General features: G+C 48.2%; 2 protein-coding genes, 2 long non-coding RNA genes and 1 pseudogene across 11 annotated transcripts; 2 read left to right on the forward strand and 3 right to left on the reverse strand.

The window, feature by feature from the left end:
• Positions 1-2,496: 2,496 nt before the first annotated feature.
• Positions 2,497-3,379, reverse strand: LOC116757634. The gene is made up of 2 exons (XR_004351047.1): positions 3,168-3,379; positions 2,497-2,996 (listed from the first exon to the last, which is right to left on the reverse strand). It is a non-coding gene; the product is annotated as an uncharacterized LOC116757634 (long non-coding RNA).
• A 43-nt stretch (positions 3,380-3,422) lies between these two features.
• DDX6 (DEAD-box helicase 6) lies at positions 3,423-38,203 on the forward strand. 7 transcript variants are annotated; one of them, XM_032639605.1, is made up of 14 exons: positions 3,423-3,618; positions 6,899-7,373; positions 10,666-10,729; positions 11,691-11,795; positions 21,603-21,732; positions 22,661-22,807; positions 23,938-24,032; positions 25,488-25,610; positions 26,094-26,222; positions 27,588-27,704; positions 31,202-31,265; positions 32,061-32,162; positions 32,644-32,850; positions 33,884-38,203. In XM_032639605.1, the coding sequence occupies exons 2-13, from the start codon at positions 7,174-7,176 to the stop codon at positions 32,817-32,819; spliced, it is 1,452 nt and encodes a 483-aa protein (XP_032495496.1). In that variant the 5' UTR covers positions 3,423-3,618; positions 6,899-7,173; the 3' UTR covers positions 32,820-32,850; positions 33,884-38,203. The 7 variants fall into 7 exon arrangements, with proteins under 7 accessions (XP_032495496.1, XP_032495493.1, XP_032495499.1 ...); XM_032639602.1 differs by lacking the exon at positions 3,423-3,618 and adding an exon at positions 4,015-4,110; XM_032639608.1 differs by lacking the exon at positions 3,423-3,618 and adding an exon at positions 4,015-4,110 and having other exon boundaries at positions 32,644-32,826.
• A 15,474-nt stretch (positions 38,204-53,677) lies between these two features.
• On the forward strand, positions 53,678-54,360 carry LOC116757702 (annotated as a pseudogene).
• Positions 54,361-73,887: 19,527 nt separating this feature from the next.
• On the reverse strand, positions 73,888-77,654 carry LOC116757497. 2 transcript variants are annotated; one of them, XR_004350985.1, is made up of 3 exons: positions 77,478-77,654; positions 75,224-77,294; positions 73,888-74,615 (listed from the first exon to the last, which is right to left on the reverse strand). It is a non-coding gene; the product is annotated as an uncharacterized LOC116757497 (long non-coding RNA). The 2 variants fall into 2 exon arrangements; XR_004350986.1 differs by having other exon boundaries at positions 75,224-75,354; positions 76,401-77,654.
• A 261-nt stretch (positions 77,655-77,915) lies between these two features.
• Positions 77,916-119,015, reverse strand: PHLDB1 (pleckstrin homology like domain family B member 1). Its single transcript, XM_032639157.1, is given in 23 exon segments — positions 77,916-79,355; positions 80,320-80,405; positions 85,171-85,273; positions 85,551-85,667; positions 87,768-87,914; positions 89,293-89,393; positions 89,490-89,667; positions 89,669-89,775; positions 91,002-91,104; positions 91,265-91,405; positions 92,761-92,901; positions 95,958-96,047; positions 96,220-96,330; positions 98,557-98,712; positions 101,793-101,930; positions 102,043-102,183; positions 102,732-103,013; positions 105,420-106,768; positions 108,455-108,580; positions 115,825-115,995; positions 116,933-117,056; positions 117,698-117,778; positions 118,912-119,015. Coding segments are annotated over 22 exon segments (4,113 nt in total). The 5' UTR covers positions 117,758-117,778; positions 118,912-119,015; the 3' UTR covers positions 77,916-79,214.
• Between the last annotated feature and the right edge of the window lie 2,881 nt (positions 119,016-121,896).

Raw genomic sequence — 121,896 nt, forward strand, 5'->3', positions numbered from 1 at the left:
CACATACCAACACCACGACAATTCCACAGGATTGTCAGGGACCCCCATCAACATCACTCATTAGCAACTGTCCCTGACCTAACTCAGAAAGTACCCAAGAGCACCAAGCCATCTTCAATGGGGACGGTGTCAGTGATTTGAGTAGACCAAATTAAATGTAAACATAAAGAACTAGTTTCCAGATTTCAGTGTCTTCCCAGCCCACGTTGTTTTCAAATTAATGAAAATTAAAATTGCTGGTGCACAGTAAGGAAAACTGAAGAGGCAAAATGAATAGCTAGAATTCTCTGAATGATGACCAGAGCACAAATAATGCTGGGACCTGATGAGGCCAAAAGACACCTAGTGAGCTTAGCTAGCTGGTTGTGGTACCCTGGGAAGGGGGAGATGTTATCTGTCAAAGGGAAGATAAATTCTGCGAACCAAACCTGGTAGTTTGGGGAAAATGTGTTTAACCCACTCACTTCCCTCCTTATTTGTAATATTGCTTTCCTACTTTTCAACTTGAGTTTACTCTGGAAGTGGAACATTTATTCCAACAAAATGTGCCCGGTGTGGTCTCTCAGCGATTAAAGACATCTGCTTAGTCGGCATTAACTTCAGTGTAGTACTTGCACCTCTCTGAGGATGTCTTACTAAGCCCTCAGTAGGCTGACGCTGCTTCATTTTCTTCAGGTATATAAACTGAAGAGGCAAATTTTACCTGCTCTGAAATCCAAAGAAAATGGTACTTGGCTCCTTGGGCTCATTAGCCTTTAGTCTTGGTTAGTAATTACCAGATGTTGCTCAGGCATATTTGGAAAAGAACTTTATCTGTTGAACTTTCTTTTGGAAAATCAGAACATTATGCGCCAGTTGTGAAGGAGGGGAAATGCTGTACTAGAAAGCTTAGCCAGGTGTGACATAATCATTTTCTTGAGGATGTGGTGTGGCGAACTTTTTTTCTTCTAGGTAATGAACACATTTGCTTGTAGTTTGAGTTTAAAAAAAAAAAAAGCTATTATGTTTCCTTTAAAAAAACGTGCAGAACGTCAAAAGTGTGAAATCCATTTTAGGCTGTTGAAAATATTTGGGTTTTTAAGATAGCATCAGAGATGTATATATTCCAGGTTCAAATTACTCAGAATTCTAGATTTTAAATATTATAAACTGAAGTTGAAATCAAATGTAAATTAACCTGCGATTTTTTTTTTCCTTCTAGTTATTTTTAGCTAAGTAACTGAGGATAGGATGTGAGGCTGGCAAACAACATTCGCTGGGAGGACCCTTATTGTGATCGAATTCCAAGTAGTATTTTTTAGTCACATCTCATTCTTACACACACACACGAATCCTGTTGTGTTTTAAACAGATACTGAAAACCTCAACTCTATTTGTGAGTCTTTTTCTTTTTTAAGATATCTTTCCTACAGACAGAATCTCTAGGAGCCAGCCAACAATCCAGGCCTCACACTTTAGCTAACAGCTTCATAGTTCAAAAAAAGTAGGGTGGGGGAAGTGAGAGTGAGTAAAAACAAAATGAAAATGACCAAGATGTTTTGGGAAACACTTTACTACAGTTACTAGGTGACCTCACTGGGGATAGCACACTCTCCAGAAACCATATTTACCACGAATCACCCAAACTATTATATTCAATAAGGTCAAAGGGCTGGATTTATGTAATATTTTTAAATTTACATTTTATAAATATAAGGATACTGTGTGTATTATCAAATAATTCATCTGTATTTCTAAAGTGTCATATTTTCTATCGTTCTTGTTAATCTGTTTGAACTAGGGAGAAAAAAAGGTATTGACATAGTTGAATACTGGATCCATCAATCACTAAAATTGAACCAAGATCCAAGTTTTCATAGTTTAATTCTATACCATCCATACTTCTCACCAGAAAACTGATAAGGGCTGACATAAATAACTCAGTTGGAAGGATATCTGACTATCTTATAAAAACATTATGCAGAATCTTTAAAGGTGTTAGCCCTGGCAGGATTCCTAGGTAAGAATAGGCAGCTATACCATATTCTACTTTTGGTGGCCTCCTCACTTTTGGATTTTGTCATGACTTCAACCAGGCCCCCTTTGAAGGTTTATTTCTGAACACAAACCTTTCTCCTTCGGCTGGTCTCATTTTTTTAGTGGTCTAGGGAAAGAGACCGAGGCAGGCTGTGGCCTATTTTAAATCCTTAGGTTCCTCTCCCTCCCACTCCTTGCCCTTCTCCCCTCCACATTCCTGCTACATGGAAAGGCAGTGGGGCCTCATACCTCAACATTTTATTAAAGAACCACTTAGCCATTCTCTCACCAGGATGGGCACAAGATGCCGGTTATTCCCTTAGATGAGTGGGTTTTTAAAAAGCTGGGTGGGAGACCCCATGCTACAAATTTAATTCAAAAACTGTTAAAGGAACCTTTTTTTAAATCTCAAGAACAGCCTTTTCACACTTCTCTACCACCTTTCCATTGGCTGTGTGTAAATAAACAAAGACCACCAAGTGAGAAAAGGCTATTTATTCAAAGCTTGCTACAGCAAGGGAGGCAGCCACCTTCACTCAGCTTGGGACTTACAGGCCGGCAGTGAAAAAAAAAAAAAAAGAAAAAAAAAGGGGGTGGGTGGAGTAGGCTTCAGGGTATGCTCTGATTGGAGGTTAACTCGGGGAAGCTGGAGGCGGGCTAACTAGAAGCCGGGCGTCTAACGTGATTGGTTGGGGGGGGGAAACATATTTGGCTTTCTCTGATTGGTCCCGAGTTGGTAACAGGGGCAAAAATTTGGGAAGCTGGCAGTCAATGGCCGACTCCTGCCCGTTCTAAGCTGATCACTGCAGAGGCTGTGGTTTGGCTTCCCGTGTTGGTTGCAGCAGAGGTTGTGGGTCGGAGTTCTGTTGTCAGCATATGGTCCCGTCATTGCCCTGTATATTGTCTGTCAACTGGGTGAAACCCAGGTTTTTATTTTCCCTTGACCTGGATAACTTTCAAACTTCCGATTTTTGTTTTACCTGGAACAAGATTGCATTCCTGTTATTTCTGTTAAGGATAAACGGAGACATTAGGATATGGAAAGTATTTATGGGAACAAATACATAAGTGTCTTTCTGATGAGGGTCAGGCTGGAGAAAGAATCACCCTCGGTCCTCTGATTGCCCATTTCCGTACACAACTCCTATTACCATTATAACTGACTCCTTAGCAGCGTTTCCTTCCTTCGGGGGGTGGGGCTCGGCCTCCTTGGTTCCCTCTCTTTGAGGACTGACCTTTGGGGCCGAGAGAGAAGGATCGCTGCCCCAGTCTCCCACTTCCCTTCCCGAAGCTCGCTTTCCGGGTTCCGGCCCGGGTCGCACCCCCGCTACCCAGCACCCCACCCCCGCGCAATCCTCCTACAGCGTCCTCCACCCACGCCCCTGCCCGCCCGCGCACAGCGCCCCCTGTCCGCCCCGCGTCCTCCCCGGTTCTCCCCACCGCACCGGTCCCGGCCGGCCCCCCTTCCGGTTCCCACACCCGGGCGCGTGCCGGCGCCTCCGGACCAGTGGTTCCGCGCGTTCCTGCACGGAGGCGCGGGGCTCGAACGGACGCGACCCCCTTGGTCCTGCAGCAGCTTCCCCGGCCCGCGGGAGATGTCAGGTCAGCTCTCCCGTCCCCGAGTCGCTACCCGGTCCTTGGTCAGGAATAAGCAGATCCTCCTCGGGTCCCAAGCCCCCGACATCCATTCTGGGGGTACTCTTCCCAGCCACCATTCCCCGATCATTTCTCCTCAGCTGTGGAAAAAGGAGCCCTCCTTTCTCTTCAGAAAGGGACCCGTATTTTCCCTTCAACTTCCCTCAACTTGGGCCCCCGCGGGCCCCCAGTCGGTGGGAAAGCACTACCCTCCATTTTCGCTCCAGGGAGGTTCCTCGGCCCGGATTTCCCCTGCCACGAAGCAGGAGAGGCAGAGGCGCCGCGCCTCAGCGGCTGCAGCTGGGCCCTCGCCATCTTGCGCGGAGGAGGAGTCGCGGCGGCAGCCATGCGGAGAGCTAAGGGGCGGGGGTGCTGCGGCCGAGGGAGGGGGCGGGGAGCCGAGTTAGCTCGGCCCGGGCGGCGGCTTCGGCGGCGCCTTGAGAGCGGGCAGCGGCGGAGGTAGGGCTGCGCGGCTCGGGGAGCGGGCGAGCGCCGGCAGGCTGGCCCCCAGGCCCCCGGAGTGGAGCGGGACGGGGGGCGGGGCGGGGTGCGGCCGAAGTGAGGGGCCGGGTGGGGGCGGGCGGAGGTTTCCGAGGAGGAAGGAGCCGCCGCCATTTTGGGAGCTTCGAGTCAACAATAAAGGACCGAGGGTGCAGAGCGGGTGTGGCCTCAGTGGTAGGACTCGGGCCCGAGCCGCGAGGAGTGGGGTGAGGTGAGGGGTTGGAGGTCGGCGGTGCAGCGGGGGCTGCGGGGAGTTACCCCCTCCCCCGGCCGGCGTGGGGGGCGCTCTGAGGCGGAGGCCTGAGGCCTGTTCGGGCCCGCGGGAGGAAGGCGGGCGGCAGCTGTGGGGCGGGGGCGCCCGGGAGGAGTGGGATAGAGCACTGTTCTGCCCGGCGGGGTCCGGAGGAGGAGCGGGAGAATTCCTCGGAGGAGCTTTGTGGGAGACGAGGGAAGGTGGGATCGTAGGGGGCGGCAAGGACTTAGGGAGATCGTGGAGGTTATAGGGTACGAGGCGGCCCTATAGGGGGCGGCAGGAATATGCAGTAGCGGAAGGCTGGGTTTCGAAGAGGACCGGCTGCTTGACGGAGTAAGGCCTTGCAGGTCGAAAGCAAGGGGGTGATTATGGAGCCCCAGAGTCGTGGAGAAAGGAGGGACCGTCTGACTTAAGGGTTTCTCTTTGGGGCCTTTTGCGGGAGCCCCTATTGTTTCCTACCCGCGGAGCTGGTTCCCTGCTCTTGTTGCGCAGATACGATTTCAGGGCCCCAACCCATTTGTGTTTATGGGCCCAGGGAGCTGACTCGAAGTGTGTGGGTTTGGTGGTGGTGGGGGGGTGTTGAAGGGTAGGGAAACAAGAAATTATTTGCCTACGGTTATAGGGCTCAAATCACTGGCTTGATTTCCCTTATCGCTCATTCCCCTTTCTCTTCAACAGTCCCCTCGCCCCTTCAAAATAGAACGGTCACTCCAACTTGCAGACCAAGCTTAGAGAAACTGCGCTGCATTCGCACACAAAAGGTCTTTTTGGAGATGACGATACTGTTTTGGGTGTGAAACTGTCAATTGCTAACTACAAGCTGGGAAGTGCTGTAATTAACTCCGCTAGGGGTTCCTCCCAACTCGTCTTTGTTTCGTTCGTATTTTTGAAAATGTAGAAAATAAAGCTTGCAAATCTAAATTGGGAAGGGGTAGGAGGAATATTTCTTTTCCCGAGACGTAGAGCTGCAGTGCTGGTTTTAGCTTAATTGAGAGGGGAGCAGTTATCACATAGTCGCATTTTGGATGCAGGGAGGTATGAGGTCTTAACGTGCATGATGGACAGTAATGATACCATTTAATTTTTAGAAGTTGCCACCTTCATCCTCTTAGTGTTTGCAAATAAGTAAGTCTTCTGGTATGAAGTAGGTGATATCGCTGATCATAATATAAACCTGTCAATACAGGAAACCAATTACTACCTTGCAGTGAAATTGGATGGCTCTTAACCACCCTCTGCTTAAGAGGTCACTCAGCTTCTGGGAGACTTGGAAATATACAGCTTTGTGTACCTGATAATCAGGATTTGCTTGTGAGCAACTTTATTTTCAATTAAAAAAAAAGACATCAAAGAGGTTTTTTAAAAAAATTTTATTGTTTGAGAAACCTTGGTGTATGGCAGAAACGCTAATTAATAAGTTAGTTTATGTTTGGTAAGAAATGTAAAGGAGTTAAAGAACAAAGCAAACAGAGCAGCCCTTTATTTTCTGGCCTTTTTCCCCCTGGCTTTTCAATTACGTTTTCATGTACTTCCTTTAAAAATAATTTTATTTGGGGAATAATTTAAAAACTTTTTTAAGTTAACAATTAGTACTCTGGGTTTCCTGGAAAGTTTGATTAAAGTTACTAGTATCTTTACCCTTTAACAGATTTTTTTTTTTAACACAGCTAATTTCCTTTTTGTGTTTTTGTAATTTAAAAAAATGCTACTTCAAGTTGGGATATACTTTGAAAAGTGTTATGTTTAAAAACGTAGCAGTTTTTTTTAGTATTCAGATTTAATTAAGGTAGCTAAAAGGTTTCTTGGCTGTTTTTCAAGCAGAAGATTTTGACAGGTAGACATATTTATATCCCTTGACATGCTTCAGTTACTGTTTTAAAGGGCAAAAACTTAAGGGAAAAAAGAAAATGTATTTTTCTTTATAAAGTTTAACTTCTGTCGTTGAAATTCACAAGGGCAATGTGTTCTTCTTAAAGCATAAGGTGCAGTCAAAAGCTCAACTCTTCAAGGATTCTCAGTTGTCAGAAATAGAAAAAAAATTAATGAATTGTCTTGCCTTGTTCATTTGTAGATTTACATTAAGTTGTGCGATACTTCACTGAGTTGTAATGCAATTGAATGTAATGACTCATTGACTTTAAGAGGTGGCAGGGACTTCAGAGAATTCATCAGGGAGGAAACAAGGGAAGAGATTGTCATTTGACAACTAATGCTAACTTAATCACAGTATCTTTCTACTTTGTATTCTCTGGGTTGATTTGAACTGACAGTTTAAAATGTTTGAGATGGGTCTTGGTGCAGGTTTGGTTTTTGAGGCAGTTCATCTTTTTGTGTTTTTCCTAGCTTGGCTAGTGATTTGGTCTCAGTGCAGCTGTATTCTTAATTCTTTAATTTAAAAGAAGAGAGTTCTTCTAAAGGAGTTCTTTAAAAGGGAAACAAAGTTTTTTTCTAATTTTACGCTGTTTGCTAATTTAACTTTTTTCTTTGTTTCAGACTGAAGTGAGCGAATTCAGATATATAACTCAACCTTGTTAGAGGGCTTTATTAAAAAATAAAGAGTTGATTCCGTGCATGAGAGCAAGTTACTGCTGCTTACCGTTCAGAGACTTACAGGTGCTTGCCTGCATTGCAATAAAGGACTCATATATTGAGCAAGACTTATATTTATCTCTTCGTTTTGGAGAGCCTAATAAACTGTTATTACAGTTTCTCTACTGACTTTCAAAAGTTTTGAAGTTTGAAAGAGACATCTTTACAATTAATACAGCATGAGCACGGCCAGAACAGAGAACCCTGTTATAATGGGTCTGTCCAGTCAAAATGGTCAGCTGAGGGGCCCTGTGAAGCCCAGTGGTGGCCCCGGAGGAGGGGGCACACAGACACAGCAACAGATGAACCAGCTGAAAAACACCAACACAATCAATAATGGCACTCAGCAGCAAGCACAGAGTATGACCACCACTATTAAGTAAGTGTTAGAATAAATAATAAACACACTTGGGGGACCAAGGAGATTTATTTTGTTAGTTGTTGACTACTTTGTGTATACCTTAGTTTAACCATTTTGATTGCAAATAGAGGACAGATGACTTCGTTTTATGGCCAGCAGGTATTTGCAATAGAAGACTATTTCTTTCATAACTAATTCAGGTTTATTAAGTAACAGACTGGCACAGATTAATAATATATATTAATTTTGTATAGACTATTTTTTGAAACATGTCTGGCTTTCATAATGAGCTCAGATTCTTCTTGTTTTTGCCAGTATGGCTTTTTCCCTAGTGTTAGAACTTGACCTGATCCTAGTTTGAATGGCTGTTATAGCCAATTTCACATTTTAAATTTAACGACTTGCCCAGCCTTCTGAACTTCAAACATACTCATAGAAAATTTATCCATAACTTTTTTTTAGTTTATGACACTTTGCTTTTCTGCCCTATTTATTTACTTTCCAAATACACTTTCTCCTCTTACACACACGCACACAAAATAACAAGCAGTTTATGTCATAGGGAACTCAGGATTTTGAACTCCTATAAACACATCTCTGAATAGTCCCATACCCCTTTGACGACTTCTAAAAACGTAAGAGCCTCATCTTACTACAGAATATTTTTTCTTTTAAATTTAAAAGTGTGTATGCTATCATCTTTAAGTGTACACTTTAAAGTATTTGAGTGGTAACTATGACTCCAAAGAATCGGTTAATAGAAAATTAACATTCAAGAATCTTGACCCATTTGAGATTTGTCTTTGTTAAAAATCTAGCCATGTAAGTTGATTTAACCTCTAGAAATCTTCATAAGATGATAAAACTCTTTCAAGGAACCAAAGCTTGTGTTTTATTATAACCTAGATCTTTTCCATGCTTAAAAAGTACTTACTAAAGAAAAATAGCCCTAACTTCCAACAGAATTGGTTTGGTCACTGGGAGATTTGGCATTAATACATATTCTATTATTATTTTATTATTTTTTAAGTGTTTTATTTATTTTTATGTTTTTGCGGTACACGGGCCTTTCACCGCTGCGGCCCCTCCCGCTGCAGAGCACAGGCCCCGGACGCGCAGACCCAGCGGCCATGGCTCACGGGCCCAGCAGCTCCGCGGCACGCGGGATCCTCCCGGACCGGGACACGAACCCGCGTCCCCTGCATCGGCAGGCGGACTCCCAACCCCTGCGTCACCAGGGAAGCCCTCTATTATTTTTGAGATGAATATTTTAATTAGTATAGAAATCAAGAATATTTTCTAAATTGCAGCTTGTCTTGAAAAAATATGAATAGGCTAGCAATATTTAGGCTATTTTTAATTCTTAATGATAGAAACATAAAGCTGCATTATTTCTTTTTTTTTTTTGTACACGGGCCTCTCACTGTTGTGGCCTCTCCCGTTGCGGAGCATAGGCTCCGGACGGGCAGGCTCAGCGGCCATGGTTCACAGCCCTAGCCGCTCCGCGGCATGTGGGATCTTCCCGGACCGGGGCATGAACCCGTGTCCCCTGCATCGGCAGGCGGACTCTCAACCACTGCGCCACCAGAGAAGCCCTCATTTCATTTTGAGAGTATTTTCTACTTGAAATCAGATTTGAGACAACAGTGGATTTTACCTTTTTTTTGCTTTTCCTAGGATTAATGGTTTTTTTTTCAATTCTGTGGATCTTTAAATCTCAGTTTAAATGTCATCTCTTCTATGAAGACTTCTAGATCCCATGGCTCAGAGCTCTTCTAATACCTATCTCTATCACTTGTTTTCTCGTTAAAAATTTTTTTTAACCTCCTGAGATTATAAATTTTTTTTGTAGGCAGATTTTGCGTTGTATCTTCCTGCATTTTTATCCACGATTTAGTGAATTTGGCAATGTGGCAAGCTGGCTTACTATGATGTTCAGTTGACATTTTTGTTTATACCAAACTTTGCTATGGTATAGACTGGGGTGAAAGGCTTTAGTACCCTTGGATTGGTAGCAAATAGTTGCCTGTGTTACAGTATCTTGGATTATGTGGGACCTAGCTTTAAGTAAAATAATGTGCTTATCTTTCTAAATCAAGACTCTTGAGATGTTTGAGGTGCTCTAATTATATGAGTTGTTACAGTTAAATCAGTGAAAGCTTATTTATTTTAAAGACACAGTTGAAAGCATTGTCTGCTTTATTGATAGTCTTTTTTCTCTTAGATGCTTTGGATGTTATATTATTTGAAGTTTTTACCTGACCAAAAAGAAAATTTTTTATTACGTTTTCTTTGTTATTTTCTTTCGTGGTTTCAGGCATCCCCAGTAAAAAAGATTAAGAGAGATGTTTACTAACAGCTAATATCGAGTTCTTCTTTTGCCAGGCATTGTGCTGAGTGCTTTATAGAAATTATTTTATGTAATTTTATCCTATTTTATATATGAGAGAATGGAGGTTTAGAAAAGTAACTGTTGCAAGGTCATAGAACTAATATGTAGAAGAGTCAGGGCTTGAACTCAAGTCTGAAACTTTATAGATTCCTTGGCTTTAACTAGTCACCAAGAGTTACAAACTCAGATGCCTATAGGGGACTGCCAGATTAGAGCGTACTTGCCCTATTAAAAGGCATCAACCACTTGATTTTAAACTCCATTTACTAAGCTCTATCAAACTGTTGCCATGCAGAAATTTGGAACCAGTGTTACTAAAGCTTCCAGATTTTTTCAAGAAAATCCAGAATCTGGACTTTTACACAAAATCTCCTAATTTTTTAATGTTGGCCACTAATTTAAAACACACACTATGGGCTTCCCTGGTGGCGCAGTGGTTGAGAGTCCGCCTGCCGATGCAGGGGACGTGGGTTCGTGCCCTGGTCTAGGAAGATCCCACATGCCGCGGAGCGGCTGGGCCCCGTGAGCCATGGCCACTGAGCCTGCGCGTCCGGAGCCTGTGCTCCGCAGCGGGAGAGGCCACAAAAAACACACACACACACTATATAGGTCAAACAAAACATATGGGTTACTAGTTTTGAAAACGGTTGGACTGTATACAACTCTGCTTTTCTTAAGAGGATGGATACCTTACTCCCTTCTATTCTTGATTTTTTAAAATTCTCCCTAGATTGTTGTGCTTTGTAAGAAAACAGTTTTTCTAAAGTTTATCTCTTTTGTTACCTGTATTCTTAAGTAAACGGCAATATGTTCAACTTAGTGTGTTTTTTAGAATTATAATCGAGATGAATTATCTTTGTATTTTAGAATACTAATGCTGTGAATTCTGATACTTCAATTTTACTGTATTCTCTCTAGACCTGGTGATGACTGGAAAAAGACTTTAAAACTCCCTCCAAAGGATCTAAGAATCAAAACTTCGGTAAGTTGGTTGTAACATTCAAGTGGAAAAATCCTGAAACTCTAAAAGTGAAGTAGTTATTTAATGATAACAGGCACTGTGTTTACTCTTAAGTAAGTTGAAGTGGTTGAAATTGTGTAACTCATGTATGACGAGTTGCCCAAAATTTCCACTGTTTGGAGGAATTAGTAATAACGTGTATGTATACACATTATTGCAATATATAATGTAATATTTAATATACAGTATACAATACAGTAATTATTATATATATAGTATTTAATATATAATTTATATATTAAATATCGTGTTTATACGTATATATATCTTATCTCTTTTGTGGAATGCTTTTATGGTTTTCAAGGTGTTTTCTCAAAATTCTCATTTCCAGCAGCACAGTAAGTTTCAGGGTAGGTATTGTCCACATTTTGTGGATGAGAAAACTGAAGTTGAGAGGTTAGTTCTCTTAGCCCAGTGTTCTCAACCAAGGGCAATTTTTGTCCCCAGGAAGCATTTAGCAATAGCTGGAGCAATAGCTGGTTATCACAGCTGAAGGGATGCTACAGAACAGCCCCTTACAGCAAAGAATTTTCTGGCCCAAATTTCAATAGTGCTGGACTTGAGAAACCCTGGTTTAGACTAGGATATTTGTAGGCAGTGAATGGTGGAGCTAGGGTTTGACTTCATATCTTGTGGTTTGATACTTATATAGAAATAACAGTATTCCATCAGTCCTTAGAGAAAAATGACCACAGGGTGGCTGGTCTTTCCCCAAAACATAGTTTTTAAATGGCTTGTGTGTGTTAAAAAGAGTGGTTATTTTTCAGTTGAACTATAGATCAAGACAGAACTAATCTGCGCATATTTATATTTTAAATGGGTTAAAGAATTAGTCTCTCAAACACTTTATTAAGCATGCTAATTACCAAAGGAACCCAATTGTACTTCATTCTTCTGATGCTGTTTGTTTTTGTTTGACCAGGATGTGACCTCCACAAAAGGAAATGAGTTTGAAGATTACTGTTTGAAACGGGAGTTGCTGATGGGAATTTTTGAAATGGGCTGGGAAAAGCCGTCTCCTATTCAGGTATGTTTCCCCTTTTTTATCATATGTATAATGTTATGAGTTAAGCGTTACACACTTTCTGATCTGCGGGAATGATACAGTGAAACAACAGTTCTCTCCAGTTTATATACACACACACATATATATATGTACACACAGGCATACACACTTTCTGAACCTTTAAATGGTAAGTTACAAAATCATGGCGCTTTATTTCTAAATATTTCAGTGTGTATTTCCTAAGAATAGGGATAGTCTCTTGAATAATCATAGTCCAGTTATGTTCAGTCAATTTAACTTTAATGCAGTATTTCTATCTCATCTGTCATTTGTAGTCTTATTTTTAACTGGCCCCCAGATTTTGTCTTAAAGCATTTTGTTTCTCTTCCATACAAGATTCATCCTAGGATCAGGTATTGCATATAATGGTTACATCTCTTTTAGTAGTGAGCATTTCCCTGTTCTTTTTTTGTCTTTTATGACATTGACATGTTAAAAATATGGCCCCCTTCCTTTTTTTTTCCTCCAGTAGAACATTCCTCATTTTGGGTTTGTCTCATATTTCCATGTGATTAGATTCAAGTTATGCATTCTTAGCCAGAATACTGCAGAAGTCACATTTGGAGGTATAGTGTTCATCTATTCCTCAAGGGTGATTTTAATTTTGATTACCCTTTCAAAGTGGTGTCTTGATTTTTCTACTGTATAATTATTGCTCCCCCCCACCACCTTAAAACTAACAAACAGTCTTTGGGGAGCATTTTAAGGCAATGCAGATATACTACTCTTCATAAAAATTTCCCCCTAAAAAAAAAAAAAAAAAAAAAATTTCCCCCTAACTCCTCCTTATGTATCTATGTATTATCAGTGTGGACTCATGAATTTTTTTTAATGGTATTTTTTATATATATAAATGTATTTATTTATTTTTTATTTTTGGCTGTGTTGGGTCTTAGTTGCTGTGCACGGGCTTTCTCTAGTTGTGGTGAGGGGAGGCTACTCTTCATTGCAGTGCACAGGTTTCTCATTGTGGTGGCCGCTCGTTGCGGAGCACAGGCTCTAGGCGCACGGGCTTCAGTAGTTGTGGCACACGGGCTCTAGAGCGCAGGCTCAGTAGTTGTGGCTCATGGGCTTAGTTGCTCTGCGGCATTGGCAGGCAGACTCTTAACCACTGTGCCACCAGAGAAGTCCCTTTAATGGTATTTTTGTGCTCGAATTGTCCCGTATTTGGCCAGCATGAGCTCCTTCAGGCCGGTTCCTTTGTGTTTGTAATGTGCCTCTTTCGTTTTTTTCCTCTGATAGACTATTTTATAAAGCAGTTTTAAGTTCATAGCAATTGAGCAAAAGAGATATTTCATAAATCCCTGCCCACACTCATGCATAGCCTCCCCCATTATCAGCATTCCCCACAAGAGCAATATTTGTTACAACTGATGAACCTGTGTTGACACATTATCACCCAAAGTCCATAGTTTGCATTAGGGTTCATTCTTGGTATTGTAAATTCTATGCGTTTGAACATATGTATAATGACATGTATCCACCATTATAGTATCATACAGAGTAGTTTCACTGACCTCCGTGCTCCACCTATTCACCCTTCCCTTCTCCCTTTGTTTTTCTTGAGCACTTCCTTTTTGGTGTATCACGATGTCAAGCTTATCTGTAGAGCCACCCTTCCCCAGCCTCAGAATCAGCTATTTCTCCAAGGAACTCTGATTCCAATTAGTGGGGAGTAGGTGCACTCTTTCAGTGAAAAGAGCAGGGAAATATATGTATGTATACACATACATGCCTGTAGACCTAAACATGTGTTATACATGTACAGATTTGATAAATGTGATTGTTGTCTTCACATTTTTAAGTTGAAGCTGTTGAATCCAAGCTGTACTCAGGACAAACTCTGTGACATCATTGAGTACTTTTTCATTGAACAAACATGTATCAAGTGACCTAGAAAGTGTTAGACCCTGAGGGTGTTATGATGAACAAGATAAATAGGGTTCCTGCACTCAGAGTCTGGTGGAAAGGACAGCTTATTGTACAGGTAATTTCAGTGTAATGTAATGGGCACATATATGTAGTTGAAATTGCACATATATGTAGCCACTAGGGAAGATGGAACAACCTGGAAGAAGTGATCCATGTTCCAAGTGGGGAACACTGGAATGGTGATTGCCTGGGGATGAGAGTGTGCCTTTGTGGACAAACTGAAAGGAGTTTGTTGTGGTTAGAGAAAGTATCAAGATAAAGTTATACCTCATCAGGCAATTTGAGTGCAGATATCAAAAATATTTAGGAATCTACTTTTCCATAATATAGTTCATGTTAATCTATTTTATCTATAGGAGTGAAACATTTTATGGGCACTTTTCTACTGTATCATTCAACTTTGTATCTCTAGTACTTAGCAAGGTGCATGGCAGGAAATAGGCCCTCAGTTGTATTGCTTTGTTGGAATTATGGTTAATGGATATCTGTAAGCGAACTTCGTCTAGAGAAGTGTTGTAGAGCACTGTCTTTGCGGTGAGGCTGCGCGGATTGAATCCCAACTCCACTCCTAAGGAGATTATTTAAATGTCTCGAAGCCTCCGCTTTCTGACCTATAAAATTGATATAATAGTGTATACCGTGGGGTTGTTGTAAAGATTAAGTGAGGTAATTCATGTTAGTATCCTTATTGCAGTGGCTAATAGGTGACAAATGCCCAATAAATGTTATGGGGTTTTATTTTATGTAGTAGTTTTATCAAAAAAGGAGATTGGTTCATTTGGCAGAGTTAATTCTTAATGGACCCTTGCTGACTCCTGTTTCACACCTTTGTATTAAATTTTAAAATTCACTTTGTTATTTGCATTCTCAGTTTTGTATAGCATATAGATAGTTAACTCTCCAGCCACTTAGCCAGTCTACCATCTAGCTTTTTCTGTAAAGTAGAAATGATCTCCCTCACAGGGTTTTATTGTGAGGATCGAAGGTTGTGTACAGGCATACCTCGTTTTACTGTGCTTTGCTTTACTGTATTTTGCAGATACTGCGTTTGGGTTTTTACTGTTTTTTTTTTTTTTTTTTAAACAAATTGAAGGTTTGTGGCAACCCTGTGTTGTTAGATGATGGTTATTATTTTTAAATTAAGGTGTGTATATTGTTTTTTTACACAATACTGCTGCACACTTAATAGACTATAGTATAGTGTAAACATAACTTTTATATGCACTGGGAAACAAAAAAATTTGTGTGACTCACTTGATTGCACTGATCTAGAACCGAATCCACAATGCTCCAAGGTGTATTTTGAAACAGCAAGCAGAGTATGAATATAAAGTATTATTCTGTATACCTGAGACTATCATTCACATTGCTTTTTCCTGCACTATTGTTTTGCCTGAGGATCCATGGAAAACACAAGATAACATGCTTCTTAGAATCATTCAGTGTAACAAACCATAAATACTAAGACTTTAGAACCAAAAGAAATCTAGAAGTCCTCTAGTAAAATCCAACCTCGTGACTGGCATTCTTCTTGTCTACCTTCTTTCCTAACTTTTTTTTTTGTTATTTTTTTTTTCTTTTCCTAAAACGTGTCTATTGTCTTTATAGTACTTAGTTTTACAGTTTGATCCAGGCATTTTTTTTTTCTCTCCAGATATAAAATCCTCTTGACCAGATGGGTGTCATATACATTTGAATCTTTTTTAAGAGATCTGACTTAGTTGCACTTTGGCTATAAGATTATTAGAAAATGAGGCACTTAAAATCTTTTGAGACGATACAATTTTACACTGACAGGCTGGAACCAGATATACTACAGATTGCTTCCACACATTTTTCTTTGGTACAGCCATCTGTGATTCTAGTTCTTGGTCTGAATGCTGTGCCCAGTAGCATAACCATGCCATTCTGAGGCCTAGCTTTACAGGAGTAGAGACTTCTTTGGAGGACCTAAGAGTCTGTCTTATTCTGCTTAACATTGAGAAACCTTACATTAACATGGGGATGATTGGTGACAGCTCTTGCTGCTTCCAGACCTTAGGCACAACTTTTGAAGACTTTTTAGGTAAGAAGATGATGGAATGGCAAGTAGTTCATTATTGAGGGAGACATGGAAGTTCCTTCTTTTGGCAACCAAATTTCATATCAAGTCAGGAATCTCAAATTATTTTGTTAACCAAGTCTAATTGGTTGTTTATTAAATTTATAGTTAAGAATTAGAGCATTCTTAATTCTTTTATAATTCATTCCTCCTGCTAACATGGATTGATTGCCAAAAGAATTATTTTCCTAAATTCTCAAAGTCTTTAAATGCATGTCTTCATTGGTTACTATGGTAAAATTGGGGTGTGTTCCTTAAGGTGGAGATGTTCTTTTTGAAATTACTATCTTCCATCTCCTTTTTTTCTGGGTAGCAGTAGATGTTGTCACCATTGCTTACCTCCTCCACAGTACCCATATTTTTTTCCCCTGAAATTAAGGTTCTTAAATTCAACTAGTCCTAGGAAGTAAGAAGAAGCAGCTACTCTAAAAGCAGCTATCTGGGCAATTTGGAGCCTTTTCAGGTACTATACTTTTGTAAAATGCCTCTCAGTACTAAGAAATTGGAAGGTATCCCATTCTTTGGTTGTAGGCAACAGAGACCAACTTGGGTAAACTTAAGCAAAAGGAAATTTATTGAATATCAGGAATTCACAAGATTAGGGAGAAGTCTGGAGAAACACACTTGGCATGGGCCAAGAACCAGGGCAGCCCTAAAGGGCTCAGGAAGCTGTAAATCGTTATAGGATGCACTATAGCAATCTCAGTTCTTAGAAGGGAGCATTCAGCCAGGCCTGGCTTCAGTCGTTGTCCTCCATACAGCTGAGGAATTTGGGGTGGGGAGGATGTAATTCCTCAAAGTTACGGTGCTGCTAAGAAAGGAGAATGGATGGATAGTAGGGTTATAAAAACACAGTAAATACATACTGGCTCAGTCCCTAGACCTTACAGTGGAACATGGACTTTGGAGAGCTAAAGTGGCAGAATCAGACCTTAAGGTCGTTTAAGGTTAAGGTTTCTGTTTTTTGTGTTGTTTTTTTGGGTTTTGGTGGGTTTTGTTTTTGTTTTTGGTTGTTTTGTTTTTGGTGGCCTTAGGGTATAAATCACACAGCACACAATTCACAAATTTTAAGTATACAATTCATTGTTTTTTAGTATATTCACAGTTGTGCAGTCACACAACTAAAACAGTCAATTTTAGAATATTTTCATCACCCCAAAAAGAAAAAAAGAAACTTTAGTAATCACCCTTCATCTTCCCCTAGCTCTAAGCAACCACTAATCTACTTTCTGTCTGTATGGATTGGCTTATTCTGGACAATTTCGTGTAAATGGAATCATACAATATATGCTCTTTTGTGACTGGCTTTTTTGACTTAGCATGTTTTTAGGGCTCATCCATATTGTAGCATGTATAAGTACTCCATTCCTTTTTATTGTTGAATAATATTCCACTGTATAGCTATACCAGATTGGTTTATCCATTCTTCAGTTGTAGGGTTGTTTCCACTGTTAGCTGTTAATGAATAATGCTCCTTTGAACACTGGTGTACGAATTTTTTTTTTTTTTTTTTTTTTTTTTTGTGGTACACGGGCCTCTCACTGCTGTGGCCTCTTCCGTTAAGGAGCACAGGCTTAGGACGCTCAGGCCCAGCGGGCATGGCTCACGGGCCCAGCTGCTCCGGGGCACGTGGGATCTTCCCGGTCCAGGGCACGAACCCGTGTCCCCTGCATCGGCAGGCAGATTCTCAACCACTGCGCCACCAGGGAAGCCCCATGGTGTACGAATTTTTGTGTGGAGATATTTTCATTTCTCTTGGGTATATACCTAGGAGTAGAATTGCTGGTTCATATGGTAACTCTTTAACTTTTTGAGGAACTGCCAGACTGTTTTCCAAAATGGCTGTACATTGTACTTACTGGTATATGAGGTACCGATTTCTCTGTTTGCAAACCGAAGTTCAAATCCTGGTTCTAGCATTTCTTGCTTTGTGACCTTCAGTAAAACAGTCTGAGGATCCATCTGTCATTTGTAAAACAAAACGTACCTAACTTGAAAGGATATAATTAACGTTAAGTATCTAAGCATAGTGTCCATCACAGTAAGTTTTTAAAAATTATTTAGCTTCCTTCCTCCTTCCTTTTCTCCCTGGCTGCTCCCCATGACTTCCTCTTGGGTTTCAAAGCTGTGTGAGTCGGACTTGAATTCTCTTGCTTCATATTACTTAATCTTCCCAGGAAACAGTAGTAAGAGACGGTGTGGATATACTGGATCTCCTGACTGCTAATCATAATGATCACCATATGAGATGAAATACAGTGCATCTTAACTTACAGACTAGCTTACTTTGTTAAAGTCCTGTCCTTAAACAGTTTCTGTAGAGCATAAGTCCTGTCAGAGTAGAGGAATAGAAGTCAGTGAATGGCCTTTAAGTCAAAAGATAAACCCCAAATAGGAATTAGGATACCCCCAATCTAATTCTGCCCTGTCTTCATTCAGAAGTCTTATCTTTTTTTTATTATTAATTTTTATTGGAGTATGGTTGCTTTACAATGTTTTGTTAGCCTCCACTGCACAACAAAATGAATCAGCCATACGCATACAGGTATCCCCTCCCTTTTGGACTTCCCTCCCATTTCGGTTACCACAGTGCATTAGGTAGAGTTCCCTGTGCTATACAGTACGTTCCCATCAGTTGTCTATTTTGTACATAGTTTCAATAATGTATATGTGTCAATTCCAGTCCCTCCCTCCCCACCCCTTTCCCCCTTTGTATCCATGCATTTGTTCTCTACGTCCAAATCTCTTTCTGCTTTGCAAATAAGATCATGTATACCATTTTCTAGATTCCATATATACACGTTATTATATGACATTTGCTTTTCTCTTTCTGACTTCACTCTGTACGACTCTCAGTTCATCCGTGTCTCTACAAATGACCCAATTTCGTTCCTTTTTATGGCTGAGTAATATTCCATTGTATATATGTACCACATCTTTTTCTTTCTTTTTCTTTTTTTTTTTTTTTGCGGTACGCGGGCCTCTCACTGTTGTGGCCTCTCCCGTTGGGGAGCACAGGCTCCGGACGCGCAGGCCCAGCAGCCATGGCTCACGGGCCCAGCCGCTCCGCGGCATGTGGGATCTTCCCGGACCGGGGCACGAACCTGTGTCCCCTGCATTGGCAGGCGGACTCTCAACCACTGCACCACCAGGGAAGCCCATGTACCACATCTTCTTTATCCATTCCTCTGTTGATGGACTTTTAGATTGCTTCCATGACCTGACTGTTGTAAATAGTGCTGCTGTGAACATTGGGGTACATGTGGTTTTTTTGAATTATGGTTTTCTCTGGGTATATGCCCAGTAGTGGGATTGTTGGGTCATATTGTAGTTCTATTTTTAGTTTTCTAAGGAACCTCCATACTGTTCTCCATAGTGGCTGTATAAATTTATATTCCCACCAACAGTGTATGAGGGTTCCTTTTTCTCCACACCCTTTCCAGCATTTATTGTTTGTAGATTTTTTGATGATGGCCATTCTGACCGGTGTGAGGTGATACCTCATTGTAGTTTTGGTTTGCATTTCTCTAATGGTGATGTTGAGCATCCTTTCATGTGTTCGTTGGCCATGTGTATGTCTTCTTTGGAGAAATGTCTATTTAGGTCTTCTGCCCGTTTTTGGATTGGGTTGTTTGTCTTTTTGATATTGAGCTGTGTGAGCTGCTTGTATATTTTGGAGATTAATCTTTGTCAGTTGCTTCATTTGCAAATATTTTCTCCCATTCTGAGGGCTGTCTTTTCGTCTTGTTTATGGTTTCCAGAAGTCTTATCCTTTTAAAGAACCTGATTCAGGAAGTCACTGGGAGACTACCTAGCCTTTTTTTCTGCTGTAGAACTGAGTAGTATGCAGGTAGCCTGTTTAAAAACCATAGAAGAGAATGAACTCATGGGGATAACGGGCCTTCAGGACAACAAAAGATTAATAGAGTTGACTCAAAGTAGGAGGGCAGAGATCAAGACCAAAGGGTCAAAACCAAGGTTTTCTTCTTTGACCTGCTTTACCATACATAATAAGCAGACTGTTTAATGCTGGCTGTAGGAACAAGATAATAGAGTATTATGACTGGATAATTTTCGCAGTTGTTCTGGCAGCTGTGTTAGTTATTCTGACCATAAGGAACCCATCTGACCCCTGTGATTGGGGTTCTAGAATAAGAGTCATGGTGGGAAATGAAAGTCATGATGCTTATGCTTAGCTATTTCTCTAGTAACGGTGTGGGGGTTTTTTTGGTTTTTTTGTTTTTGGGGCTGCTCTTCATTGCGGTGTGCAGGCTTCTCATTGCAGTGGCTTCTCCTGTTGCGGAGCCTGGGCTCTAGGCGCATGGGCTTCAGTAGTTGTGGCACGAGGGCTCAGTAGTTGGGGCTCACGGACTCTAGAGCGCAGGCTCAGTAGTTGTCGCACACAGGCTTAGTTGCTCCGAGGCATGTGGGATCTTCCCGGCCCAGGGCTTGAACCCGTGTCCCCTGCATTAGCAGGCGGATTCCTAACCATGGTGCCACCAGGGAAGTCCTTCAGTAATAGTTCTAAAGTGCTAGAGATACTTTTTTTGGTCATTAGCTCAAGCATAGAAAGAGCTAATTATTTTAGTGATTGTGAATCTCTTTTCCTAATTTATTTTCTTAATTTTCTAGTTTTAGAAATTAAAATGTTTAGTTTTAGAAATCGAAATGTTCTGCTTCCTCTCTGTTTATACCTGTTTTACTTTTTAAATTTCTCTCCATATATGTATATTTAATATTTAGTAATCGTTAGGAATCCTTTGCTATTGTCTAGGAAATTTGTCCTAATAAATACTATCTTCTTCAAAACACATATGACAAACTAAGCCAAATATGAAAATGGGAAGTCAGCCTTGGTAATGTGACCATGGATCAAGATAACTGGAATAGAGTTGAGACTCCAGTTGAGCACATCTCAGGACAGAAGTTGGCTGTGAGACAGACATTGGACATTATGTAATACGATTTTTAAAAAAATCAAATAGGACCCGAGGTTAAACTTTTCCAGCTGATTCCTGTTTTGTGTAGGGATAAATTGTCCAACCTACAATTTTTCATTGTGGTCAAATTGGTTTACTAGTCTCCGAATATCTTATTACAGTCTTTCCTTTGAATATTGTTTGTGCTGTCTTTTCCTCCAGTTTTTAATTGTGAAATGTCCTTTGCTTTTTTCCCTCTATGTATTCATGATGTTAGCCCAAGTTACTCGTCTTGGTTGTTGATACGCAGCTTCCTTAGAGAACACATTTGCACATGCAGACTTACATATACAGTTTTTTTATTACTTGAGTATTTATTTTTTTTTTTTTTTTTTTTTTTTTTATTGGTACACGGGCTTCTCACTGCCATGGCCTCCCCCGCTGCGGAGCACAGGCTCCGGACACGCAGGCCCAGCGGCCATGGCTCACGGGCCTAGCCGCTCTGCGGCATGTGGGATCCTCCCAGACTGGGGCACGAACCCATGTCCCCTGCATCGGCAGGCGGACCCTCAACCACTGCGCCACCAGGGAAGCCCCCACTTGAGTATGTATTTTATAAGCAGTTCTGGTAAATGTCAGTTGATACTGATGGTGACGTGGACTGTTCCTGCTAATTTATTTGGTCTCTACTTATTCTTGTAAAATACTTCCAAATAATACCAAAGAGCTATGTATACTTTCAGTGTGTTTTAGAGAAGAATTTGCTTATGTACCGTTTTTATTCACAAGTAATTTGCATTGTCTTATCTATTCTAGGAGGAGAGCATTCCCATTGCTTTATCTGGTAGGGATATTTTAGCTAGAGCAAAAAACGGAACAGGCAAGAGCGGTGCCTACCTCATTCCCTTACTTGAACGGCTAGACCTGAAGAAGGACAATATACAAGGTTAGTTGTTTGTTTAAACTGTAAATGGCGATTTAAATCTTGGAGCGATTACCATCTTTTTTTTAGTCAGAACTTAAATAATCTGGAATTCGTATTTGTCCTTTTCACGGTTTTTGGCCTGGTTGTCTTGTAAAAATGATTCCTAAAAAAAAAAAAAAAAAATGATTCCTAACTTTTTTTAAAGAGATTTCTAGTTTTCAAAGTTCTTTTACATATTACACAGCTATGACAACATTCCAGTGAGATAGGCAAAATAAGATTATCGTCCTATAGATAGATAGGAAGAGCTAAGATCTTGAGAAGTTAAATTATCTGACATAGATACTTACAAACTATGGAACTGAAATGTTTCTTGTGACAGCTGTGTGTCTGCAGAGTTCCTTGTAGAAACATGAACTTTTTCTCTTTAAAGCCTTGTGGTTTGGGGATTTTAAGAGGTTAGGCAGTTAGTAAATTTCCATAACTGTACCCAGAGTAAGCTAATAGAGTTAAGTTTTCATCTCTGAAGCTTTTTCTTAAATTTTCAGCTGTTTTTTTCCCCAGCTTTCTTGATCTATAATTATTATTTCTGCCATCTCTCTGTTACTTACTTTTATATGATATAAATAGAACTGGGCGGCAAGAGTTTCTTATTTGGGTATTTTGACTAGTGAATCTCTTACTAAAATATTAATGAACTTTGGGCTAATAATTGACCACTCAAAGAACCCTTCAAGGGTTTGTAAATAAGAAGAGTACAAGAATTGTATAGCATTGTTATTGAGGAAAAGTCTAAATCTGGAACACTATAATAGGTTCTCTTTTTTTTTTTTTAAGAAATTTATTCATTTGAGTGTCTTAATTCCAAGGGGAAATATTTCTGTAGCTTCTTAAACTCTTAATATATGCTGTTTTTTTTCTGTTTTCTCTGTTATTTGTTATTTTCCAGCAATGGTGATTGTTCCCACTAGAGAACTTGCTCTACAGGTCAGTCAAATTTGCATCCAGGTCAGCAAACACATGGGAGGGGCTAAAGTGATGGCAACCACAGGAGGAACCAATTTACGGGATGACATAATGAGGCTTGATGATACAGGTAGGAAATGATTGATGTAAGGTGGCTGGCTCTCTGAAATTCCACACACAGGTGTTTCCTTTCAGTAACTTATTAAAATTGTTTTTTAAATTAATAAGGAACAAACATTGCAGTAGAAAAATGAATAAAGGAAATGACCATTTTCATTCAAGCAAAAAAAACAAATTGTTTTAGTAATTGAAAGAATATTCAGCCTTACTAATTTTTTAAATTGTACATAAAAACAGTAAAGTGATATTGTACCTATCTGATTGACAAGGTTAATTCAGATTGGCAAGGCTGATAAGTAACCAGTAATGTGAGTTTGTGGAGAAGTTGGCTGTCTTGCAACATGGGCGTATAAATTGATATAATCTCTGTGGTGGGCAATTTGGCATTATATTTCAAAATTATAAATGTATATTTTTAAGAATCTTTTTTGAAGAAATAATTGGACAAATGCAAGGTTGTTTACTACAGCATGGTTTGTAGTACTGAAAAACTTGGAACAACCTGAATGTCAAGGGAGTTTGGCTAAAATACATTGGATATAGTCTGAAGGGAATTCCACACGGCCATTAAAGAGTGAAGCTGACCTGTATTCATTTTTTAATGAAGAGTTCTCCATGGTACATTATTAAGTGAAAAAAGAAAACAGCAAGAATGAAATCCACTTATATAAAATTATACATAGAATTTTAGTCAACATTTATATATGATTATCGTTTGATTAGTTTAATTACTATATTCTTTGTGCTGTCCTGTTATTTAAAATGATTATTTTATTTGATCCTTATTACAGTCTTCGGAAGACCCTTGATCTAGATTAAAGGCAAGCTACTGTATCAGAAGCTTGGCATACCTTTTGTTTTTCCTTGGGGGTTGCCCCAAGACAAGGAAGTATGCCCCTTATTTGGAGCAGGTGATTTGGGAAGTTGTAGCCCCACCCCCATGTAGCAGTGAAACTAACAAGTACTCTCTAGCCAACCAAAGATGGAATGGAAATCCATATTCTAAAACACATCTGTGCCTCTTTGTATTATTCCTGCCTCTACAGCAGTATTTCTGATAAAATATATGATATAAACCTTTACTATATCCTTTTTGCCCCAACTAAAATTAACGAAAATATGTTTTCTAATCTTGTGTAGTGCATGTCGTGATAGCTACCCCTGGGAGAATCCTGGATCTTATCAAGAAAGGAGTAGCAAAAGTTGATCATGTCCAGATGATAGTATTGGATGAGGTAATGTCTCTTCATTTGGAAATATACTATTCTGTACTACTCTGACTTTGTTCATAACTGCCAGTGAATGAAGCATAACCTCTTCGTGTTTATGCACTTTTATTTGTTTTTGTTTTTTTTTTTAATATTTGGCTGCATTGGGTCTTCGTTGCTGCGCGCAGGCTTTCTCTAGTTGTGGCAAGCGGGGGCTACTCTGTTGTGGTGGGTGGGCTTCTCATTGCGGTGGCTTCTCTTGTTGCAGAACACAGGCTCTAGGCACACGGGCTTCAGTCATTGTAGCACGCAGGCACAGTAGTTGTGGCTTGCAGGCTCAGTAGTTGTGGCACATGGGCTTAGTTGCTCTGCGGCACGTGGGATCTTCCCAGACTAGGGTTCAAACCCATGTCCCCTGCATTGGCAGGCGAATTCTTAATCACTCTGCCACCAGGGAAGTCCCTATGACCTTTTAATAAATGCATGACTCTTGTCGGTTCAAAGTAATTTGCTTATAAAACATGCTTTACCCTTTAAAAACAACAGATGATAGGAATTTATAGGACTAAATCAGCCTTGTGTCTTTTTCTTAGTAAAGCGAGGTTTTTATTTTTCAGTGAGAGAAGTTGTTGAATAATCTCAAAGCCAAGTTCATTCAAAGTCTCTTTCCATTCTGTGATTCATCTTAAGAAGCATGTAATGTCTCTAACCCCTCATTTAACATACAACTTTGTATTGTTTGGTTTTTCGTCCCTGTTATAATGTGTTATCTCACCAGGTTATAAGTGCCTTTTAAGAACTTATTCAGCTCTGCATCCTTAGGACCTAGCAGTGTTTTATACATATATGAAACCCGTGTTGATGTTTTTAAAGTTATTTTCCTGTTTGGTCTGTGTTTTAGATTACTAGAGCAGTTTCGTCATGATCTATTCAGAACAGGTTTTTATCTTTGAGTAATGAGAGCACATTTATTAGTTACTGCGTGCTAGCACCAAGTGCTTTACGTGTTTTTTCATTTAATTTTTGCAAGAATCCTATAAGATAGGTATTCTATAAAGTAGTTACTATAGTAAGAAGACATCTTAACTTTTAAATTGTGGAAACTGAAATAGTGGTTAAGAAACCTCCCAACATAGCTAATAAGGAGACAAGTTTTAAACCTAGGTAGTTTGACTCTGTAGCCTGTACTTTTAACCACTATACTATAATGTCTCTGTAATGGAAGTCACATTAAAATTTTGTTATGGGAACAAGGATTATATCTGTCTGGGACTTTTTTTCCTTGGAAGATGAGTATTACAGACTTTTCCCCTTCTGAATCACTGGTAATGTGTCTTGGTGCCTTTGGACTATGCAGTGTTGTAGAGGACTTACTGTTTACAACCAGGAGCATTCTGTGAACTTGCTGGATGATGTCTTATTAACCAAAGACCTTAGACATTATTTCATTGTGTTTAAGATCGTCTTCTCTTTGTACTGCAGGCAGATAAGTTGCTGTCACAGGATTTTGTGCAGATAATGGAGGATATTATTCTCACGCTACCTAAAAACAGACAGATTTTATTATATTCTGCTACTTTCCCTCTTAGTGTACAGAAGTTCATGGTGAGTATAAACCTGTACTTGGAAGCAGTACTATCCTGTTGTCCATGAGTATATCTTTATCCATAATTACATCTTACTACTAGTCTGTATTACACTGATTTCAAGTTTGGGGCTTTTTCTTCAGCTGCTCAATTAAGGTTTGTTGTGCATAAATTAACTGATATTTTTAAGATACAAAAGTAATTTGATTCTTGTTTGTTCACTTAGCTTTTGGTGTCAGACTGACATAGCCATTGGTTCTAGATAAATTGATTACAGCATAATTCTATATTTAAAGTACAAAATAGTAACTTAGCTGTATATCTGAATGTTATATCTCCCATTTTATGGTAATTTACTTCTTCCATGACAGATAATAACGTTTTAAAGAGGGCTCCATTCCTTAAAGTAAGAGTTTATCAGGCAGAAATGTATGAGGATATATTCTGAGTTTAAGAAATAGACTCTGCTTTCATTTAAATATGAGACTCTTCTTTTTTTCAGAATTCCCATTTGCAGAAACCCTATGAGATTAACCTGATGGAGGAACTAACTTTGAAGGGAGTAACCCAGTACTACGCATATGTAACTGAGCGCCAAAAAGTACACTGCCTCAACACACTTTTCTCCAGGGTAAGTCTGTTAGGCTTCAGCGGCTGAATGTTGTCCATTACTACTTAACCTCAGTAAAACAAACAGTTGTATCAGTTTTCTCACCATTTTCTTTTTCGTTCTTTTTTTTTTTTTTTTTTTAATACTTACTTATTTGGCTGTGCCGGGTCTTAGTTGTGGCATGCAGGATCTTTTAAGTTGCAGCATGTGGGCTCTTAGACCAGGGATCAAACCCGGGCACCCTGCACTGGGAGCACGGAGTCTTAACCACTGGACCACCAGGGAAGTCCCTCTCAGCATTTTCAGTGTAAAAAAAATTCCTTAGTTTTTCCTAAAGGTAGTTTGAGTTGTTGATCTGAAGCTGATACTGTATGATTGTCAAGTCACAGGCACTTCTAATTTGATTCTAAAATAATTTGACCTTAATTACAGATAGTCCTCATTATTCTCAGTAATTATAATTGTTCCGTTGTAGGCAGATTCTGTTTTTGCAAATTTGCCAAAATTTCCTTGTCACCCCAAAGTCAGTACTCAGGTGCTCTTGACGTCATTTGCAGACATACGTGAAAAATTTGAGACCTCGTGCAGTTTCCCCCTGCTTTCTTGTTTCAGCTCATACTATAAATGAGCACCCTTTTCACCGTCTATTTAGTGCCACGTTTCCCACATTTCTGTGCTTTTCTGTTGATTTCACTCTTTTAAATGGCCCCTAGGCATAGTGCTGAAGTGTTATCCAGCGCTCCTAAGTACAAGAAGACTGATGTGCCTTGCAGAGATAATGTATTAGATAAACTTCATAAAGGCATGAGTTACAGAACTGTGGGCCATGAGTAAATAAGGTGTCTTTAAACAGTAACACTGTTTAAACCAAATTCCTTGGTGGTCCAGTGGTTAGGACTCTGTGCCTCCACTGCAGAGGGCATGGGTTCAATCCCTGGTCAGGGAACTAGGATCCTGCAAGCTGTGTGGCAGGGCCAAAAAAAATAAAACCAGTAACACACATAAAACAAGGTTATCTGTTGACCCGTTGATGAAGAAGTTAAGTGTCCCTCACAGGAACCTAACCCTGTATTTCCCCTGGAAGCAGTGGTCCTATATTCAGTAATTCAGTGTTTCCAGTAACTGTATAGAACGTAACTACCTCAAGTAATGAGAATTGGCTGTGTTTTACTCCTGTTGGCAATTATGCGGCCCTTATGAAAAATACTCTGCTACAATAAAACTTACTCTACAATAAAAATTATCTTCAACTACTATGTAAATGCAATAGTACTTAAAATTTTTGCAGTTTTGCATCTCTCTTGTATCATGAGATTCTAAGTCTTAGATGATATTTTCAAGATTTGGCAAAGTTCATGAAGGTTTTTGTTTTCCCCCTGTGCTCAGCTTCAGATAAACCAGTCGATCATTTTCTGTAACTCCTCTCAGAGAGTTGAATTGCTAGCCAAGAAGATTTCTCAACTGGGTTATTCTTGCTTCTATATCCATGCTAAAATGAGGCAGGTGAGTATAAAACTTGAACTTGTATAGATTATTTTTAAAACCTTTTTCTTAGTATTTCTTGGATTTTGTTTTGTTTTAATGCTCTTCCAAAGGCCGTGAGTTTAAGAATAAATTATTCCTTAGCAGGCAAAGGACCATTCATTTTAACCTCTCTGAGGTTTTCTAACTACAAACAGGGTTAATAGTACATATTCTTACCTCACAAGGTTGTCAGGAAGATTGAGATTATGTATGAATGAGTAGTTTGTAAGTTGCCAAGCATAATAGAAATGTGAGATTTTATTCCCTTCCTTCTCCGTATTCTTAGATTTGGGCTAGTATTTAATACAGTAATCACTAGCCACGGGTGGCAATTTAAAACAGGTAAAATTTAAATAAGTTAAAATTAAACAATATTTAAAATTTAGATTCAGTACAATCCCTGTCAAACTACCAATGGCATTTTTCACAGAACTAGAACAAAAAATTTCACAATTTGTATGGAAACACAAAAGACCCCGAATAGCCAAAGCAATCTTGAGAAAGAAAAACTGAGCTGGAGGAATCAGGCTCCCGGACTTCAGACTATACTACAAAGCTACAGTAATCAAGACAGTATGGGACTGGCACAAAAACAGAAATATAGATCAATGGAGCAGTATAGAAAGCCCACAGATAAACCCACTCACATATGGTCACCTTATCTTTGATAAAGGAGGCAAGAATATACAGTGGAGAAAAGACAGCCTCCTCAATGAGTGATGCTGGGAAAACTGGACAGCTACATGTAAAAGAATGAAATTAGAACACTTCCTAACACTGTACACAAAAATAAACTCAATGGATTAAAGACCTAAATGTAAGGCCAGACACTATAAAATTCTTACAGGAAAACATAGGCAGAACACTCTGTGACATAAATCACAGCAAGATCCTTTTTGACCCACCTCCTAGAGAAATGGAAAGAAAAATAAATGGGATCTAACGAAACTTAAAAGCTTTTGCACAGCAAAGGGAACCATAAAGATGATGAAAAGACAACCCTCAGAATGGGAGAAAATATTTGCAAACGAAGCAACTGACAAAGGATTAATCTCCAAAATATATAAGCAGCTCATGCAGCTCAATAGCAAAAAAAACATGAAAACCCAATCCAAAAATGGGCAGAAGACCTAAATAGACACTTCCAAATAGATACTTCCAAAGAAGTAATACAGAAGGCCAACAACACATGAAAGGATGCTCAACATCACTTATCATTAGAGAAATGCAAACCAAAACCACAATGAGGTATCACCTCACACCGGTCAGAATGGCCATCATCAAAAAATCTACAAACAATAAATGCTGGAGAGGGTGTGGAGAAAAGGAACCCTCTTGCACTGTTGGTGGGAATTTAAATGGATACAGCCACTATGGAGAACAGTGTAGAGGTTCCTTAAGAAACTAAAAATAGAAGTACCATATGACCCAGCAATCCTACTACTGGGCATATACCCTGAGAAAACCATAATTCAGAAAGAATCATGCACCACAGTGTTCATTGCAGCACTGTTTACAATATCCGGGAGATGGAAGCACCCTAAGTGTCCATCAACAGGTGAATGGATAAAGAAGATGTGGCACATATATACAATGGAATATTACTCAGCCATAAAAAGAAACGGAATTGAGTTATTTGTAGTGAGGTGGATGGACCTAGAGTCTGTCATACAGAGTGAAGTAAGTCAGAAAGAGAAAAATACCGTATGCTAACACATATATATGGAATCTAAAAGAAAAAAAAAGATTCTGGAGAACCTAGGGGCAAGACAGGAATAAAGACCTAGACGTAGAGAATGGACGCTAGGACATGGGGAGGGCGAAGGGTAAGCTGAGATGAAATGAGGGAGTAGCACTGACATATACACTACCAAATGTAAAATAGCTAGTGGGAAGCAGCCACCTAGCACAGGGAGATCAGCTTGTGCTTTGTGACTGCCTGGAGGGGTGGGATAGGGAGGGTGGGAGGGAGACGCAAGAGGGAGGGGATATGTAAAGCAATTATACTCCAATAAAGATGTTAAAAAAATAAAATTTAATTCTTCAGTCACACCACGTTTGAAGTGCCGTATTACATGTGACTAGCAGTCACAGTTTTGGAAAGTACAGATGCAGAACATTTCCATCATTGCAGAAGGTTCTGATTTTTCTGTGTACCTCCTCAGGTACATCTGTTTTTACTATTTGCCTTTAGAAAAGGATACAATCTATATTTCAGAACTTAATTCAACAGAAAATAAATTCAAAACTATCACAAGACAACATTTTGTGTTTGTGCTGACGTTGTGAAATTTCATAAGAAAGCAGTTTCTGTAGGCTAACGGGTTAAGAACTTAATCAGCTCACATATGGTTTTCAAAGAAGCTTAGTGTCATGGATCAGATACCTTCATGTAGGCCCCTAATATTAAAATTGTCATAGGAAATGAATGTATTAAGTTGAAGAGAATATTTCAGAATGGAAGAACATTGTGTTGAAAAAAAAGACCAGTTTACCAGATGCTAGATTTATTGCTTTTGCTAGAGTCAGTGTATGTTTTCATTTTTGTTTTTTAATTGGAAAGTAGTTATTTTGAGCTTTTGTATATAATAACTGAAAAGGTAAATAGTAGATGTTTTGGTCAAGCCAAACTTCTGGCATCTTTTGTTTGAAATATTTTAGAAGTATGGTGAAAATTATCACTAAAAATCCACTCCAGCAAAAAAGAAAAATACCTTTTTTTTTTTTTTTTGCGGTACGTGGGCCTCTCACTGTTGTGGCCTCTCCGGTTGTGGAGCACAGGCTCAGCGGCCATGGCTCATGGGCCCAGCCGCTCTGCAGCATGTGGGATCCTTCCGGACCGGGGCATGAACCCGCATCCCCTGCATCGGCAGGTAGACTCTCAACCACCGCGCCACTAGGGAAGCCCAAAAAATACCTTTAAGAATTGAGATAGGGGCTTCCCTGGTGGCGCTAGTGGTTGGGAACCTGCCTGCTAATGCAGGGAACACGGGTTCGAGCCCTGGTCTGGGAAGATCCCACATGCCGCGGAGCAACTGGGCCCGTGAGCCACAACTACTGAGCCTGCGCGTCTGGAGCCTGTGCTCTGCAACAAGAGAGGCCGAGACAGTGAAAGGCCCGCGCACCGCGATCAAGAGTGGACCCCGCTCGCCGCAACTAGAGAAAGCCCTCGCACAGAAACGACGACCCAACACTGCCAAAAATAAATAAATAAATTTAAAAAAAAAAAAAAAAAAAAGAATTGAGATAATAAGCAACATACACATATGTATTCATATTTATTCCCATGGGAAACTAATCTATGGTTAATTATTTTCACCTTTTGTTTTTAATTTATGTGTATTGAATTTGGCTCCTTTCTCATTCATGTAAAAAATAATTTGGGTATAAAGAATTTTGGATAGGAGAAAAAAATCGTGGCAGTTTGGGGGCTTGTGTGAGTTTTAATCAAATCAAATGCATTGCTTTGTTCCTAGGAACATCGGAATCGTGTATTTCATGATTTCCGAAATGGCTTATGCCGCAATCTTGTTTGCACTGGTAAGTATTTTGTTTCGTTTACACAGTTTTGTGTTGTTTTGTTTTTTTGCGGTACGCGGGCCTCTCACTGTTGTGGCCTCTCCCATCGCGGAGCACAGGCTCTGGACGCGCAGGCTCAGCGGCCATGGCTCACGGGCCCAGCCGCTCCGCGATCTTCCCAGACCGGGGCACAAACCCGTGTCCCCTGCATAGGCAGGCGGACTCTCAACCACTGCGCCACCAGGGAAGCCCCCTACCTGTATTTTTCAAAGTCTAAATTAGCATAATAATTGTGGGACTAGAAAAGAATTAGAAGGGATAGCCTTGCATATTAGCTTACCTCAGGCCTCTTATAAATCATTTAGCAGAAGGGGATGAATGAATTCTAAACAAAGCAGAAATAATTACTGCTAGAGGATTATGTCTTTTTAGAAATATTCTACATTACACAACAAAATTTTTAAAAATAATTTTCTCTGTTAACCTTGGATTAAATACTCAAAAATAGACTGAAGAAAATTAGACTCCTGAGACTCATTTATGAGTATATAGCTTATCAGTCATCCTTGATTTGCACAGTCACCTTAGACCATTTTTTTAAAACTTTTGTTACAGGACTGGGAAAAGGTAACTTGTTGAGCAGAAAGCTGCTTATGGTAATGTGCGTGACAGATAATGCCAGTAATTTGCAAATGCTTTTGAATTACTGATGAAGTTAATGAAGCTTAGGTTACATTAGAAATATATGTTAAAGAGTATTATGACACCAAATTGAAGGATATAATGGAGTTTTGTGTTTTTGGTTTTTTTTTTAAGATTTGTTTACCCGAGGTATTGATATACAAGCTGTGAATGTGGTAATAAACTTTGACTTCCCAAAGCTGGCAGAGACCTATCTCCATCGTATTGGAAGATCAGGTGAGGAAAAGGAAGGAGATGTTCTTTGTGGAAGTTGTTTGAGAAGTTTAATCACTAAATTTTGTTCCTTTGTAGAGTGTGGTAGCAGTTAGAACAGTGAATTAAAACTAATTTAGTTGTTTGATATATCAAATTAATTGCCAACTCTTCCAGAACGCTTATTTTAAAAAGTTAAAATAACTTTATGCTTAATTTAAGATTCACAAATGAGAAGCTCACTTCTCTAACTGTACTGCTTAGTATGTATATTCTGGCAATTTTTGACAGAAATGAGCACCTGTTTTTTCATTTGACAAAGGTAAAATAGCAGTGCTACTTGAGGCTGTGAAACCTGACGTTGTAGCGTGTGTGTGAGTTCGTATACTCAGAAGGGCACTGAACCAAAACATAAATCCTGTATGGATTTGCCACTTATAGACTAGTACTTGCACACTGATTCCCATGTTTAACTGTTTCATTAATTAAAATTGTTTTTTGTTAGGTCGCTTTGGTCATCTTGGCTTAGCCATCAACTTGATCACATATGATGATCGCTTCAACCTGAAAAGTATTGAGGAGCAGCTGGGAACAGAAATCAAACCTATCCCAAGTAACATTGACAAGAGCCTGTATGTGGCAGAATACCACAGCGAGCCTGTAGAAGATGAGAAACCTTAACAAGCATGTGTGTACCCGACAAAATAGCAAAGTGAGCATAATGTTTAAAGAAAGGAAATCAAGGTCCTCTTTCCTGGGGGAAATTTGATGTTCCACGATAATAATTAGCAGTAAAGGATGAAATACCTCTTGGCATAAATGACAGTAAACAGGAAGTATCTTGAAGTTGTAATTGTCATCTTATTGGCGAATCCATAAATGCAGTTCACTTGAATATAGTCTTCCTAAGTAATGTAGTACGTGAGCAGTACTTAAGACAAATTCAGACTTCTAAAATAATGGAAACAAAAAAGAATCTTAGCGATTTTGAATATGAAAATATTTTTGCTCTTTATCACTCGGTTGTCTCTGTTAGTGTTCACTCTTAATTTCTAATGGGAACCTTAATAAATTATGTTAAATTACCTGTAAAATTTTATTGCTAAAGGTGTAATCAGGTTATGATGATAACTGTCATAAGATAGTTATCTTATGGGCATAAGATAAATAAGATAAATGCCCACTCTGGTTTCCTGCAGATGGTTTCTCATCTTTTGGTGACTGTTGGGCTCTGGTAGAAATGCTTGAAACAAGGCTTAACGTAGGGAAAAACCCCTAAAACAGCCTACGTTCCTCTAAGGAAACTCTGATTTAATTTGAGAGCTGATAGTTTCCAAATCAGCAGTGAACATTCTACCTGTTACTATTTTTAGGTTTTTCAAATTACTCTCTTCACTTTAACCTTTTTATCCTAATTTAAATGTCAAACACAAAACCCTTGGACAAATATAAAACTAGCCCATGTTTGCTAATACATTGGCAGGCTGTTGAGTTCATGTACGGTTTAAAAAAAAATTTTTTTTTAACTGTCATAGAGACTGCTGCCTGTTACCAGAACTTTCAGGGTTTCATTCTGTCTCTGGGATGCATAGCAGAAATTCCTTAATCCTGAGTGAATTCTATAGTAGGCAGACAGGCTCAGTAGAAGCTGTTATAGAGAGCAGTGGGATGGGGATTGTGAACACCTATGTATCCTAGTTCATATTGCTTTCATGGCATTAATTTTAGGCTTCTTTTTTCTTTAGGTTTTGACAAACTACAGAAGGCTCGTTTGGATCTGTGACACATCGATTTTGGGGGGATGCTCTTCTCTTTGTGGGTTTTTCATCTTCTTTTATTTTGGAACTATGAAGACTTAAAAGAGCTCAGACATTTTTTCTTTTAATTGGTGAAGAGAAAAAAGCTAAAAAGGAATTTACCTTTTTTGTTCCACTTGTTTGCACTGTGTGCTGACTGAACATTAGTTGCACTAACTGCTGGTTTTTTAAAAATGTTTTCTGGGGAAGGGGGACAAGGAAGGAGGAGAAAGAAGAGAAGGGGAGAAACCCTAAAAAGAGAAGAACCTTGATGAACACAAGCTTGTCTGCGATTTCAAAATTCTCCAACAGCTGACTCTTGAGTGCATTTCAACTTCTCCCTGGTTACTCATCCGTTTTTTAAGCCTGAAGAGCTTATTACTTATTTGTGCAAAGTGCCTTATGCTATGAGACCATTCAGAATATCATCTTTCAGACACAGCCCAAGGAATCAACAGTAGTAGTGTTTTTTTTCTTTTTTCATTCTTTTTAAAATTTTTGTCTTTCCGTTTTGGTTTCAAGTTGAAGTCTCTCTCTTCCCTTTCTACCCGATACTCAAGCCCAGGGCTGGAAGATGAAACGTATTAGTAATGTTAAACACCATTTTCTTTTTCTTTATGTGGAGGAGTTGATGTGCAACTGCAGTTCATCCGCACTGTAAATACATGTATTTAAAACAACAACAACCCCAAGTAAAAATTTCTTCTGGGCCGAGTAGATGCAACATCGTCGCTCCCAAAGGAAAGAGCAGTCTATCGTTGCAGGAGCCATATGACAAGCCTTTTGTGCTCTATAGCAGAACACTAAAGACTGGTTTACATACACCTCCATTAGCAGTTATGGCACTTGATGTGTAGACATGTCAGAGCCTTTGACCCTCTTTCCTCTGTGGCAAAGCGTGTCCCATAGAAAATTGGGTGTGTATACTTGTATAAACTTTGTAAATAGGTTTTTTTCTGGGTTCATATATATATATACATATATATATATATATTTTTTTTTTTTTTTGGATGAAGGTTGCTGGGATTAAGGGGATTAGATTGATTATGGGAGCAGCTAAAGATGAGAGGGGCTCAGTTTTCCGCAACACTAAATTCTAAAAAAGTACTTTGGCTTTTTACTGTAGAGAACAGACCTCTACAGGGACATCCTCTGTTGGAAAAGGGACCCAGAAGTCTGGGATCACTGCTGCCACACTTTGTCTCATATAGTACCTTTGGAGGAGGCCTGACAGAGAGAGCAAGGAAGCTTCAGAAACCTGTAATTCAAGATGTTATTTTTGAGACTCTCTCTCTGATAATGTTTCTTCCCCCCTTTTTAAAAGTTTGAGAAACTTTTCAAGCTCAGCAAAAGGGGACAAAGACTAATTTGCCTTGCGGTGTGGCAGTTTGATTGAGTGGCAGTTTCTTTGAGCAGTATATGTATAAAGCATGGATTTGCATTTCAGAATATTAGCCAGTACCAGCTGTGGTGACATTAGCAGTTCTGGGGCTTACTTTCTGTGGATCTTCTCCTGTACTGTGTAAGTGTATTGCCCTCTGCCCACCTTGATACATAAACTTGCAGGAATGGGCAACCCCTGAGAGCTGTTAACCTTGATGCTACAGAAAGCTGCTTGCCATCCTCTTGCTTTGTGACAAGAAGTATCTGTCATTTTGCATTGTAAATTGCTGGCAAACGCGTTACAGTCAATAGTGTTGCTTTAAATTGTGCCCCTCCCAACATGCTTGATGTTTGGCCTGATCTCCAGGCAAAAGGAGTGAGATGAAGCAAAACCAGTGAACTTTTTTTTTAATGTTTTTAATTCCCTTTTAACCCAGTGTACTAGGTCAATTAGGAGGCATCTAGGATTTTTTTTTTAAAAAAAGGAAAAAATAAAATTAAAAAAATTTGATTTCCATATGCCACTGTTTTCCAAAACCCTAAAATATTGCAAGATGTGTCCTGCATAAACTTTCATGCTTAACTCATCTGGAAAAAGAAATCAGTTATTCAGAGTTGCTTTTTGACTCTGCCTAGTTCTAAGCAAAATTGTGACACCCAGAATTCCTTGAGGATCAAAATCCTGCAGATGCCTCCTGATCAGACATAGCCCTAACTCCTTAAAAACTGTAGCAAGAGCTGCACAGTACAAACCCCAAAAAGAATAACTCATTTATCTGGTAGCCAAGCCACATGTGTCTATCCAGCCAATGTTGGTTACTAAATACAAGGCCTACTTAAGGAAGTAACCTTTTTCCAGGGAGGGGTGGGGGGAGGGAATTGAAAAGGCATCAACTTTTGACCAAAAATCTTGCCCTTGTACTGATGCAGCTCTCTCTTTCTCCCCCACCTCTGGCGAGATAAGAGGAATCATTCATTATAGAAGAAAAACAAGGAACGCTCATAAATGAAGTTTTGTGTCTCGCTAGAGTGTGGGTGACTAAGCAGCGCGGTCTTGTTTGCCATCAGACTGTGCTCTGCCTGGTGCCACGTGCCTGTGGGTCCCTCTAAAAGCACAGACTTTAAATTGAAAGTATTACTGAAGTACAGCCTCTGATGAGGAGTGGCACTTAAAACTATCTGGGACACCACTATTGGACACAGTCTTATAGAGGCAGCTGTCCAGTTTTGGTGCTTGTCTCTTGAATAGGAATTGTTAAATGGAAAGATGCTCAAAGGACTAGGTCAAAGCCTAGTCTCTTTTTTTTTTTTTTTTTTAATCGCCCTTACAATAAGGAGCATTGTTACTATTGGAAGTTGTTTTTGTGTTCCTTGCAGTATTGGGTGTTTAAGTAATGATAATATTTTTCCACTGGTTCATTTGGATGAAAACTATTTGCCCAATTTTTAATATTTAAATTACATTCAGCACCTGGTTTAACCAGTGGTTATATAGTTGTGTAATGGTTTGTGGACTGTTACATAGCTGGCTGCCTCTGTCCTTCTCTTTTCCTTACATTCCGATGGAGAAACTTTCTTGCCTTTTCCCTTAGTAATGGAATGGAATAAATTTATTCTAAAATGATCTTCCATGGGAAGAAGGGAGAGAGAAACCTAAATACAATCTCTAAATTATTTTCAAGTTGGTCCCAGCATCATAATATGGGTTGGCCCCAAAGACTGGAGGGAGGGGGGAGGCAACTGGTCATCGATATTTGTTTTCAGAATGAGATGGGAGCATCTTTCCTTTGCCATGTGCTTTGTGTTAGAGACCATCATGCTTGGGTTAGAACCAGATAACCCAGCACAAAGCCTTGAGTGTAAATTGTTGGAATCAAAACATCTCATTCTGATAACTTGATTTTTTTTTTTTTAATAGGGGTGGGAGGGAGGTTACTTTGCCCCAAAAGGGAGGGTATCTGCACTAAGGATTTAGAAACACTTTGGAAGCTCATAACCTCATCAGTAACTGCCTTTAGTCACACTCCTGACCTTATAGATGAGTAACAAAAGATGAAATAAGTTCTTGGGGATTAAGCCATGTTATTTTAATTTGCTCTTTTTTCAACGTTCTGTGTCTCTTAAGCTGTTATTGTGGAATCATTTTCTGGCAAAATAACCTTTGTCAAGCAAAATTATTGGCCTTGTGGGAGCTGACGTCAGTCAACTTTGGTGAACTTAAGTGGACTTTGGTGAGCTTAGAGTTGTACTTTATATCCTTAAAGGTAGTTTTTTAAAACTTCCAAAGAAAACCCACTCTCCTTTCTGATCTAAAAACTCATCTTTGGGGTAAAGAGTTCAGTGTCCAAAGGTTGTAACAGTTCATGAGGTAAGAGGGCGCTAGCCTGGCACCTGGATTCTGCCCCTCCGTAGCTGACAGATTCCAACAGAAGTGTGTTTAAATTCTCCAGTAGACAATACTGGGTGGGGGGGAGGGAGGGGTAGGGTTGGGTTGCTAAGGTACAGGCTGCTGTACTTTACCCAGTGGTTGTGAGGGAGGGTCCCTGGAGAAAACCAAGTCGCTAGTCCCTTTTTTGAAACAAAATTAAAACTTGAAAAAAATGTTTAGTACAAAATGGGATAGAATTTAATGTCCCTAGCCACAAGGGACCAGTTCCACTGAGAAGTGAACAGTGGGGACTCAATTTTGAAAACATTTGGGGAAAGGGAAAATTGGCTTTCTGTTAATTGGCAAATGTTCCAGTGGGGCTGTTTTTGTTGGAATGTGTTATGTTGTATGTACACATATATGGACCAGAGTGTCTGCTGAGTTTATAAAGTTAAAAGCTGGTTGATAAAATCTTGATTTTTGTTACTTTATCACAATAAAAGCCCACTGGAACTTCAGATGTGTGTGTGGTGTGTCTTTAGCATCAGGCTGCGCGGTTTAGGAATACTTGCCTTTGAAATCATTTTTACTTAAATAACTCACGTTCTGGTAAAGCAGTAGGATTCTCAGCACTACTCCTCTGAATAAATTATGTGAGCACCTTTGTCCAGCCTTATTCATTGTCCCACCGTTTGCATTTCACTCTGTTTTCATAGCCTAAACACAGAACAGATAATCAGTTGGAAAGGAGAGAGATGTTGGTCCACAGTATGCCCGGGGGACTGCTAGTAGTCAGTCACCTCCTAGAATTGTTCAGATATTTTAGAAAGTTGAACAGAAATTACTTAGGAATTAACAATATGAATGGAATTTGTATTCTGAGACTGAGAAATACTAATGAAAGAAATCAGAAGACCTAAATAATTGGAGAAATCCAGACACAAAACTGGACACAGCATCCTCGCCCCCCACCCCAAAAGAAATACTTCAGTATAACAAAATAATGTTCCAGACATGTATGCTGAAAACTGCAAAATCGCTGATGAAAGAAATCAGGCCTGAAGACATAGTCTTCCAATCCATGAATATGACACCTCTATTTTTGTCAGTTCCCCAGTTTCATCTGTAGGTTCAGAGTATTTCCTTCCAGTCCCAGCAAGCTTTTTGACAAGATAGCCACAAGATAATTCTAAAATTCATATGGAGAGGCAAGCCGCCATAACAGTTTTGGAAAAGAACAAAATTGGAGGACTCATTACCTGATTTCAAAATACAGGAAGCTACAGCAGTCGAGAAATTTGTAAGTTCAGTTCTTTCACTACAATACACTGAAGAAATGTAGGGAGACATGCCATCAACTTTTTCATCTAAGGAGCAAAGAATGGATGTGTACAGTCTGGCCGAAGATCAATTTTTCTTGTAGATGCTGTGTGGGCAGTTTGTTCCTAGTTCATTAGGTGTATTTCCATTATCCTGTTAATCCAATCGCGGAACAGCATACGGCTATCTCTCTGCCTCTGGATTTGTCCCACCCTCCCTCACTTTACTGTCTCCAGAGATTGACCTGTATGAACCACATAAATATTTCCTCTGCTCTCCGGCTCCCATTTGGGTTTGCTCACCAGGGATTCCCCCTCAGGAAATTAGAAAAAGTGAGGTAGGAGTTTGTATTCCTTTAATTCCCTATCCGTAAGATGCCTCCAGCTGCTTTGTTTCTCAACTGGAGATCTCTGCAGCTGAGTCTGTCACTCTCCCTCCATTTTCTGGTAACCATCCTCTCCCCTTGATAGATTTTCCCTACACCCATGCTTTTGTAAATAGGCCAGATGTAAATAAACTCTCCTCAAATTTTCCTATGCCATCTGTTTCTTGTTGGGACCCAGACAGAGTAATTGGTACCAGAAGTGGCCCCAGGAAACAGACTCTTAAAATGAGATTCTGGGATTGGGTTAGTTATATTTGATGAGCTCAGTGATAACCTCCTTATGGGGGTTGGTGGGTGGGATGGAACATGAATAATTCATGGTATACAGTGGCATCACAATTCAAATTTTCACTGGTAGTACCACGGGATTAAGTGCAGGTAAAGGACGAGGCATAGGGAAATCAAGGGGCTGTGACAATCAGCAATAAAACAACCTACGGACTGGGAGAAAATATTTGCAAATGATATGACCGACAAGGGATTAATTTCCAAAATATACAAACAGCTCATACAACAGAAAAACAACCCTATCAAAAAGTGGGCAGATAGAGAAAAAAAAAAAGAAAAAAGTGGGCAGACTGGGGCTTCCCTGGTGGCGCAGTGGTTGAGAGTCCGCCTGCTGATGCAGGGCACACGGGTTCGTGCCCCGGTCCAGGAGGATCCCACATGCCGCGGAGCGGCTGGGCCGGTGAGCCATGGCCGCTGAGCCTGCGTGTCCGGAACCTGTGCTACGCAACGGGAGAGGCCACAGCAGTGAGAGGCCCGCGTACCGCAAAAAGAAAAAAAGTGGGTAGATGATCTAAATACTTCTCCAAAGAAGACATACAGATGGCCAAAAGGCACATGAAAAAATGCTCAATATCACTAATTATTAGAGAAATGCAAATCAAAATTACAATGAGGTATCACCTCACTCCGGTCAGAATGGTCACCATCAAAAAGTCTACAAATAATAAATGCTGGAGAGGGTGTGGAGAAAGAGGAACCCTCCTACACTGTTGGTGCGAGTGTAAATTGGTGCAGCCACTATGGAGAACAGTATGGAGTTTCCTTAAAAAACAAAAATAGAGTTACCATATGATCCTGCAACCCCACTCCTGGGCATATATCTGGAGAAAACTATAATTAGAAAAGATACATGCACCCCTATGTTCATAGCAGCACTATTTATGATAGCCAAGACACAGAAGCAACCTAAATGTCCATCAACAGATGAATGGATAAAGATGTGATACATATATACAATGGAATACTACTCAGCCATAAAAAAGAATGAAATAATGCCGTTTGCAGCTACCTGGAAGGACCTAGAGATTATCATACTAAGTAAGCCAGACAAAGACAAATATCATACGATATGCTTATATGTGGAATCTAAAAAAAAGAGATAAAAATGAACTTACTTACAAAACAGAAATAGACCCACAGACATAGAAAACAAATGTATGGTTACCAAAGGGGAAAAGTGGGGAGAATGGGATTAACATATACTCACTACGGTATATAAAATAGATAACCAACAAGGACCTACTGTATAGCACTGGGAACTATACTCAATATTCTGTAATAACCTATAAGGGAAAAGAGTCTGGAAGAGTATATCTATCTATATATCTATATCTATAGATATATATATCACTGAATCACTGTGCTGTATACCTGAAACACAACATCATAAATCAACTTTACTTCAATAAAAAAAATAATAACTTCCTTGTACCTTTTGTCCACCAACCCCACACACACATAAAAGTGGTAGGCCTTTTAAAACTTATTCTTTGGCACAGGGTTAAAAAAAAAAAAAAAGAAAAGGCCTCAATTGCATACGTAAGATTAAAAATATGAACATGCAATTAACATACAAACAGAACAAGAAGGCCTCCCCTGGAGTTTTTTTTTTTTTTTTTTTTTTTTTTTTTTTTTTGGCGGTACGCGGGCCTCTCACTGCTGTGGCCTCTCCCGTTGCGGAGCACAGGCTCAGCGGCCATGGCTCACGGGCCCAGCCGCTCCGCGGCATGTGGGATCCTCCCGGACCGGGGCACGAACCCGCGTCCCCTGCATCGGCAGGCGGACTCCCAACCACTGCGCCACCAGGGAAGCCCTCCCCTGGAGTTTTGAAGAGGGTCCCTTATCTGTAGCTTTGTCCTTAGCTAATTGGTTACTGTGTCCCTAGGACTGAAATAGATGGCAGCCTTCTAAAGTTTTACTTGATTTGTATACACAGAAAATCTCTGGATCTGATGAACAGAATTCTGACTTGAGCCAGTCTGTTGATATCTGAAGTTTCTAGGTGCGAGACAGCTGACGCAGAGCCTCTTGAATAACAACGAAGCCTTCCTCAAAAGGACTTGTGACCATTTGCTAGTGTGACTATATATTGGGGAAGAGGGAATAACTAGACTTTTGAGGACTACTGGGGACCCAAAATGCTACAGGTCAGAGTAAAGGCTTATGGAGGTCAAGTGATCCATGGAGTTTTGGCTTGGGTCCATATCACAGTTGACATATTAGGTCCCCAAACCCAGGTCTAGATTGCATAGTGGGAATTGACACCCTCAGCAACAGGCAAAATCACCAAATTAGTTCCCTGACCCATGGAATAATATTATGGTAGAAAATGCTATGTAGAAGCCACTAGAACTGCCTCTAACTACCAAAGTAGTGAACAAAACCCAATACCACGTTCCTGAAGACACTGCAGAGACTAGTGCCACCAATGAAGATTTAAAAGATGCAAGACTGGTGGTTTATAGGCCTTCCCTGGTGGTCCAGTGGGTGAGACTCCACGCTCCCAATGCAGGGGGCCCAGGTTCGATCCCGCATCTAGTTGGAGAACTAGATCCCACACGCATGCCGCAACTAAGTTCGCCTGCTGCAACTAAGACCCGGCGCAGCCAAAATAAATAAATAAATACTAAAAAAAAAAAAAAAGATTGGTGGTTTCTACTACATCTTCCTTCAACACACATATCTGGTTTGTGCAGGAGACAAATGGATTGTGGGAAATGACAGTGGATTATCATAAACTTAAGTGATGATACCAGTTGCAACTGCTGTTCCAGATGTGTGTGTTTTCTGCTGGAACAAATCAACACATTCCCTGCCACCTGGTATAAAGCTACTGATACAGTGAACACTTTCTTTCTCTAGACCTGATAGTAAAGACTGTATGAGATAGTTGGTTTTCAGCAGGCAGGACCAGCAACACGCTTTATTGGTCTGTGTCAGGGCTCTGTTACCTCTCTAGCTGGTCTACAGAGACGGATCATCACTGAATTCTACAGGCTATCATCACGCTGGCCCACTACATTATAGCAGGATACGGCATCTACCTTGGATACTTTGGTAAAATTCAAGCATGCCAGAGGACAGGAAATAGATTCCACCAAAAAATCATGGACCTGCCCGCCCCAGTGAAATCCTAGGGGTCCAATAAACTGGGGCATGTTGCAATATCCCTTTCTAGGTAAAGGGCAGATTGCCACATCTGGCTCCTTCTACCACTAAGAAAGAGATACAATGCCTAGTGGGCCTCTTTGCATTTTGAAGGCAATATATACTTTATTTGGGTGTATTACTTCAAGTCGTTTGCTGAGAAATCTGAATTTTTGTCTTTTTTAACAATGGCCCAGAACAAGAGAAGGCCCTGCAGCAGGTCCACGCTGCAGTACAGTTTGCTCTGACACTGGGGCCTTACGATCCAGCAGATCCAATGATCTCAAAGTGTCTGTGGCAGATAGACTTGTACAGAGCTTTTGGCCGCCTCCTGTAGGTGAATGACAGCACAGACGTTTAGGATTTTGAGAAAAGCTATGCTATCTTCTGCAGAAAACTATTCCCCTTTTGAAAAACAGCTTCTGTGGACTTCCCTGGTGGCACAGTGGTTAAGAAGCCACCTGCCAATGCAGGGGACACAGGTTCAATCCCTGGTCCGGGAAGATCCCTCATGCCGCGGAGCAACTAAGCCCATGTGCCACGACTACTGAGCCTGCGCTCTAGAGTCCTCATGCCACAGCTACTGAGCCCGCGTGCCTAGAGCCCATGCTCTGCAACAAGAGAAGCCACAGCAATGAGAAGCCCGTGCACCGCAACAAAGAGTAGTCCCCGCTCGCCACAACTAGAGAAAAGCCTGCGCTCAGCAACAAAGACCCAACGCAGCCAAAAATAAATAAGTAAATTTATAGAAAACAGAACAAAAAAACAGCTTCTGGCTTGCTCTTGGGCCTTAGTAGAAACTGAACTCGACCACCAGGCATTACCAAGTCACTGTGCAACCTGAGTTACACTTGATAAATTGGACATTGCCTGACTCATTAAGTCATAAGGGAACTTTGGGTTCTGCTGGCCCAGAGGTCTTAATTCCCAAGAGAGAAATGCTTCCTCCAGAGAACTCAGCAGAAGTTCTATTAAACTCGAAAGTGAGCCTGCCACACCAGGCTTCTGTCTACTTTGGGCTTCTCATGCTAACCAACCATTGGGCAGCTTTGTGACTGTTGATCCTAATTTGAAAGGGGAAATTGGGTTGTGATTACACAAAGAGGTAAGTAAGACTTTGTCTGGAGTGCAGTAGATCTCCTGGGGCTGCTCTTAATACTACCATATAAAGTGATAAAAGTTAATGGAAAACTACAACAATTTAGTGCAGGCTGGATTAGTAATAGTCCAGACTCTTCAGGAATGAAGGTTTGGGTCATTCCATCAGGCAAGGAATCAGGACTCTCCAAGGTACTTGCAGAGGGCAAAGGAAATATGGAATGGGTAGTGGAGGAAGGAAGAAGGAATTTATAGATAGCATTTACGGCCACATGACTAGTTGTAGAAATGAGGACTATAATAGTTATGTGTATTTCTTCCTTATATTATTATAAATCTGTAAGGTATGTATCAACTAGTTCTTCTCTTTTTTCCTCATCTCATTCTCCTACTGTCTAAGATAAGATGTATTATAGATATTAAAGAGGGTTTTGACCCACTAGAAAAGGCTTGAACATCACCTGAAAATAAAGTGACATATAGGAATGTGTGTCCTCTTTTGGGAGATGATTAGCACGCTTTTAATCTTTTGATGGACAGGAATATGTTAATCAGATGCATGACTTTGCAGATTTTTTACTTTGGAAGTTAAATATGGTGTAAAAGAGGTGTGACTGAATGTCATATTAACGTGGGATGAAATGTTGGTTTTTTAATTGTCCATTTAGCTAATCTGGAGCTACATTTCCTAGAATCTCCTGTCTTGTTAAGTTGACTTTGGTAGATTTGTAGTGTATTAACTTGACTAAGCTAAAATTAAATTTCCCACAATCCCCTTCCCTGTTTGGCTCAGGATCAGAGTTGGCCAAAAGAAAATTTGCACAAGATTTGGGAGGTGAAACGGAAGCAGCAGGCATTACAATCTGAAGGTCATCATGGTCAGAGGTGAGGAGAGACAGAGAGATGCCAGAAAGATCCAGTTTTCCCTTGCTCTTTTTTTTGCTGTACATCCTTGTTCTTGCTCTATGTCCAGCTCTTTTTCTTTATTGCTAGCTCTGCTGACCAACAGCAACCCAGACCTATTGCCAGACCACTTGGCTGTGAATTCACAGAGCGTAGCTATGAAGAGACAACAGCCTTCCATGGTCTTCTATCCCAGTTGCCTGTGTGATCCCGTTCAAGCAGCTGATGTGTCTCACTTCCAGACTTCCCTGAAAGCACTAACTAGTTCACCCAAACTAGTGATTAAGAAAGCCAATTAGTGATTTTTCCCCTGGTTTTTTAACACCCTCATTTGGACCATTACTTCCCCAGTCTCTCCTCCAATTATGTTAAGCAGTGGCTCTCAAACTTCAACAGGCATCTGGATTACCTAGAGGGTTTACTGAAACCAACTTTCTGAGTCTTACCCCCAGAGCTTCTAGGTCTGTGGTGGGGCCTAGATATTTGCATTTCTAACAAATCCCCAGGTAATGCTGATGCTTGATGCTGTTGGTCCAGGGAGCACACACTGGGAACCACTGGAGTAAAGCCTAATTCCTCTAATAATTACTCATTCTGTAATATCCATTGTAGTTCTGCTTCCTTGATTGAACTCTGGCTAATATAGGGCCATAGACCATATAGGGGAAGAAAAATTAAAAACTATAAACATGCAATTAGGAACTTGCCAGTGGGGGTGGGAGAAGAGGACTTCTGCCTTTCACTTCCTGCCAAGACAGAGTAATGGTGGCCAAATCTACTCCCTTTCCTAAAGCAGCCAACAATGGACAATATATGAAGCAACAGTTTAAGACACTAGACACCAGGCAATGAAAGACAGTGAAACCTGAAAATGAGAAAGACAGGATGAGCCCTATGATTACGATCACCCAACTTACTGCCTTGAGAGAGTTTTCCAGCCACGATGCAGGGAAGGGAACCAAAGTGGAGCCCAGCAGACTACCTGAGTTGAGGAAACAGAGCTGAGATTCTGAGAAGAGCAAGAGGATGGAGACCACAGGACAGAGTGCCAGAGAGAAGAGAGCTGCACAGAAAGAGAACTTCAGAGATGTGCAGAGGGTCCCCCTTGAGTATTTAGCTGAGTATTGATTTGCCCAAGCATGTGCAGAAACTACTTGAGACCAGGGAAAGAACCACCCAAAATGATTAGTGGGAACAGTGCCCAGAGCTCACACAGGGTTGGGAATACTGCCTGTGCCCACCGGGCAGACTGGAATACCTCATGCTTCACGAGGTATTGGGTAGAGTACTCAGAAAGGTCTTGCCTCAGTAATGGGTAATAATTAGACTTAGAAAGAGTACTGATATGCTCCCACCTAACACACCTTAAAAAACAAGACCCAAAAGGATCAAACTCTTTCCAAATAACTGCTTCCCAGAAAAAAAGTTCAATAATATTTATAAAAATATTAAAAATCGGGCTTCCCTGGTGGCGCAGTGGTTGAGAGTCCGCCTGCCGATGCAGGGGACGCGGGTTCGTGCCCCGGTCCGGGAAGATCCCACATGCCGTGGAGTGGCTGGGCCCGTGAGCCATGGCCGCTGAGCCTGCGCGTCTGGAGCCTGTGCTCCGCAACGGGAGAGGCCACAACAGTGAGAGGGCCGTGTACCACACACACACACACACACACACTATATATATATATATATATATATATATATATAAAATCCAGAACCCAAAGTAAAATTCATAATGTCTGGCAGCTTATTAATAACAAGAAAGCACGCAGAGAAGCAGGAAAAATAGGACCCATAATATAGAGAATAATCAATAAGTCAGAACTGACCCAGATATTAGAATTAGCTAGACAAGAACATTTTTTAAAAATCAAACTTCTAGAGATGAAAACTACAATGACTGAGATGAAAAACATACTGGAGGGGATTGATGGCAGATTTGAAAGATTAATGAACTTGAAGATATAGCAATAGAAACTATCCAAAATGCAAAAATATTTTAATGAACAGAGTTTCAGTGAGCTATAGGACAATTTCAAGTGACCTAATATCTGTGTAACAGGTGTCTGGATCCAAAGGAGATGAAGAGGGAGGGATGGAAAAAATTTTTGAAGAAATAATGGTCCCCAAATCTTTAATTTGATTAAAACTATAAACCCACAGATTCAAGAAGCTTAATGAACTCTGAGCACAAGAAATATGAAGAAAACTACAGGGTATATCATAATCAAATTGCTCAAAACCGATGATAAATAGAAAATCTTAAAAGCAACCAGAAAAAACGACACATTATGTACAGGGGAACAAAGATAAAAATGACGTAGATTTCTTAGTAGAAAGAATTGTTAACAGAAGACAGTAGGGCAACACCTTTAAAGCACTGAAAGAAAAAAAATGTCAATCTAGAATTCTATACTCATTAAAATACATTTCAAAAATAAAGGCTTAAGAAATTTTCATACATAAAAAACTGAAAGAATTCATCACCATCAGACCCACATTGTAGGAAATGTTAAAGGGAAAAGCCAAAATGAAATGATATCATGTGGAAATATGGATCTACACAAAGGAAATAAAAAGCACTGAAAAGGGTAATTACATGGGTAAACATATAAGATATTTTAATTTGTATTTTAATACTTTTAAAAGGTAATTGATTGTTAAACAAAGATAATAAAAATGTAGTGTGGGATTTATAACACATGTAAAAGGAAAATATATGCTAATGATAGCAGAAAGTCAGAACAGAAGGAATGGAGGCATACTATTGTAAGATTCTTATTCAATACTTACAGTGGTATAATATCACTTGAAAGTAGACTGTGATCATTTTAATGATGCATGCTGTAAACACTAAAGCAGCCACTAAAATAACCAAAGAGTTATAGCTAATAAGCCAAAAAAAGAAATAAAATGGAATCATAAATAAGACTCAGTTCATTCAAAAGAAGGCTGAAAAATTTTTAAATGTACAAAAGTACAGATGGAACAATAGAAAATATGTAGCAAAATGACAGGTGTAAACCTAACATTTTCATTAATCATATTAAATGTGTTACTACTACACATCTATTAGAATGACTAACATTAATATCTAAAAGACAGTTGGAACTCTCTTACACTGCTTGTGGGAATGTATAGTTGTACAACTATTTAAGAAATTGCCAGTCTGTTTTCAAAAATAAACATACACCTACCATATGATCCAGCCATTTTACTCTTACATGTTTACACAAGGAAAACAAAAGTGTTTGTCCATATGAAGTCTTGTATATGAATGTTCACAGCAGCTTTATTGGTAATAGCCAAAAAGTGGGAACAACCTAACTATTCATCGATGGGTAAATAGATTAAACAAATTGTGATATACCCAAACAATGGAATACTTTTCAGCAATAAAAATGAATTATTGATTCACAAAACAACCTGAACAAATCTCAAAATAGCAGTGATGAGTAAAAGTAGCTAGACAAAAAGAGTACATACTGTATCATCCATATAAAAAATAAAATTCTGAAGATACCAAAATAAAGAAAATTACAGGCCAATATCACTGATGAACATAGATTCAAAAATTCTCCACAAAATATTAGCAAATCAAATTCAACAATACATTAAAAGGATCAAACACCATGATCAAGTGGGATTTATCCCAGGATGCAAGCATGGTTGAAAATCTGCAAATCGGGGGGAGGGATAAATTAGGAGTTTGAGATTAACATATACACACTATTATACATAAAATAGATAACCAACAAGGTCCTACTGTATAGCACAGGGAACTATACTCAATATTTTGTAATAACCTATAAGAGAAAAGAATCTGAAAAAGGATAGACATACATATATATGTATAACTGAATCACTTTGCTGAACACCCGAAACTAATGCAACATTGTAAATCAACTATACTTCAGTTAAAAAAACCCAAAATCTGCAAATCAATCCATGTGATACACCACATTAAGAAACTGAAGAATAAAAATCATATGATCATCTCAAAAGGCAGAAAAAGCTTTTGACAAAATTCAACATCTATTTATGATAAAAACTCTCAACAAAGTGGGTATAGAATGAATACATCTCAACATAATAAATGCCATATATGACAAACCCACATCCAACATCATACTTAATGGTCATTTCCTCTAAAATCAGTAACAAGACAAAGATGCCCACTCTCGCCAATTTTTTTCAACATGGTATTGGAAGTCATAGCCACAGCAATCACACAAGAAATAAAAGGAATCCAAGTCAGAAAGGAAGAAGTAAAACTGTCACTGTTTGCAGGTGACAAGACATAGAAAATCCTCAAGATGCTATCAAAAAACTATTAGAACAAAAATGAATTCGGTAAAGTTGCAGGATACAAAATTATACAGAAAGCTGTTGTAGTTCTATACACTAATAATGTACTATCAGAAAGAGAAATTAAGGGACTTCCCCCGTGGTCCAGTGGTTAAGAATTCTCCTTCCAATGCAGGGGTTGCAGGTTCAATCCCTAGTGGGGGAACTAGTTGCCCCACAGCATGTGGGATATTAAGTCCATGCACTGCAATGAGAAGCCCACAGGCCAAAACTAGAGAAGCCCATGCACCACAACTAGAAAGCAGCCCTCGTACCGCAACTAGAGAGAAGACTGCACGCCACAATGAAGATCCAGTGAGGCCAAAAAAAAAGAAAGAAAGGAAGAGAAATTAAGAAAACAGCCCCATTTATAGTTGCATCATAAAGAATGAAGTACCTAGGAATAAATCTAACTCTGAAAACTATATAAGATGTTGATGAAAGAAAGTGAAGAGGATACAAACAGAGGGAAAAATATACTGTGCTCGTGGATTGGAAGATTTAATACTGTTAAAATGATCATACTACACAAGGCAATCTACAGATTCAATGCAATCCCTATCAAATTACCACAGACATTTTTCACAGAACTAGAATAATTCTAAAATTTGTATGGAAACACAAAAGATCCCTAATATCCAAATTAATCTTGAGAAAGAATAACAAAGCTAGAGGTATTATCTCTCTGATTTCAAACTATACTACAAAGCTACAGTAATCAAAACAGTATGGTACTGGCACAAAAGCAGATCAATGGAACAGAATAGAGAGCCTGGAAATAAACCCACGATTATATGGTCAATTAATCTATGACAAAGGAGGTAAGAATATAGAGTGGGGAAAAAGCCTCTTTAATCAATGGTGTTGGGAAAACTGGACAGCTATATGCAAAAGAATCAAATTGGACTACTTTCTTAAGCCATATACAAAAATAAACTCAAAATGGATTAAAGACTTAAATGTAAGATCTGAAAGCATAAAAATCCTAGAAGGAAACACAGGTAGTATGCTTTTTGATGTAGGTCTTAACATTTTTTTGGATCTGTTTCCTCAGGCAAGGGAAACAAAAACAAAAATAAGCAAATGACACTACATCAAACTAGGGTTTTGCATAGCGAAGGAAACTATCAACAAAGTGAAAAGGTCACCTACTGAATGGGAGAAGATATTTGCAAATAATATATCTAATAAGGGGTTAATATCCAAACCAAAGAACTCAGACAACATCAAAAAACAAACAAACAACCTGATTAAAAAATGGGCATGGGGCTTCCCTGGTGGCGCAGTGGTTGAGAGTCCGCCTGCCGATGCAGGGGACACGGGTTCGTGCCCCGGTCCGGGAAGATCCCACATGCCGCAGAGCGGCTGGGCCCGTGAGCCGTGGCCGCTGAGCCTGCACGTCCGGAGGCTGTGCTCCGCAACGGGAGAGGCCACAACAGTGAGAGGCTCACATACAGCAAAAAAAAAAAAAAAAAAAAAGGGCATGGACTTCCCTGGTGGTCCAGTGGTAAAGAATCCTCCTTACAATGCAAGGGGTGTGGGTTCGATCCCTGGTCAGGGAACTAAGATCCCACATGCCACAGGGCAGCTAAGCCCACACGCCACAACTACTGATCTTGCGCGCCCCAACTAGAGAGCCTGCATGCCGCAAACTAGAGCCCTCGCACTTTGGAGCCTGCACACCACAACTAGAGAGAAAACCCGCACGCCACAACTAGAGAGAACCCCGTGCGCCACCATGAAGAGCCCACGCGCTGCAACAAAACATCCCTCACACCTCAATGAAGATCCCACGTGCCGCAACTAAGACCCCATGCAGCCAAAATTAAAATTTTTAAAAAATTTTTAAATGAGCAGAGGACCTGAATAGACACTTCTCCAAAGAAGACACAGATGGCCAGAACAGACACCCAAAAAGATGCTCAACATCACTAATCACCAGGGAAATGCAAATCAAAACCACAATAAGACACCACCTCACACCTGCCAGAATGGCTATCATCAAAAAGACAACGAATAACAATTGTTGGCGAGGATGTGGAGAAAAGGGAACTTTTGTGCACTGTTGGCGGGATTTTAAATTGGTGCAGCCTCTGTGGAAAACAGTATGGGGTTTCCCCCCATATTTTAAAACTAGAACTACCACATGATCCAGCAATTTCACTTCTGGGTAATTTACCCAAAGAAAACAAAAACACTAATTCAAAACAATATATGCACACCAATGTTCATTGCAACCTTATTTACAATAACCAAGATACGGAAGCAACTTAAGTGTCCGTCAATAGGAGAATGGATAAACGTGGTGAATGGGATATTACTCAACCAGAAAAACATCTTGCCATTTGTAACAACATGGATGGATCTAGAGGATATTATGCTAACTGAAATAAGTCAGACAGAGAAAGACAAATACTGTATGATCTCACTTATATGTGGAATCTAAGAAACAAAACAAAACAAAACGGAAACAGACTCATAGATACAGAGAACAAACTGGTGGTTGCCAGAGGGGAAGGTGGTAAGGGTGAAATAGGTGAAGGGAAGTAAGTGATACAAATCTTTACTTATAAAATAAATAAGCCATGGGATGGAATATACAGCATAAGGAATATGGTCAATGATATTGTAATTACATTGTATGGGGACAGATGGCTACTAGACTTACAATGGTGATCATTTCCTAATGTATGCAAGTGTCAGGTAATCATGTAGTATACATGAGACTAACAATATTGTACATCAACTATATTTTAATTTTTTAAAAAAAATAAACAATAAAATTCTGGAAAATGCACTCTTACAGGGACAAGAAGCAGGTCAGTGGTTGCCTATTGGGGAAGAGGTGGGAAGGAGGGGAAGGTTATAAAGTTACATGAGGAAACTTCTGGGAGTGATAGATGTGTTCATTATCTTGACTGTGATGGTTTCACAGGTGTATACATGTTAAAATATTAAACACTCTAAATGTGTGCAATCTATTGTAGGTCAGTTATACCTAAGTAAAGCTCTTAAGAAAAAATAGAGCATGCAGAGAGAACCAGAAGGCCTTAAGGGAAGCTTTGAAGGAGTCATATGTAGTCATAGGGCACAGACAGCTGAAGACCAAGACCTGGGTCTGATGGTAAGGATTATGGAGCCACAGCACCAGTTGGAATGCACAACCTACCAGGTCTCTCACATTACAGAAAACTGGTAGGGAGGGAGGAGCCCCTGAGATGTGGGATGGGGCATTTGGGTATACATAAACCAGGCTAGAAACCTTGAAGCTTCTCCACTCTTCTACGTGTGGGCTGTACATAGTGACTTCTTTCCAAAGAGGACATTATGGAAAGGGAGAGGAAAAGAATCGCCTGATGGCAGAGAAACCTGACAGACATGACTCAGCCAGGTGATCCTGGTCAGGATCAACAGTAAAAAGCCATGATGACATATGTGTCCTTGATATGATGTCATGAGAACAGCACTTTACCTCTGTGGTCTTCCTCCTCCAAATCCACAACTCCAATATAACCATGAGAAGAACATCAGACACCCCAAATTGAGGGACATTCTAAAAATGTCTGGCCAGTACGCCTCAAAACTACCAAGGGCCTCAAAAACAAGAAAAGTCTGAGAAACTGTCACAGCCAAGAGGAGCCTAAGGACGTGTTACAACTAAATGCAGTGTGGGCTCGTGGAACAAAGAAGGGCGTAAGTGAAAAACTGAGGAAATCTTTTTTTTTTTTTTTTTTAAATATTTTGATGCATGTTTTGTTGTTGTTGTTTTTTAAAGGGAGGTTGCAATTTTAATTTATTTATTATTTATTTATGACTGTGTTGGGTCTTCATTTCTGTGCGAGGGCTTTCTCTAGTTGGGGCAAGCGGGGACCACTCTTCATTGCGGTGCGCAGGCCTCTCACTATCGCGGCCTCTCTTGTTGTGGAGCACAGGCTCCAGACACGCAGGCTCAGTAGTTGTGGCTCACGGGCCCAGTTGCTCCGCGGCATGTGGGATCTTCCCAGAACCAGGGCCCGAACCCGTGTCCCCCGCATTGGCAGGCAGACTCTCAACCACTGCGCCACCAGGGAAGCCCGGAAATCTTTTAGTAACTAAAGGGTGGACTTTAGTTACTAATAATGTATCAGTGTTGGTTCATCAATTGCAACCGATGTGCCATACAAATGTATTGGGTTGGCCAAAAAGTTCGATTGGGTTTTTCTGCAAGGGAAAAACCCGAATGAACTTTTTGGCCAACACAATAAGCTATTAATTATAGGGGAAACTTGGTGTGGGGTGCATGAAAACTCTTTGTACTACCTTTGCAACTTTTCTGTAAATCTAAAACTATTCTAGGGAATTCCCTGACAGTCCAGTGGTTAGGACTCCACGCTTCCACTGCAGAGGGCCTGGGTTCGATCCCTGGTCTGGGAACTAAGATCCTGCATGCCGTGCAGCATAGGTAAAGAACTAACTAAAGAACTAAGTACGTCTATTCTAAAGTAAAAAGTTTGTTTTATGGCCCGGCAGGATGGCTCCTGCAAAGAAGGGTGACAAGAAGAAGAAGGGCCGGTCCGCCATCAACAAGGTGGTAACCAGAGAATACACTATCAACGTTCACAAGGACGTCCACGGAGTGGGTTTCAAGAAGGACGCCCCTCCGGTACTCAGAGAAATCTGGAAGGAGACGGGAACTCCACATGTACGCACTGACAGCAGGCTCAGAGCTGTCTGGACCAAAGGAATAAGGGATGTCCCATACCTTACCCGTGTGCGGCTGTCGAGAAAATGTAATGAAGATTCAAACAAACTCTATACATTGGTACCTATGTACCTGTCACCACTTTCAAAAATCTACAGTTAGTGTGGATGAGAACTAATTGCTGATTTTCCAATAAAGTTATAGAACGGTAAGAACATTAGTTTCATTTATTGAAACCAATGTCTCTCTTGGAATTAGGTTGGGCTGGGGACATTTGCAGATTCTAATGCTGCAGGGTGAATAAAGTTTCTTAGTGTCTGAAGTAAACCTCTGAGGCTCCAAATTCCCCTCAATACATCACCTCCAACTTTCCCAACCCTGCTCAATCCCACCTACCAAGGAGTAAACTTTTCTCTTTACGTAAAGTCTGTATCCGCAATAGCTGATTGTCTCACAAGCTGTCTTTTCAGGCACCACCTCTCTTCGCCTCCAGGCCCAAGATGAGACCCTAAGGTAACCCACTCAGAGAGGAACAGCCCTATATACATCAAAGAGTTACAAGTTCTTGCTAATCTGTATTAGCAAGAACCTAGGGGGATACACATGGGAGTGAATTACCAACACATAGGACTAGAAGGGATGGAAATAGAAGGCTTGATAGAGTCAAACTCCATCCACCACATGGGTGCGGTCACCTAATATTTTGGCTGAAACAAACTCGAGTAGCACTTATCGTTTGTTAAATTGCCTAATTAAAGCCTGGACTTATTGGTGACCTACAGCAGGGGTTCTTAAGAATTTCCCTGGATGTTCTTAGAATTGCAGCTTCTCAAATCCCAACCCAGGCCTCCTGAATCAGAAACTATGGGGGCAAGGGCCCAGCAATTTGTGTTTTACAAGCCCTTCAGTTGATTGTGAGAACCACCTGCCTACAATTAATGAGGTCGAAATGCCAGGTCTTCCCCGGGCATAAGGTCATCAGTAAAGGAATCCTAAGGATCCAGGAAATGAATGAATTAGAATGGATCTGTTAGATGCAACCTGCTCAGCCTTCCCTACCTGTACCACCTGTGAAGGCTAAAAGACGCGCCTTTCACTGAGGTATTAAGAAATGAATTGGTGAGATGAGATGAGCATCCTTGAACTCCATCACAGCTGCTGGAGAAGACAGTGGGGGTGTTGGAATTGGGTTCCCTAAATTCAGTGGAAATAATGGAGACTGAGTGGCAAAGGACAGGTGTTTAACCTTCAGAGACAGGTAAGTGCAGTTACCACAGTGAGCCACAGAGCCTAAAAAGTCATCCAGTGTTTTGAACCATGTGGATCTGTGGCCACAGCTAGATGATCACAGGGTCTCTACTAAGTTACTGCTACCTTTTCAAGTGCTGCCTACATAGACCTATGGCCTCAGGGAGTTCCTCATGACCTGGTAATGGAGGACTGTGCCTGTGTCGTAAAGGTCAATTCCAATAGGCCTGGAATCGGCCTGAGGTGTTTAGTGTCCTTTGCATGGCACTGATCCTTGGTCAAACCATGGAACAATGACTGCAGACAAAAATATTTTGCCTGCCATTCCAGTAAACAATGAACATTGCCCACCCACAAGCCATCAGCCACTGTAGCTGGCCTGACCATGTGCCCTGAAGGGAATTCGGGGTGGAGAAAGACAGGATACTGGCCTACAGGGCTGCACCCTACAGGCCTGCAAGGCTTGTAGTTGCCCTGCCTCGAGACCAAAGAAAGAACCTGGAGACAATGACAGAGACATCAATGGTTTATGGGATGGGGGCTCTTACACGTCTGAAGCAAAAGGTCCTGGAGCAACACTCCACTGCGAACTGGCAGGCAGAGGGCGGAAAAGAGGCTACCATTTATAAGGGGAATTGACGTAATGTCGGCTGTCAGTTACCAGAGAAACCAGTACCTGGGGCAGGCGGCAAGCATGTAGATAGTTACTGATTAAGCCCTATGATTAAGAGAATTGGATAGTCACCTGAGTGAAGCAGGGTCTGGTTGAGCAGGGGATGTACAAAGAGCAAGAGAACAGCCATCCTGAATGGCCTGACCGTACACTCCACCCCTACACACCCTGGCTGACCCTTACGATCTTGGTTCCCCCTCTCCTGCGATATTCCTGGGGTCAGGTATGTAGGGGGCACTGCAACCAGATACCGCAAAGGCAGTACAGACACCAGCAGCTAAAGAGTACAAAGAGGAAGCCAGGCACTTATTGGGTTAGTTTTTCATGGAAGTCCAAAAGCAGAGGACAATGGCATCTTGCTGTAGACCCAGCAACCGAACTCATTTCTCAGTGAAGCCACTCTCACCCAGTCCATGAACAGATTCCCTCTGCTCAGACGAGGGACAAAATGTAAGATGTTTAACAGGCACAATACAGGGACGATCATGACCATTAAGCAAAATCCAGGCAGTAACAGCACCCTGAGATAACACCATCCCTGCCTGTGGTTTTCGTCCTGGCCTGCAGTACCACACCGCCTGTCCGCCCTCAGTCCCCACGGCCAGTGCCAAGCTGAGAGGTGCTATAACAACAGACCCCAGGCTTACTGTAATGGTGCCTTTCTCCCGTAGGGGGCCCGGGTTAATTACCTTCGTAGCCTTAGGTGGGGCCAGGAAGAAGACAGGTGTAAGTGCCTTTCTAACCCTAGTCCCCACAGAGCAGCAAGTCCAAACTACTAGAGACTTACCTGCCAGTTCCAGGGTCATTTTGTAATGTGTTCTCCTGGGGGTAGATCCTGTAGCAAGGACAAAAGGGAGTGATTTTCCTGATGCATGTTTGACAACAGCCCTTCGGTGGTCAGCAGCCGAACCTGGGTTGTGCTGACTAGTTGCCTCCAGGTTAACATAGAGTAAGCACTGGGATGTCCAGTTGTAGTCTGTAGGGCTTGAGTTAGCCTCTGGTCCACATGTTGAGAGTATCCATTTCAGTGGTTGACTAAGTAGTCCATTCGTCCTTTCAATTAGCCCGGCAACAGTGGGGTTGTAGGGCAGGTGGAAAAGCCAGTGTTCGGCATTTATATCAGCCCATTCCTGAACCTCATGGCCAGTAAAGTGGATTCCTTTGTCGCGATTGATGTCCATGGGGGTCCTGTATGTCACACACAGCCATTCTAGAGCAGAATAGTGGTTTTCTGCATTGCTTGACAACTCGAGTAGGCCTTTTGTAAGATCTGCTACCTGTTGTGCTACACTGTAGACGGCCATAGCTGTTGTTCCATCACACTGTATCATTGCTCTGCCCCCTTCCATAGCGGGGACCAGAAGCCCAAGGGTACTCTTATTATTTTGCCATTGCAAAAGGCCCCAGCCAAACCCTTCTGGGTAACTGGCCACGTCCAACTTACAAGCCCGTACCTGAGCTAATATCACTAAAGCCTGTGTCTGTAATTGTTTCGGGGTGGTGGGTTGGGAGTATGCTTGTATTTTGTAGCTAATCCGGGTCCTTGCCAGCCATCCACATGCAGTCAGATGAACCAGCAGTATGCAGCTGCTACTTTAAAACTAGACTCTGAGCTGAGCAGGATATCATCAGTATAACGGAAGAGAAAGACATCTCCCATGGTAGTCAGCTGCCACAGGGCACCGCGTACTAGTGGATGGGATTGTCCCCGCAACTTTCTGTTCCCCGTCCCTATTTCCTGACATCTCAGTGCTCAAGGGAGTTTCCTCGGCCTCCAGGCTGACTTGCCAATTGTTGGGCTCCACACTGCAGGCTTGCAAGCCTTGTAGTCGCCCAGCCTGCAGACCGAAGAAAGAACCCGGAGACAGCGACAGAGACATCAATGGTTTATTGGATAAGGGATCTTACGTGTTTGAAGCAAAAGTCCTGGAGTGACACCCTACTGTGTACGGCAGGCAGGCAGGCAGGCAGGCAGGCAGGCCGGAGGCAGGCAGCAGGCAGGAGGCAGGAGGCAGGCAGGAGGCAGGCCATAGCTGTAATCCTCAACACTCGGGGGAGAAGGAGGCTACCATTTATAAGGGGAATTGACGTAAGATTGGCTCGTCAGTTACCAGGGAAACCAGAGTCTGGGGCAGGGGGCAAGCATGTAGATACTTACTGATTAAGCTCTATAATTAATAGGATTGGATAGTCATGTGAGTGAAGCAGGGACTGGTCGAGCAGGAGATGTACAGAGAGCAAGAGAAGAGCCATACATGAATGGCCTGACCCTACATGACCTTAGACAGTTAAGATGCTTAAGTAAGGAATAATTTCCATAAGCCCAGACTCTTGCATCTTCCCATATAGAGAAAAGCACTAAAATCATTGAGATGGCTGTTTTCTGTGATTAACAGTAATATTTTTGGGGTTTTTTTTTGTGGTTATTTTTTTTGTTTTTTTGCGGTACGTGGGCCTCTCACTGTGTGGCCTCTCCCGTTGCGGAGCACAGGCTCCAGACACGCAGGCTCAGCGGCCATGGCTCATGGGCCCAGCCGCTCCGCGGCCTGTGGGATCTTCCCAGACCGGGGCACGAACCCGTGTCCCCTGCATCGGCAGGCAGACTCTCAACCACTGCGCCACCAGGGAAGCCCAACAGTAATATTTTTATGTTCAACTACATGCTGTTGTTGTTGTCTTTTCAGCAAAAACGCCTATATCTCCCTCATCTCTTCGGAGCAGTTCCTCCAAGCTATCTAAAAGGCTATAGCCCTCAATAAGGTCCCCGAATAAAGCATATCTTGCAATTTTTGGGTTGTGCATTTTTCTTCCTTGACATGATTAATTGTGTTGCTTTATGACCATGGTTCTGATGACTTTCAGGGAGGTTTGCACTGACTGCCAGCCTTGTTTATTGATTACAGTGAGATTCATGATTTGCACCTGGTCTCATTGAGCACCCTGGAAGAGTCTGCCTTGATGAGATGGTGGAATTATCTGCTGAGAGACAGCATCCTCCAAGAGTAGGATGCCATCCTGCAAGATACAGTATATGCCTTAAACTTGTGGCCAATATATGGGGCCATTTCCCTGTAGGCAAGATGCGTGGGTCTAAGAACCAAGGGTGGATGTGAGAACGGCCCCTTCCACTATTATTTTATTTGGCTTCACCGTGTGGCATGCGGGATCTTAGTTCCCCTGCCAGGGGTCGAACCTGTGCCCCCTGCATTGGGAGCATGGAGTCTTAACCGCAGGACCGCCAGGGAATTCCCCCCCTTTTTTTTCCCCTTTCACTATTATTCCTAATAACCCACTAGAAAAATGTTTGCTTCCTGTCTCCCCACAATCTTGAGATTGGTGAGCCTGGTACCCAGAGAAGAAAAGCCATTACCAGGGAACACAGTCATGATTCTGATGAATCAGAGACTGAAACCACCCCATCTCATCTGGGGCTCCACATGTCACTGAACCAACAGGCAAGAAAGGGGTCACAGTACTGGGTGGAGTGATTGATCCTGGCTACTGGGGTGAAATGGAGTGGCTGCTACTGAATCGGGGCAGGGAAGACAGTGTCTGGAATGAGAGGCACCACTGAAGGACCCCTTCATCCAATAGTCCTAGTCAATGGAAAACTGTGGCAACCCCCAAAATAAGGTAGCGAGGGACTCAGAATCTGCAAGAATGAAGATTTCGGTCATCACATCAGGTAAAGAACCCTGTCAAGAAAGGTGCCAGCAGAGGTTAAGGAAAACAGAGAATGGAAGGTGTAAGAAGGTAGCTAAGATTACCTTGGCCTTGGGGTCAGCTATAGAGATGGGGATGTAGCAGGACATTTGATGAACCTCAACTGTTTCTTTTTCTTACCTTATCTGAAGAACACCAGTGATTTCCGCTAGAGCATGACTAGCTGGTGTCATCCCATGATGATACAGTAGCTGGTGGGACTTTATGAGTCCCTTGTGTTGGAGAGACAAGCCTTTCCCATGAACAAAGGTCTAGAGTGGATGCTAAGGGCCAAAAGGGTGGACTGTGACATTTACCTTTTGTTTGCTCATCCAGAACCCCCTACCCACCCCCTGACATTGCCTCTGGCCCAGGAGGCTGATCTGTGTGGTCCACATCCTGTGTCTTGAGTGTCCTGGTGGAGCCCCACAGGAGATCAGAGAGAGAGAGAGAGGAGCTGAGGTCAGGTTATTTATTTCCTCTCTGTGAGCTGGCTGTGTTCCACAACCAATGACCACGTCTTCTCTCCCCGTGGCCTTGAGGCACAGCTCTCTCCCTGTGGACACCAGCAGCTATTCCCCCCAACCTCCCTTCCAGTCTCGATGGCAATACTTGGCTGCTGCTAAACTTGGGTTACTGCCCTATCCTTGTGGTTCCCCAACACCCATGTCTTTTTTTGTAAATAAACCCTCCTCAAATTATCCTATTTTGAATGTGCCATCTGTTTCCTGTTGGGAGACTGACTGGTGCAGCGGGTTTTATGCCAAAATTCCTCTGCTAACAGTTTCATGGTTGAACTTCAACTTGTGGTGTCCTGGCATCTTTTTCCGTTAAATAGGAGCTGCTCTGAGCCCCCAAGTGTGTCTGCACCATGGCAGGCAAAAGGGTGAAATAAGACAATGTAATCACCTAGAACAGTGATTGGTACAGGCTCAATAAATGCTAGAAGAATCCCTCTCCCCTCCCACTGCCCCTTCACCCTCCCCATCACACCAGACTCCGCACTGCAAACAAGGCTAGTGTGGTTTGAAAAACTTTTGTGTTCCTGCCGTGAATGTTAGTGATTTGAGTAGAGAAGGGTTAAACTAGAGAAATTTTGCCCCCAATGACTATTTTATTGAAGTCCTGCTCAATTCTTAAATTTTAATACACCTACAAAAGGCAAGAAAGAAACATGTCTCATTTAAGATGTTTGGAAATAAACAAAACTGGACTCCAGGCAGGGCAAACCTAGTCGTGGTCAGCAGCGGTGGATTTCCTGCCAAGTCAATGACATGTTACCCCAGGGCCCCTCAACAGCTCTGCACCTAGCTTTGTATTCATAATTTGATTCTTTTTCTTAAAGAAGGACTCCAAATTGTTTAAGCTTCAGGCCCCACAAAATCTGGGGACCCAGCCTGCTGGGAAGTTATTACATTTGGGCTCCTCTCTGGGACAGGTGGAATGCTCTTTGGGGCACCTTACAGGGCAGCTCGCACCACTGGAAGTCACATGCGTTCTGGGTGAATATAGACAAACCAGGGGCCTCGGGCAGATGTGAACTGTGCTGGGGACAGTCGCGTAGCTGCAGCTGTTGCCACCAAGAGCTCTCAGTCTCAGCTTCGCCCACAATCAAGACACATGAATGTGTGAGACCGTAGACACAAACCCTTCCCCGGCTTCTACGAGGCAGGTCGTGCAACCACAAGCACACACTTTCCAGAGCGTGGGCATTATTTGACTTTCAAGTGAGAACGAGTACCGCACCCAGGCCATTACCACCACTAACCACTGCTGCTTCACTTTACAGCATGGGAATTGTCCTCTGCTATACAGAAGGTGAGTTCATTTGTATCAAAAGCCTAACCTTTGGTGAATTCTTTGACCCTCCGATTCCATGTTGAGGAATTTACTCTGAGGAAAGAATACTACTGTTTATAATGATATCAGTACAAAGGCGTTCTCTCTAGCATTGTTTGTTATAAAAAAAAAGAATGAATTTAAATGTTTATGTTTGTTAAGTGTCTGGTGATAAAGCATTGGTTGAATAAGTTACGGTACATCCATATAATAGAATGTCGCGGGGCTGTTAACATTACTTGGAAGTAGAATACATAATGACATGGAAAGTTAAACACATTGTGGTGGACAGACCCTAGGGTGGGCCTCATGTTTCCTACCCCCTGATGTTCGCACCCTGTGTAATCCGCTCCCCTTGAGTAGGTCCTGTGACTTGCTTGTAGCCAATAGAATGTGACAAAGGTGAAGGGATTTTGCAGATGTAATTAAGGTCCCAAATCAGTTGATTCTGAAGTAGTCCAAAGGGAAGTTATCGTGGATGGATGGGCCTGACCAAACCAGTCGAAAGCCTTCGAAAGAGCGTCTAGGCCATCTCAGGGTTGGAGACTCTCTCTCTAGTGCTGGTTTTGAAGCTTCCACGTTGTGAAAGGGCCATGTGGCAAGGACCACCAGGACTCTCAAGGAGCTGAGTGCCACCTGGCTGACAACCAGCAAAAAATGGGGACCCTACAACCATAAGCCAACAACCTGAGGGAGCTTAGAAGGGAATGTTTCTCCAGTTGAGCCTCTGATGGGACCACAGCCCCAGCCAACACCTGAAACAGAGAAGCCGGGTAAGCTGTGTCCAAACTTATGACTTACAGAAACTATGAGATAATGTGTGTTGTTTTAAGCCACGAACTTTGTGGTACTTTATTACACAGCAGTAGAAAACTAACACACGTCACGTGTTGTTACATGAAAAAAAAGCAGATTATAAAATAATGAGATCTTGATATCTGCTTAGAAAAAAGCCTGAAATAACAAAACATTGCCTCAAGATAGAAGTATTATTATAGCATATTTTCATTTTGTCTATTTAAATGTTTCTAAATTTCCTACAATGAACATGTAAGGAGTTATTTTTAAAGAGAAGAAGAATATCAGTAAATGAAATTAATATTTTTCATTACTTTTTAAAAATGGAATGATAGACAATGGAGTTAAAAAAAAATCTAGACTTCTGTTTTGGAAAATATCAAAAACACTTCCACAGGGCTTCCCTGGTGGCGCAGTGGTTGAGAGTCCGCCTGCCGATGCAGGGGACACGGGTTCGTGCCCCCGTCCGGGAAGACCCCACATGCCGCGGAGTGGCTGGGCCTGTGAGCCATGGCCGCTGAGCCTGCGCGTCTGGAGTCTGTGCTCCGCAATGGGAGAGGCCACAACAGTGAGAGGCCCGCGTACTGAAAAAAAAACAAAAACAAAAAAACACAACACTCCCACAACAATTGCCTAAAGCTTTGGATAAAATGTAACAAGGATCCTTTTTTTTTCCCACTGAGATAACTGACCTATAGCATTATATTAATTTCAGGTATACAACATAATGAATCAATATATGTATATATTGGGAAATGATCATCACAATAAGTCTAGTTAATGCTCATCACCACTCATACTTACAATTTTTTTTCTTGTGATGAGAACTTTTAAGATCTACACTCTTAGCAACTTTCAGATATACAGTATTATTAACTATAGTCACTGTGCTATACATTACATCCCCATGATTTATTTATTTTATAACTGGAAGTTCATACTTTTTTTTTTTTTTTTTTTGTGGGATCCTCCCAGACCGGGGCACGAACCCGTGTCCCCTGCATCGGCAGGCGGACTCTCAACCACTGCACCACCAGGGAAGCCCCCAGTTCGTACTTTTTTTATCCCTTTCACTGATTCTGCCCACTGCCCCTCATCAGATCCCACAGGTTAAGGGCTCAGTCCCACAAGACTGCTCCCACCACACACACACACACACACACACACACTTCAGAGGCAAGTGCTTCCAACCAACTGGCTATAGATATGAGGTTCCAATGATCACCCCGCCTTGGGTTTAATTAATTTGCTAAAGAACCTCCCAGTGTGTTCACCAACTGGAAGCTCTCCAGGCCCCCTACTATTGGGATTTTATGGAGGAATACTCATGTAGGAATGATCAACTACTAACTTCATTTCCAGCCCCTGTCTCCTTTCTGGAGGATGATGGTGGGGCTGAAAATTCCAAGCTTCTAATCATTGATTGGTCTTTCTGATGACCAACCCCCATCCAGGAGCCTCCAGGAACCCATTCAGGGGCATTTTAATGGAACAAAAGATGCTTCTAGTGCTTTTATCACTTAGGAAATTACAAAGGTTTTAGGAGCCATGTGCCAAGAACTGGGGGCAGAGATCAATATATAAATTTTCCATGATCTCACAGTGAGGTTTTTGTTTTTGTTTTTAGATTCCACATATAAATACAAAGATCCTTTTAAATATATACCCGATCTCATGAGAAAGGAGGATTCACCAAGGGACAGAAATAAAATTATCCTGCAGGGTAGTAATTAATACTACCCAAGGGCTGTGAAGTGGAAAGGTGGAGGTGAGTCCTCACCTAGATCCAGAATCCTCAAAGAGTTACAGCCTCAGTGAAAAGGTGATCTAGGGAAGCACCTTTTCCCTAGCCCAGGAAAACTGCAAAGAAGTATGTCTCAGCTTGGGCTCTGGGTAGGAAATGAAATTCTCCCTTTTAGAATTTCTAAACACAGTTCTGTGCTTCATGTTTGGGACTTGAATTTACACTACTACCATGGTTATTTAAATGGGATCCAGCATCAAGGGAATAAGATAAAAAAACTTTTCATAGTGTGTGATACTGTTGGGGTCCTTGAAAGAAGCAAAATTACAAAATAACTTTGGAATATCATGCTCTCAACCCAGATCACATGGGATTCCAAAGGATAAAGCCCTACTGAACATAAGATTGCAATCCATAGTTACAAAAAAATAAACAAAACAAAGGAGAAAGGGAGGAAAGAAAGGAAGAAAGAAAGAAAAAGAAAGAAAGAAAGAAAGAAGGAAGGAAGAAAGGAAGAAAGAAAGAAAAAGAAAGAAAGAAGAAAGAAAGAAAGAAAGAAGGAAGGAAGGAAGGAAGGAAGAAAAAGAAAAGAAGAGGGAGGGAGGAAAAGAAAGAGAGAAAGAAGAAAGAAAGAAGAAAGAAAGAAAGAAAGAGAGAAAGAAGGCAGGAAGAAAGAAAGAAGGAAGGAAGGAAGGAAGAAAGGAAGAAAGAAAGAAAAAGAAAAGAAGAGGGAGGGAGGAAAAGAAAGAGAGAAAGAAGAAAGAAAGAAGGAAGGAAGGAAGGAAGAAAGAAAGAAAGAAGGAAGGAAGGAAGGAAGAAAAAGAAAAGAAGAGGGAGGGAGGAAAAGAAAGAGAAAGAAAGGAAGGAAGAAAAGAAGGAGGGAGGGAGGAAAAGAGAGAAAGAGAGAGAAAGAAAGGAAGGAAGGAAGGAAGAAAGAAAAGAAGGAGGGAGGGAGGAAGCAAGGAAGGAAGGAGGAAATAAGCCATCATTATGAGCAAGAGTTAGCAAACTTAACCTCAAAATTAGACTCCCAAGAACTTCAGATGTTATATGAAGACTCTAAAGATATTGTAGAATAGATATAATTAAAATGCCTGGATGCATGTAAGGCATTAAAAGCATAAGAAAAGAATAAAATACTGTGAATAGACATGTGTGAAAAAGAACAAAATAGAACTTCTAAAAATGAAAAAATGGTAACTGAAATTTAAAGTTCAAAAAAAAAAAAGGCTAAACAGCAGATTCAACACAAATGAAGAGAGAAATAGTGAACTGGAACACTGATCTAAGAAAATTACCCAGAGAAAGAAGAAATAGAAATTATGAAAAACAGGTTAAGTGACACAAAGAATAACATGAGAAGATCCACCATTTGTCTAACAGGAATTTCAGAAGAGAGAGTGGCTGAGGCACTATTGAGAGATAACGGTTGAGAATTTTTCAAAATTAATGAAAGATATGCCTCTTCAGGTTTAATAAGCACAGTAACACTTCTAAATTATGTTACTTTGTGTTTTATCCATCTTTGTAAATGGTCTTAAATCTTTTTTGGAACAAGATCAAATAGAAACAAAATATTAAATGAATTAATTTTAAAATAAACTAAATGAAGGTATGAATGTAAAGTTTCACAGACATCTATGTCAGGCTGGGCTGGGATACATATCAGTTAGTTCCATTTCACTTGTAAATGACATAAAAATCCATTTTAAACTGTCTTAAGAAACAAGGAGCAATCAGTGCTAACATTACTGAAAATATAATGAGTAGGGCTGCTTTTAGGTGGGGCATGAGGCAGGTTTCAACCATGCATTCAGGATCTACTTTTCCCGAAGCTCATCTCTGCTTTTCTGCACGTTAGCTTCATTCTTACGCTCTGTCCCTCACTTAAAGGGGGGACATAGCCTCCCTGTGAGGATAGAGTCTCTCTTTTTTGTTCACTGTTTAGTCCCCGACCCTTAGAATAGTATTTAGCACATAATAGGCACCCAAAAAATATTTGTAGGAGTAAAAAGGAGGAGAAGGCAGAAGTAGTATCAGCACAATTTCTGAGCAGGAAGAATAAAAAGGAACCTATACCAGATATGTTTTAGAGAAACTGCAGAACAGTAAAGACAAACAGATTATCTTAAAAGTCACCTGACAGATTACCTACAAAGGAGAACAATTCGTAGCTGACTTCTCAACAGTAGCCACAGAAGAAATAAGTCAGACGCATTCTACATTCAAAGTGCTGACAAAAATTAACTCACCCCAGAGTTCAAACTCCCCTAAAATACCACTCAGGAGGGCTCCAGTTACCTACTGCTGCATAACAAACCTCTCCAAAATGTAGTGGCTTAAAGCAACCACCACTGTATATTTGCTCACAGTTCTGTAATTTGGCAGGGCTGAGTGGGGACGGCTCATTTACGTTCTGTGTGGTGTTGGCTGGGATGGCTCATCTGGGACTGGAGGAAACAAGGTAGCTTCACTCACACGCGTGGTCCTCAGTGGAAAGGATGGGAATGGCAGGTGGCTTGTGGGCCTCTCTTGCCCTTGGTCATCTTTCATCCTCCAGGCCCCCTCTTCCTCTGTCCAGTGGGGCAACTGAACTTAGTTTCATGGTGGCTGGACCCAACTGGGTGAAAGTGGAATCAGTCAGGCTTCTTAAGACCTAAGGCTGAACCTGGCACAGGGTCACTTCCACATTCTACAGATCAAAGTAAGTCACGAGGCCAGCCCACATTTAAGGGAAGGGAAAATAAACTCCATCTCTACGGGAGGAGTGACATGTGCATCACAGGGATGGACAGAACTGTTGGTGGCCACCTTTGCTGACAATCCAACACAACAAGTGAAAGTGAAATAAAGACCATTTCAGATGAAAACTGAAAAGAGTTCACCATAACATCACTGGTGTTAGAGCTGCCAACACATCTATTTTAAGAGAAAGGAAATTGAACTCAGAAGGTGTGAGATGTGTGTGTGTGTGTGTGCGTGTGTGTTTCTGAATCACTTTGGTGTACACTTGAAACTAACACAACATTATAAATTAACTATACTTCAATTTTTTAAAAAAGCAATGAAGAGCAAACACACTGTAAACCTGTGGGTAAATGGATATAAGCACCAACTGAGGAAAACTGCAGCAGTGATGGCGATGAATTGGAGGTGTAGAAACTAAGGCAGACCCGCAATGCTAGATGGAATTATGGAAGGTGGAGGTAATCAGAGTTAAAGTATTCCAAAGGCCCTGCCTCCGTCAGGGGATAATCACATTTCTGATTAATTTTAGAGTTGGTGTGCATGTGAAAAGAAGGGGAGAGAAACCCTAAAGAATAGGAATGAAATCTATAATTTACAAGAAAACAAATGAATGAAGGAAGGAATGAATACAAGTAGAAAAAATAATAAAAGAGGCTCAGACTTCCCTGGTGGTCCAGTGCTTAAGACTCCGTGCTTCCACTGCAGGGGGCATGGGTTCAATCCCTGGTCCGGGAACTGAGATCCCACATGTCACGCAGCATGGCTAAATTAATTAATTAATTAATTAAAAGGTTCACTAAATTTGATAAATATAGGAAACAAGGGAAATATAGGAAACAAAAGAAAAAGTAAAAAGAAAAAACCATGAGGAAATTAAGGAGCACAGAATAAGATGGTAAAAATAGGTTCAAATAAGGATAACACTTAAACTTGTAAGTTAAAAGATACAGATTCTCAGATTAGATCTATGTACTAACATGGTGGAATCTCAGAAACATACTAGCACCAAAAAAAAAAAAAGCATCAAATTGCCAAATGATACAGTACAAATACCCCCCATATACAGTACATAAGATTTTAAAACACTCAGAGCAGTACAGGGGTTCCTGAAACAATTAAACATAGAATTACCATATGCACCATATGATCCAGCAATTCCACTTTTGTGTACATCCCCAAAAGAAACTGAAAGCACATACTTGAACGGATACTTACACACCCACGTTCACTGCAGCATCATTCACAAAAGCCAAAAGGTGGAAAGAACCCAAATGTCCATCAACGGATGAATGAATAAGGGAAACATGGCGTACATATGCAACGGAATATTATTCAGCCTTTAAAAGGAAAGAAATTCTGACAACAACATTGAGGAAATATGTTGTTAAATCAATTCAAGGAACCTTGAAGATACTATGCTAAGTGAGATAAGTCAGACACAAGAGGACAAATATTCTATGACTCTATTTACACAAAGAACCATAAATTCAGAGAGATAGAAAGTACAATGGTGGTTTCCAGGAGTTGTGGGGTAGGATGGACTAGGGAAGTTATTGACTAATGAGCACAGAGTTTCAGTTTTGGAAGATTAAACGTTTCTAGAGATTGGCAGTGGTGATGGTTACGCAACAAGGTGAATGTACTCAGTGCCCCTGAACAGTACAATAAAAAATGGTGAAAACGTTCAATGGGAAATTTTATGTTATGTGTGTTTTACCACAATAAAAAAGAGCATGCAAAGCGATACTACACGTAGTTTGTAGATATATACAGCAAAAGTATGAAGGCGCGCATGAGAGTGGGAAACTGCAAATTCAGGAGAGCAGCTACGCCTCTGAGGGTCAGGAATACAAGCGGGGACCTCTATGTTTCAGTACTAAAAACAAAATCCGAAGAAAATAGGACAAAGTCAGGTCGTAGGCATATGCACGCTTCTTACCGTTACACTCTAAGCTTTTCAACACGCTTTGAGTTTCCCGTAATCTGAAGGACTAGGTACCAGGAATGCCTGCTAAGGAGGAGTCGCGACGCAGCCCCACCCCCTCTTCGGAGACTCAACCCTAAGAATAGGCTCCTCCCTCCTCGTGTCTAGAGCAGCCTCCACTGATTTGCCAAGTGTGGATCAAACCTGGGACTTTCTTTTTTAATTGAAGTAGAGTTGATTTACAATGCTGTGCCAATCTCTGCTGTGTTGCAAAGTGACTTATAGACTTATAGACATTCTTTTTTAAATATTCTTTTCCATTATGGTTTATCCCAGGAGATTGGATATAGTTCCCCGTGCTATACAGTAGGACCTTGTTGTTTACCCATGCTAAATGTGATAATTTGCATCTACCAACCCCAAATTCCCAGTTCATCCCTCTCCCTCCCTCCCTCCCCCTTGGTAACCACAAGTCCGATCTCTACGTCTGTGAGTCTGTTTCTGTTTTGTAGATAGTTTCCTTTGTTCCATATTTTAGATTCCACATATAAGTGATATCATCTGGTATTTGTCTTTCTCTGACTTTCTTCACTTAGTATGATAATCTCTAGTTGCATGCATGTTGCTACAAATGGCATTATTTTGTTCTTTTTTATGGCTGAGTAGTATTCCATTGTGTATATATGTACCACATCTTCTTTATCCATTCATCTGTCGATGAACATTTAGCTTGTTTCCTTATTTTGCCTATTGTGAATAGTGCTGCTATGAATATAGGAGTGCACGTATCTTTTTGAATTATAGTTTTGTCTGGGATGCCCAGGAGTGGGTGGGATTGCTGGGTCATATGGTAATTCTATTTTTAGTTTTCTGAGGAACCTCCATACTGTCTTCCATAGTGGTTGCACCCACTTACATTGCCACCAACAGTGCAGGAGGGTTCCCCTTTCTCCACACCCTCTCCAGCATTTGTTATTTGTAGACTTTTTGACCGGCCATTCTGACTGGTGTGAAGTGATAACCTCATTGTAGTTTTGATTTGCATTTCTCTAATAATTAGTGATGTTGAGCATCTTTTCATGTGCCTACTGGCCATCTGTATGTCTTCTTTGGTAGAGCCTGGAACCTTCGACGTCAGAAGATCCTTCCAGGCCCATCCTCTCCAGGCTGACCAAACCACGTCCTTCTTGCAGAAAACCCCAGGAGTGGAGGGGCAGAGAGATGGTCTGAGGAATGGAGCTATTAACAAGCCATGCACCTGGACTGTGGGTGTTGCAGGCGGCCTTCTGTAGGGAATCTGGAAGCTTTCCAGTCCCGGGTCTCCACTGCCCCGTGCTGAGCTGCAGGCTGCTGTGGGTGGCTGGCTCTCAGCAGCCTCTCTCGCCCTGCTTCACTCCACCCAGACTGTGGCGAGGCCCCCAGGACAGTCCTCTTCTGTTGCCTGGAGGCCGGTCTTTGCTTGTCAGACCACCAGTTATTCTTGGAATAAGGCTCAGCTGGGCGTCTGCTACCCTCCCTCCAGCTGCAGATTTGTGTCATACAAGACACAAATCTCAGAGCAGGAGGGTCTGGAAGGACAGCCTCGTGGTGAGTGGCTGACAAGGAGGTCCTCCCAGGGAGGCCTGACGGTACCTTAACCAAGACCTCGGGGACGCTGTCATCCAAGTGGCGTGAGGCGGAGGGAACCGTCCTGCTCCAGCCCCTCAGCTGCTGGAATGGACTCAACCAGCGCGTCTCTACCCACTAACAAAGCAGCCGCTGCCCTTAGCTGACTCTCTGTGTACCTTGAAACACGCCACGTCTAATTCTTACAACAAGCCTCCAGGAGAGATAATAGCCCCAACTTCACAAGTGAGGACACTGGGGCTCAAAGTGATCGCCTGACTTGCCTGTACTCACGGGGACCGTGTACGACCGAGACTGCCCCCAGAGGCAGGCATGGACCCACGGGCCTGGGAGCTGAGCGGGGCTGCAAGTCACAGGCCCGCCGAGGCCCCACACGTATGAGCAGTACTGACTGAGGAAGGTGCGTGGGCCGCGACAGACAGTGGCAGGCAACTCAGGGCAGCATGTTAGAGGAGAGCATGCTCCTTGCCTGCCCTTTCATTTGTTTTTTTAACTTCTCACCACAATAGAAACTGCTGATCTGCAGGTGTGCGGCTATTCTAAGAGAATGAATGGCTCATGTTAGATTCCACGGACGGCACGGGGCCTGCCCCCCCCTGCCCTGCCCGTCGCAGGTGGCATCGTGCTCTGTCTCGTCAGGCTGCTGCGGCCGTCTGGCCTCCCCTCCTGTCCAAATGAGCCAAACCAAGCAGGCTGATGGACTCCGGAAACTTCAGATGATTTTATAATGAACTAGGGTGCAACACAGGAACGTCCATAAAATATGTATGACCGTTGAACAGATCATTGTAGAGCAAACACCTTGTAATGGATCATGAAATAGAACGTCACCAGCACCCCAGGAGCTGCAGATGTCACCTTCCATCTACAGTCACTCACCATCCTGGCTTCGCTGCCCGTGACGGTGCCAGGAGCTGTTGGCACAAGGGCTGATGAGTACTCTGGGGCTCTGGAGTTGGTTTCCAAAGCTGTGAGGAAGGTGGGCCAGGCACCTGATCCAGATAGATGGGTCGGTCTGCCTCTGACACCCAGAGCCGGACTGAGGTTAGGCCAGGATCACTGCAACATTGCTGGGACATTAGGACACTGTGCTGGGAATGAAGGAAAAGGTACTGACCAGAAGGCCTCAGAAGAAGGACCTGCCAGAGACTCCATTCACCCAAAAGGGACAGAAATCTGAACACCAGGGGCTTAAACAACTAAGGGGTTTTTCTCATAAAAGGGGAGCCCAGGGCTGTGTGACTCACGGTACCATCGAGGGGCCAGTCTCTCTTTCTGCTCTGCCATCTTAAGCCTGTGGTTTTCAGCCTTGGGTTCATTGCTTTGTGGTTGCAAGGTGGCTTCTGCAGATCCAAGCACTTCATCTGTGCTCAAGGCAAGAAGGAGGGGGAAGGGCAAAGGGCCAAGAGCAAAGCCGGCTGAGTCCTCTCCCTCCTAAGGAGTTTTCCCAGGAGCCTTTTCCAGTGGCTTTCACTTACAGGTGTCAGAACTGGGTCCCCAGCTAACCCTGACTGCAGGGGAGCCTGGGAAATCAATCTTTTAAAAAAGCTGGTCATGGGCTTCCCTGGTGGCGCAGTGGTTGAGAGTCCGCCTGCCGATGCAGGGGACGCGGGTTCGTGCCCCGGTCCGGGAAGATCCCACATGCCGCGGAGCAGCTGGGCCCGTGAGCCATGGCCGCTGAGCCTGCGCGTCTGGAGCCTGTGCTCCACAACGGGAGAGGCCACAACAGTGAGAGGCCCGTGTACTGCAAAATAAATAAATAAATAAATAAAAATTAAAAATAAAGAAGCTGGTCACATTGCTACCCTGAGAATAGACACTGAGAAGGAAACCAGTAGTTCTTCCTCAAAGAAATACTTTGGGTCAAGGCAAGGACACCCCTCCTCCTCCCACTCAGCCCCATCCCCGCCAGCTACCTTCTAAGGATGGGGGGTCCAGCAGGTCTTTTACCGAGGGTGTAAGTGCGGGCCAGAGCTGACTTACTGAGGACTAAGAGAAGGCTGGGCTGCCTCTCGGGGTCCCCCTCTCAGTCCTTCCCCCACACAGCTGATTTCACAGCTTCACCACGAAACCAAAGCTGAATAAATATTTTAAAGTATTATTGAATACTTTTCCCACCAGTGATACATCTGCTTGTAAATGTGCTAAGAAAGACTAGGCAGACAAGCTAAGTGGTGAGACTTGGGTGAGAACATCTAAGAAAGTCGGGGCACAGACACCCTGAGGCAGGGGGAGCTGTGTCCTTGTGGGCTGAGGCGCAATCCAGATCCAGAAAAAGAACGAACAGAGCATTATATTTATCGACCATCCATAGTTAGCCTGTAGAGTTTTCCCAAGCAAGACAATATGATTTTTCCTTTTTGATTCGTAAGAGATCTTTACATATTAAGGATCTCAATATGTACAGAGTATCTCACTGTAAAGGGCACCACGTGACTAGGAGTCAGCACCCAGGCTGAGGGCTCATTCAAGGGTGGGGCGCTGGACACTGTGGGGAGAAGGGGGCTCTGCAGTGGGGTCAGGTCTCCTCCTCCCCACTCCCCACGCATACACAGGCATCACTCCTAGATGTACATTCAGAATTTGGGACATTGAGACACTTAACAATTGGGATACTTCACGTAAAAATATGGATCTCTGCCTACGTTGAAAAGTTGGAAGAGCTAGCAAACAAGGACCCCACATTCCCTTACATCAGCCAGCTTCTGCAGCGGAGACCCCAGTTACACAAGAATGTGCTTCCCGGTCACCCCAGATCCCACCAAGCATCTTCCCCCTTGCATGGTTAGTTTCCTTATTCTCAACTACGTCCCACAATTGCGTCCTGGAATTTGAGTTTGCAACCCCTAACAGCCTGCAAAGCCTTCGATTGATATACAGATTACCTGGAATGGTAGGGGGAGCTGCCCAGGAGCCCACCGCCTCTAATGGCCTCCATCAGGGGCTCCTGGGACCCAGTTCTGATTGAAATCCTCTCTCATGGAGATTTACAAACATTGCTAACGCCATTAATTACAGGGTCTGGATGGGAGAAAGGGTGTGTGACTTGAGTTGAGGTCACCTGGGAGCCTGTGAATTTTGTTGATCCTGGGCTGTGGCCCTGGAACTCCTGGCCGGGCAGGGAGATGCCCAGTCTCCTGGGTGTGGTGGAAACCCATGTTCTCACGGGGAGAGGAAGCCACCACAGTGGGTGAGGTGAGAACAAGAGGTTGGGCATCCTGGGTGGGCAGACATGGCTACAGGTAGCTGCCGCAGGCTGGTGCCTGGCCCAGATGCATCCTCTACGCCCTTTCTGCAAAAACTGCTGTCATGTGCAGAAATGTGCAAAGTCTGAGAGTGGGTGCTCAGAAGTCTCCCCACCATGTGTGTGCAGGCAGCCCTCGAGTCTCAGCCCCAGGCCCAGCCATGTACATCTTTCAGGCAACTGAGGATTTTTAAAAAGAGGTGTTTTTGATCTCCAGGTGGCTGTGGTTTGAGCAGGGTGGCGGGAGGGGACTTGAGGCTCTCTTGTCTTGCTCCAGGCCTGGCCAGGGAGCTGGGCCTGCCTGGGAGGAAGGGACAGTGCTGTGGTGCGCAGGCTGGTGGCCAAGCTGCAAGGCAGCAAGTGCCACAGGGTCTGCCCTCCCGCTGCAGGCCCCTCCTCTCCTGCTGCCGGGACAGAGCTCCCCACATCTCCCCTCATAGCAGCACCCATCCCCAACCTCAGTGGTGTTCTCCCTGTTCCCTTGGCCCTCTGGGGTGTCTCCTGCCCCAGGGATGGCCCAAAACAGGGCCTGGACCAGTAGGAGAGGCAGGTGCATGACGGGGCACCCTGGCCGATATGACACAGCCCCCGGAGCACAGATTGGCACCCCTTTCCTGGGAACACAGGCCCCCATGCCCTCAGGATCACCATCTGAGAGGTGGGGCTACATCACTGGCACTCTTGGCAAGAGGACGAGAGGGGGCCTGGCACTGAGAGGCTCTAGGCCTGCCGTGACCAAGCAGGAGGCCGAGCCACGCTGGCTCAGCTGCCCTGGGGCCCACAGCACTGGACTACCCAGAGCTATCAGATCACTAACTGAGAGGTGGGACCCTCCTGCCCAGGGGAGTCCTGACACTCCCCATCAGAGCAAACACACAAGAGATTGAGAGGCTGGCCGGGCACACCCTCACCTGGGTCCCCTGTAAAGGATATATCAATGCAGGACGTAGCTCTTTCCCCTGGAGCTCACAGAGATGTTCCTGTTCTTAGTCCAAAAGTCCAACTCCAAGGCCAGGGTCTCAATGTTGTCCCCGGGGTGGAGCCAAGCACCACCTCCCCCCAGGCACCCTTCCCAAGCCCCGACCTGGGAGGTCTCAGGAACGAGGATGCAGGGCAGCACGGGGAGGGGTGCCCACTGTAGGAAGGTGGTTCTGCAGCATGCCCTTCAGCATCTGGGGCATCTCAGAGAGGAACAGACCCTCCATCAGCCAGTAGGAGTCCCTGGGAGAAGGATAGCTCAGGCATCACACCACCCCACGCAGGACGCCCCGCGGGCCCCGGGCTCCCCCCGCGCACACCCTGCTCCCTGCCCCGAAGCCCCCGGCCGCTCCCCAGTAGTAGAAGTCAACAAAGCGCCCACCGGGCACAACGAAGGGGTGTCTTGAGTAGATCAGAGAGAAATGCTCAGGGTGGCTGAGGACCTCTGGCCTCACCTGGAGTCAGGGGAGAGGGCACAGGGAGCCTGGGACCCATGTGGAGTGGGGGCTGGAGGAGGCTGGGAAGCTGGAGGCCCCGGCAGCCATGGGCTTTGGAGCCAGGCAGCCCGGGCTTGGGTTCTGGCTCTGGGGCTGCTCAGCCGTGTGGCCTTGGTCAAGGTCTGGGCCGTGGGGAGTCTGGTCTGCTGGGTCCCACATGCTGGCCTCTGGCATCCCAGCAAGAGCACGACGGTGTGCGGAGCTGGACCGCTCAGCCCAGTGCCTAGCTGGGGGGGGGGGGGGGCATTTCCTCCGTCTCCCAGTGCCCCCCGAATCTCGGCTGCCACTGTGAAGCCAGGCCCAGAGGATCAGGGCCCCCCAATTCTGGCCCAGGTGTGGATGAAATCCCAGTACCTTTTCCCAGTGAGGCGGATGTGGACGGACATGGCCAAGGGAGAGCACAGTAGGACCGGAGTGGGGCTTGCTGTGTCCACATCAGGTGTTTTCTCTGTCCATCCTCTCCCAGTTCTACACCCGTGAGGTGGCTTTAGTGGGAGAGAGTCAGCCCGTCAGGGATTTGGCGGGGAGGAGCGGAAGGGGCTCGGGTTTGCTCCCACTGGGTGAGGGGCTGATGAGGAAGTAGCCCAAGCTGGCACACGACCCTGGAGCACTGCCCTGTGCCAGTGGGTGCCAGGGCCCTGGGGTCAGGCTGGAGGACAGGTGCTGTGCAGCTGGGGGCAAAGTGCTGCCCTCTCTGAGCCTCAGACAAAGGAGAGAAAGTGCGTGATAGAGGGTGCTGAGCACAGCGCTGGGCCAGGATCAGCAGTAGCAATTATCATTCCTGAGCAGAGGCCTCACCAGAGGAGCTCAGGGACCAGGGAGTTCCGCAGGGGAGTGAACAGTCACCATGTGGTGTAAAGGGCAGGACGGGGCAGCCTGGGGGTGGAGGACAGGCTCGGTTTGCCTGGGGGAGGCTGGGGAGGGCAGAAGGTGAGGAGTTAGAAGTAGATGTTTCCGTCCTCCCCCTCAGTTCTTTCTAGAGAGTCCTGTAGGGCCCGAGTAGGGGTACTGGTTACTCCTAAACCCAGTGCTCCCTGGGAGAATGACTCCCAAGCTGTGAGATACTAAAATTTGCAGAAACCAAGCTAGGCTGCGCTGAAGGCTGGCCTGCAAGACAAGGAGGAAGGTGGCTGGTCAAGTATGGCCTTCAGCGTAAAAGATCTGGAAGTTTACCCCATTTACCACACTCCTCTCGGGGGCCGTGACCCGGGCAACGTGGACAAGGCTCTGAAATACCTGGAGGCGAGGGGGCAGCAGGGCGGGGTGCTACACTGGGGGCAGGGCCACCTGTCACTCCCTGACTCTGACCTGTGACCTCTGGCAAGTGGCAGCCACACCCCACTCCACCCAGGGCCTTAGCCTGAGGGTCCCACTTCTGCCACCAGGGGGCAGCTGTGAGCCAAGGAGAAAAGGCCCCCAAAGGGGACATCTGGCTTCAGGAGGGCCCAGCCTCTTGGCTCCCTGTCCAGCCCCCACCTACACTCATGGTAACATCTGGAACCTTCTAGGACACAGCCAGATCCTCACCTACCAGAAGACAGGCCAGCAGTGGGACTTCTCCAACGCCTGGGCCCCCTGCAGGACGTGCTCATCAGAGGTGAGGAGGCAGGGATGGGGCCTCTCCCAGGGCCTCAGCCCACGGAGGTAGAGGGTCCGCCTGCCTGGTTCTGGGGAGGTGTGAACAAATGAGGCAGAGGCCCTTCTCTGGCTCCTCTGCTCTCTCCGCCTCTCACTCAGCAAACACTTACACCTACCTCCACCTGTCAGGGGAATCGGCCCTCCTCTCTCCACACTCAGGCCTGGATGGGAGCAGGTTGGCCCCCGGCTCCAGGAGGGAGGTCTTAGCACCCGGGGCCTCTTTCCCTCCTTGAGGAGAATAAGGCTCAGACCTCTGCTCCCCCTGGGATGGGGGCTCTGGAGATTCAGGGTCCTACCTGGGGTGGGGTCTGGCCAAGGCTCTTTCCGCCAGACCCCAGGAAGTAGCTTTCCAGCTGGCCCAGAATTGCATCCGAACCAACTGTGACATCTACTCCAAAAAGTCAGCCACGTATGAGAAGGTGAGCTGCCCCTGAGCCCGGTCCCTCGAGGTCCTCCTCCCCACGGTGAGATGGAGGAATCTTCAGGCTGTGCAAAGCCCAAGCCCACACAGCTGGGGACAGTGGCGGCACCTGGTGGCCATTCTTGGGCACCGCAGGGGTCAGAGCTGCGGGCCAGAGCAGCTTCTCCCTAAGGGGCTCCTCCCATTTCTGGCTTCCCTAGAGGCCTGGCGTTGCCGGGCTGGGGTATGGCCTGACCTTATAGCCCGTCCTCTTGTCCCCAGTATGATGTCATCAACGGTGGACAACCAGGTGGTGGAGGGGAGTATGAAGTTCAGGTGAGTGGGCCACAGCCTCCAGGGAACTTCGGGGCTCTGCCGTCCCTGCAACTGACCATGACCTCCCCTCTCCGGACCTGTTTTTTCCATGGAGGTGGGTCCCAGGGAAGGGCCTGACTGGTGCTCCCTGGTACCCCTGGGGCTATGCAGGGCCAGAGCCTCTAGGTGGGGACCCATATACCCCATAAAAGGACTTGCGGGCCTTCCCCAGAGATCTTGCCCCACTGACCTTACCTCTCTCCAGGAGGGTTTGGCTGGACCAGTGGTGTGGTCCTGATGCTCCTGGACCGCTATGGTGACCGGCTGAGCTCGGGGACCCACACAGCTTTCCTGGAGCCCCACTGCCTTGCAGCTGCCCTTCTGCTTAGCCTCCTGCCTCAGGGACGGGCCTTCACTCCCTCATCTGGCTCCAGCTCCTGCCAATTAAACCTCCACATGAGTCCCTGCGTTCTCCTGCCTCTTGATCCTTTATCCCTGGAGAGCCCACCCCCCACCCCCAGGCCGGTCCTTGGTCATAGTGGAGTGGAGGCAGGGTAGGGACCTGGAGGTCACGGTTGGGCCCTGGTCCCTGGAACATCTAATAAGGTGGAAATGCTGCATTGTGGGGAGACCTAGCTTTCCTAACCCACGTATCCCAACCCCATGTCCCCCACCACCAGGCCCTCCCAAAGACATAGTCCAAATGCTTTATTGTTCTGCTGAGATGCTTACAAATACTGAAAAACATCAGCCTGGACACAGCAACCATGGCCCAGGGCTGGGAAGGGGGACAGGAAGGTGGGCTTAGTGTTAAGGCGGAAAGGGCTGAGCACAGACAGCTGGAGGCCTGGTCCTCTGCTCTCCATTTCATCCCCCTTCTGAGGCTGCAGGGAGGGCAACCAGACCTCAGGGCACCCCCTCTGCTGCTTCCTCTCCTGCTCAGGACTTCCATCAGGGAGAATCTGAACAACCCTCTGTCAGAAACTCAGCCCCTATAACAGAACCCCAAAGACAGCCTTCTAGCTTCTTCTCCCATCCAATGGCTCCTCCTCTGGTCTACAGTCCAGCTTCACCCCTTCTGGCTCTAGGCAAGGCACGAGTGGAAGGGGGAGGCTGGACAGGGGAGCCAGCAGGCTGTGTATCAGGGCCTGGAGACGCAGGCAGGGGCAGGGAGAAGGTGTTCAGTCCCTTCCCCCCCAGCAGGAGATGCCCAAGGGCCTGGGCTGGAGATGATGATGGCACATACCCTCAGACGGGCCCACCGCTGAAGCAGTGGGCTGAGCCACGGAAGCCACGGCAATTAGTATGTAACCATGGCGATGAAGCCATCACTGTGGCGACCATGGTGATGGGTCTGTAAAAAGGTGATAGAGCTGGGACCTCAAGGATGACACTTCCGGTCTCTGGCCCTTCAGCAAGTAATAAAAAATATAAACGCAGGACAACAATGGGGTTAGAGCGGGGTTTGAGAAGTACACCGCCTGAGCTGTTACCCCACTCTGAATGTGGCTCTGCTCAGCCCCCAAGGCCCCTGCAAAGGGGGCTGAGGCAAGAGGGGATCTTTGGCAGCTTCCTGGTACCATAGTTAGTCCTTTACAAAAGAGAACACAGGCTGGGGAGCACAGGTGCCAGGTCAGAGCGGACGGGGCCCCTCTGTGGCAGCTCCTCAGCCTGGCTGGGCCTGGGGCAGGACCCTGAAGGGTTATTGCAAGTTCTGGGCTCCCAGGAGGCAGCAAAGCCCCCTCCCCAACTTTTATCTCCTGGCTGGTTCTTTAGGGGGCTGGAGCTCAGAAACTCACAGGACGAGCTCCTTACAGAACATTACAAAGTCACTTCTTGTACAAACCCCAGTCATGCTCCGCCCTCCAGGGCCTCTGGGAGCACTTGTGTGAGGCCTGAGGCCCAGGCGTGACTGTCTCCAGGGGCGAGTGGAGCAGCAGGCAGTTGGGCCTGGGTCCTGGGCCGGCCATGAGGTCCACGAGGCCCATTCGGTCAGTTCATGAACTGGGTGTAGCCCTCCGCCCCGGTGACGATGACATCCATCCAGATGCGCATGGCCTCTGCGGATGGGGCCACCATGTAGTACAGCCGGTCGTGGGTCTTCACACAGAAGGTGAGGGCCGGGTTTGGGCTCTGCCGAGGGAGAGAGGAAGGTCTAAGCCAGGGCCCACCCCCAAAGGCCAGGAGCATCTTGCATCTGCCTCGCCGTCTGCCTTCCTCTCTCTGGCTCCAGGACGCCCTGGAGCTCGAGGCTGAGTCCTAAATAGGCCCAGAGCCCAATCCCCACCACCAGGTGGGCCCCAAGCTGAGACAGTCCCCTCCTCTCAGCTGGGCAGTCCTTGGACCCTGGCAGGGACAGACGCTGCCAGGCGGGGGCCCTGCTCCTTGGTACCCGCAGGCACAAAAGGGAAAGACTCAGTCTCAAAGGGCTGTTCCAGTGAGGACCAGAGTCTCTTCTCAGCAAAAGAGGAACAGACGGAAAAAGCTACAAGCGGGATGCTGGGCCCCAGGACCCCAGAAGGGCAGAAGATCAGGGATAGAGTGGGCATCTGAGGCTTGGCGGGAGGGAGGCTGACCTGCATGAAGGCAGATGGTCCCAGCCTCAAACGTCTCCTGTTTACCAATCCTCTTGACCAGATCTAGTCTCTGAGGGCCCCCTACCCCCCTTGTAGCCATCCCTTCTGCACTGGCCACCCCCACGGAGGGACACATCCTACCGTCATCTCAGGATTGGGAGGCAAGCAAGCGTACTCACGCCCACAGGGGCTTCCTGCTCTCTGCAACCCACCTGGCTCCCCCCCTCAGGCCTGGGGGAAGGGGGGGTACTTAGGGGAGAGTCAAGGGTCAGGGGTGAGAAGGGTACAGGAGGCATTAATATGCAGTAGTTCTGGTTACAGGCATATGGGGAGGGGTACCTCAGACACCATAGTGAAGCTGAGAAACCTCTTCTGGGGAAGGGAGAGGGAGAGAGGAAGAGAAAGTTTAGAAAGAGAACAAGAGATGGGTCCGAGCCTCTGAAGAGGGCAGGCGGGAGGCCTTTGCTCACAGAGCCCTGCTGGGCCCACCCCTTCCCCAGGGCTGTCCCTCCGCCCCTCACCTTGGCTGCACTGCGCAGGTGGTCATAGTACACCTCCTCGATGGCCTGGAAATAGATGACCCCTTTCAGCTTCGTCTCATGCTTGTCTGCAAAGGAATAAGGGCCAGGCTCGTGGACGTGGAGCGTCCTCACGTGGGAAATGAAGTGATTCCCAGGACTCCAAAACAGAGCCCAGCAGGGAGCCCGGAAGACATGGTCAGTGTTCAGCCTCACTCAGAATTATGGAGAATGCAAATTAGAACTCCACCGAGACATCACTTCTAACCTATCAGAACGGCAAAAATACACCCCAAATACACAGCACACTTTTGGTAAGTCTGTGGAGAAACAGGCGGTGTAATAAATCTGACAGGTGGGAACTGGTAAACCCTTAGGAATGGTTTGGCTGCGTCGACCAAAGTTAGAAAGGTGTTTGCCCCTCAAGCCAATTTCTACACTTCACGAAAATTTATCTTACACATGTACAAAATAACAAATTTACAAGCTTCACCACAGCAGTACCTATAGTCATGAAAGATTAGAAACAAGCCAGGTATCCATCAAGTGGAGATGGCTAAGCAAATTAGAGTGTGCTACATGATGGAATACATCCAGCTGTTTAACAGAACGACAGAGAAATATCTGATATAGATACAGATTCAGAAATAAATCTAAGGACTTCCCTGGTGGCACAGTGGTCCAGGAAGATCCCACATGCCACGAAGCAACTAAGCCCGTGAGCCACAACTACTGAGCCTGCACTCTAGGGCCCGTGTGCCACAACTACTGAGCCCACGTGCTGCAACTACTGAAACCCACGCAGCTGGAGCCCGTGCTTTGCAACGAGACAAGCCACCACAATAAGAAGCCCGCGCACCGCAACGAAGAGTAGTCCCTGCTCACCACAAGAGAAAGCCCACTCACAGCAACAAAGACCCAACGCAGCCAAAAAATAAATAAAAGTAAAAAAATTTAAGAAAAGAAAAAGTATCCGCCTGCCAATGCAAGGGACACGGGTTCGAGCCCTGGTCTCTGGTCCAGGAAGATCCCACATGCCGCGGAGCAACTAAGCCCATGCGCCACAACTACTGAGCCTGCGCGCCACAACTACTGAAGCCCACACGCCTACAGCCCGTGCTCCGCAACAAGAGAAGCCCGCGCACCGCAAGAAAGAGTAGCCTCCGCTCGATGCAACTAGAGCCGCGTGCAGCAACGAAGACCCAACGCAGCCAAAAATAATTAATTAAAAAAAAAGAAATCTATAAAATATTCCCAGATATCAATATCTAGATATAGATATATTTGAGATAGAAAGATCTCTAAGATACATTAGCAGGAAAACAAGGAATGTATTGGGTGCTACCTTTTGTGTAAGAAAAGGGGTAAGAATACATGTTTGCATTTGTTTATATTCCCCTAAAGATACTCCAGAAGGATACACAAGAGATTTAAAGGTGGTTACCTGTAGTGAGAGGGGGCGTAATGCTCAATTTAAACCTTTTTATGTGTCTTGAGTTTTGAACTATATGAATGCATTTATCTATTTAACTCCAACAGTAAAAAATGGAAGGAAGCATACAGCATCTGGAGGCAGGGGTGGCAGGAAGGAGGTGGGCAAACCCGCAGAGCAGATGACTGCTCGGGTGGCAGGGACAGGGCGCTGGCAGGAGAAAGCACAGGGCCCGGGCCATCCCGTCTTGGGGCAGACGCCGAGCAGGCACCTCAACTGACGTCCTGGGCACTGAGCCCAAGTCACAAAGGAAAGGCCACAAGATCGCTAAACTCAGACTGCGATGGCTGCCACCTTCCCCCACCCCCAGTGTTGTTTCAGGCCCAGGTATCAATCCCAGATCATTGCTACAGCCTCCTAATGTGCCCCTGCCCCGCCCCCTGCCCCTCAACTCACTGGCCCTGATGCCGAGGGGGGAGCTTCCGGAAGCAAATCGAATCCTGCTGCCTCACCGGACGTTGCTGCCTCCTTGGCTGGGCAGAGGTCCCTGACAGGCCGGTGCCAACGCGCCCCTCTGGCCTTGCCTCACATCCCTCCCCTGCACCAACCGCAAGTTCTCTCCGGCCAGACTGAGCTTCTCACGGTCCCCTAACAGTACGCTCTGCCGACACTGGAATGGTCTCCAGCCCACTCCCTTGGCAAACTCCTATGTCATCTTCAAGACCCATTGCAGTTGTCACCACTGGCGTGCACGGTTGTGCTCTCCCGTGCCCCTACAGCACGGATGGTCCTCTGTACAAATCTCACGGTGCTGAATCTGAACCCTCCTTTTATCTGTTCGTAGGTCTAGCTCTCCAACACTGACTGCTATGTCCTAGCACAAGGCAGGTGCTCAATCAATGTTGAAAAAATGAGCCCGAGGCACTGGGATCCAAAGAAGTCAGAGACCCTTCTCTTAGGAGCCCACAATTCGGGGGAAAGGAAAGCAGACACACAGCCGCTTATCAGCCGCTTATGTGTGACCTGGGCATGGTTAGGACTCCAAGAGAACGCCTACAGGTCACTGGCAGTCACGAGGGTTAAGTGAGAGAACACACTCCGACTGTTCGGCAGTGTCTGGCACAATACACGCGGCATCTGTCATGACATCATTACGCCCCAGGGCTGGTACCACACGGCAGAGGGACCCTGTATAACACAGGAGTTAACAGCGGAGGGCAGGAACCGCTCCCAGTGAGGAGGGACCAGGAAAGGCTTCACCAGAGGTGGCTTCTGATCCGGACCCTGTAGAATGGAGGGGTCTCATGGAGTAGGTGGGAGGAGGGTCCAGACAAGGGCAGGGAGGATGTCAGCTTCGAGGAGCAGGCCAGGCACACCCAGGGCCCTGATCCAGCCACAGGCCCGCCTCCACCCGCCACTTCCTCCTCGTAACAGGGACCCAGCCCCATCCTGGTCCCTGGGCCTGGCCTTCTCTCCAGCCCCTGTTCTCTCCCATCTCTTCCTTTACTGGAAATAGTGCCACATTCCTGCCTCTGCTTCCTTACCTCCCACCTACCCTTGATGGATCGCGTGCAATCTGGCTCCCACCCCGGTACGTGGTGGAAACCATTCTCTCGTCAAGATCCAACCCCTGAATCAAATGACCTTTGGGTCCACATTACTCTTGGCCTTTCTGCAGCCTCCATCATCGCTGGTGACACCCCCTGCCTGCACATGTCTGCTCCCTTCGCTGGCTTTCTTCTCCATTTCCGCCCTGCCCTCCCCTTTCCCTGTCTGATTGGGTCTCCTTTTGTTTCACAGACATTAAGGAACGTCACATGCGCCAAGCACCAGCACAGCACCTGGCATGTGGCTTCCTGCCTCCTGCCCCTTTCGCTTTGCTGGTGCCTCCTTCCTCACAAGGGTGGACCTGCCCCAGAGTGCAGCTCTGTTTCTCCCTCTTCTCTGCTCTAAAGTCTAATTGCCCAAGATCAGTCTTAGCTCTGCCTCTTAGCAGCTGAGAGACCTTGGGCAAGTTACTTAACCTCTCTGTGCCTGATTTTCCTCATCTGTAAAATGAGTGTAAAAACAGTGCTTCCCTCACAAGATCACTGTGAAGATTAAATGAGATGAGGCACGTAGAGTGCTTAGCACGGCATCTGGCTCATACAAGTGTTCAGTAAGTATGATCTGCTATCATTAGTATTATCGTTATTATTATCATTCCAACAGCTTCAACTTTCACTCTGTCTCTAACCCTGACCTTTCTCGTAACCCTAGATGCCCCAGGGGCACTTCAACCTCAATGTGCCTAAGATGGAGTTGTCCTCCCGGGCCTGTTCCTCTCAATCCTGACAAAGTCCCTTCCCAGCCTAGGTGGAAACATGGGGACACGCGTGTCTCTGCCTCCCCGTACCCAGGGCCCAGGTGGCCAGGGAGGGCTTCTTGGAAGGGATGGCACTTGGTTGGGGACCAGGTCAGGGGGGAAGCAGGGTGCTCCAGGCCTGAGCGACTCCAGCACCAAACCCTCCGGCCCTCTCCTTCCAGGCTCCCAGCAGGACCGCTCCTCCCGGCTTTGTGGTTGGGTGAGGCCGGGTGACTGGCTGAACAGACCCACTCGTGACTTGGGGACAGACCCCAGCTGGGGCATTTAACGCCAGTGCCAACCCAATCAGGCTTTTCTTTACCCTCTGCCGCTGCAGCCAGCAACGTTCTAGAAAGGCATGCTCTGAAGCAAAGAGAACGCTGACACAAAGCAGAGCCCCCGCCAACCCACGACGTACATGGACACGTACCAGGAGTAAGTAGGGAAACGCGGGTTTTGAGCCACTGGGATCTTAGGACAGTTCGCTTCCGCAGCGCAGCCTAGCCTATCCTGACCAGGATATGATACAGCATCCCACGCTCCACGTGGGAGCTGTCCAGAGGGAACTGCAGGGAGGGAAACTAAGCTGGAGGCTGGGTGCAGAGGGCGGAGGGAGCAGGATGGGCCAGGGGGCTGTCCTCAGGGCTGCCCTGAGCGTCCGGGCACTGCTCAGCTGCTTGTACTGGTGCCTTTGCAGGAACTTGCCCGAGGGGGAATCCACAGGACTCCATGCGCCCACAGCCTCTGGGGTCCCCTACAGCACTCCCATCCTTCTTTGCTCACTATCTGCCTCCCTGACAAAAGGCTCCAAGGGAGAGAGAGCTGTGGCCACCTTGCTTATCACCAGAGCCTAGAATAGTGCCTGTAACTTAGTAGATGCTCAGTAATACTGCTGAAAAAATGAATGCGTGAACAAATCAATGGAGGCGAACCAGGTATACTCTGTACATTTTCAGAGAGGGGAGGACAAGACCCAGCCCAAGCCCCTGGACCCCACTTGGAAGCTTCCAGAAGACCCGCTGTCCTGGGTGACAGAGCCCAGGGGTCCTGGCTCTGGGGCAGTCTTGGGGGAACTCACCCACATAATAGGAAAGGGTGCGCTTGAGTCGATCGAAGACAAACCAGCGCTTCTTCCATGATTTAATCTTGCCACCCATCTTGACCAAGTAGCCACGGCAGACCTGGTGGAAGGCAGGGGTGACGAAAGACCCAAATGTGCAGCCCCTAAACCTTTATTCCCTGAGCAGCAATGTCAGTGCCATCGCCTGTGCCTGTATTTGTCGGGGGGCTGTCCCCAACATCTCTTCAGGCCAGCACACCTGGTCCTGGGACAGAGACCGCTGGTGTTAGGGCAGGAACTAGGGCCACTCTTCCGAGGATCCAGGAGGTGCCTCTGAACACGGGGTCCCCGCCACGACAACCCCCCCCGCCGTGCCCCGGGGCCACGCGGGCCTGTACCTTGCTGCTGAGCACGACATGCAGGCAGGTATCCACACCGTGGCCTGAGGACTCAATGTGGGTCTTCAGGTCAAAGTCCTCCTTCCGGATTGGCAGGTAGCGGGTCAAGGGTCGTGCCTGGGAGCAGAGGGTAGGATCAGTAGGGGCCCCTCTCTTCCCCTGTCATCCCCTTGCCCGGGCCCCTTGGCTTCAGTCCCGAACCCCCAAAAGCCTGCCGTCACTCCCTCCCCACCCTCCTGGCTGTCACTCTGGTTTCACGGGGCTTTGGCCAAATCAGGGACCTGGCATGCCTGTGCTGACTCCACCCAGGTCTGGGCAAACTGCTGAACGGCTCTACGCCTCAGTTTCCCAGACACAGCTGTCCTTGTCCTGTCTCTGCCCCTCCTCTCCCTCCTGGGCTGAATGGAACAAAGCAAAGGACGAGACGTGAACATGCTCTTGCAAGAAAAGCCCAATAAGAAGCCTGGCCTTGGGGGCTTCCCCGGTGGCGCAGTGGTTGAGAGTCCGCCTGCCTATGCAGGGGACACGGGTTCGTGCCCCGGTCCGGGAAGATCCCACATGCCGCGGAGCGGCTGGGCCCATGAGCCGTGGCCGCTGAGCCTGCGCATCCGGAGCCTGTGCTCCACAACGGGAGAGGCCACAGCAGTGAGAGGCCCGCAGACCGCAAAAAAAAAAAAGAAGCCTGGTCTCTAACTTCCTGTGGGGCCTTGTTTGGGTCACAGTCCCTCTCTGGGCCTCCGTCTCCTTATATGTAAACAAGGGCTTTGAACTAGAGAATCTCTAAGGTCTGTTCCACCTCAAAATTTCTGATACTTAACTAGAATTCTCAGTCAACTGGAATTTTTTTCTTCTCTTTATTTCGACGAAGAATGTTAGAATGACATGAAAAGGAAACATTACAAATTATTTAAAGAAGAAACAGGGACTTCCCTGGTGGCGCAGTGGTTAGGAATCTGCCTGCCAATGCGGGGAGACACGGGTTTGAGCCCTGGCCCGGGAGGATCCCACATGCTGCGGAGCAGCTAAGCCCCTGCGCCACAACTGCTGAGCAACCCCCGCTCGCCACAACTAGAGAAAGCCCGCACACAGCAATGAAGACCCAATGCAGCCAAAAATAAATAAATAAAAATAAATTTATTAAAAAAAAAAGAAGAAACAAAATGCTCAACTTCCCAGAGGTGCCCCAAAGATGAGCTGACGCCATCCACCTCCTCAAAGCTGGTGGCCCCTGCAGCCATTCCTGAGCCCCAGCGCAGGGGGCTAGAGAAGAGAGTCCCAAAGAGACCACTGACAGAGACAGGAAAGGGGAACTAGGCATTTAGCAAAAGATTCCAAGCACAGAGATAAAACTCACACACAGAGTTTCTTAATTATTTCTGAATTCCCGAGCCAACCTACCCCTTAGAATTCATGTTGCAGCAACATTAGGAAATCATGGAGCTATGATCACCAGTCACTGCTGGGTAGGACTTCCACGCTGGGGAGGCCTATGGAAACCCCCAGAGGAAGGGACAACCTGTCTGAATCTCACATGTTCTCCCAGGGGCCCAGGGTCTGGGACCAGACACACGAGTCGATTTCCCTGCCCAACCTAATTTCTCCCTCTCCCTTCAACTGCTCTGCTCAAGTCTCCTGTATAAGGAAAAAGCCCAGGCTTGGCTTTTGTGTAAGGATGGATTCTTGTCCCAAGGAGAAACTAGTACATTCTCTTTTGGAGATGTAAACCGAAAGTCAGAGTGAGGCCAGTTGCTGGTGGTGGGGCCTAGAGCCAAAAGGTCTGGTGGAGTGAGGCTAGGACAGCCACAAAGCACCAGAAGCAGGAGGGCATCAGGGACCGGGAAGGAGGTGCAGTGCAGACTCACGAGGCAGAGGTGAGGCCCCTGCGAGAGGCCAAGGGTAGCCACCCTGATTCTGACTCAGCTCCCATCACTGGAAGGCCTGTCCAGACCCTCTTCTCTAAAAGGTGGCCTGCCGCATCCCCACAACCCAATCAACAGACACACACACACACACACGCAACACACGCGCACACACACACACAGAGACAGACACAGACACAGAGCGGGTCCCTGTTCCTTGGGGCCAAACAAGTCCCAGGTAGAATTCTGCTTGTGCAATCCTTTCTGGAGAGAACAGGCTCTACAGCCCAGCAGGGGTAGTACCCTGGGATATCCCGACCCCTCGTCAGCCCTACCCTTAAGCCCACCGCCCACTCACCTGCGAGAACTGCTTCTCCCGCATCTTGACCTCCTTCTCCACGAGCTGATGCCTCCGGGCACTCTCGCCCTGCAGCCTCCGTTCCACCTGCTCCCGCCGCCTCCGCTCCTCCTCCAGGGCCTGCCGCCTCAGCTCCATCTCCCGCTCCTGCCCCCAAAGCCAGGGCTCAGTGCCCACCACTGCCCTCTTCCCTGCCACCCCTCCTAAGGCCGGGGCAGAGCCACAGGAGGCACCCACCTCAGAGGGCAGCCTGGCATGAGGGGCCATCATCCCCCAAGCCCACCCTCTCTAAGGACCTGGCTGACAAGGGTAAATGCCTTAAAGTGAGACCAACCTGGCTTCAAATCCTGGCTCTACCACCACTATGAGCTCTGGACCCTGACAAACTCCCTAAGCCTCAGTTGCCTCATCTGTAAAATGGGGCCAAGAGTGCCTACTCCTGGGATTGTAGCGAAAATTAAATGAGATCATGTGAGTAAATGCCCATCACTAACTCTGGCAGGAAGGAAGCACTCAATAAAAAAATGGGGCTTTTATAATTTTATCTGAATTCCTAGGACATGGATTGTCTAAACAACCTAATCGATAAGTGAAGGCCCTCTGAAACTCCAAATGAGAAACATTTATGGTTGAACTTCAGATTTTATGGGAAAAAAATGAACTTATGAAAGCCATTATCAAAAGATTTTCAATCATTAAAACAAATCATTAAATACACAGCATGTGGGTGATGTTTTGTATGTCTTCATCAATGATAACAACCTTCATATTAACTCCCATCTGTCATTTCTTCCCAGCTCAAAACTTAGCAGAACCTCCTTTTTCTCCATTTGTCAAGAGATGTTTGTAAATCTGCCCTCCTCTGAAGTAAATAAGACTAAGAGGCCTTCTTTTCTGGTTGATCTCCTGCTCCCCGGGTTCCACTCTTAACTCCAGACATGCAGAATGCCCGGATGATAGAGACAGATGAGCTTCTGCAGATTCTCTATTTCACCTCCTCCCCAGGCACAGTTTCCTCAGCCTGGCTGTGCCCACAATGAACCCCTGGCCCCTCTGCTGTGTCCCAGGCCCATCAGTAGGCAACGTGAGGCCCCCGCAGCCAACACCTCTGCTCTGGCTTGGACATCTGCCTTCTCTCTGTCCCCATCCTTCAACCCCAGGTCCTAGCCATTCCCAAGAGGAGTGACCTGGCACGCAGGTAGACAGGAATCAAAATTTCTGTGGTGGCCAAACGTCCAAAGAGGTGAACACACAAAGACTGGAAGCTCCCATACGGGAAATTCACCGTTGGACACTGGGTGCTGCGTCCCCTTTTCCTAAGAGCTGTGAAACTGGTCATCTCGCCAAGCCTCCGCGTCCCCCACTTGAGGAACACAGGCTTTGAAAAACACTCTTCCTCAAGGGACTGCTGCGAGGACAACGTGGGGTGAAGGGGCCTGGGGAGGAGCGGAGGCCCTTGGCGGGCAGAGGGCAGCCCCGGGGCCCCGCACCTCCTCCCGCCTCCCATGGCCCAGATCTGCCTCACCCTCGACTCCATGAGCCGGCTCTTCTCCGCATGGGCTTCTTTCAGCATCTTCTCCATTTCTTCCGTCTTCCCCACATCCAGGCCGCTGGCACTGGGGAGGCAAGGGGAGGAGGCACACGGTGGAGGCGGCGGCCCTGGTGTGGGCAGGACCGGCGGCGGGCCGTCGGGTGGCGGCCGGGGCCGGGTACCTGGACATGGTGTCGGGGAGCAGGCCGAGTTGCCCCCCGTAGAGATGCTGGTCTCCATGCTGTCTGAGCTCTCCAGGCTCAGCGTGTCGTAGGCGTGCTCGCCCTCCTCCCCTCGCTCCCTGGACGCAGGCAGGTGGTGCAGGATGGAGTGATGCAGGAGCTGCGGGAAGCCCGAGGGCCCGGCCGGGGAAGGGCGCGGCCCCGTGCAGGGCGTCCCACTGGCACTGCGCCTCGGCCGCCGCCTTCTGCTTCAGCTCAGCCAACCGCCGCCGCTGCTCCTCAATCACCTGCTGCCCTGCAGGAGCGACAGGCAGGAGTCACGGTGGGCACCCCACCTCCCCAGGGAGGACGCCGGCCGCATCACAGACGGAGGGAGGAAGCGAGCAGGGAGAAGGTAACACGGGGCAGCCCCCTTGCCCCCCACCAGCTTCCCTGAAGCCCCCGCAGCTCCAGGTCCGGCTGCCCTGGCAACGCTTCGTCACCTGCACAACTGGCCACAGCCATGCAGCCTGACTTCAGCGCTCCCACTGTGTCCTGAGCCCACACGCGGCACCGAACCTGCCCGGGTGGGGCCCCGGCAGCACGACGGCCAGGTGGCTCCAGCTCACAACCATGGCCTGAATAGGTGGGCAGGGCACATGCACCCACCCTGCTGCTGGGGAAGGGTGAAGGAAGAGGTGCTGGGAGCCCCATGAGCACCCACAATCAATGCAGACCCCGCGGCGATGCAGAAGCAGGAGTGCCAGCGGCAGGAAAGGAGGGAAGGGGGAGACGAGGCGGAGCACAGCTGAGGCAGGAGGAGAGCTCAGCTGGCGGGGTGAGGCCAGCCCAACACCCCAAACCCAACTCAGCCTGGGAGTCTGCCTGCGGGCAGTGGGGGCCTGGGCAGAATACATCATGCGGATGCCCGGGCAGGGGCTGCCTGGCCAAAGCAATGCCCTCAATGACCAACGCTCTACCTGCTGGGTCGTCAGTTGGGAGGGGCTCGGCAGGAAGCGACTCGACTGGTAGGGGGGCCCCGGGTAGACACAGAGGGGATGAGAGGGGAGAAAGGCAAGGACTTGGACTTTCAACACAAACAAAACGCACACGAGCAACCAGGACTCCTGGGTCCCTAGAGACAATATCTTAGGGAAGCGTTTGTGGAGGTCATCAAGTCCAACCCCCTGCCTCCAGACAGGATAACGTCTATCTCTACTCAGGTCAACAAGCATTTCCCTTATTTGCTGTGGTCTCTAGGAAAGATCTCATAGCCACCACCACCCCACCTCCCACCCCCCCCACCCCCACCCCCACCCCACCCTGCCGACCCTTAGTCCCCTGCCCTTAGTCTTTTGATAAATAGCCAGGAATCTCTTCTTTAGGTATCTAAATCCAAATCCTTTTTGCTCTTGCCTAGATCCCATTAAAGGAAAAAACATCCTGGGAAAGGCGTGGGCATGGATGAGGTAGGGTGGGGAGCACGTGGCAGATGTCCAGGGCCCCCAGGAGAGCAGGTGGGCTGGCGCTGCAGCCACTCACCCTTCTGCTGGAGGGCCAGCTGGCGCTTGGTCTCAATGTCCTGCAGAGTGGCTGCCAGGCTGCGAGGAAGGCTGCTTGTGCCATTCTGGGCGAGTAGAGTGCTCTGCGGAGGGAAACGGAGCATTGGGACCCAGGCTCACAAGGCACCTCCCCCACCCTCAAGGCCCTCATGGAAGGCTGTGACCTCTCTCCAGTGTGGCTGTCTCCATCCCCCACCATCACCACCCTGCCCACGCACACAGCCCTCCCACTGTCCCTCAGACCTTTGGGGAGGGGCTACGGCCCAAGGTAGCCACGCTGAGCTGGGAGGAGGAAGAGGAAGAGCCAGAGGAAGAGGGGAGGGGGCCGCTGCGGGTCCGGGGCAAGGGGCTAGTGGCCTCACCATCCATCTTGGAGCGGTAAACCTGGAGGGAAGAGACACGGTCTGGTATCCCCAGCTCCCCATCCCCATGGCATCTAGGCTGGCTGTGACCCAAGGTACTGCCCCAGCACCCGAGGCCTCTGTCTCTAGCTGACAACAGCACTGAGCCTCCTGGGCCAGCCCAATGGACAGATGTTATTGGCAGCTGCCAAGCCTCCTTTCCAGGCTGCTCCTCCTTGGGCCAATCCCTGGTCCAACCCTGCATCTTAGAAAGGACCTTGTAAATCAACCCATGTGAGGAGTTAACACCAATGGGCAGAGCTGTACAGGAGACTGACTGGAGGCCGGGGCTCCCTCTGGTCCCAGCTCTGCTGCTAAGGGGCTGTGACCTTGGGCCACGCACCTCCCCACTCTGGGCCTTGGCTTCCTTATCTGCAAAAGGAGGGGGTAGGGCTAGACTAAATAATCGCCAAGCTCCCTCACAGCACTAATGTTTGGTGAATATGGTCTTTGGAGTCAAGAACCCTGGCCTTCAGTGTAGCCTCTGCTACTTCCTAGTTGTGTGACCTCGGAGAGATTACTTATCTTCTCCGGGGGGGGGGCCCCAGTGTTTGATCTGTAAAACGAGAGTTATCGTTATCTGCCTCAAAGGCCTGTGGTAGTGATTAAATGAATCAAAACATATAAAAATCTCAAACCAGCTGGGCACAAAATAGAAATGTCACACAAACTACTCCCAAAGGAAACACGGAATTTTAGAGCTGAGATCACTGTCTTAGAGATGCAATGACTTCACTCAAAGAATGAATCTTGAATGGGGCGTTGGGGGATAGGGGGGTTCAGGCCCTCCAGCCGGTCAGTGGAGCAACACTTGGGGCAGAAGGCTGCCCGAATACTCTTCCCCCACCCCGAGGGCAGCAGCTTGCCGCAGGCTGGAGCACGGCCATGCCCCCAATGGCAACTAGGAGGAGTCCTTGGGCATGTCCTCAGGGCTATCACTTCAGAGCCTTTGTCCCATCCTGTCCTGCCTCCAAGTGTCACCCCTGGGGAGACCAGGAGAACAAAATACTGGCAACTCTCCTAGGACACACAAGTTCCAGAGACAACAGGCTCAAGAGTGCATCAGGACAAGACCGAGTGAGAAGCTCTGGGGGTGAGGGCCACCGAGGACAGCATGAGGCACCGCCGCTCCCGAGCCTCCTTGCATTGGACAGCCAAGCGCGGTCGAGCCTCGGACTCAGGAGGCTGGCCCTCCACACCCGGAGTGCCAGGATGGCTGCCCGAGAGGAGACCCTCACTCCCCTCTCAGGGTCCAGAGGCCCCTGTTGCCCCGGCTGGATTAACCCCCCACCACCTAAGGCAGCACTGTGGGTTGGTGGATCGGCAAGGAGGGGTTACCTGCAGCTGACGGGAAGCTTTGGCGGGCAGAGGCGGGGGGGAGGAACGTGGGGAGGCTGCAGCGGGGCCGGTCCCCAGCCCGGCCATCAGCTCCTGGTACCACTGCTCTAAGTCTACAGCGGGGAGCAGCAGCTTCTCCATCTGGAGGGGGCACGGGGAGGACGACAGGGGACAGGAGGGGAAGGATGGAGAGGAAAGGTCAAGGAGTGAGGGGAAAGGAAAGGAAAGGGGAGGAAAAAGGAAGAAAAGGGCAAAGAAAGGAGAAGGTTGGAGGAAGGGTAAAGGAAGACCATTATCAGGGAAACAGACAGGAAGGGAAAACAGGAACGAAGGAAGGGAGAAAGGAGAGTGTAAAGAGAAGAAACACAGTGAGAAAAACAGTTGCCGCAAACGTGCTAAGGGCAAAGAGAAACAGGGCACAACTCCCAGACCACAGACACGTGCTGCGCCAACCACGATGCCGGCCAGCCGGAGCACCGCCCCCCCGGCAGGCAGCGCTCCCCCCCGGGGGCCGGCTGAGGGCTGAGACGCCACTGCGCACGGGCAAAGCACACACAGACAGAGCCACGCCACTAGTGGGCTGCGGGTGGCAGGAACACACAGACCACCAACCTGGGCTGAAGGCGGGATAGAAGCGAAGGAGGAGGAAGAGGGCAGCGCGGGAAGAAGGCAGGTGGTGGGAACCAGGTCCTGGGAGGCAGGGGCCCAGGGAGGCAGGCCTGGCGCAGGTGCTGCGGGCACAGGCGAGGTGCCCCACATGGCCTTTAGCTGCTCAAGCGTCAGGTACTTGGGGGAAGGCCAGACACAGGAGGGAATACAAGAGGTTAATGGGACGGGAACCCAAGAGATGGCCCTGCCCACGGGCAAGGGGAGGGTAAGAGGAGGACACACAGAGCAGAGTAGGCTTGTAGAGCCCAGGAAAGCCAGGGTCCTCTCCGCAGGATGCCCTCACGCTAGAGCAGAAGGCTTTCCCTCCTTGAGCCATCAGGAGCTGAAGGAAGATCCCGAAGCCCCAGGCAAGAGAGGGAACCACTCCCAAGCCCCCTGACGCCAGCTGCCCTTCTCCCTCACTGCTGAAGACAGACCCTGCTGCCCCCCCAACCCAGGCCTGAGGGGCAATCGAGGGCATCCATGAGGAGGCCCTTGGGCATAGGTGGGCTCACTCGGTGGCTGGTACCTCACTGTCAGGCAGGGGCTGGGCGAGCGCACTGGGGGAGGTGGCAGAAGCATAGGGGTCCAAGCAGGAGCACAGCTGGAGAACCTCTGCCAGGCTCACATACTCCTAGGGTGCCCGGTGGGAGGGGGAAGGGTGGGCAGAGAACAGGTTAACAGGATTCAACCAGGTACCTGACATCCACACTCCATGCCAAAGGGCCATCACTCCATTCAATACAAAATCCACAGCAGGGGTACGTGGGGAGCTCGGCTGCCCACTGTGGCCTCAGCTGGCTGCTGGGCAGTGGGGTGGGGGGCAGAAAAGGGCCGGCAGAACTGACTGTCTGAAGGCTCTTCTCAACCTTCACTCTTTTTTTTTTTTTTTTTTTTTTTGCGGTACGCGGGCCTCTCACTGCTGTGGCCTCTCCCGTTACGGAGCACAGGCTCCGGATCAACCTTCACTCTTGAGGCTGCCTTGGCATCCGGGCCCTGCCACGGGCAGACCCTGAAAGCCCATTCCTGGGTTTGCCCTGGGCTAGGGGCAGGTGAAGGAGCCCGAGGAAGGTCTTCCAAGAGTCCACCAGGGACCAGGACCCACCTCCCAGAGAGCCTTTCTGTCTCCAACACCTTGGGCCTCCCCAATGAGGCACACACATGTATCACCGAGCGCCAGTCACAGCATTCCCATGGGTCCCCTCACACCCCATCTGCTGGAGCAGGAGCTGGAAGGAACAGGAACTGGAGGCACCACTAGGGCCTGAGCAACACAGGCCCTGAGAAAGAAGCCTTAGCAGGGAGTAGCTAAAAGCCCAGATAGAAAAACCAGCCCACTGCCCGAAGGTTAGGACTTGGCAAGATGCTCACACACCAGATTGTGGGTTGGGAAGACAGGGACTGTTGTATTCTCTGAGCAAATCCTTAGAATTCTGAGCTTATCTAGGTGCTGGGGACATGGTAGGCATCCAAAATGCATGCAGAATCAAAGTACAGGATCCTAAGCCTGCCCTATCCAGGGGAGCCCACCCTGACCTAGCTCCAGAGGGGGACCGTCCTCCAGGGGTCACAGAAAAGGAAAATGAGCTAGCAGGTCCAGTGTGTTGTGAGGACGGATGGATGACATGCAGAATATATGCAAATTTATATGCAAATTGATGCTCTGATTTTGCATGGACTGCCCAGGCACCTATGGAACAAACTGGCCAGACAAAGGATTACTGCCACGCACCCTTCAGCTGGGCCATTGGGAGGAGCTGAGCACAGCTCAGCAAGCAGGCAGACAGGCAGTGAGTACAGCAGAGCAGGCAGTTAGCTGTGATTACCTCTTGTGCTTTGGGGCAGAGCTGAGTGGAAGCAGGTGGGGTTACGGGACCAGAGGAGGCCCCAGCCTGAGAAGACCCTGGGAAGGGACCCAGAGCTGCCATCCCCAGCCCCACCTCTGAGGACTCAGAGATGAGCAGTTCAGCCTACAGAGAGGGTACGTGTGAGGGGCCTCACCCCTCACACTCAGCCCAGCCACCCCACCCCAGGCCCAAACTGTTTGCACAATGAGGCAGGAAACTTGGCACGTCCTGGTTGGACCTCACACACCAGGCATGCAGAGACTCAGGAAAGAACGAGCCCCAATGCCCACTTCTGAGCCTGTAGCCTAGTTGCAGACAGAAGCCCAGGGAGCTCCAAGATCAGGACCCCTAGATCCTTATGCTGCCCCTTGAGCTGAGTCCACCCAGCCCTAGCCCTTACCAAACCTCTGAGCTGCCATCCTCCCCACCCATGCCTCCTGAATCCCCCAGATGTATTCAGTCACCCGAAATGGTAAGATCGGTGGGCTCCTGGGGCCCAGAAAGGCAGCTGAAAAGAAGCAGCCGGTAGCCATAGAGGATCCAATCCCAGACCTCAGAGCCATCCCTACTCAAATTACTCCGGTTCAGGAAAATGCCCCCATATTCAACCTCAGCCGTTGGGGTGAAGGCCCCATGTGTTGCTCCAGAGCCTCCCAGGAGACCCCTTGGGCCTGAGGCTGGGGCCCAAACCAACCATGTTACCTCTTTGAGGGTCGACGTGGTCTTCGGGAAAGCCCTGCCCCCTGTGAGAGAGTGGTATCTTCTTTCCAACATAGCCAGTTTCTCCTTCTCCTGCAAGCCCAAAGCGGCAGAATCAGAAAGGAGTGAGAGTGGGGCGAGGGGCCCCAAGTAAAGGGGGATCCCACCTGGCTGGCCAGTGTCCACTGCAGCCCTTCTGCACTCACCTCCCACTCCCCCAGCCCCTCGCCAGCCCTCATCCCCCACCCACCCTGACTGGGGCTACCTTCTGCAGCAGCTGCAGGGAGGCACTCTTATCCCGGGCTAGGCGTTCTGACTCTTGCACAGCCTGGGACCGGATCTGCCCAGCCTGGCTGTCCAGGACCGCCAGGCGCTCCTGGAGGAGATGGGGGTAGTGGGTCAGACCCTGGAGAGACAGCCGTCTCTGCTGCCCAGAGACCCTGGGCTTGGGTGAAGGGAATCAACTAGCCCTTCTGTTCGGCCTCGTCTCACCCAAGGAAAACGCAGGCTGCTGTGGTCGGCTCCCTCACCCCTCCCACGACCAGTGACCCCATGCCACCAGGCACACCAGCCAGAACTCAAGTTCCCAAATCTCTCTCCCCGCCCGCCCCAGTCAACGTGTCTGGAATCCCAGAGATGCTGCAACGTTCTCCACCTGCCCCCGTGCTTCCACCCCACTGCCACCACCCCAACCCAGGCCCTCTGTTTCCCGGCCTGGACTTCTTCACCAGCCTCCTGCTTCCACTCTCTCAACTTTCTGATCCATCCCTACACTGCCACAGATAGCTTCCTAAAATGGACTTTGAGGATTGTTTTCGTTTGCTTGCTTGTTTGAATTTTCTAATCTTTTTAGAGTGTATATTACTTGAATAATTTTTTTTTTAATCCACGAGTAAGGGTCATCAGTCCTCTTCTCAGCAACTCCTCATTACTCACAGGATAAAGCAAAAATCCCTCAGCCGGCACTCAAGGGCTCCTGGAACTGGGCCTCCACTTTCCACCCTCCCTCCTACCCTGAGTCCTCGGCGGGCGTGCACTCAGCTCGGCCCTATTGTAATGTCAGCGGTGCAGGTGTACACTCCCAGGCCTTTCTTATACGGTTCTCTTTGCCAGGAATGCTGCCCTGTCTTCTCCACCCATCAAGAGCTTATTTATTCTCCAAGACCAGACCCAATGCTATCTCCTCTCCAACATCTTCCTTGATCACCACTCAATTCCTTTGCTCCTTGCTCTGTGCTCAAATTATTCCATATCACCATTTGCCTGGTATTGCTGTTACTTGTGAATATATGTCTCCATCACCACCACCCCGCCCAAGCTGTCCGATCCAAGGGCCGGGCCAGTTTCTTTTTTGTCTCCATATCCCCAGTAGGGCTTAGCGCAATGCCTGGCTCAACAATCATGTGCTAAAAGGAAATGGAAAGATAATAAGTGAGAGAGAAGGAGAGGGGCTTGGGAAAATGGGCTGGGTTTATCCAAGGAGGGCTTCCTGAAAGAGGAGGCCTTAAACTATCACCATTAAGCGCAAGACATAGGAGAGAAGGGAGGGAAGAAGGGAGCTGTACTAAATCTGGGGTCAGCCCAAGCAGACTGAAGCAGACCGGGTGGTAATCCTCACAACAAGATCTGCAATTTACTGAGAACCTGTCAGGACCCAAGAACTCTGCTAAAGGCTTTGCACGTGTTACCTCACTTAACTCTCTTACGAGGCAGATGCCTTTATGCCCATTTCACTGATAGGCAGATGCATTTGTAAGGCAGAGCAGCTCAGGGAGAGAAGCAAGGGATCTGGACTCAGGGGGAAGTCCAGTGGCTCCCCACTTACCACCAAACTCAGGCTAGCCATCTAGCCCCTCTTTTTGACACCCCTCCCCGATCTCACTCCAGCCTGGCAAAGTGCACATGCATGCATATGTGTGCACGAACACTCAACTCTCAGCAACAGGTGTGTGGGCCGCCTGGCTCCTCCCCCTTCTCCTCACCCACACCTTCCTAACCCTGGCTTAACACAAGCCTCCTCCCAACTTTACATCCCTGCCCCAATACCCTGTCCTGGTCTGGCTGAGACCAGGAGGAGACATCAGAGCATCTGGAGCTCCAGAACCAGCCAGGATGCGATACCAAATCCCCTTTTTTTTTACGGCTCAGCTGAGCCAGGGCTGGGCCAAGGCTGGAACCCAGGTGATGCCTTTCTAGTACCCCTGGCAGGCTCTAATATCCAGATCTCTGGTCTTTGTATGTGTCCCAGCACTTCCATCAGAGAGCTCTACAAGGGCAGGAGCAAGTCTCCTCTTCAGCCCCCTCCTCCATCTCCGTTTCTCCCTTCCCTGCCCAGCCAGGGCCCAGCTCTGAATGTGAGCCCAATCCACTTTCCACTGGAGGACTGGGGGGAGTCAGAGCTTAATAACAATAGTTATTGTTCACTGAGTGCTTACTATGGTCACGTCCTATGCTGTCTTCACACACATCATCTCCTTTATCGCTCACAACAGCCTGTTATTGTTCTTGTTTTACAGATGAGGAAACCGAGGCTCAGCAAGGTGAAGTCAAGCCGGCACTGCGGGCCTCGCGGCAGGGATGGGGGCCGGGGGGGGGGGCGCACCTTCCTCTTGGCGATGCTCCGGAGCAGCTCGGCCTTGCTCCGGAGCAGCCCTTGGCCAGCCAGCTCGCGCTCCTCCTCCACGCGGCTCTCCCGCTCCAGCTGCTGGAACTCCAAGTCTTCAAAGAGCTTTGTCTCAGTCTCCAGGGCTTCTGCCTCCTTGAACGACAGTGACAAAGGGGATCGGGTGGTGCTCACGATACCACTCTGCGCCTGGAAGGCCAGTTCACAGAGGTGAGACTTCTGGGGGCTGGACCCGGGGAAACGGAGGAAGGGACCTGCCCCCACCCCGCCCCCTTTCCTCCGCTCGGCTCTGCCCCTTTGCCGGGCAGCGCTGCCTGCAGTAGCAGAAAGGAGAACCTCCACCCCCCACCCCAATCCTTCCCTGTCCCCTCCAAGCCACAACACGGACCCTGTCGTCCGGCAGGTACTGCAGGGCCCAGGCGGTCCCGGCCCACCGCTCCTCTCTTCCGGGCGGGTGGCCCTCGGGGGCGGGGAGGGGGCGGGGGCTGGTGAAACTGACCCTTCTCAGCTGCTCCTGTAACTGTTCCCGCACTGACTCGGGGCAGTTATCGAGCTGCGTCTGGAGCTCGGCGTAGAGCGCCTGGCGGGCCTCCAGGTGCCTCCGTCCCGCGGCCAGCTCCGCCCTCTCCTGGTCGCCGGAGGGGGAGGGGGCGGGCACAGGGGAGAAACAGAACACACACTCCTCAACTCCGGCCCGGGTCAGCGGCGGCGCGGGGCGGGGCGCAGGGAAGGGGGGTGGGGTGCGGGGAAAAGAGAAAGAAGGCGGGGAATGAAAGGAGTTTAACCAGGAGAGGAGAGAGCAAACAGGAGAAAGGGAAATAAGGAGGAAGAGGTGCAGAGTGGGAAAGGCAAAGAGCTGGGGTGTGAGACAGGACTGGAGGTGCAGGCGATGGTGTCACAGGCAGGGGTGTGGGTCCCAGGCAGAAATGTTGGTCTCTTGGAGTCCCTTGAACTAGAAAGGTTTGGGCAAGTCCTAGGAAGAGGCCCTGTTTTCTCTCCAAACCAGTCAAAGACAAAGCTGGTTCCATATCACAAACACGGAGCCTCTAGCTGCTGTTCCTCCCCCTCTTCCGCTTCCCAGAGACCAAAATTTAACCCTGGGAAAAGGGTAGAGTTGGTGGGGATTAAATCCAGGGGTTGGGTGTGAATTGGAAGCCGAGGATGTTAAAGCTACAGCAGTGCAGTGGAGGGGACCCCAACCCAACCCCCTTGGCCTCCCCACCTCCTGCCCAGGGTGGGGGTGGGGTGCTGGCACTGCAGGCTGAACTTCAGTAGGATGAGGGTTGCAATTAGTTAGGCCCGTTGCCATGGTAATAGGAGCCCCAGGAGTGGGTACAGAGAGGAGGTGGATGGCTCTGTCTGGGGCAAGATGACACCTCTGAGGGTGGGAAGGGGGGATGCAGGGAGGAGCTGGTGAGTCACCCCTCCGAAGGACAGGCAGAGGAGAAACTGTGATTACTGATTCCAAAGCCAGAATGGGGCCATGGGCTGGGCGCTGGGGAGGGAAGCTGAGGGAACCTTCCCCACTGCCACCACCACCGTGGCCACCACCATCACCACCTCCACCTCAAATAACTGGGCCCAGAGAGAAGGCAAAGTCCATGCCTCCAGGCAATGCCAGGTCAATGAGAAATGAGGTTAGACAGGTTCCTGCTGAAATGCTGAGCTTCACCCTGGAGTCCCTGTGCTGAACCCTGCCTCTGTCCCCCCTCTACCCCACGCCCCCATCCTCCTCCAGGCCTGATCAGGGCAGTTTCTGAGGTCCAAGCACTTCCCCATGCTTGGACTCAGCCTTGCAATACCCTATGTTCTGAATGGATCAGGGGTGGGAGTGGGGAGAGACCTACCCCTTCCCACCCTCTGGTTGGAGTATCTGAAATTGGGAAGCCCCAGAGGAAAGCTAGGAAGGGTAGCCACTGTGTGGCAGAGAGCCCCTGTCTGTGCCCTCCCCAGGCCATGCTACCACCACTGGACCTCCTCATCCCTCCACTCAGGAGGGAAGACAGGTGACGGCTGGAGGACAGCCCGCCTCTCCTCTGTGCAGGAAACTGCAAACAGTCTGTGGAGGCCGCACCCTGGCTTTTCCAAATGAGAGGAGCTCTTTGGACTGAGAGGCTCCTCGGCCAAGCATTTCCCCCAATTTTGTACCCCTCCTGCCAATGCCCCACTGAGTAAAGTGGAGCTGTGCCCCCTGCCCATTCCTTTCTGATCAAAACCCTGGGGTCCCACACCAAGAACGTTAGGAGGCAACATTAGAGGGGAGGGGCCAAGGGCACAGGGGTGCCCGTGGAGTTAGTGCAAAAGCAGGCACGGCTCAGCCCTGCCTGGGTGGCACTGGCAGTTAGGGACATGCAGAGAGCCCAGGACAGTGATTAGAGGGGGCGTTAGTGCAGGCCTGGTTGGTAAGCATGGAGTTAATTTGGCACAGAATTTGGGAGTGTGGTTTTGGGGTCCAGAGCCAAAGCTCCAAAAAACAGGGTGGGAGGGTCAAAGAATTGTTAAGAGCTTCAAAACTGAGGGGCAGGAGGAAGACACTCTCAAAAAATCCAGAAGGAGAATTAATTCTTGGAAAAATACTGTCAAGTCCAGAAATAGGTGGCCCCTCTCCACTTCGGAGCTTTTGGCACGTTGTTGGACATCTTGGGCGTGGCTGACACGGCCCCTGTGGGATGGAGCGGCCCCAGCAGGCTGGCACGAAATCTGAAAGGGCCAGGGGCAGGAGCTGGGACCATCTGGGATGGGAGGCTGCAGATCCTGAAGGCTCAAGGGAAACAGAGACCTGAGGGCCATCTCCCAAAGACCACATCCTGAGCACCGGAGCCACGCTTGGAGGTGGATGTCCCCCAGATGCAGACACCCGGACCTGAATCACTCCCCAGCACCAGTGCCTTGGGCCGTGCTCACCGCCCAAGAAGGGGCTTCGGCACTTCCTAGAAGGGGCATGAAGGGCCTAGAATGGCAGGCACCCAGGCACCCAGATGTAGAACAGAGACCCAGGCAGAGGAGGCCCCAGACACCAGCCCAGCCTCTGGCAGCGCCCTCCAAGCTGGTACTTTCCACGGAGAATAAGGCCCCCTGCCCCTGGAGAGGCCCAGAGACCAGCCGGGCTGCAGGATGAACAATGAGGTAAGAGGTTAGGGGCCCCAGAGAAGGCATCTCTCCTCTTCTCCCAGGCCACAGGCGCCCGGCACTGAGCCAGGCCTGGGGTGGGTTACCTTGTCCCTCTCCTTTTGGATGCCCGTCTCCAAGGTCACCAGCTTCTCCTGCAGCTGGTCCAGCGCCTTCTGCTCCTTCTGCAGCAGCGCGCGCTCTGCTTCCCTCTCCCCCTGCAGCAGTGCCCGCTCCATTTCAGCCTGGAGGCAACAGCAGGGTCCACGTCAAGGCCACTCAAGGCAGCTGGACTCGGGCCACTCTGGGGCCATCACTGTGCCCGGGGAGGAGCCCAGCCAGGGCCCTCGCTCTCACCTCTCGGGCTGACTCCTGCAGCTGCTGCTCCAGCTCCTTCACCCGGACTTTCAGCTGCCCCACTCGCCCCAGCACCTGAGCCCGCTCCTCTTCCAGGGCCAGCACCTCTCCCTGGAGCTTGGCACTAGGTGCATCTTCGTGCTGGAGGGGAGGGGAGCCATCAGCTAGGGAAGCCTCTAGAGCCTTCCAGGATGAGACTAAGGAAATGGATCCCCATTTCTCAGGGTGCTCGGAAGGGGCAGCTGGATTGAGATAGGAGGAAGCTCCCCTCCCCGCACAGGGAGCAATACAGCTTGGCTAAAAGTAATAGACTCACCACCGGGTGCCAGGCCTGGGTGGGGCTCCAAGGAAAGGCAGGTCATAAAGCATATTTATAGCTTGGGAAACTCATCAACACCTCCCCCTCTTCCTTGCCTCCTCTTTTCTTTTTTGGCCCCGCTACTGGATACGCGGGACCTTAGTTCCCGGAGCAGAGATCGTGGAACCCACACGCCCTGCGCGGAGTCTTAACCAGTGGACTGCCAGGGGAGTCCCGCCTCCTCATTTCTACACCCTGATGTCGTCCCAAACTTCATATACTTCCCCCTCGCTGGGCCTTGGCATCCACCCCACACGCGTGCCTCCTAGGCCTGTGGCAGGCCACCCCGCATCCCACCTCCTGCTGGGTCCCACCTCCTGCTGGGTCCCACCTCCTGCTGGGTGCTCTCCGTGCTACTGCACTCCTCTTTGAGATTCTCCTCATCCGAGCGCTCCACAGTCTCCCACAGGCGTTGGGTGGCACCTCCAGGCTCCTCGTTGCTCCGCGCAGAGGCCCCAGTGCCCCCCGCAAGGCCTCGTGAGGGCCTCCGGCCGGCCAGAGCCAAGGCTGCGGCGGCCTCCCCGATGCTGGGCAGCTCCCCGGCCTCAGGTCCCCCGTCGGCCCGGCTGTACTCGGCGCATAAGTTCAGGATGGTCTCCAGGCGCTGGCGTTCCTGGGGAGGGTGGACAGAGCAGGGCATAAGGGGAGGAGGCTGGGTCCCAGGAGGGCTAGAGCCAGGCATGGTGTCCCGTCAGGAGAGAGGACTAGGACACTAGGGGCTCAGGGTCAGAATCAAGTCAGGAGAGCCCAGAGCCCAAGGTCTGGGGAGGCAGAGGGAAGGAGGGTGGGTGCCTCAGAGGCGGACAGGAGGAACCGGGCTGTCGTGCCACCTGCCCACGCGGCCAGCGCCTCCCATCTTTCTGTTTCCTCTCCCTTCTCATTCTGTCCCAGGGTGGGCTTCCTCGTGAACACACAGGGACACACCCAGACGCACCCAGAAACACATGCTGGTAGGCAGAGTAAAGAACACAGTGAGACACAGATAAACACGCAGGTGTTCATGCTGACACGGATACACGTAGATCCAAAGACACCTGGGCCCACAGAGACACTGCCACATATCAGTACCGACACACAAGGACACAACATGTACCCCGGGCCTGTATTAACAGGCAGCTACACACAAACACACCAGTCCTGACATGCACAAACGCACACTGGCACACACACACGGATAAACACAGTCTAGCACACAGACAGATGGGCACCGACCGACACAGGCAGGGCCGGAACACAGACCCAGGGGCCCACAGGGACCTGACACAGGTTTACACAAAGATGTGCTTAGCGTGTATACACCCTGCCCGAGAGGCCTGGGCCACAGCCCTCCTCATGCCCATCTCAGCTCCAGTCACCCTCTGGCAGCCCCTGGCTCCTTCCCAGCAGGCCGCGCAGCTGCCAGCACTTGAACGCCTGGGCCCAGGTGTCAGTGCTCCGTGGCCCGGCTGCTGTATCCGCCCCCTCCCCACACAGCCCACCCAGATACCTCCCAGGGGCCTAAGAAAGTGAAGGAGAGATAGTACTCCATACTTGGGGCTTCCCCCAGACTCTCTCTGGGGTCCCTCAACCTCTGGTGTCTCTCACCAGTTTGGCCAGGACCCCCCACTTACCCAGCTTCCCTCCTGCTGCTTACCCAGTTCCATAGCAAGAAAACCAGGAACAGAGTCTCAGCACCCAGGAGGCTGGGCCAGTGCCCCTGCCCCTGCCCCAGGACCAAGATAAGCAGCCCGGTGGAGGTGGGAGGGGCAGGGCAGGCAGCCTCCAAGATTTAAAGTGGCAGGTGGGGCAGGTAAGGGCTGGGGAGGCACGTGGGGCGGGGTAGGGGAGGGGGGGGGAAGGCCGAATGGGGTTGAGGGAGGCTGGCCCCACCACTCTGCCTGTGCCAGCTTCACTGCCCCCTCTCCAGGATGAGACCCCGGCAGGGGGCAAGCACTCTTGTCTAGGCCAGGCAAAAACAGAAGATATAATAACTTAGAAGACTGGGGGTCCTGCCTCATCCATCCCGGACCCAACACAGACACAAAGTCCCACACCCTCACCTCACCCAAAGCTGTCCCAACCTCTTCTGAAAGGGCTCCAGGCAAACCTCCTCAGTTCCGATTCTCCTCCTCAAACCAATCCTAGTGTCCCTGGGCCCCCAGGAACCCCGTTCTTCTGCTCGCAAGGGAAAGAGGGCAGAATCTATTTTCCTGTGCACATGCTACAGCATGGACACACCAGCCAGCGCCCCTCAAGCTCCCTGCTCTATCTGGGGAATCCCAGCCCCCACCCAGCTCAGATGCCGTCTCCAGGACAGCTGCCCAGAACCACACCCAGCCCCCAAAGGCACCCACACGTGTGTGCACGCACACACACACCAGCACACATAATTACTATCACACAGACTGACCTGGATCAGCCAGGGGCTGCCCATCCTGTTCTCTTCTTCTCCCCCTGCCACCCCCATTTCCAGACGATCCAGCATGGACCAGGATGAGCAGCTCCCACCCATTTATAGAGGCCAAAGAGAAGCAAGAAAGAAGGACCAGAGGCTTTTCTAAAGAATAAGCCTTGGAGAGACAGGAGACGTGGGTTCCAGTTCCAGCTCTGCCAGAACTTGCTGTGTGACCTTGCAGAAACCCATTCCCCTCTCTGGGCTTCAGCCTTCTAATCACTAAGACCTGCTTCTCAAACTGAGACGTACAAAGCTTCATCATAAATGTGGTATGTTTTCCTAGAGCTTCATTGTGTTCAGGTACATAATGTGAAACTTCTTTTATACATGAAAACAAACATTGTGTTATGGAATAAATGCAAAGTGAGCATGAATTTGAAATAAGGCCTTAGAGACCTCAAAGAAAGTTCTTGTTCAGGGCACCAGAGCCTTGAGATACTGGTCACCACGGTGTATCCCGGAAGTGGAGAAGCTTGGGAAGCCCAGGCCCTGTCCACGGGCCCCTCCCTCCCTGCCAGCTGGCCCACCCACACCCTGGCAGAGCCCCTGTCATGGATGCCAGCAGCCTCCCTGGCATCCGCTCACCAGCCTCTCCATCTCCTGCTCCCGAAGCCGCTCTTGGCGCTGCCGCCGGTGGTACTCCAGGAGGTCATCCTCGTTGTCACTGATCTCTGTGATGCTATTTTTCCGCTCCCGAGTGACAGGCACCCGCAAGTCCCCGCTGGAGAGCTTCCTCTGGGCACGGGGGCTCTGGTGGGGTGAAGCCCCAGTCAACGAGCCCAGACTATAAGCCGGGCTCAGCCTGCCACTGAAGCTGCCCTTGCGGGGTGCCAGGGACTCCCCTAGTGTGGGTGAGGGGCTCCGTGTCCTACGGCCCCGCACCCCCAGTGTCACGGAGAAGTCCTCTGGTGAAGCCCCATGGGCTGCCCAGCGCCGGGGTCGGGGACTCTCTGCCACTTCCCTGGTTAGTTTGGGATCTGGGGTGGTCCGGGCGGGCATGGGGGAGAGAGCCCTTCGGGACAGAGATGGGCTCAAGGGAGGCAGTTCTCTCATACTGTCCAGACCCCGCCGGCCTAGGCGGGGGCTCTCGGGAGGTTGCAGGGTGCGGGTAGCGGACCCATCGGAAAATGTTCGGCCCACCAGCTGGCGTGAGGGGCTGGTTGTCAACACCCGCTCAGTGCCCGGCAGCTCCCGGAAAGGGCTGGGAGGGCGGTCCTGGAGCGTGCCAATCTTGTTTCGAGGAGCAGGGACTGGTGGCTGGAACTTGGGGCTGCCAGGAATGCTGGCGGGTTGGCCACGGGCACCGGAAGCCTGGTATTCACTCAGGCCAATCGCCACCAGGGGCAACTGCCCCCCCGCCCGGGGGCTCTCGGTGGCTCTGCAGGCCACTGCCAAGACAGTGGCTGCAGGGCTGTCTGTCCGCAGACCTCGGAGGCCAGGGCTGGGCGGCCTCTCGTGACCCCCCTTCCTGCCCAGCCGGGGGCTCTCAGAGGGGCGAGCACCACTGGGTCGGGACTGTGAGGGCTGCAGGGCCAAATGGTAGCTAGAGGACCGGGCAGGCACCAGGGGGGGCATGGAAGGGGCTGGTTCCTGCCCACTGGGGGAGTGGCTGGCACAGCTTCCACTGCTGGCTGGTGAGGAGAGCGGAGAGAAGGCTGGAGAGGTGTTCTCATAGCTGGAGCCCACGGACATGGCACCAGGGCTGTTCGGGGGGGAGAGCAGGTAGCGGCCACCATTGGCCATCGGTGACAGTGGGGAAGTGGCGGCAGGCTTCTTGCCAGCAGCTCCAGGCTCCTCGAGCACCAGTGAGTCCATGATCTCCTGCAGGTCCTTCTCAATAGAGCTCACCAGGGAACTGTGGCTGCCACAGGCTGAGGGTCCCTGGGTTGCAGGCTGTGGGGTGTGGTTCCCGTTCACCAAGCTTTGTGATTCTGCTGAAGGAAAACGCAAAGAGGCCTCAGGACCTGGTCTGCATCTCCTAGGCCCTAGGGAGCTGCATATGCCCAAGAGCGAGCACTCCCATGTCCTGCCAGCAGAACAGGGCTGGAAAGGCTCTGGAGAAGCAGCCAGCAGATCTGGGTCCCAGCGCCAGCTCCGCCACTAACCTGCTGTGCAACTTCCCCAAGTCACTTGCCCTTGGTTTTGCCGTCTGTGAAGGAAGAGGGCTCTCCTGGCTCGGACATTTTATGACTTAGGACAGTCGGCAACACGGCCAGGCACTCACCCTAAGACTAGGTTCCTCCCTGCCTTGGTTTCCTCAACCTCCTCAAGCTCCAATTCAGGAAGGGCAGGTGGACCTTCTGCAAAGGGCATGGGGGCACGCTGGGGAGCGGGCCAGAAGTTCCGGGGAGGACGTGGTCCCAGTCCAACAGGACATAAGGGCCTCCCAACACAGCAGCCGAGACCCAGGAAAACACACACACAAATCCTCCAGGGCTGGGCGAGGGCTGCGTGCAGCACCACTTTCTCCAGTCAGAGGCAAGGGAGGGGCCTGGCCCTAAAGGCCAGTTCCTGGAAGCCAGGCTGGGCAGCAACTAGGTGCAGCTCAGTGCCTCCAATTAGCCCGTTAAGCCATGCCAGCAAGAGCCTGCCTTTGCCCTGCCCCAGCCCTTGTCAACCAACCAGGAGTCTCTGAAACCACTGCCCCAAACAGCTGAGGGAGTGGCATGACAAGGCCAGGGTGGAAGCAGGGTAAAGCTACCCAGGGAGTGGACTGGGAACCCAAGCTTCTGAGCCTCCAAGGGCCTAGGAAGGAGAAGAAAAAGGCTTTGCAAGACTGAGTCTGGGTCCAAAATTATGGGGACTGTGTGGGACCAAAGGCAGAGGGGTTGCCGTGGATACTGGTGATCCCAGGGACCACCCATCTTTCCTCAGACCCCCAAATGATCCACTGAAGCCACTGATGCCACCCTGCTAGGTGCACCTGACACACATGTCCACCTGTCCCAGTAGCACGCTGAGACCTGTCATCCTACAGCCATCTGAATACCCATGCAAAGTCTGGGGTGGCAGGCCTATAGGCAGCCTCCTGATCTGCACCCAGCCCCCTAGGCAGCTGGGCTGAGGGGGGCTGTGCTGGCTCCCTGGGACAATCACCCAACTCTCCTCTGGGGATCAATAATTCACACACAAACTGCAGCTGCTCCACTGAGACACCAGCTGGCATGGCATGGCCTGGGGGTGGGGCAGGGCCCAAAGACATGATCACAAGCAGGTGGGACCCCCCCCTCCCCGCCCCAGAGCTTACAGCAGTTCAACTGGATGCTTCCTTCTGCCCCCACAGGCCACCCTCAAGGGTGAGGCTCCCTGGTAGTGACATAAGAGGGTCAGGGTCCCACACACCAAGGTGGCACCTTCCAGGGCAGTGGGACACAGGCCGGCACAGCCCCCCATCCCTCAGGCACATGATTCCCCAATGCCAGCCAAGCAGCGCTTCTTGGATCTCTTCCAGTGGTCAGACTGCCTGGCACTCTCCACCAGTGGCCCATGGCAGGTGGCAGCAAGCCCAGATCATGGGTATTGTCCTGCCCTGACACTGCAAGTGCGGCTGGAGTGGGCAAGGAGGAGGACTGTCCACGGGGTGCCACCACACTAGCCACGTGCCCCAAGTGGGTACCTACCCGGGCCAGGACTGTAGGGGGGTCCAGGGGCCCGGCCCCCTGCCGGAATCATGCTCTTCATCCACTTGGCTTCAGCCGGGTGGTTAAAGCGGAGGAAGGTGGACTGACCCAGGCACAACATGCAGCCTGCGGAGAAACCAAACACTCGGAAGGGCAGGCAGAGCTGAGGCAGCCCCCACCCCGCAGCACCAGCAGGCTCAGCCCAGGCTCCGAAGAGTCATCCCCACCTGCACTCAGCGGCATCCACTTGCTCCAAATCTGACTCCCCCCGTGCCCAGCTCCACAGCACAGGGCCGAGGGGAAAGAGCTCTGGTTTGTAAGTCCTAGTCCCAAATTTCCTTCAGACTACCTGTGAGATCTTCAGGTAAAGTCACTTCACCTCCTTGAGTCTAGTTCTCTCATCAGAAAAATGAGGACAAAACCACTGACCTTGCAGAGTTAGAAAGACAGTGTATGCCAGTGCTCTGTAAGTGGAGAAGGCTCTCCAGAGAACACAGACACCCATGTGCCTCCCATTAAGATCCATCTATCTGCCACTTGGGTGGAAGGGTCAGTTTGAGAGGCAGCAACTTCCAGGATCACAAAAAAGCTCTGAGATGGGGGACAGGGAAACACCATGGATCAGGCAGATGCCCCTGCGGGGACCAGAATTCGCTTCCTTAAGAGAGCTGCCACCCTTTCGGACAGCCGGGAGCGACTGCTACCCTCCTTCTCCTTCTGTCAAAGCGCTCTCTGGCCTGACATCGTCCTGCTCCTTGGTCTCCCCTGGAATGCAGCCAAGCCTAGGCCAGTGGGCCCAGCCTCAACCAAGCACATTCCCAGGCAGTAGACACAAGCCCAGTCCTGCCCATGAAGTGTGAGTGCATGGAGGGGGGAGGGCATGTGGGAGCCAGAAAATGTAGCCAGGGGCACCGGGAGTGTGCACGGTGACAGGTGTGCCCACCGCACCTAAGCCTGTCTGGCAGAACTCCTCCTCCCGGCCACACCAGGTGCTAGAGGGCTTCTGCACAAGATGCTCTGTTGGGAGAAGCCAGAGACCTGGTGGTCTCTACCACCCACTCTTCCAATTTGTCCATGCCCTTGGCCCCTGGCCCCAGGCTCCTCTCTACCCTATCTGGTGCCACTTGGCACCCCAAGCTTCATGCCAGTCTGAGCTAAGACTGGCAGGGAAGTCTACATTCCTGGACGCTGAGACAGTTCAGCTCAGGCAGGCCACAAGGGCATGGGGCATCCCAGGCCACGTGGGTACCTTGGCCGCCCACTGAGGCGCTCAGGAGCCTGTTGGGGGGCCCTGGGCATTGCCACGGATCGGGGGCCAGCAGGCCGAGAAGCCCATAGCAGACAACATAGTAGACAAAACCACCCACTTCTCTGGCAAACCCACAGGCCCTCCCAGGCAGGCACCAACAATTCTAAAGGCTGATGGGTGGTTAGGAAAGGAGGGAGCCTTCCCTGCCAAGCCACCAATCAGAGGCGCTGATCACAGAGTAATCATAACCGGAATAAATAAGAGCCAGCCACACTGTCCACCTAATTACAGCCACAGCTGTTTCAGAAAGAACCCTGCATTCCCCGCCCCCTCCTTTCAGCCATTTAACAAGCTAATTAATGATGAGTTTGCAGGGTCTAGACAGGCCCACTCAACCCTAGGTTGATCGGGGGCAGGGAGGGGGGGGCGGGGCAGATCAGAAGCCTGACCACATAGTCCAGACTGGGAAGGAGGTGGGGAGTCTGGGTGGATTCCAGCCCATCAATGCCAGGCCCACCCAAGGAGGCTGTGGGCACCTATGGACCCGGCCCTGGCCCCTATAGCTGTGAGTTCCCTGCCCCTCACCCTCCTCTATACAAGGGGTGTGGCTATGCTGCCTCTGGGGCTATAAATAGGTGATGCCAGGCAGCAGAGCTGGGTCTGTATTAATAGAGCGGGCAGGAGGGCAGCGGGACTGACTGCAGCTCAGCTCCTGCCCAAATTAACTTTCTATTTGCACTCAGGGGCCCCAGGCATGGCCCCAACTCTGGTCCCATGCCCCCAGGAGCCTGGCAAGCCTATTTCTGGGAAGAAACCTCCTCTCTGCCCACTCCTGCCCCACACCTCCAAAGGTCAGCCCACTCACGAAACCCAAGAACCCCTTCTCATCCAGGCAAAGTTGTGGTTGTGCCCCTCCTCCCCAAAGGGGCTCAGGGCCCAGCTGTGTGCAGGTGGGTGCACATCTGGAGGAAAAAAACAAACGGGGCAAAAGAGAGGGTGGATCCTATCTCTGAGAGATGCAGGGGGGAAACACTACACACAAACACACTCTCATCCCGGCTCACACACATACACACTCAGAAACACACAGACACACAGATATAGGCAGACAGCCTCACACTCAGAGCGACAGTCACTGCCCTGCTGGCCACACAAATAGAATGAACTGGCCAAAAGGCGGCTGGGGCGAAGGGAAGATGGGAGGAGGGGCCTTGGCTCCTTCCATCCGAGACCCCTCTGAGCCGTTAACACAGGCTCCGCTCATCCTAACCAGGACCCCTCAACCCCGTAGAGAGGCAGGTCCCACGGAGGGGACCATCTAGTGCTGGGGAAAATGAAGTCTGCCCCGCTGAGGAGTGGCCCCGAGCCCAGGCGCCCCACTTAGATATGTTCAGGGCTCACACACACGATCGAGCCTCACGGCCTCAAGCTCCCAAGCGGGGCCAGGGACCCGATCCCCCTCCTCGCACGCTTCCCCACCCCCTCCACGCCCCTCCCAGCCCGAGCTGCTCCGCGCCCGGCTGCCGGGGCTGCGGCCGCCGGGGGCTGAGGACTCACCACCGAATCCGGACCTCCGGACCGCTCGCCCCTGCCACTCGAGCCTTCCAGGTCCCCGGCCCGCCCCGGGCCTTTGAAGAGGCGGGCCGACCTCCCGCGCCGCCGGCTCCGGGCTCGGAGCAGCGAGCGGCGAGGCAGCGAGCAGCCACCAATGCCCGAGGAGGGGCGGGCCGGCCACTGGCGGCGGGGGAAGGGAGCCCGGGAGGGAGGGACAAAGGAGAGGAGGAGGGGAAGAGGAAGTGATGGAGGAGAGGAGAGGAGAGGGGAGCGGGATGGAGAGGGCGGGGCGGGGCGGGGCGGGGCGGGGGAGATGCGGGGAGGGAGCCAGCTCAGAAGTCCTGAGCCCGGGTCAGGAGTAGAAGTGGGGCAAGGAGGAAAGGTTCCAGGGAGATGACAGAGAGAAGGAAAGGTGAGAGGTAGATACAAAGGCCAGAGGGTGAAGAGCCAGGAGGCAGAAGTGAGGGGAATTGGGGTCTCACTGAGACCCCTCTGTGGCCAGAAGCCACCAGAGGCCTAGGAGGGGGCCGGCCCAGCCCCTGGCTGGTCACTTTGGGCCAGTCACACCCTCTGGCCTCCGGTTCCTTATCAACAGAGTGAGGAGGCTGGCTTGATGACAGCAGAGGTTAAGCTCTGACAGTCCATGGCTCCATATATTAGAGAGAAGAGTGAAACTCCTGGTAATCCAGCTAAGTCACTGGGTCCAGCTCTGGCCCTCAGTCTGCCACCATGACAAGTGCAGGCCAAGGCAGTGCTGTGTGCAGCGTGCGCACCACTGAGCCTGGCCCCTGTCTCCACCCTAAACACCTCCTCCTTTGCCCCCCTTACCCCCACCCTCCCAGCAGTTCACCTCGCCCCATGACCCACACTGGACCAAGGCACGGCCTCTTCCAAGCCAGCCCACTTCCCTGGGGCTCCAGAAGCCAACCCACCTCCTTCTAACCACAACCACCAGTCGTGCTAGCCCCGCAAAGAGCTCTTTCACCCCAAGGAGGTACCCTTCCCATCTGGAAACACAGTTTTTTCCCATCTGGAAAAAACCGCCTCTGGAGCCCCCAGGACCAGGCTGAGGTTCTGGGCCAGGCAAGTACCTACCACCCAGCCTGGGTCCCAGAAAGTTCCTCTCATTCCAGGGACTGGCCTCTGGACACCAGAACCTTAAGGGACACACTGTGTTCTCTCAGATGTCTTCTGTATGCTCAGAGCTCACATAGCCCCACACACTTTCTCCCAGGTACACACCAACACCTCAGTCACACAGACACCACTTGGCTGTGCATACTCTGAGTCACACAGACACCCCAGTTAAACACGTCCTGTCTCTCACACACATTTATCTCAAACATACCACCCCTCAGGCACCAGCCCCTCTCTTGGTTATACCCTCACTCAGGCACAGATAGCCTTTCACTCAGTCCCCAGAGAGACTCTGAAGTCAAAAGTCAACCTCCTTAGAGAAACAGTCAAACAATTTTTCCACCCTCACTGAACTCCTACCCACCCAGCCATACTACACACACACACACACACACACACACACACACACACACACACACACACACGCTCACACACTCACAGCTTACTCCCCTTCTGAAGGAAAAAGGAAAACCATATAGGGTCAAATGCAAAATAGGGGGAGGGTTTAAAAAAAAAAATCTCCTCAGGAAATGTGATGCATCAGTCTGGAAACTGTGACGGCCGCAGCTGGACAGACCCAGAGACACAGAGGAGACCGCCAGGGAGAAATGGGGCAGGAGGCAGACACAAAGAAGTGGGGAGCTAGGAGCACTTGCTTTTTCTCTCCTTCCTTTGAGCTTTATTAGTCAAGATCTTTATCAGTCTTATAACAGAGGACAGTTGGAGGCGTCACTCCCATTTTACAGAAGGAATAACTGACAGCTGGGTGGAAGAGGAAGAGGCTCAGTGTCCCAGAGGGAGGCAGCTGGATAACTCAGGAATCCTGGCTCACCAGCCACATTCCAGGGAGCCTCCCCTGCTGGCCCTCAGAGAAGCCCCTGCCCACCAAGGAGGCGCTTGGGGAGTGAAGGAGACTCCAACGGAGGGCTGGCAGTGAATGCTGGGAGAGGATGAGGACCTTCTGTCTAGACAGCCTGGTCCCTGAGCTTCATGGCTTTCCGGGCCCTTCCCTACTTGGTCCCCTCCCAGATCTTTCATGTGGTCTGGCGATGTGGTCTCGGGGCGGGACAGCCTAGACCCAGATATGATATTCCTCCTCATTTCCTTGGTCCTCTTCCTAGCTCCACCTCTTGTTCTGTAGAGAGAGGGCAGCGTGGGATGTCCCAGGATACCCGGGGATAGGACTGAAAGCGGGATCTTCCTGGCCCCCATGTCCACAGCTCTAGCTAAAGGTTGGCATCTGTTTTCTGCCTGCTTCCCCCCACCCCCTGGCCAGGCATATTCCTGCTGGAAGAGCCTGTCACTGCCACCCTGCTCGTGATGACGTGTGCCTCTCCAATTGCCTATGGCTGGGCCCAGTGCCCAGAATGATGCATCCAAAGCCCGGCCCAGCCAGAGAGGGCTCCTTGTTATTTCTAGGGTAGCCCTCTGTTTTTCAAAGAGGGGGGTCCCCCCTACAAGGCTGGATCGGGGAAACAAGACAGGGAAAATGATCCTCTTGCATATATGCCCACAGATAGGCACGTGGCCAGTGAGTTCTCATATCCTCACAGGCGCACACACGGACACTTCGTTACCATCAGCCCTGAGTTCACCCCTGCCCCCAACTTGAACACTCTGATCCATAAACACAAGGAAAGACACAAACACAAAGATACACAAGCCCAGAGGCACAAACACATCCGGAGATACATAAACACACTCCAGTTACACAGACACATAGAGATAGCACATGCACCCCCGAGCCACCCAGTTTCCAGGGAAACGCGCTCCCAAGAATGTCCGGAGTGGGGCCAGGCAGGGCTGGGCTTGGTGCCTTGCTCCAGAGATGAGACAAGGAAACCCTCAGCTCCTGGAGCCCAGGGGAGGGGTAGTGCTGGGGAGAAGAACACCCGTTCCTTTGTGCCTCTGCCTACCCCTCCCCAGGCTGCCAAGCTTCTGAGACAGGCGAGCCTAGACAAGGCAGCTATGGGGGTGGAAGGGAGTGAAAGGGAAGGGGGTTTAGGGTCAGGAGAGAGTGGGAGGGTACATAGTTGGCAGGGTGGGCTTTTGGCTGGGCAAGAGTTGAGGGTCACTTGGGCCACAGGAAATGCCTAAGAATTCCATCTTGGCCCAGGCCCTCCCTCTTCTCAGGGAGCTAAATGCTGCCCTGGGAAGACCAGGCAAGAGAGGCCTACAGAGCATCGGTTCCTCCACCCTGCTCACAACGCACAGGGGAAGAAAATTCTTGCTCATGAACGTGAGGGATTTGGGGCTGGGCTCCTTCTCCAGCCTTCTTTGAACTCTGCCTCTGCCTCTCCTTGCTGTTCTACTATCTCACTTCCACGTACCCAAATCTTGGGGAAGATGCTCTCTTTGAGATGGAAGAGTACGGTCAGGAGCCAGATGGCATCACAGCCAAAGGCTCAATTTATGGGGGTTCCTCCTCTTATCTGGAGTCAGAGAAGCCCTGGAGGAGATGAGGGCCTGCTTGCTGCTGTTCCTGGCAGACCTATCTCCCTGGAGTCAGTTGTCCCCCTGACACTCCCAAAGGCAGGAAGGTTGGGTCTCCTGGGTCAGCCCTGGAGGGAGAGACCCCAAGAGGTGTGAAGAGAAGGAGAGAGGGAAACAGTGGAGTGGGTGGGATTTCCACTGCAAAGGAGCTTCCAGCCATTAAGAGGTAAGAGTCCCAAGAAAACACTGCCAGGACATGGGTCCTCCTACTTAGAGCCAGGCTTAGTCCAAAGCTCCATCCTCTACCCCCCACCCAAATCCACTTTTGTCATCCCCCTAATATGTATACATTGATGTCCAGGGCAAACACACCTGGTTTATCAGAGTGCTACCTGGCCAACCCCTTACCTGCCTGGTCACCATAGTAACCGGAGGCCCAGTTTTTAGAGCTCCCTTACACAACGGAATGGCCTGTTGCTTTGGGAAACAGGGTGGTAACCATATTCATGACCCCAAAGCTACTGTCAACAGTGTTTTAACAGGAGTGAGCGTGTCCTCAGATTTTGCCATCAGATTTTGCCCTTGTCCCATCGCCATTGTCCTCAACAGCTCCCCAGCTTCAACAGCCTTTCAGAACAACTCCCTCTTGGCATCATGGAGCCATGTGCCACTTTCCCCTCGCTGCTGCTCCAACTGCTCTCCCCTAACGACCACGAGTGACCACTGCACCACTCCCCGTGCCCTCTGAGAGCAGGAAGCAGGCCCTCTTCTCTCCCCACGGTGGCAGGGTGGGGGCGACCAGAGAAAAGCAGGTTGAAGACAAGTCTGGATGCTGGAGGGGTTTCGAAATGCACCCGATCCAGATGCACCTGAGCACCCCACCCCCAACTTGGCCACTCAGGCGGTTACCATGGCAACCAACACAGCAGGCTTCCCCTGCACCTGTCGCGCACAAGCTTTTAAACAGCTCCCTAGGTTCGGGGCTGTCAGAACTTACCCTGAGTGAGTCGGGTGGGCTGCCGGACCAGGAGCCCATCAATAGTGCAGGCATTGCCGCAGGGGTAGAGGGTGAGGGTGCCCCGCAGGTTCTCGATGTAGCAGTGCTCTGGAGCCAGGCCTGGACCCTGCAGTGAGATGTCCCTGGCTGCAGAGCCAATCACTGTCCTCCCTGAAGACAGGAGGCAAACTGAGTCAGAGGGGTAGTCCAGGCTGAGCTGGCAGAGAGGGGCAAGGAGGGCCACACTGGAAATCTACTGCCACCTCCTACTCCAGGGAGAATCACGGGCCACACCTTTGGGGCCCCTGAGCCTGGTAGAGACAGTAAGGGGTAGAAGCTCTTCTCAGACCCAGAGATGAAGGCCCGAAGGGCACAGTGGATCCACAGATAGAGTAGGGAAGGGGGACTTTTCTGCAGACCTTCCCTTTGTCCCCCCAGTCCTCCCTCCCTAAGACCTTTTTCTCCTTCCCCATTCTCCCCCATCTTTTCCTCAAACTCTCTCAGCCTCCTTCTTCTCTTCCTCCCTTCTGCCACCGGCAACCCTTGCCCTCCCTCGCTCCCGTCTCTTCAGTTCAACTCTCCCCGGGCTTCCGCAGGCACAGCCCCACCCCCTGGCAGAGCCCCTGGGACCGGTATTTGGAGAATGTGGGGAATGTAGTATCACCCAGGCAACAAGTGCAACCTCGAGAGTAGAGAGGAAGGGCAGAAGCCGCAAGGTGGAAGGGGCTGTGCCAGGGCCTAACTAGGAGGTCTGCCCCCACTGCCATCTCTCCATCTCCACCAGCACCTTCTCCCATGTCAGGCACTGCCCTGGAGGGGGCCCCCTTTCTTCTTGGCCACAGTGGTTGCCAAGAGCCATGTGCTCTCCTGTTTCAGTGCTCTCCTCCTGATTTCTAAGCTGATCTTTAATCCCAGTCATGGAGCCAGATTAGTCTGGGCAGGCAGAGACAAGGGAAGCAAACTGGTGGGGTAGGTGGCACGGCCTCCCATCTGGGGGAGGTGAACACTGCCAGCAGGTATCAAGAGGGCCCCAGCACGTGCCAGGATCCCAGGGCAGGAATGTCTATGGGGATGGAGGGGTGGCAGGTCAGATGCCCCCCAGACTCACCTTCCTCCAGCGGCAGAAGAGTGATGGCCGTGCTGAGCCGCCCACTGCCCAGGCTCACCAGATGGGGTTTGTCCGTTTGCACTTTCAGCCCTTTGCCTGTTTCGATCAGGTCCAAGGGTCCTCTCTGCAGGTAGTGGAGGTGGCGGATAAGCATCCTGGCCGCCACCTTACCACCCTAGTCCCCGTCCTCACACCAGCACTTGCTCCAGCGCCTGCGCTCTGCAAAGGGCTCCGAGGGTGTAGTGCAAAATCTTGCACAAAGCAGTATTCCACTAAATTGTAATTAGATCTGAATCTAGGCCACTAACTCGTCCCACTGGATTTATCTCAAGTCTTGGTTTAACTGCCCCTTTTGTCTGCTAGGACAGAAACAGGAGAAAGGGGAGTGGGGAAGTGTTTGGTAAGAGGAGGGGGTACTGGTAGAGGGGGACCGATCAAGACTTGTCCCTGTAGACCTGTCCGTGGCAATCCACTTGGCCATTGTTTGCCCCTGTTAAACTAAATTACAAGAGAGGGCAGGGCCTGGATCGAGGAGAGAGATACAGCTCAGGGTCAATCTGTAAAACACTTCCTGACTTTCAAGGGGTATTTTCTGGGTGAACCAATTAACCTAATTCAGCTAAAGACTTAGCTGTTAATAGGCTTGGGACCTGGGGAAGAGCAGAGGTAGTACCGCTGTCATCCTTGGGCTGCGACCACAGGTAGGTAGAGGAGTCAGCACATCCTCACCAACAGCCCGCTTGCCCCGCCCCCAACCACACTCACCTGCACCATAGCTGGGGCCTTGCTTCCAGGGCCCACTTGGTTCCTATTGATAGTGTCCATTGTCCTGGGGCTCCAGAGCTCCTGCGGACACAGCAGAAAACAGGTGAGGTGGGGAGGCCAGGGTAGAAAAGGGCGAGGAGTAGGCTCTGTAGCAAGGTTCTCAGGGAAGGGGCAGGCCTGTGTCACCGTGGTTTCCAGCATGCTCCTGCTAAGGGAGAAGTCGAGGCAGCTCAGGAGCTTCCTGAGGGAAGGTGATGCCGCCTCTTCAGCTGTGGCGTGGATACCACACCACACCGGTCCTGGCCCTTGCCACACACAGGAAGCCCAGAAAGTCCTATAGGGCCCAACCTGTACTGCTGTACTTTCTTGCCTCCGACACCCAGGACTCAGGCCTTGGCAGCTGAGGACCCTCACACAACTGGAGTCGTAAGCGGGGCGGGGGAAATCTACCTTAGCGGGAGAAGCAAGTCCAAGGAAGCCCCTCCAGGGACACTGGTAGACAGGGGGCCCCAGGTGGGTGGCAGGGCTGAGCAGGAGCTCCCTCCCGCAGCCTTTCCCTCTCCTTCTTCTCCCTTTGTCTCTTTTCCCAGGGGTCCCAGAAGGATGTTTTCTTAAAGGAGACACACGGGAAAAACACAACTATTCCTGCCATCTCTTTGTCTCAATTCCTGCACCCTCTCTTCCCCGGAAAGCAATCTTACCCCCAAACAGTCAGCAAAAAAATAGAAACCCTCCATGGTGACTAGCACTGGGAATATAGCACTCTGGGGATCTTCACCTGATTTGGTGCTGTAGGAAGCTGAGGTCCTTAGAACCAGAGGTAAAATACTGATAGATTCCAGAGCCAGACCCTGAACTCTTCCTCACTCATCCCTTTCTCCCTGGCTCACAGTTTTGGTACCTGCAAACTCTGAGGAAGGACCTTTGTGCACTAATATGTACCTACATGCCCATCCTTGGCCAACTTGCTAAGGTTCACCTGCTGCTGAACAATGTTTCTGGGGAAGTTGAAAAGAGTGTAACTGAATGTAGGGAGGGAGACGTAGGAAAGCAGGGTGCCCCTCCACTTTCTCTTCCAGCCATCTTCCAAGGGACTTGGAGAAGAAGTCGGGGGAGGAGCCAGCATTCCAAGTAATGTCTGACCCTGGCAGTGGGGCCCAAAGGCCTTAGCCATAGTTACTAATTTTACCCTCCCAGCTTCCACCCTTCCGGACCTGGACTGCTTCGTCTCCGTCACCATTTCCACCCAAGCTGGCGGAAGAGAGGCTGGAACAGGGCCTGGGGCCCGCCCCAAGTCTGCCTGGGAAGAGAGGGAAGGCAAAGGCCATTAACCTACACCAAAGCTCAAGGTGGCCTGGCATCTCCCCAGGAGACCTGGCCAGGGGGAAGAATTTCCAGGGACAGAGACTGCTGTACTCAGGGAAATCCCTCAGCATTCTCTGAGGGAGGAGAGGCAAGAGAGTGGGTTGGGGATGGAGAGTTTATATAAAAGAGGGGGTAAGAAAAACAAAACGATAAACAATGATGAAGGAAAGGCATCATCACTTAGTGGAAAGAGCTTTAGACTGGGGTACAAGAACCTTAAATTTTATGTTATTATTTTATTTTTTAGAGCCTTAAATTTTAATCCTGACTTTATTATTTATTAGCTGGGAGATCTTGGACAAGTTACTTAACTTCTCTGAGTGTCAGATCATTCTCTATAAAACTGGAATAATGATTTAAAGAAAAAACACCCACTACTTGCCTGGGGCTAGGGGTGGAACGGGGAGTGACTATAAATGGGCAGATTTCAGGGGGGTGATAGAAATGTTCTAAAACTTACTTGTGATGACGGTTGCACAGATCTGTAAATATACTAAAAATCACTGAATGTACATTGAAATTAAGTGAATTTTATGGTATGAACATCATACCTCAATAAAACCGTTAGGTTTTTGTTTTTTTTAAAGGTGATTGTCTGGAGATTCAGGTATTATGTGAAACGACACTCTGTGAAGTGCAAAGCCCTATAAACATGCCAGTTATCAGTATGAGCTTCACGATCTGGAACAAGTCACTTCACCTATCTGGGCTTCCATTTCTTCATCTGTCAAGTTGTCATTATCACTCTGTGAGGTGGCAGTGGGTGTGCTCTTTTATTTACACCAAGGATTTCAAGTGCAGATAAAGATTGTAAAGGAATGAGGTTGATGGGGAACAAGAGTGATTGGAGGGGAGGAGAGAAGGGAATAAGGAGGTGAAAGAAGAAGGAGAGATAAGGAGAGAAGTGTAGGGAGAGACAGAGAAGATAAGAAACGATGTAGAGATTGGGAGGCGCGGGGCTGTGGCCCCAGCTCCGAAACCTAATCCAGGTGAAGTGGAAAGGTACACCAGACCGGCGCGTCCCAGCACGCGGGCGGCGCTCTGACCCAGGGGCTGCGCAGCGGCCGGGAGAGCAGCCACGGGGTGGGGGGGCGTGGGGGACGGGTCGGCGCGGGGGCGCCTTCTCCTCCCACCCCACCCCCACCCCCGGCCGGGAGTGCCAAGCGGGCTGCTCCGGGGCGCCTCCCACCGGCCGACCTGCTCCCGTCCCACCGGGCTGCCCACTACCCGGGGCTGTAATTACCCACCCCGCTCGCCCAGCCCGGCCTCCGCGGCCGCTCTGGGAAACCCCGCCCCGCCCGCTGCCAAAAAAAGGCCCCTGCGGTGCGAGTCCAGCTCTCGGGGAGGAGGGACTGGGGGAAGCGCCGCTGTCAGCCTCGGCTCTCAGTAGCCCTCCTGCACCGCGAGCAGAGATGCCCAAGCTCCTCCTCGGGGTCAGGGTGGCAGAGGCCCGGGTGTCTGGAGGGCCCCTTGTGGGGCGACGTCGGGGCTCCGGCAGGTGACCCCGCTCCGGCCCCTCCGGCCTCTCGGCCCAGCGCGAACGCCCGGGCATCCAGGCCACGGGGGATCAGCAGCCCTACCCGGTCCCCAGCTTCTCTGCGCCTCGTGGGGCGCCCAGAGTCACCGCTTCGGGGGTCTCGGCACCTTAGCCAGGGCGGTGGGGGCCCAGGGAGCGGCCGGAAAGGTCTGGAACCGACAGGCACTGGAGGAAGTCCAGACTCCAAATTAGGCACCAGAAGAAAGGTCCGAGGCCGGCCCCGGAGCGAAAGCGGTCCCGGCGGAGCCCCCGCACGGGTGCTTCCGCTCCGGCCTCACCTGTGGCCCCGGCGGCCAGCCCAGGCCTCGTCCCGGGCGTCGCATGGCTGTGGCCCGAGGCCTCCGGGGCAGAGCTGGGATCCTCTCGACCCGCCGCCACCGCCTTCGCCCGTCCGGCGCACATCCGCCCTCGAGGAAGGGCCGCCGGCGGAGGAAGGAGCCGGGAAGGGAAGGAAACTGAGGCTGGGAGCCCAGCGGGCGGGGCGCCGGAGCCGGGCGAGGGCGGGGGAGGGCGTGGGGGAAAGCCAGGGACGGAGGGAACTTCGGGAGAAGGAAAACGAGGGGTCTGCGGAGGGACGGGGCGGGTGGAAGACGAAGGGATTTGGAGGGAAATAAGAAAGAGGGAGACTGAGGGATGAGGGAAAAGGAGGGCTGGGGAGGGAAGACTGAGGGCAGAGGATGGGGAGGAGGGGAAGGAGGTGGGAAACCGGATAGAGTCCAGGGGACGCAGAGGTGGGGGGAGACGGGGACGGAAAGGTAGAGGGACTGGGGGACGAAGGAGATGGGGGAGACTGGGGACAGAGGAGTCCTCAAGGAAAGGGGGTGACGGACCGGGGGAGCAGTCGAAGGTACCCAGGGCCGTGGAGGGGGAGACCGGGGGTGTGGTGGGAGGCGGGGCCCTGGAGTAAAAGAGGGGGCCGGAGGGCAGGCCGGGGGACCCAGGAGTGGGGAGAGACCGTAGGCGGGCAGCCGGGGCTGGAGGAGGCGGCGGGACAAGGCGAGAGTGTAGTTCGGGGGTGTGATTTTACTTGTGTGCGGGGTGGAGGTGGGGTGCCGGAAAAGGGCAGCTCTCCGAGGCCGGGGAGGCCGGGGGACTGAGTTGGGTTTACGCACGGAGGGCTCCCTGCTGCCCCTCGCCGCCCTCCCCAGGGCCGCCAGGTGGGACAAGGCCGCAGTGTTGGGCCGCCTGCCGGGCCGCCCCGCCCGCCGCTGACGCCGGACAAGCGGCCTTTCTTTGGCCGGGCGGGGAGAAGGGGCCGCTTGTTTGCCCGGCGGGGGAAAGGGGCGGCCCCCAGACA

The sequence above is a fragment of the Phocoena sinus genome, chromosome 8 (genome assembly GCF_008692025.1).
Source record: "Phocoena sinus isolate mPhoSin1 chromosome 8, mPhoSin1.pri, whole genome shotgun sequence".
In the NCBI taxonomy this organism is placed as follows: Eukaryota; Metazoa; Chordata; class Mammalia; order Artiodactyla; family Phocoenidae; genus Phocoena; species Phocoena sinus.

What these genes read in the sequence shown, in the direction of transcription:
- DDX6 (XM_032639605.1), top strand. Translation starts at nt 7,174, where the DNA reads ATGAGCACGGCCAGAACAGAGAACCCTGTTATAATGGGTCTGTCCAGT. An exon ending in GAAGAAGGACAATATACAAG is followed by an intron (nt 21,733 to 22,660) that starts GTTAGTTGTTTG and finishes GTTATTTTCCAG; the next exon opens with CAATGGTGATTGTTCCCACT. An exon ending in TTAGTGTACAGAAGTTCATG is followed by an intron (nt 25,611 to 26,093) that starts GTGAGTATAAAC and finishes TCTTTTTTTCAG; the next exon opens with AATTCCCATTTGCAGAAACC.